The sequence below is a fragment of the Lathamus discolor genome, chromosome 6, assembly GCF_037157495.1.
Source record: "Lathamus discolor isolate bLatDis1 chromosome 6, bLatDis1.hap1, whole genome shotgun sequence".
NCBI lineage: Eukaryota > Metazoa > Chordata > Aves > Psittaciformes > Psittacidae > Lathamus > Lathamus discolor.
Window position 1 is genome coordinate 29,111,179 of NC_088889.1, and position 144,179 is coordinate 29,255,357.

A 144,179-nucleotide genomic window follows, 5' to 3' on the forward strand; every position below is an offset into this window, starting at 1 on the left:
CCACAGCCGCCTCAGCGCTGCCGCCCGCCGCTCCCGCGCTCGCGAGACCCGCCCCCGAGCGTGCGTGCGGATAGCGCCAGGGCCCGAGAGCCAGGCAGCCCTCCGGCGGGGGGAAGGGAGTGCGCACGCACGTGAGCCTCTGGACCACCCGGCGGCTCCCCTGTCGTGGCTGTATCCCGCTATCCCATTGGCTGCTCTCTGAACCTTTCACCTTTTACCCGGCTTTCGCCACCAATTGTCTGGTTCCTTTCATAGCGTGGAGATGTGGAGTGTGTGAGCGGCGCAGGGTGGAATTCTCGGAACGGGCTTGCGTTGCGGGCGCTGGGCGGCCTCTGTTGGTATGAGTGGGAGAGGTGGGGGAGGTGCTCTGTTTGCGTAGAGCCGGCAGCGCAGGGGGAAGGGAGGGGGAGGAGGCTGTCCCGGGCCCAGGTGAATGGAGGAACCTGACAGTTGGGGGGAGTGAGGCGGCGGGGAAATGGCGGCGGCGGCGGCGGCAGCAGCAGCAGCAGCACAATGAGACGCGGCCTGTAGTGCGGGAAAGCGCCGGGCTGGGTCCCGTCCGAGCAGGTAGGAGATGGCTGCCCGGGCTCGCCTGCCCTTAGCCCTGGGAGCTGCATGGCTGCCAAGCGCGGGTGTCGGCGCTCCCGCAGTCCCGGCGCCGCTGCCGAGCGGGCTGGGATGGCAGCAGTAGCTCCCTCCTCGCCCTCCCTCCGTCAGAGCCTGGTTAGGTCTGCCCTGCCTCTGTCCCTATCCCAGCGGGTCCCGGGGCTGCCAGCACCGGCCTCTGGGCTCGGCCTTGGCAACTTCCCGCGGGCCCCGGCGCCGGCAGGGCCCGGGCCTCGCGTGTGGGGCGGTGGCAAGGGCTGCGCTCTGGCCCCCCTCGGCTTTGTCTCCTCTGGCTCCGCGCCCTCGGGCAACCGCGCCGGAGCCACGCCGAGGCGGGCGCTCAGGGGGCTGGCACCTGGCCTTCCGGGGGGCCCTAGAGCCCTTCTGCCGTGTCGTGGTAGGCTCGGGAAAGCCGCGCAGGGTAGTAAAAGAGTTTCCACTCTGCTGTGCTCACGTTAAAGGCGGTGTAGGAAACTCGTAGCTCTTCTCTTTGCTTCCTTTCCGTCCTCTTCCAGTTTAAATGGAGGCAGTACATGAAGTGTAAAAAACATAGTGGCGGCGTGATTAAGGCAGTTCTTTCGCTGTGTGGCCTTACCTTGAAAAACAAAAGGTTACAAAGATGAAGGATTTTGCACTGGAGTTTGTTGCTGTATTAGGTAATCTAAAAATACCACGAATGAATACAGAATGGCTTGTGATACATCTGGAAAAAAGAAGTTATTTTTTGTGTATTGTCATTAACCAGATATTATTACTTTTAAAAACTGAGACTTTTAGTATATCAGTTAACTTTGTTAAAGGTCTGGAGGATGATTGGCACTTCAGATGAGCAGTTTTGAGTGTTTTTGTTGAAGAACTTCGAGTTACGTGGTGGGCTGAAGGGGTGAAGGTAGGCTGGGTGATGATAACCACATTTAGAGAAACAAAACAAAACGAGAAATCGAAACACTTTTGTAGACACTCAGTTTACACTGTTTTACACTTTTAATAAGGCATTTTGGATGCTCTGTTGAAGTGCAAACTGCATGTGTATGTTCAGCAGGTTGGGTAGTACTTGTTTTAACAGGTTGATATAGATACAAATGGAAACTGAGTTCTATTACGCCATAATTACTCTCCTAAATTCTTCCCTTAAGAGGGTCTTTCTCATTGTCTGTCTCTACAAGATGCATTGTGGTTAAATAAGCTTTGAAGATGTTACTAGGCTGGAAAATGCTTTTACATATATAATCATTGGGTTGTTATTTTATTTATTAATCCCTGGGATTAACAAAATACATGTTTATTCAGAAGTGCTGAATTTGGAATTAGCTACTGCAGTTCATGAAAGCACCTTGGTGATACAGTTCTGTGAAAGCAGCAGCTCAGTACCCAGCAGTCAAAAATTAAATAATGCTACTGTTAATGATTATGTGAGAAGAAAGTGGCATCAGTATTTCACAGTATAAATCCTTTCTAGGTCCATATGATTAATGCTAAGTACAGTTTGTATATTTTCCCTTTCTACCTCAAAAAAAAGTTGTAATAGCCTAAAAGAAAAAGAGATCAAAAATTGACTAGTGCTTTTCACCCAGGGAAAGAGGTACCAGTGGAGGGATAACAGACATTCAAAACAAAGGAGATGCTCCTTTACACCGTGTGTGACTAAAGCACCTGGTGTTGCAGCATGTTGGGAATGCCAAAAGTTTACAAGGAAGTTGAAACAATTAATTTGTAGGAAAAATCATCAGTCTGTCAAACACAGGAGGATGTTTTCAGACTCCACAAACACCATGGTGAGTGACTGGTCAGTGGAAGGTATTCCTGTTTGCTCTGCTATTATACTCCTTCATATATGTCATCTATTGGTTACTGTCAGAGGGAAGCCAAATAGATATTTCTAATTTTGCACTTCAGGAATTTGTAAAGGACTTTTTCCTGTTTTTCAGAAAAGTTAATGGATTGCACAAATTTGCTTTAGCGCAGATGGTAGTCTCAGTATCTCCACTTCATGTTCACTTTCAATATGAACAGGTTAAATGTGCACTGATCTGTAACTGAGTGCAAATTACTAGCAAAACCGAATACAAAAATGTGTATCCCTCTTCAAAGAGCAAGGACCTATTTAATAAAATGAATGTGGAGAGCTTGCAGTTGAAACACTTGATTTTGGATAAGCTGTAGAATATAAATGAGAGCAAGAGTTCACAAAGATTTTTGAAAATAATTGTATACTTCAGGGATGACAAGCATTATAGAAAGTGCTAAGACTACAGACAGGAATTTTACTTCAGGGTATGATCTGGTTGATCAGGCAGCAGATAGAAGGTCAAACAGTCTTTGCAATGGGTTGTTCCATCATTCCCTAATTCTCTGTGAGGAAACCTAAGGTGGTTTTTTTTGTGGGGTTTTGCGTTGTGTTTTTTTTGTTTGTTTTGTTGTTGTTGTTTGTTTTGTTTGGTTGGTTGGTTTGGTTTTTTTTCCCTCTGATGTGGGTGATACAAACTAGGGAGCATACTGAGCTTGATAGGTTGTTGGCAGAACAGCGAGATAGTTCTCATATCCTAATGCCTGGCGGTGTAACCACTGATCATCTGTATCCCATCACGGTCATATGTTCAACAGTAATTTCTTCTGACTGATAGCACAGAAATTTCGATTTCTCCCCGCCCCCCCCCGAAGTGGCTCCCTTTAAAGCAATTATAATTATAGTATTGTATGGAATAAGAGCTTCTCTATAATTGTGTGCAGTATGCTTTTAGAACACTCTACCCTGAAGGCTAAGAATGATTAGAGTAGAGAAGGCATGATTTTTCTTTACACCACCCAGGTGTCTTCATCCTCTAGCCTTTCATGACTTCCATATGTATTGCAATAAACCAGAAGAGCAAAAATCCTGATATATAGTAAAAACTATTTTTAGCTGAAGTTACTGCAATCTTTGGTAGGGATTTCAAGGTTTGATGTTCAGATTGTGTTGATGATTTGGGGGGATGCGGTGAATATAGAGATGTAATGAAAATAATCACTCTAAAAGACTTAATGCACAGGACAAGGCAGTGCCCACTTTAATGTATGCCATGATATTGTATTGGGTGAACTCTTGATTTTAGTAGTTCTTGCATGTGCATCTCAAATTCCTGTTATTTTTGCTCTGTATTGCAGATTGCATTAGTTAAGTAGATTTCCCCTGACATTTGTCACCTTCAAATTCGTGCAGCTTTTGGAGTCAAGAAGCAGAGAACTGAAACTACTGTCTAGGAATTTACATGCATTGTTGCACAGTTGGAGGTGTTGAAATGCCCTCAGGTGGGAAAAGAAGGAAGAGCAATATTCTCCAACTTCTTGCATAAATACACCTGAATCTAAGAAGACTTCAGTACTGTTTGACATGGCTTTTACTGAAATGCAGCCCATTAATGAATCTTGTTTCTGTTGGCACAGATGTTACTTTTCAGTCCTGGAAAAAGAACCAAAAGTGTTCTGTCTTGATCCTTGCTAAATGATCATAGTATTGTAGAAAAGCTTGGTTTCCTCTGCTCTTTTGTTCAGTACTTACGGCATTTAAGTTGGCGTGATCAGTTTCTACCCATGTTTTGCATGTTCTGTTACTCTTCATAAAGGATCAGTTCCTTTAGGTTTACTGGGTAAGTGTGCTTTTTTATCTGAGGTGCAGCAGAGTGGCTGCTGGCTTTAGGATTAGTTGCTGAAAAAAGTGATGGTCAGGTTGGGACTATTTTAGCAGGCATTGGGATTTTTTTTAAGTTTTATTTTTATTATATTTTAAATTGCCCATCAGTATCATCTTGTTTTTTCATTTATAAAGAAAAAAACCCCGCTTACTGTTATTAAAACCCAGTTTCCAGTGTCAAGTCTCCTCTTTTGGATTCTGATTCCTCATGAGTTGTCAAGCCATGTTGCATCCTTTTTCCCAGCAGAGATGCTAATAGTTAGGTAGTGGTTAAAAAAACAATCAGTCTCCTTAAACTTAAGGGTCTAGGGTTTCTTTTAATTAATTTTCTTAATATTCTGTTTATAGTTTGGAGTTTTAGACCTGCCCACTTATTGGTAGCATAAATTTCCTCCCCTTAGGAAGTGAGGGAAATGCATCTTGCTTTTTAAAGTTAATTTGTTTGACTCCGTTGAGATGATTTGGCTATGCAGATGTGTCTGGGCTTGCTAACTTTGCAATTCATGTTCTTTTGTTTGCAAAGTCTGCTTTGTTTCTGATGCAGATCAAGTTTCTTACAGCTTTCTTGCAACTGTTACTTGCTTTTTATGATGACTTTGGCTCTGTATTTTCTTGGTCAAGAAGAAATGAACAAAGCTTACATACCTAAAGATGAAGTTGCTAAGAGGTGACCTAGTGGTTAGTACATTGTCTGGGATTCAGAGGACCTGACTTCTCTCACTGATTTTTGGCAAGTTAATTTGGGGATCTCTATTTTCACCACCTCCTTTAATTCTCAAGTGCTTAAATCAAAGACTCTTTTTAGATGTTTATATTCTGTCTCTGTACATTAAGACATTGAGTTGTATTTATACTGGTTTATTAATTATGGCTTTATGAATCTATAATGTTCATTGATTGTATTTGATCATCTTTGATCAGGATATTAGTGCCTGTGATCCATTTCAAGTAAAGACTTCCAGTTTCTCACGTATGTCTGAGCAGACAGTCCTGTCTGCCTTGCTACCTTCATGGTCAATGGCTAGTAGGCTTTTGTTTTTGAAAGAGGACATAAAATAAAAAAGTGCTTAGAAATACAACTAAAAGCTTTGGCCTCTAATTTTTTCAGTGACCCACAAGCCTTTGCTATGTTTCTGCTAAAGCTAAATGCATGTATTGTAAATTTTTCTATATAAAGTTATTAAGAAGTGATATGAGGTCTGTAGAAATACCTGGGGAGTGGAGGGAAGACATGATCTTTCCCCTTTCCAGTTACTGAAGATCATCTTTCATTATTGTCTGACATAAGTTTGAACCTCTCCTGTATGCTCTATGAGTCCTCAGGAAGATAGGTGTGTAATCTTCAGTTATTCTTCTTGCTACTTACACTTTCCTGTTTCTATGAGGTAAAATAAGAGGAAAAAATGGCCCTAGGAAATGAGTGTTTTCTACCCGTTCAGTGAATAGTCAGCATGAATGGCAGAGACTGCAGGAGGAAAGTGATAGAAGCATATTACTAAGAGCCATGGGATTATCCTTCTCTTTCACATTATTTTTATAGTTCCTGTAAGCAAGGTCTGCATTTTCTGTTAGCTTATGAAAATTAAACAAATTCCTATGGACTGCCTTGCAGTTTTTTTACTACTTGTAAAAAGGGGTAGAGGAGTGTTCCATTCTTCATTGTTTCCAAAGGATATTGAACTCTGTCAGCAGTAGCTTCCTAATTTGACTTTTTTTGACACTAAAGCAGCATAGCAAGCTATAACTGATAGGACAAGAAGCAGCTGCCTGATTGTATACTTTAAAGGTTATAAATAAAAAAAAAATATACCCAGGTATTCAAGTCTGTATGCTTATATGCTGAATAGGTTGGTTGATTTGTTTACTGTGTAATCAGAAAGACCATGACTTAATGAAATCTTTTTCTGAAGAATTGTGGCTATACAGTCTACTGAAGGATTTTGAAGGATTTGAGAGGGAAGAGCTTGAGCTGTGACAGGTGACAAAGCTCTGGAGAAAGGTGTAGGTTTGATGAAGGTAATGGGCAATGTAGGCCTGCATTTTTATCTTGAAGTAGTTCATTGAGAAAAGACTGGACAAATGCCAAATACTTTCATTGGCTCCTTCAGTTTTAGAAACACATGATCAGCTTCCAGGAGAGGAGTAGTTTTCGCTATGGTAATCTTTGCATAGTTGATGCTCTGCTGTGTAGAAGTTAGGGGGCGAAATCTGCCTTGATTAATACTAAATTGCCTGGAAAATGGAGGTCTAAAGATTATGTTGCTTGAACTGAGTAGAAGGTGAGTTTTCAGTGACAAAATTTGTGACTTCTTAAAGCTGTCTACTGTCTGGTTATTATCTCAGTGGATGAAGATCTACAAGGAATTACTGGGTGATTTTCAGGCAGGTAGTGACTGTCATAATGATGAAGCAGGTGATGATTTCTGGCAAGCATTTTGAGTAGCATGCCAATAATGCTACTAATGTATACATTGACTGTCAACTATTAATCAGTTGTTAAAATCTTTTATCCATCCATTGTGTTACTGCTATCTGCTGCTACTAGGTGTTTACTTTTGCAACTTTCAAATAGTTTTGGACTACACCACAAGAAGATTTGGTATTTTCAGGTTTGTCATTAGTGTAACAGAGTTCAGCATCAGTTGGCAGTAGAGAAGAGAAACTGGTCTCTGGTTTTGAGTGATAGTCAGAACCCCTTTGAATCCAATTTGCTTGTTTTCTGTAATGTAGGCAGTCTAGTGGCTGTCAAAATGGATGACAGCTATCTTTTTATGCCAGCTCTAATGCTCATTTGATCACCATCAACTGTGCAATTCAGCTTGCAGAAAACTTGTCTAGGTCAAGAAAAAAAATCCAAAACACTTGTTAGTGTGCTGAACTACTTTTTTCCCCAAAGACTCAGACAACTGTCAAAGCTGTTTAGAGAAGGGGAGGAGCAGTGAGAGTGGGGTTACTTCATCTAGCACTAGGTTGCCATGGGATTGAATCTGCAGTCTCATAAAATCTGATCCCCAAATCCTACTTTCCACTTGATTGTCTTCTTTTATGAATATTGGTTTCTCTTCTCACCTATGAATTAAAACAGTTGTTTCATATTTTTCTTAACCTTCTACTTTTTTACCTATGGTTAATACCTGCTGTTATAAGAAGGTGTACTATTGCAGTAATCTTTTGGTTTTGTATATGAAAATCAGCTGTGGTAAATCCAGGATATGAACCAAAGCAAGGGAGGGGGAAGGAGGAGGAGAAGCTTATGGTTTGTTACGAAAATGGAATAAAAATGCAATTGGATATAACTACATTTCTTTACTATTCTGAGCTTTTAACAGCCTTTTCACAAAGGTAACAACCATCAGAGTGCAATAATCAAGATGGAACACTTAGACTCTAGCTCTTAGCTTGGGAAATTCAGTTCTGGAGTTATGCCTAGTTTAAAACCTCTCATTTTTATCTAGCAGTAATTTGTAGTCGTGACTCCATAATTAGGGAGCTGTGCAAGAAACTGCCTAAAATAAAAGTTTTCCTCTATCCAGCTTCCTGTTCTTTTGAAAATGATTGGGGTGTTTTGGGGTTTTTTTTGTTTGTTTGTTTTTTTCGTAATCATGTGTTCAAGGTCTCAGGCATACCTCTATTAGCTTTAAAAGCTATTGAAAGCAGTGCTTAGGTTTCAGTTGAGGAAGGGCAAATCACTGTCCTGATTTAAAAAAACCAAAAAAACAAAGCAAGCAACCAAAAAACCCCAAACCAACACACCACATGCCCCAAACAAAATCTGAAATAAAAACAAAGAAGAACTCTGTAGTTTATTTACCACCAGTATGGTAGAGATCTGTAATCCTTAATTTGAAATCAAAGATTCAAAGCTTAAAGACCCCACACTTCCACAACAGATGTCTTTAGATAATTATGTGGGAAGTTCAGAAGTAACAAGTTGGACTAGTTGAGAGGCAAGACTATGAAAACTTTGATTTTTCTTTTTTTTCCCCAACTTCAGCAAGATTGTGTTTCTTCCCACCCAATAAATGTGCATTCAGAACAGAACTGGGGATGGGGTTAAGGTTATGCGGATTTTCCATACTATGTGTTTTTTCCAGTAGGTGAAACTTGGTTTTATGACGATAATTGACTTAGGTTTTTTGTTAAAACATGTAACTGAAAGGTTAAGTTAAAGGTACAGTTAAGATACGTGATATCTTTGATCAGAAGTATCCAAAAAGTAAACAATGTGTCTTTCAGTGTAATGAGTTCAGCACTTAAAGTGCTGGCTAAGCTTAACACTATGAGTTTCAATTTACAGGAGCACTTCTAGGAGTATTAGTTGACAGATGTGTAATTTTCATATGAAATAATAGCCAATACTTAATTCAGGAGTATTTGCACTTGTTACTATGATACTGTCTAGAGGATTAATTAGAAATGCACAAAAGTTTAATGTAAAATATTTGTATTCAATTTAGGACAGATACAATCATGGAGATACTACTCAAAATAGTAAATCCTTCTTCCTTTTAGGCATTTGAGGTGCACAGGCTGTATCTCGGTGGTAGTTTGACATGCATTTTAGATGGCGTTTCTGCCTAGAAAGAGAAGACCTGTGTATCCCCAGGTAGTTGTATTTGTTGTTAAGCTTTATTGGTGCAAGCATTTCTGAAATTATGTGGTAAAGTGGATTAAGGAGACTAATTAAGAAACAATTTTATTCTGTGTGATTTCCTTATTCTGTTATGGTCTGTCTCTAGATATCACAAATTAGCTGGGAACAGTTGTGTCAGCATAAGACAGGGCTTGAGGCAGCATGCAGGTTGAAGGGTGAATAAGAGTGATGCTCTTGTGTGTATAGCAATGCCATATTAAATGCACATTAAGCTGTGATCTGGGAGTCTTTATCATACAGCATTTTGTCTTACTGCTGAGTGAAAGAAAAGTGGTAAAATACAAAGTGACTTTTCTGTATTTTGTCTATACCAGAGATCATATTCTTATGTGATTATTTTGGAAAAGTTTGTACAGCCAGGCACAGATTTTGATGAGCATACTTGAGAGTGCTAAAATGAAATGCCAATTTGGTGAAATTATGGCATGTTAAAACTCTGCATATACTCTGTGTTTAATCTTCTTCTGTTGGAGAGGATGTAAGGTCAGTCTTTCAGTGACAGCTTGCCCATAAAGGTTTAACACACTTTTACTTTTTCAATGAACTTCATTGCCTTAGTTGATTAGTCTTGGTTTCTCTGTGCAGCAAAGTCAAACTTTAATTACTTCAATATACCTTTAAAATTTTATTTCAAAACTGCTTTTATATTGCCAGTTTTAAAGGCCTAGACTTAATAGCCTGGGATTTGTTTTGCTTTAATTTGTTGGGTTTTTTTTCTTCCAACCATTTAGTTTTAATATGTGTTTGAAAGATGCTGAAGTACCTTGAATTGTAAATTATGCAAATGGTCAATTTTGAATGAATTACATCTAGTTATGGAGAAAAGGAAAGGGGTTTTTGAGTGTTGGAATTATATCTGTCCTTCAGCAAGTATGTCTATTCAGTCTTTAAAAAGGTGAAAGCTAGCTATGCAGTTTTCCTAGAAATACTACTTTTGATTTTTATTGTGCAAGAAAGGTATTGTTGTTCATCTGTTAACTGAAGAGAAATGAGATATTCCTTTACAGAGCTGAGAAAGAAGTGCTAAGGAAGGAATGGGAGATCATTCAGATCTCTAGTGAAAGTTAGGTAGGCATGTACTCTGCTTAAATCATTCTGAACATTATACCAATCAATTACTGCCTCTTTAGGCATCTCAGTACATCTGTTTATGCCTGCTCAAATAAGGCAGCTCATTAGCTGGTAAAATCAAATGATTAGTCAATGAAATTGAAAGCCAGTTGTATTTAAATATTTATTTTGCATAATTTAAAGTTTTAATTATTATTATAACTTTAAGATATATTTGCATTAATTGAGTTGTAAATTCTTTCCAAAGGCACCATAATAGGCATAATAAGCAGGGGAAAAATTATACTATATAATGGAATATACCAGTTAATAAGCTAAATGGTATAATTACTTGAATATTAATAATGGCTGTGACATTACCCTCCTCATTAATCAGATGCCTGTATTTGATAGTTGCAAATCAGGGTAAATAATGTCAATGTGGCAGCACTTGTTTGTAAAACTGCAGACCAAAATGCTTCTAACTGACAGAAAGGCTAGCCGTATAAGAAACCTTATATGTAAGGTTTCCCAGTATAAATCCAGATTAAATTATGGAGTGTTAATACTTTTGATCTAATCAGGCTTGCTGTATTGGGGTGTTAATGGTAATTTACCTTAAAATACTTGATTATTCCCTACTTTAAAACTCAGTTATTTGGTCTCAATTTTTTTAGTAATTTTTTTGTTTTCCTTTTTTAAGCAGAATTGTCTCAAATTTTCCAAGATTTTTATTGTGTTCATGTTTTTCTGGTTTATTTCCAGAAGCTTGCTTCTTTTCTTTGATTGTCTCATAACTAGATTGAGTTCTTTGTCATTTAAATGCTGGCAGTGTTTCTTCTGATTCTGCCTAACAGGCTACCTATTCATCAAGAGCTGCTCTGCTCTGTCCCCTTCTGTGCTGCTTTATGGATCTCTTCAGAGAGTCTGGGTTTGATTGACCTCTGGAGAACTACATAGTCAGTCTGACCTGCTGGAATTGGTCATCTGCAAGGTAATGCAAGGATAAATGAGGGAAAGAAAGTACTCCTAATTCAGTTCTCATAGCTAAGTGAAATTATTTAAAGTTTCTGCAGAGCTGCCTAGACTGGAAGAAGGATACGGCCATAACTGCGTCAGATTGTGTGTGAATCTTATTTTTCTTTTCCCAAATTCAGAATGGTGGAGATGTGTTCTTCTGCTTATCTGATTCTCCTGTCAGTTCCCAGCTCTTTTGTTTGTTTGCTTGTTTTTGGGTTTGGTCAATCACCAGGATTTCTGCAGCAAATGTACCTGCCAGGCTGTCACTTATTTTTTTGTAGGAATTGATGTATCCAGAGCAGAGGCTTAGGATACCAGCAGAAAGCAGACATGGTTCAGGCTCTGCAGTTGCAGTTGTCAGGAAGACCTCACAGAATTTGGCTGCTTTTTTTTTTTATTTATTTATTATTTTTTATTTTTTTCCCTGAAAACTCTGAAACTGTAAAACACCTCAGTTTTCCTTGATGATTGCTTGATGTTGACTGTTTAATGTTGCTGCAATCAAGCAACCTGTAAAATGACTGCTATTATACTTCTGGTAATTAGATTATATTAGTCATTGACAACTTCTGTGGAAACTACAACTGGTGTGATAAGAACAGGACAGAATTCTTTTGCTTCATATTTTTTGTTGATACTACTGTTACTTGATAGCCAATGCTGTGGAGATGGTAATTCCAGGTAAAGCAAAATACATGGTGATATTTTTAGACAAGAAATTAAAACTAGTATATTTGTGTTCTGCTGTGAAAACGCAGTTCAGGACAGATAGAATTGCAGTGTTAAGAGAATTTTAGCGTTACAAAATAAAGGAGTTTATTTCAGCTGATGGCTATGGACCAGAATCCTGTAGGTCTGTCTTTCAGTGCAATACTGTGTCACTTACTCAGTCTGAAATGGAAAGAACCGTAGGAAATTGAGTTGTGCCCAGCAGAAGAATTAATTGACAGGTGCAGTACTGTATTAATTGCTTCCAGAACCCAAGCTAATGTCAGAAACCCTCAACTGCATTGTATACAGGGATTTAACTCATTTAAAACATAATTTCTCAACCCTGAGTGGTTTTAGAGAATAATATAGAAAATGTGGATTTTTTTCAGCAGTATTCCATTACCTTTCCTTCTAACCTGCCTCAATAATAATAGAGTAATGCCATATTCAGTAAACCATGCTTTGATGTCTGGAATAGTCCTTTCATTTGCATAACTGGAGAATGCTTTTGCCTATATGCTGTGATAGCTTTCACTTCTTTCTGAGAAAAGAAGGCTAAAAAATAAACTTATCTTTGCCCCTAAGGTTTTGAAGCTTTTAGGCATATAGTATAATATCCATTCCTATATATGTAATGTGCAGAGCTAAGATGAAAAGTTGCATTGAATTGGTCTGCACTGGACTGAAGATTCATAATTGTAATGTAGACTTGGCATCAGGCAAAGATACCTATTAATATACCTAATATAATTCAGAGAAATACCTATTTTATCTTCAGTTATTCTTTTTCATCTTGCATTTGTTCTGCTACTGTGGAAGATTGACAAATGGTTAAATTGGGAGTCTGTCAGTTTTCTGGTTTGCGTTTGCACTGAAAGTGTTACTAGTTGTCCTGGGTTCAGCAGTAGCAGTCATTTTTCTCCTTCCTAGTAGCTGGTGCAGCACTGTGTTTTGACTTTTGGCCTGGGAACAGCACTGATATCCCCAAAGTTTTTAGTTGTTGCTCAGTAATGTTTAGTCTGACCAAGGACTTTGTGAGCCTCATGCTCTGCCAGGGAGGAGGGGAGGCCAGGAGGAAGCAGAGGCAGGACACCTGACCCAAACTAGCCAAAGAGATACTCCATACCACAGTGTGACATGCCCAGGATATAATAAGGAGTTACCTGGAAGGGCTAGGGCACTGCAGGCAGGGTTGGAGTAGGTATGGATTGGTGCTTGGTTGGGTGGGGGGTGAGTTATTGGTCAGCTGGTGTTGAGGTGTTGTATTCTTTCCTCTTGTTATTTCCTTTATCATTATTATTATTGGTGGTAGCAGTACTGATTTGTGTTATACCTTAGTTACTAAACTGTTCTTATATCAACCCGTGGGAGTTGCATTCTTTTTGATTCTCTTCTCTGTCCCTCCAGAAGTAGAGGGAGGGAAAGAAGGTTTGGGGGGGGAGAGTGAGTGAACGAGCTGTGTGACTTTGTTTAAACCAGGACACTAGTGCTTAGTTGCAGGTGGTGGTGGTAGGGGTTAAATTGCAACTCTTAACATGGTAGGCTGTTCTGCTGTTTGACCTTATGCTTTCATAGTTGATCAAAATGTGAAAAGCTTTTAAAGGAGAGGATAAAAAGCTTCTAAATTTAAAGTTTCTCAGTTATGTTTTAGACATCTATGATTCCACATAATGGGGAGAGGAAGCTGTTCCAGTTGAGTATTTTGGGTATGGAATATTTTTATTTTTCAAAGTCAAATCATGATTATTCTGTATTTACTCTTAAACCCAAGACTTCCATTTAAGGCAGCTGTTCAGAATAGATTTTTTTTTTTTTTTAAATCAATTAAAACTTTTTAAATTATACAGCACAAGATAAAGTCCTCAAATCTTTGCAGACTATTCCAGTTTTTCTTACCGATGTAGCTCAGGACTGAGAAGAATCAAAACAAGCATGTGTCATCATGTACTGTTACTTTTTTGCCACTTTACCTCAGGCAGGGACTTCACTCTCCCATGGCTATCTTTTCACCAGGTAAATTCTTGGATATATGTGAATCAGTTTTATTGTCATCTCAGTTGTTTTTGAAGGTCAACAGTGTTATGAATAACTGTAATAAGAAAATACTACATGAAGCTTCTGCCTTTATATTCTTAAAAATGCAGTAACTATGACTTCTTACCGGTGCATGTAGCTCAAAACTATGTAAATCTGTGCTTTATGGAGCAATATTGAAAAGTGCAAGATTGATGCATTAAAATAAATAAAAATTGTTAATTGATGTGACCTGCTGACATCTTATATTAGTTTAACTGTAAAGAATGTAAAGAAACAATAATGTTCTATTCTAAATGCATATATTTATGTGTAAGGAAACAACAGTATCTATAACATGCTGTAACTTATTAACATGATGTTCATTGTATTCAACTAGGTATGTATCATCTAAGTAGCTGCTTCTGTGCTGAGGTGTAATGCGTCACGGTATGAAAGCAGTTGTTTTCAGTTTGACTCAAATAGAGTCAAATAGAAAGCATTAAGTTAAAGGTTATTTCAGTTTTTATAAAGGGAAAATTTAAAATACCTGGAATACTTGTAAAGTGCTTCTTCGTGCAAAGTTTTTTTAGCATGGTCCATGAATGCTGCAGAATGCACCACACTTGTTAATTTGAGATTAGAGTCATGTAGATAATTAACACTGGCCGGGTTGATTCTCGACTCTTAAAACAAGAAATGAATCCACATAAAAGCCTTTTCTGATGGCTTTGCACAAGAAGTTGATTAGCCAGATGGATAAAATGCTAAGAATTTCCTTTTCTAATGGCCTTTTCTATTTTGGAATCAATTCAGATAATTTTTACAGTCAGGCACATATATTCTTGTCTTGCAATTATGTGGGAAATTCTGTCCCTCATCTTGTGTGAGAGCTCTTGCAACAATGTTTGTATTCCAGGATGGTTTTGTCTACACTTCTAGACACTCTTACATACTCTGGTGCTATGGAAGTGGCTTTCCAGTGGTTCAGTATTGGGTTGTTTGTATGTGGGTTTGGTTTGTGGGTTTTTGTGGGTTTTTTTGTTGTGTTTTTTTTTTTTGCCAATAAAATGTAAGAATTAACAAAGTATGGGGGTGTTTTGTTTTTGTTTGTCATGTCCTGTGCCTCCCTTCTCATCCTCCACTCATCCCATTATCTCTCTGTAGATTTGATTCTGTGGCATCTGAGCAGCTTTTGATGCCTTCTGGGAGCAAAAATAGTCTTTATACCACATATTTTACTGAACTTAATATTGACTTCAACCCAGCTTCACATGAAAGAAAATTCCAGTATTGTGCTGGCAACTTCTTTACAGGGGAAGAACATGTGCAGACATGTAGGGTGAGAAGCCTTTCTTTTTTGGGAAGTTAGATTAAAAGCTGCAAAGCCCAAAATGTAATTGGAGTAAATAATGTGCCAACCAGTACATAATACTTCTGTATTTTAAGGTTGCATTAGGATGAGTTAGTTTGATGCATCATTAATAATGAACACTCTTTTTTTTATTAAAAAAAAAAAAGCCTATCATTTGTATGCTGATTCTTGGGTGATACAGAAACTGATATTATGACCATCTATAGATTTGAACGCTAACTTTAGACTCGGTGGAAATTCTAGAGGGTGACTTAAAACCCAAATGTCTGCAGGTCTTGCATCATGCAATTACTGACTTCAGAGACAGCCTTTTGTAATGTAGGAATCTTGGTAATTTTGGATGTACTGGCACAGAGATAACAGAAAACTGTCGAACACCCATTCATGTTTTGGGGAACTTGACTTTATGCCACATGGAGAGAAAGGATTTATGTTTATGCAAATAATGGGATTGAAATCCCCACATGGGGTTACATTCAGGAGGCAGCTGCTGCTTTTACTTATAAGCAAGAATAATTGGTGCTTCGGAACTGTACTTGCCTCACAGCTTGCTCCCAGGTTGGGGAAAAGGGAACTCCCTGCCCTAATGTGGGCTTAATTGCCTTCCTGTTGAATGACGTAGATGCCTGAAAAGCTGGAAGCTAACCTTTAAATAAGCTAAATCACAAGCAAATAATCTGTAACCCACATAAAGGACCAAATGATAAATAAATTCACAGATATGGCCATTTATTCCTTCTTGTGATAGTGATATAATAATAGTGTAGTTACCTATATAAATTCAGATCTATAAATTTAGATCTGATTTTTTTTTTTTTGTGGGTTAATTTTCAAGCAGTAGCTTCAAAATAACCCTGAAAATGTTACATTAAAAAATTTAATTGCTGTTAAATCTGTTGTGTTTCAGTGTTCATATTTTTTTTTTATGTCCAGAGTGTAATTTTTTATTATTAATTTTTTTCTCACTTTCATAAGAGAAAGCTTAGTTCTTTGGATGCTAAGTGTATTTTGTTTGAGTTAATCTGAGGCAGTAGAGAGTTTGTATTGTGGTTTCTGACTAACTTTATTGTTTGTACCATAATAAACAAAAGAAAAATATTTTAAATATAAGGTTGCTGGGATGACACTTGGAAGAGAGGATGGGTCCTGCTTTATAGTCAGCCCTTCCACCCCCCCAGCATCTGCGACCAGCTGTAATTATAGAGACAGGATGCTAGCCCAGACGGACTTTTTCTTCGCAGTCATAATGGTAGTTTTTATGCCTTACCCTCTGCTGCAGGGATTTGATTCTTGCTGGAATTCATTTGTATTTGCAAGATGATAATTCACTTCACCATAGTTCTGTTGTGAGTTTAAGAGTCCAGTTGTGTAGATCTTCTTGTAAGATACGAACATAATTTTCAAGTTGTTAACAGTTTGAATAATGGTTTAAATGTGAACATCATTACCGAGATGGAGGGAATACTTGATTAATTTCAAATTGTAGATGTTGAAGAGCAAGAACATTGATAGTCTGTGTTTCAGGCTCAGCCTCTTGCCAGTAGTACGTCTGTAGGTCTTTTTTTAATAGCAGCAGTTAGACATTGTATTAACATGATTATTTTAAAATACTGCATTACAAAGCCTGTTGATATATTCTGTATGCTCTAGTATATTTAAGTACTTGGGGTTTGTATTAGCAAATGTTAAGTAGCAAATAGCCAAGATACTTGAAGATCTTGTCTGAGACTCGGAGAAGTAACTAACTATTGGTTAATTGCAGATTTCTGGGGCACTGGAGCTTTGTGGAAGTGAATGGTGTTTCACTTCTTGGATGCTTCTCATGATATCTTTATAAGAACTGTTTGGATTTAGGTTTTTGGTTGAGTGTTGGGTTTTGTTTCTTGCATTGTTTTGGTTTTTTTTCTGTTGCTGCTGCTTTCTTAGAATATTTGATGTGCTTATGGTGTGTCTAGTTGGATACTCCAAATGGCTCATTATCTTGGAACTCTCACCTTCCTACCTGTGAATGTTGAGCTCTTAACAGTTCTTAATAGCTGTTACTTTATTTGCTATGAAAAAGTAGGGTTACTGTTCAATAGAAGAGATTCTAGAAGCCTCATTGATTTTCCCTTTTCAGCCCTTTGCTTGCTTTTAACAAGGCCACTGGTCACTCTAGAGTAAAAAGATTTTCCTTTTTTAATGTGGTAAAAAACTCTTATGAGGTTGGACTCCAATGCTGTAGTTAGTAAGTGCTGAAGGAGTTGGTTGTTTGCTGTGGTAACCCCTGGCTGTGCCCATGGTCCTCTGGGATCCTTGGGAAGCTGCAGATGCCTGTGGTCTGCAGCGGTACATGGTCAACCCTGCCCCGCAACAGGCTTTTGTCTAAGTGGGCGCACCACTACCATTTAGATGCTAATGTGATATAAGCTTGGCGTTTTGTACTAGAACTTGACTGCATCTCAGGAATGTGGGCTGTCTGGTTTTATGTTGGCTTCAGCGTTAAAAGGGCCTACTGTAATTCATGTCTGCCAATTGATTAAAGCTGCAGTCTTCTGTTGTATGGCTTTGATGTGCCAAAGGAAATTGTTGTGGTTGGTGGAGAATTACATACTTTTTTTGGTTCTCCCAGATCTTACCTCCTCATCTGTGTGCTTTGTGTTTGCCATCTATGAGTAGGTAATAAAGTAAATTTGCTATGTGAAGCCGTATGTGGCATTAGCTTTACTGACAAGACTTGAATCTTTTCTTTCTGTTCATACTTGTTATATAGTGGGGTAACTAAGTGCTGTATTTATTGTTCATTTCTGGTTTTCTTGCAAGTACAGAGTGGAATATATTTCTCTATTTTTACTGTAGATGTGATAGTTTTCCATTCAGCTATTTTCTGGTTCAGTGGAATACATATTCTGGCTCATGTTTTAGAGGCAGTGAATAAATGAATGGGCATAACAGGAACATTTACAATAAGTTTTAATTGCTGCAGCTTAGCAATTTAATGTATTTTGTGCAGGAAAAAAGGATGTATGCATGGTGCAAACACAAATGCAAAATGCAGCTCTAGGAATAAAATTTGTGAAGGTCTGTTACGTAAATGAACTCAGTACTCATCAGATTTTCTGTGCTGTGCTCCCTACATATTCTTGTTGTAAAAGAAAACAATAGCTGTTTCTTAATTTTGTTTTCTGGAAACACATTCTTTAAAATATCTTTTTAAAATGTGCTGAATGATAATTTCTTCAAGATTTCAGTACAGTATTAGCTGAAACATGGAGGGAGCACAGGGGAGATAAACTGTAAATCTGGTTGGACTCAGCTAGCAATTACTTTAGCAGATAAAACAAAATATGCAAATATCTCCTGAGCATTTAAAGCTGATCTTGCAGACACTGCCTGTCTGTACCCAGACAAAAAAGGACATATGATAATTAGATTTTGAAGGACCATGTGCTATTGCTACAGAGCTAAATATTAAAATGCAGGAAAGCAGACTACCACATGGCACGGTTGATTTTTATGGTAGTTCATGTTAAAATGCTCTCTTCTTATATTGCCTTTTAGGTTACCTAGGGTGAAACAAAATTGCAGGCTTGGAGACTCTGGAAAAGCTCAGCATCAGCGTTTGAGGTAAAAATGAACATACTGAAGTAATCTTGGGAGTGTCCTCCTTGTTAACTTTATGGAACTGATTGGAGTAGAAGTTTTCATCAAGATTTTTGCATTTAAGTTTTCAGTATCGATTTAAAAAAAAAATTACTTAATCTCTCTTTAGGTCTGGGAAGACTCATACTTTAGGTGAATATATTGTAGAAATTTTTTATTTTAGATCTTGAACTCTGCAGGTCTGTTTAAATACGGTATTTTTGATATAAGTTGTAGTTTTATGGAATGGTTAATATAGCTATGAAATTCTTTGTCATGAATGGCCATCTTCCCTAATTTTACTTGTTTAGCTAAATGTGATTTTATGTAAATCACAATATTAATTGCACAATATTTTTACTTTTATAAAAAAAATGTGTTAATGTGCTTAGGAAGAAATGGTTGTTGCTTTTTCATGACTTTACTGTACTTATGCTTTCAAATTGAAATATTTTAAAGAAAGGACGGATTACAAATTTTTTTTTTTGTTTTTACATTTAAGTCAACTGAAATGAAAATACATGTTCGTGGAGAAAACAGTACAGTTAAACAGAACATAGTAAAATTAGATGGAGCATACTGCTACTGTCTTTCTCACAGGAACAGGTTATCATAATAACCTGTAAATATGATTAGGGAAGTAGGCTTTCGTTGCATATTTAAACTACCAAAAATTGGCTTTTAAATCACACTTTTAAATTTTTCTTTCTAATATGAAATAAAAATAATTCATGTTCAGGATGGGCTTAAATTGCTCATTTTCTGTCAGCAGGTTATAGTGTAGTCTTGACACATGTAAATGCTTATAAGCAGCTGAATCACTACAATTAACCCTGCTATTGTAGTTCCCTTTTGAAACCACTTCTGTACTTCATAAGTTTTGTTGTTGTTGTTTTTAAGAGCTGAAGCTTGCAAATTATGTGATAAATCTACAAGCTGATACCATGATGTCAAAGTGCAGTTCACGAAGCATAAACACAGAGACTGCGGAAATTAAAACGGTAAGGTTGTGCTTTCCAGTATGGGAGAAGCAGATTTTTAAGCATTGCTTCACTGCATTCTTTTATCTTCTTTTTAAAGCTTCTTCAGGACCATAGAGTAAACTAACTTCCATGTATGAGATTACAGAAATTTACCATGAATGTCTTGGAAAAGAATAATGAAAGTAGCTACTTTATATGTAGGTGGTTAGGTACAGCAGTGGCACAGATAAAAAAGATGTTTGTTTATCATGAAACACGTGCTTTGATATTTTTTATGAAGCAGAGTACTGTTAGAAAATATACTCAGTTTCTTAAAACGGGGTGTGTATGTATGTAAATATTTATTGTGGATTTTATATTCAAATGCATTTGTGTCAGTGAAATACAGTCAATTGGTGGGAAGAGAAAAAGTGGGAAGAGAAAAGAGGGGTGATACAAAGGGTTAAAATTAGAGTTACATTTATATGTTGCTCCAGATAGAAGATACAAAATAAACATTGAAGGAAGTAAATGGCAGGTAAATTGTTAAGGCCGTATAAATAGTGTGCTTCAGTTTGAAGTAGAGATTCAGTTAAAACAGGGAAAGATGCTAGCCAATTAAAGAGACATAAAACAAAAGATTGGTATGTGGTTTGAGAACATAGTAATGAACACACAGAAATGTATCTAAGTTCTCTGATCCTCACCTTGCCAGATGCTTAATGTTTTATCTTGTGTTAAGGAGGCAAAAGTAGAAGAATCTGCATAGCACCAGTTTCGCACCACTGATTAAGCAACTACATGGTTAGGACTGTTGCACTGGGCCTTATACATATCATTTTGAAAAATGAGAGCTTGTTCCAGAACCTGTTGCATGTCTGAATTTGTTAAAGGGGAAACATCCACTGTTGTAAACTGTTACTCTGAATGCCTCATGTACACTGGTTGTCACTACAGGTACGCCAGAAAACTGAATTTTATTTTCACATTTTATTTCTGTACTAGTAAATGCCGTACAGCCCACATATGTTATGCTGATATACAGTGGTATAATACACTATAGACTGTTGCAGTGTACAGCAGCACAGCTTTGTTGGTGTGAACTGTGATGTTTTGGTTCTGTTAATAAAGGTAGACTAATTGCAACTGAAACTGTTTATTAGGCTTTTGCCTCAAATGTGGGTTTGGTCGTACTAATGAGTGAACACTAAATTTAGGACTTGAGGGGTTGGGCATTTTTCTGAGTCTGTTCAGTGTCATGTTTACTCCATTTCTCTTCTGTATACAGACATTTAGGAGTTTTGACAGAAATTCCAGCTGTTAACTATACTCTATTAATTGTAGAAATGTTTCAGAAGAATCTCATTCAAATGTAGAGCCTCAGTGTAATCTTCATTTAATAATCTCTTTAATGAAACTTCTGAACAACAGAAAACAGCCTTTGCTGCTTTGGTATGCTATTAGAGACCAGTGTTCTGCTTGTGCTATTAGACTGGTTCTGTATCAGGAAAAATAGAGCAAATTCTTCTAGTTAAAGACGAATGTCCACAATGAATATTGGTGATTATGTTTAAGAATCAGCTTCCCTGGTTTCCCTTAGGGATGCTTACGTTTGAGTTTTGTAAGCATTTGTGCATTCTGTTTGCCCTTCTTGAAAGGGAACAGATCTTAAGTATGATTTTATGTTTAATAACAATATTCTAAGACCAAATATAAAAACTGTTGCTAGGCAATGCATGTGGTAAACATGTTTGAAGGATAACAGATTAGGGCCTTATGCAGCTGCATTGTACATTAAAGGTAGCATAATATTAAAGAGATTTCTCCTTCATCTTATTGACTAATACTGTTTGACAGTATTTCCTTACTTTAGACCTTCTGGGCCTAATGTTGTTGTTTACAAACTCTGAATTTTGAGTTGGGAACAGAAATCTCAATGTGCTTCAATTTTGGAATATACTAGATACCAACTCTTAAATAAAGGGGCAAAAACTCCTTCCCATGAAAATGAAACTTGTTCATTTGTTTCCAAGATGTTTGAGTTTTGGACACTTCCCCCCAAACCCTCACAGGCCCTCTCTCCTCCCCCTCCCAATAAAAGCTGTGTGTGGTTTTGTGGTTTTTTTGGGTTTTTTTTCTAAGTTCTCTGAGAGAACTGAAGTTACAGGAGTAATATTCACAAAATATGCTTGTGTGATGCTTTTAGACTATCACAGGAAAAGGCAAATACTTTTAAAAAGTACACTTTTAAAAGCAGATTTAGAAACCAGATGGTGTCTGAATCCTTGTATGTTTACCATCACTTGGGCAAAACCAATTCTTGCCACTGACTGCTTATAGTGTAAGTAGAAGTCACTTTACTGCAAACTTCTGCAGTAACTCATGCGGAACATTCTCAGTGAATACTTTCATTTTGTAAATTAACATTTACATTCATCTTCTACTCTGTGAAATGTTACAGATATGAAATAAAGTTTTCTTTCTGTTTGGTCCTCCATTACCAAAGTAATAATTTTCTGTGTTATATCTTTCAACAACTTAATATTTCATGTATCAGTTGGACATAAAACTTGTTTATAAAGAATGTGGTATTCAGACTCTTTGGGGGTTCATGTAAGAGAACATTCAAGCAGCAAGGGTTTTTTTTCTTTTTCATAGATCATGGTTTATTTGCTTTAGATTAAGTGGATTTTTATCTTTAACCCATTGAGGCTGACTTTTTTTTTTTTGCTGATGTTGAGAGTGTCTTTAGAGCATTTCTGATTTTTGTGTCACAAGGATTATATTGGGTACAAATTTACAAATCAGTGCTAGTGATGGAAGCAAATGAAATAAATTGCACATGGCAGTAATAAGTATTTTATTGTAATAGGAGATAGTTGTAGCTTTGCATTAACTTGATAATTAATATAATGCATGCACATGGTGGTGAAGACTTGAAAGATGCATCTGCAGGGCTTTAGTCTCTTCTCTGTTTACTTCAGTATCACTCCATGTTTTAAAAACAGTCCTTGGAGCAGAACTAGATCTGGGATGTCTTATTTCAGGTGAGTGCCCTGCTTGGTTTGGTTTGTATTCCTTAGTGCAGTAAACCTTGATTTTTTTTTTTTTTTTTTTTAATATATATATAGGTTTTTGGGTTTTTTTTTTGGGGGGGTGGTGGGGGTGTTTTTTGTTTTGTTGTTTTTTTTTTGCATCAGAGGACTTCTTCAACTTGGATATAATCCTGTGACTGAAAAACCTACAGTGCAGTTCCACAATTACTGTAGTCTGGAAGAAATGGCTAAGTGTTGTTGACTGTTCATTCCCAACCTTGTGCCCTTCTGAAATTAAATTCCTTAATTAGTAGAACAAGGGGTTAGTTTTAGCTTTCCAGTTCACTGTTCACATAAATATGTATTGAAGTAAGGACACAGAGTTGTGGATATTGTTCTTGAAACTATGATGAATAATGGTCATAAAACCGGACCTTTCAGTATTATTTTAGTAGAACAGGTAAGCTTGGGCACTGTGCTGTTTTATCCAGCTTCTGTAACCTAGTTTAAAACGACAGAAAGCAGGACTTACTTGCGGTGTTTCACCCTCCAAATCTGGATTCAGCAAGTTCTTACAGTTTCTTGGTCTACCAGTTTTCAAAATAGTACTGTGAATAATATGGAGCATCTTAGCAGATACGTTTATTACTCTGGCTGAGCAAGGCTACTTTGGGTTTTTCACTGCTTCTGTTTTCTCTGTCTCTCTTTCAGTTGGCTAGGTTCAGTTGACTTCTGTCCACAGATTCTGAGCACATGTACTTGTATTTCAAATGTTTTCAATTTAAAACCTGTTCTTCAAGTAGATGTGTGTTTTCCCTTTGTTATTTCTAGATGGTCCTGTACTCCTTTTCTTTTATTGAAGAGCATGGTATTTTTCCTTGCTATTGAAATAGCAACTTAGAATGATACAATTACTTCATTTTCTGGCTTACTCCTGTAATAACATTGACATTGATCTTGTCAGATCTTGTATGCTTACAATAAAAATCATACAAATGAAGGCCAGGACTGGGAAACTTCAGCATAGCAGGAAGTAACGTTGATGGTTTAGGCAGGAGAACTTTCCCTTTTTACCTGAGTTGGCATACAGTGGAAGAGGATTTAAGCTATTTTAAGTGTGTTCTGCTTTGCTTGTGCTTACTCTTCAAGGTACAAATGTGCATGTACTTCCTCCTTTGCACTCCAGAATTTTTTTTGACAGTGCTTTTTGCTTGTGCTTTAGGGCAGGTCTTTCATAAGAAGATACACAGAAACCGAAATTGTAGTATATATTGTTTCACAGCTTTTCCAGATCAAGCTGGAACCGTACATAAGTATAAATCCTCTTGCTTCTTGTGGTGGGGTAGCTAACTTGGTATCACTGTGGTGAAGTGTGTAGTAAAGGAAATGAGATTGTGAATATTAGATTCTATGCTTAGTTTTTATTAGCAGCTTTCTGAAATAAGGTTGGTTTTCTTTCCTTGATTCCTTCCTGGTGATGTGATACAGCTATTTTATATGTTTCCAAAGTTGTATTTGTGATTTGGAAAAGAAACACAGAATAGGTGGAATAATAAACAAGGAGGAGGCACTGCTGACCTGAAGTAACTTATGAAAATAAAGTAGCTGGGTTTAGATAGAGCCAATTCCTCAAGCATTCTTTTAAGTTTTACTACACAAAAGGCTTGTTCTGTTATTTTTTCCTGGTCTCTTCTAGCTTTGAGCAATTGTGACACTGAGGTCTCATTTTAAACAAAGTAAACACTAATTGTATTTCCACATGAGTTGCTATATTTAAGTAGAGAAGCAAGCCTGAGACTGTTACAGTGAAATACTGTAGTCATGATAAACACTCTGTGTTCTTCAAAGGATTTTTTTGTTTATGTTACCAATTAGTGTGGTGCTTATTGGAATATAAAAAGGGAAGCTAGATACATCAAAGGGAAGCTTCATCTATAACCTTGGTGGGGGGGGAGGGGGGAGAGCTGGGGATGACACTTTTCACTATGATTTCTCCTTTCTACCCTCCTCATACACATATGCTGTCACTTCATAGAAAAGCTTCACTTAAATTAGCAGTGCCCAAAGTTTCCAAATGCTTTCAACGAGGGGCTGGGGAAAACCGTGTATCATGCTACTGTCCTTGCCACATGACTGATTTAATCTGATTAGTCACATACTGATTAACATCGGTGTATTTTATGTGCAGATGCTCAGTAGATCAGAATGTCAAGGGTGACCATCTTTGCTGTGTGCATTTGTATAGCACATATGCAGGTTTCTTCCTGGTTGTGTCCCAAGACCCAGAGCTGTGGAATTGCAGTGGAGGAACAGCTGTGAAGGCGCTAGTTCCAAAGAGGGAGTGAACCAGAACATCTAAAGTTGTGCCAGATTTGAACACTATAAAGTTACTAGCTGAATTGTTAGAACAGAACCTGCATGTGTTTGTATGCGTTGTTTGAAATGTATAAGACCAATTTAAAAAATCTACAGGAGTCTTTTTGTATTACAACTGAACTGAACAACTGTGTTACTGATTTTATGTGTGTAGACTATGCTGTTTTCTAGTTGCAGCTAAGACAATATACTGATGCATTTCATCTGTTCAGATAATCTGGAAGACTCGATAGTTTAGGTTGCAGGACTGAAAAAGTAAATGAGAAGATTTGCACGAGTTTGGAGATTCATTCAAAAGCCACTGAAAAAAAAATGGATAAAATGTCAAGAACATTCTTTAGTGTATCTTGTGAAAATACACATTCACCCCTTTTCTTGTTTGGGTGTGGGTTTTATTGGTTTTTGTTTGTTACATTTAAATGTGCTTGTCATAAAGAAATGCTATATTTGATAGAGGGGGAAGTATATTTATTGTTAAGCCAAAGACCAAGAAGCTACAATTACTCTTTTTCATTAAGTGGTGTTTACTGGTGAATGTTTTGTCTTCAAAAGAGAAATAATTATTTATATTATAATATATAAATTTTTATATCTGACTGTTTTCTGTGAAACTGTATTACTCGTACATGAATCTGCAAAAGGAGTGATTATGTAATTCTCTTTATTTTACAAAATATGCCTGAGATGGAAAGCTAGAGAGAATCAGTTTGATCTCTTTTGTCAGTGATTCCCGTAGTTATTTAATATTAAGTTAGAGTATAAATCAGTGTTTAGACATGACCCAGTTATAATACTTATAAATGTGAATATACGATAAAGAACTAAAATGTTGTATTAGGTGAAGAATGTGGTAAATAAAATTGCATCTTAAAAAGAAATCAATACCTTTAATTGTATGGCTTTACTTGCAATCTCTCAAAGTGATTATTTCTCATAGCCATTAGTGGTTAATATTGTCTATTGGATAACTTGCACTTTTCTCAGTTTTTTTCTTTCTCACTGCACATTTGCAAAACTTAACCAACTTTTCTGTTCTGTAGAAAAGCAAGGGCGCAATAGAATGATAATCAGCTTTTCCTCACTTATGTCTAATGAGTGATCAAATTTGAAAACATTAATTTTACGCATTTCTCATTTTGAGATTGATGCAAAAATGAATATAGAGCATCTGGGAATTTTCAGGGAAACTAGATTTTGAAAATACTGCCTTGTTGAATAGGGTAAGTATTGGATTTGAACTGAGGGAATTTTCTGAAGATTTGATGCAGTACATTTGTATTCTGCTTCAGCAATATTTTTAGATTGCCAGGCTTTAGTCAGTTTCTGTGAGCAGGGTAGATATTATTCTTTTTCTAAACCTCTGTCATTCCTGACAGATGGCAAACATTTTAAGAAAAGCCCAGTGATGAGAACTTCACTGCCTTAGTAGGAAAGTGTTTTCCATAATTGTCATCAAGTTGTGAATAGTTTTGTTTGTTTATCAATAAGAATATCTTTCTGGAAATTGGTGGTTAACCTGATAAGGTTCTCTTTCTCCATTAGTCCTTATCAGAGTCGGCAGCGGTTATTTATAATTCTTCTGCCAGTCCTTAAACAGATAAGCTTATCAGGATCTGTTGATTTGAAAATGCTGAGGTTCTTGTGTAGTTCCTGTTCTTTTCCGACAGATTAGGATAAAGTTCCTGTTTGTGTGTATGTGAAGCTTTAAGTGGTCATTGGGACATTTTGACTTGAAAGAAAAATAGAAAATGTGATGCTTATGTATGCTTGTACTCTAGAAAATTAATATTTTTCTTTCCTGAAGTAAAGGTAAAACAGCTTTATTATTTAAAAAAAATCTGTTCTAAAAGATATTTTAAATGGGATTCTGTCAGAACATTAATGGAACTTCATATTGAAATATATATGTGTAAATTCAAATGCATAGAATGAATTTTGCTCTCGAAAGTACATCTTTTTCATTTCTTCGATACCTTGACGCACACATCTTTTAGTGGAAAAGTGCCTGTAAATTTCAAATTAACATTTTCTTCTAAAAATAGTATGATATTAGCACACACTGGAACTAAAAGCAAGTAGTGTCCTTTTCTTACACTAAGTTTTCTCTTCTTGCTTTATATTGTGACTATGTTTAATACTGTTCCTTTTTCTTCTTGTAGTAGGCTGTGCTGGAACAAAAATGCAATGAAAGAAACACTGGATGAATGAATGAAAAGCCCTGCTTTGCAATCCCTCAGCATGGCGGGACTGCAGCTCATGACCCCTGCTTCCTCCCCAATGGGTCCATTTTTTGGACTACCATGGCAGCAAGAAGCAATTCATGATAACATTTACACGCCAAGAAAATATCAGGTACAAATGATAATAGTAATACAGTAGCATCAGAAAAAAAGTACAATGAAATCCGTTAACTTAATGGGAAAATAACTAGAGCAGCTCTAGAATGTGCAGTGTTGCGCACAGTCTAGGCATGTGTTCCTTGCACGTCCACCTGTTGGGAGTTAATTGTCTCTCTTTTCCTTTTGCTTGGCTGTGTTCTATGTTTGCAGTATTCCCCATTCCTCCTCAGTTTGCTCTAATGAACAGAACATCTATTAAGCTGAATATTCCTTTCCTGCTTTCTTCAATGCTGATAGGGACAAATACAGTAAACATTACACTGCCTCTCAATTGTATGCATACAATCATGTCTTCTTCCACCTCTGACCTTTTGTCTTCTACAAAGTAAATCTTGATGTATATTTATTTTTTTTTTTTTAATTCTCTTTTTTCCACATACTGGTCAAAGGAGCTCAGTAATGTCAGAAAACCCCTCAGAGCACTCTGATTTTAATTTTGTTAAGGAAAGTTATTTCTGATCTCTAGAATTTCAGTTCTCTTTGCACTGCAGAGGTGCCTGAAAGCTAGCATTTGGTTAGTATTACTGAAAAAACTTGGATCACCTTGAGCTAATACACTTGCTTATTTGGCTGAATTGAAATACTCTGTTAGACTTAATAGCTCGAGCTTCTTTCTTCACATAACGTACCTAGCAACACAATCATCTATTAAGACAATAATAGTTAGCTACTTAAATAGCAGCAAATTTGCTCTTGTCTAGAAATACTGCTGACTTGTCTGTAGTTTATTTACTGCTTGTATTATTTCACTCAGTTTTTTACATTGCATTGCTGCAAATAAGGACGTTGTTTTTTAAACCTAGGTTGAACTGCTTGAAGCAGCTTTGGATCATAACACAATAGTCTGCTTAAACACTGGCTCAGGGAAGACTTTTATTGCAGTACTACTCACTAAAGAGCTGTCCTATCAGATCAGGGGAGATTTCAACAGAAATGGGAAAAGAACTGTGTTCTTGGTCAACTCAGGTAAGAGGAAAAAAGCAGACTGAATTCCTAAACATGTTGCTAATATCTTCATTCCTTAATAGAAGTTGTGTAAAAGCAGTTAGGACAAACTTTATGCGAAAGTCTTCAACAGAAAGGATGTGATACCTTTCATCTTTTGCTTCTAATCCATTTAATATAACCTGTTTATGACATCTTCTGTTTCCTGGTGTGAAATTAAGGCATTGAATCTGAAATGTAATTTAGTTACCAATCTGTTCTCTTGCTGTGCTTTTACCTGGAGGCAGTTATGAATGCCTGACTTAACATTAGTCTAAGCTAAAGATTTCTATCACACATGGTGCTAGGTAACATGATGCTCATCTTGAAAATTAATGTATGAAAAGATCTTTTATGTGATTCAGATTATTTATTTTTTTTTTCTTAGCAAATCAAGTTGCTCAGCAAGTGTCAGCTGTCAGAACACATTCAGATCTTAAAGTAGGAGAGTATTCGAGTTTAGAGATAACAGAATCATGGACAAAAGAGAAGTGGAGTCAGGAATTCTCTAAGCATCAGGTAATTTATTAAGTATAAATTACACAAGCAGAATCTACAGTAAGTTAGGCTTGATCTGAAGTGATTTCTTCCAATTATATGTTAATTTTTTTCAAATTCAGCATATTTATATTATTTGTATGTGAATTTTCAGGCAAAGCATGTTTAGGTGTTCTCAGCCCTTTCTGTTACAATCCTTCCTCCCTGCTTCCCCCTCACCCCTCCACCTGACCCCAGTATCCTTCAGTAATGCAAGTATTTGTAATTTCTGTGTTTTCATCAACCACTACTAAACACTGGAGAGAAAATGTCTGAGGAACTCTGAAAAGTAAAAGTGTTTTTATACTTGGTGGAGTTCAAAGTCAGCATAAAAATAGCGCATCATTTTGTTTAGAAGCTTTTTATCTGTGATAATGTACGAGAAAAGAGTTTTCCTTTAAAAAAGAATTTGATAATATCCTGCTTTTGTAACCATTGCAGGTGCTTACGAGTTTATGAAGAACTATCTTTCTTGCCAAGGACATGATGACCCATAAGGGACACTAACTTGTTATGGATTTAATGGCATTTGTTCTATGTGGTCTTGCTGCTGTTAATATCTGTTTGTTGTATTTGGTGTTTTGTTTGTTTGTTTGTTTTTTCCCTAGGGATGTGACTGGTGATATGTGTGTGTGTCCCAAATATATCAGTCCTTCATAAACACACACACACACACACACACACACACACACAACCTTCAGACAGAGTAATTTCTCTAGTAAAGAATGTCTTATTATTGCTTGTCCTTACCTTTTGTATATAGATGAATCAGAGGGATTTTTGCTACTGCTGTCTAGCAAGACCCACAGAACACTTTCCTATTTCACTTTGACTTAATACAGCTTGAACTTTTCTTATACTGGCACTTGTGTTTTTGTTTTTTTTCATCTAGGTTCTGGTTATGACATGTCATGTTGCTTTGACTGTTTTGAGAAATGAGTATTTATCCCTGTCAAATATTAATCTTCTGGTGTTTGATGAGTGCCATCTTGCAATCCAGGATCATCCATACCGTGAAATTATGAAGGTGGGTTTCCATTGCATTAATGTTTTCATCCTTGGTTGAGGAGTCGTCTGTGGAGCTGGGCGGGGGGGGGAGAGGGCGAAGGTGGAGGGGAGTGCAGGGTGGTCCTGGAGAAGTGGGAACCGTTTAAGGCACCTTTGCTACCAAGGAAAGATATCAGTGGAAAAATATTTCTGCTGTTGTCATGAGTTAAGAGTTCAGTAGTATAATGAGATACACTGTGTTTTACAGTGGGGATTGAAGAAAAATCTGGCATTAACAGAGAAGATAAGTTATCTTTATAGAATTGGGAATTTTATGAATTCCTTGATTAAATATTTGAGTTTGGAAATGGGATATGCTAATCAGTTCTAATTATTTTTAAAATACTGATTTCCGGAGATCTTTGTTAGGGTTCCTTCTGGGATATTCTTGGCTTTATTTGGTATTTGGCTTATACAATGCAAGAAACCTGTATAAGATGTCATTTCGAATCTCTCTTCAAGTTTATCAAGAGCATGTGTCTTCAATTTTTTTAGATGATACTTTAGTTTTTAGATGGTGTGGAAGTATTGTGTGTTTTGTAGATGCAGCAAGGCTATTCCATGTAATGCTAACTCTTCATATTTTTCCATGTTGTGAATATTTACTTTTCCAGATGTTTGCTGTTAAATGTTACTTAGTTTCTAGTTTAACTCTCAGTCAGTAGAATAGAAAGTATTGATTCAATGTTCAGTTCCTTTTCCAACTAAGCATCTAAGTTTGCAGTCTACTAGCTTGATAGTAGGTTTGCAGGATAACTGTCCTAAGGTATTTCGTTCTGTTTTACTGAAGATCTGTGAGGGTTATCCATCATGTCCTCGAATTTTGGGATTAACAGCTTCCATTTTAAATGGGAAGTGTGATCCTGCTGAGTTAGAGGAGAAGATCCAGAAACTGGAGAAAATTTTAAAGAGCAATGCCGAAACTGCAACTGATTTAGTTGTCTTAGACAGGTATGTTATACAATTATGGCTTTTAAAGTGATGCCTGAGTTTTCATTTTGGATAGAGGAGTAACCCAGTAGAAGTATTTCCTCTTAAATTTTAGAAAACTGTATATATGATACCATTACTTCTCTTTAGGGTGGGGAGGGAATGTTAACTTGTGTTTTAAGAAACCATTGTTGGCTGATTGACCTGTATATTCAGAGATTCTCCACAATTGCTAAGAGTGAATGAAGCAAGCAAATAAAACAAAAAAACAAAACCCACAAACAAAACAAGGCACAGAAACAAACCAAAACAAAAGAACAAAACAACTAAAAAGAAACCCAAATAAGCCAAAGAACCCAACGAGCCAACTAAAAAAAAAAATCCAACAAAACCCAATATACCACCAGCATAACAAAACCCACTATACCACCAGCATAAAAAAAACACATTCCACAACAGATTTTGAACTTGTAAAATGCACTGCCTTATGTTTGGAGAGTAACTGGTTCATGTTAAGTGTATGCCATAATGTTCCTATTTAATTTAGAAAAATGTTGCAACATCCACAGTACTTGATGGTCTAATGCCAGAAAAATTACATGATTCCACCCCATGAATGAGTAACCTGGGTTTATAGAGGCTGAAAGTCAGTAGGAGATCAGAGGAAGTAATGAAAACAATATAGAAATATCAGAACAAGTGGGTGTTTTCGAAAACTCTGTTCTTATAGAATGTATAGTTCTGTGAATGTTGTTTACGATAAAGATGGTGGTAAGGTGGTGATTTGTTGTAGGGGAAAACCAGTGTGAGATGATCATATGTAGCATGTTTTCTTGCACTAGCTGTACTATGTCATTGAGTTTTGAACAAAATTAAAGATGGTTATTCTTTATGTTCTGGAACAGGTGTTTTGTGGCTGTTTTTTAAATGCAGCTTATAAACTTCGTAAACCATGTGCTTTTAAGAATTTTGCAGTTATAGCTCTTCCATTCAAGACTAGTAATTATTTTACTTGTGTAAATGTATGCGTAGACCTAATCTTATGTTATGTAGATTGCTTTTGTTTGGTATATCAAAAGAGTATATTCTGGAAAACCAAAAGTGAGGATGGTTAAGTAAATTCAGTCTGGTTTGCTGTAAATTTTCCAGTATGTGAAGCTAAGATAATAACCTCCTCTTTTAGGGAGTGTATTAGAAAGAACAGTATTTTAGAATTAAGTAGTTCAGTATTTGGGGTGGTGGTTTTTCTACTTTAAAAGTATTTAGCTGTATATGTATTCATCATTATTAATTCATGGTGTGGAAAGAAATGTACTTGAATACACTTTGTGTTGTTATTTGCTGTATAATCTTAACAGGCTGAAATAGCTCTGACTTCCAGAAGCTTTATTTAACTTGTTCTTTGCCCTCAATTAAGATACACTTCTCAGCCATGTGAGATTGTTGTAGACTGTGGACCATATACTGACAAAAGTGGATTGTACGGAAGATTATTAAAGGAATTGGATGAAGCACTTATTTTTCTAAATGACTGCAATATATCCGTACATTCAAAAGAAAGAGATTCTACCTTAATTTCTAAGCAGGTAAGAACATCAAGCTATGTGAAAAGCCTGGGGAATAGAAATCTTATTACTGTTTTCTTTGCCATGTATGTTACATTACTGAAACTTTCTAAGCTAGCCATCACAGACTATCTGAGCAAAAAGAGTTCTGATTTTTGTGCTCACTAACAGGGAAGGTCTTTTCATAAATGAATGGGGCTTGAATGTCAACCGTTTATTAGAACTTCATCTAGTTTGAGATTTAGATTTGCTTAAGGTAGTAAAAAAATTCTCTGATGTATTGGGTCCTTATTTCTGAAGTCAAGTATTTGACATCTTTGTGGTCGCCTGTAACCTTTGAATAATTCAGTCTAGAAGAGGAATTAATGCCTCAGGAAGTATTTGGAAAAAATGTGCCCAGGTATAATGAAAGATGATAAAGTAAGAATTGGGAAAAGTTCCAGCCATAGATCTAAACTTTCTACAATTGATTTTGGAACGATATTGGACTAGTGCTACACCTTGCTGGAATGGAATTTGAACCTCTAGCTTGCCCCCAACTTTTTATGTGTTTGCCCCCTGTTGTCATGTGAGATGGCAGATCCAGGAGGCATGGTGTATTGACCTGTCACACATGGGGTCCAGGCAGCTTTTGTTTCCCTCTTGGGCTTTGTGGTTTGGAATTGCCTCCTGAGGTACAGCTATGTAGATACGTAAGCCTTTGCTCAGCAAGAAGTTTGTAGTGAGTCGTACTTCTTTAATAGTCCATGAGGAAGTTGGAGAATATATTTTTCTTCAGCCCAAAGTGTTCTGAAGTGTTCTTTAACATTCTTAGAAACCCACCACTCTTGATGCTGTCCAGAAAACAATTATTTGCCAGATACATAGGGAAGCCTGTTGCAGCTGAATGGGAAAAGCAAATCCTGCTTACTTTGTGCTAAACTTAAAATGCAAAAGGCTAAAATGCATAAGGAATGCTGGGAAGTGGGGGGAATCCTCAGAATTTGCATAATCCAGAAGAGTGGATTAAATGCTATGCTTCTAACGCACATAACCCTGTGTGCTTGTTTTCTGATCAAGTAGTTCTCTAAGATGAAGGCACCCATATGAAGAAAAAGAAATCAGTTTTCAGTTTGAGGGGCCTTTTGTCTTGGCACTGGAGAACGTCAAGCCTCTGTGTACAGTTACAGTAGTTTAGATAAATTTTGCCCTTAAATCTTATAGCCAACAAACTTCAGGGATGATAGGGTAAAGAGGGTAATAACCTGTTCTTCCTCACAGAATGGAAGGAAGATAAATTAAAGCAGCAACTGAAACTATGAACCTGATGGTTGTTACAGTTCTGTTGTAGTTCTTCTGTTGTAATAATACATCCAAATCATTAATCTTTTTAATGGTATTGTCAATGTAATTTATCAACCCATTTCTGGATTCCTAGTTTAACTACTTTAGCTTTTGTGGAGGAAAAAACTTGCTGTCAAAAAAGACGTTGATGGTACTCAAGTGCCTATGCTGTTTTCTCCGAGTAGGGTATAATTCTCTGTTTTTTCTATTCCATCCACACATACAATACCCTAATTTTTTACCTTTGAGAGGCTAGACTTGCTGAGATTACCCAAAGGCCACTGCACAACTTTCTGGTAGGATACTTCTGAAACTCTGGCAACTCTCAGTAACAAAGTAAAAATGCCCAGTAAAGCATTAATTTTATTAGCTCTGTGTTAAATATAAAAGTATTCTCCTTTTTAGCATAATTATCTTAAAGTTAATTTAAAGTTACAATCTCTGCAAAAGAACTGCAAAATACTCTTTTAAGCTAGTGTGATTTTTGAAATTCAGAAATGTACAAAGTTTAAAGTTTAGCTGTAGTAATTTAAGGGGGAGGGGGGAAACTTGCTCCATTAGAAACAAAGTTGCCAAGGTCATTTAAATAACAAAAGCAGACTACTAAATATTCTTATAATAGAACAATTGTAATAATCCTTGCAAAGATTGTGCTATGTAAGAAACAAGATCCCAGTCTTAAATGAATAGTTCATGAATGTACTCCTTTGAACTGATATTTGAATTCATTTGTTGTAGATATTGTCAGACTGTCGAGCTGTGTTGGTTGTTCTGGGACCCTGGTGTGCAGATAAGGTAGCTGGGATGATGGTGAGAGAGCTACAGAAGTTTATCAAACATGAACAAGAGGAGCTGCACAGGAAATTTTTATTGTTTACAGACACTTTCCTAAGGAAAATACATGCACTCTGTGAAGAGCACTTCTCGCCTGCCTCACTTGATCTGAAATTTGTAACCCCAAAAGTAATAAAGCTGCTTGAAATCTTGCGCAAATATAAACCGTATGAACGGCAGCAGTTTGAGAGTGTTGAATGGTATAACAATAGGAATCAGGATAATTACGTATCTTGGAGTGATTCTGAAGATGATGAGGAGGATGAAGAAATTGAGGAGAAAGAGAAGCCAGAGACTAATTTCCCATCTCCCTTTACTAATATTTTATGTGGAATTATTTTTGTGGAAAGAAGATACACAGCAGTTGTTCTAAATAGGTAAAGCTTTTTGTTTAAAGAAAAAATAAAATCTTTTAAAGAAAGAAGAAAGGCAGACTCATCTGCCAGCTTTTGGGTGTATTATGAATATATAGGGAATTGTCTTGTATTTTCAGAACTTAAAAATAAAGTTGGTTTAGGAGATCATACTGGATCTGCATAAAGAATAACAGAAAAATAAATCAGGCTGTGTGCATATGGGGTGGATGAGAAGAATATGTGTCTTTGAAAATTGTACTCACAGGCTTGTTTTGGACCTAAGTTAGTAACTTGATTCCTTTAGAAGGCAACACATGAAACACTGTTTTTAGCCTATAAAATAGGTATATCCTGATTTGTTTTAACCAGTCTTTAAATTTGTATTTGCAGTGGGTGCTGGAAACTTCTCTAGCCTACTGAGTGCAGTACTTCTGGAAACTTTACCATTACCTTACTAAATCACAGTATTATATGATCCAAGTCTACAGAAAATCAAATTTACCCTTGCACAAATATCTCTTAAGATTTATCACTACTACTTTAACAGTTGGATTTTTATAAAACGCTTATTCAGTCAAACACTAAGCACTTTCTTACAGTCTCCACCGAGAAAAATGTGAACCCTAGAATATTTGCCTATTTGCGGCACTGTAGTTCCTTATCAGTTCTTATTCCTGAATGTGATCTATTTTAGTTATGTACAACACTTAATTGTTTAATGCTGTATTCCGCAAACTATGAATGACATCTGATTTATTCACTTACCTTGATTTGGGGTTTTAATAGGTTTTTTTGGTAGTGTGCTAAATGTGCTGTGCAGTTTGTTTATTGCATCCTGGATACCTCTGAATCTGACCTTGCTGTTATCTTTTTGCCAGAGTCAATAGTCATAGAGTGTGTCATATCTTCTTTGATCTGCACACTTGCCTATGTTTAGGTTTTTTTGCGAGCTTCATCTTTTTTTCTTTGCCTTTTTTGCATTTATAAACGTTTTTGTAAATATGCAATATGAGGCAAACTAACCTATTCAAGTAAATGAACATACTTTGTTAACAGCTCCTGAAGAAATAACAGATTCTTATAAACTTTTGCTGAGCTGAAAATGAATATTTCATTATCCCATGGGAGAAAACAGAACTGTGAAAAATATCCTCCTCTTTTTGTGAATGTGATTTAATCTATACTTTTTCCACTGTGCATTCTTGTAGACTGATTTATGCACGATACTATATACTAACTGCCATTGAACCTGACAGAATGTGATCTTTAGATCAAATCAGTAACCAAATTCTACTGTTTCTAAGCTATAGACACCTTTGGTGCAGGTTATTGGTAGCAAAAAATAAAACTGTGTGTAACTTTTTATCCACTTCTGAAAGCTAGCTATACCAGGCTTTCCTTAGCCTCATGTAACACACCTGGACTCAAAATAACTGGGTTTTCAGCAGGCCTGAGTTGTTGGAATTAAGTCTGAAAGCCTTCAGTGAAGAACCTGACTGTAACCTCACTTCTGTTGAGTGGGTTTAGATCAAGGGCCTCTGCTAAATGTAACTATACTTGTACTGCATATAAAGGTGGAAAAAGACTGTCTCCATTGAATAAGGCAGTGAATAGTGTTTGAATTTGGGTATCAAAGCCACTAAAGCTTCCAGTAGTCCAATATAGATCATTACGCAGAACTAAGTTAAAGCAGAAAATATATTTTCTTTTTCTTAAAATATATGTATTATGGTCATTATTTAGAGGCTAGAATCTCATTTTATTAAGTCTGTGAGTGAGGAAGGGCAAAATTTATGGCATGTGTTGTACTTTGTGGGAGAAATGGGTAGAAATTTTCTCTGAAGCAGTAATCATTGCTAATATCTTTCTTTAGAGATCTTTAGCAGCAGCCACTGCACATATTGTAAATACTCCAAATAAGAAGGATAAAAAAAATCAACTTTATCACACACAACTGATGAAGTGCGTCACTTACTGTTTTATTTTGTGTACGGAGTGGGCTTCTGGTGCCTATAAGCTCCTTTTCAGAAGAGGAAACATTTTATAAAGCAGAGTTTTTAATTTTCACTGCAGTGTTCCTCAGCTCCCTTAGGGAGGCGTCTGAAAGCAGAAGTTATTTTATGTGTTTGAAAAACAACACCTGTTACCTACTACTGATGGTACTTCATTAACCACAAAGTTGAAGTCTTGGGTGCTTCCCAAGAATTTGCCAATGATGTGCAGAGAGAAATGTTTATTCAGATTTTTTTAATTGTCCATGTCTGTAATGAGTGAAGTACAGTAAGAATGTTTGAGATGCTTAGTAGGTACTCAGACTGAAGCTATATGACTTGACAGAAATGCCATGTGGAAAAATAAATATATATTAAAAAAAGGATTCTGTCCACTTACTAACCCATGCTTTCTTAGTATTTCTGTCTCAAGCCTAGACTACATATGGAAATGTGAATTAGTTTAGCCTTGAACTAACAAATTGCATGCATTTGAGTACAGGAGAATCATTCTTGTCTGCTTCCACAAGGATAGCAAGCTGTTTGCCACTTTTCCATTCTCATGCCTGTACTTCCTGTCCATTCCAGTTTTAACAGATTGCAAAGGAACAAAGTGGTCAAGGTGCTTTATGTTCCCATCAATCCTGTTTAAAACGGAGACCAGGAAAGAGGAGAGACTTTGGTAGCTTCTGAGTATAGAAGGGGCAGGGAGAAATTTGCCATTTGGTTTGGCAGCAGTTTGCAGGGCAGGTGGTAGACTGGCACAATACCCATCTTTGTATATGTGAGGCAGAACTGCTAGAGGTTTAATTGGGAAAGGTTTGAATTGCCACTGGAGTATGCAGAGGCAGGCTGTCCTTCAGACATGAGGAGCACCTGGTAATGGATATGATGGATGTCCTGTGAGCAATGTGGTGCTGGAATGCCTGTATTAAAATTTGCAAGGGATGTAAATTTCTTTGTATGATCCCTTGATTTTTATTGGCTCAGCTGCTCGAAGACCTGTTACTTTTCAGAAATCCCAGGTTCGGTCCATGCTGAAAACAGACAAAGATACCACAGCATAATTACTTTGCGCAGTTATGCTTTTAAATTTATAAGTGCCTGGTTCTGGATTCAGTGTATTATGTACATGAGCGATCTTCTACCTTGTCTGTGAAATCAAAACATTGGAGAAGCTATGCTCTTCTACTTCCGTAACCTAAAGAAGTACATAGGGGAATGAACTGAGAGCGTGGCTGATCCTTACCTCCCTGATCAGTGTGCCTTTTGAATTGGATTAAATCCTCCAACAGTAGATGAATTTGGGTTAATTTCAGAAGTAGTAAGCATCTCACTAGGTAGGCTGAGCATCAGTCTTTAGAAACAGAGGTCAGCATTTTGTCATTAGTATACCTGAACAGAATATGTATTTTAATATTAAGGAGAATAACATGTATGTTTTAACCTAAAAGTTAAAAACTTATATTGAGGAAACATGCCTTGAGTTAGCAGTTACAGGTCTTTCTGCTAAAATTACTCATAATTTACAGAAAGTTAGATTAACTAAAGCAATTGTTACAGCACCCTACTCACAACAAGGAGCCTTAAGGCTTTGGTTTTACCTTTGCATGTCTGAAATGTATAATACATGCACACTCATGCTGTGCATGTATGCAGATCGTCTTTTATTCTCCTGACAAAGATTTTTCACTAGAACTACTGTTTTTAAAGAAGGCTAAGGTCAGTTTGTGTTGGCATGGCTTAATTGTCATGCTTCCTTTCTTAATTTTAATGTAGATCTTGCAAACAAAATATTGTTTTCCATTTGCTAGGCTGTGCAACTTCTAAAAATGCGTGTAATGTTTTTAGGTTGATAAAAGAAGCTGGCAAGCAAGATCCAGAACTGGCTTACATCAGTAGCAATTTTATAACTGGACATGGCATTGGCAAGAACCAACCTCGTAACAAGCAGATGGAAGTAGAATTCAGAAAACAGGAAGAGGTAACTTCAAGAAAAATAATTGAGTACTTCCAGCACCTTTTATTTTCCTTTTTTTTTTTTTTTTTCATCAGCAAGCAGTGTCTGGGGTACAGTCATTGGAAGTCCAGGGGATACCCTTGGTTAACAAATATGCGTACCTACTGGAGATACAGGTGACTTTCGTATTAAAAGAAACAAAACATGTGTGGGGACATTGCTATGTCATATTACAGAAGCAGAAATTGAAAGTTCACATAAAGTCATGTTTGTGTCTAGTCAGATCATCAACCATCTATTTATTTTTTTATTATTATTATTCTGCATTGGGTTAGTAGTAGCCCTGTAATACTGTAATGAAAATGAAATTCATTTACATTTTCAACAGTTAAGTTGGTTTTAATATTTATCTTTGCTAAAAGTGAATTTGGTAAATCATTAAATTATATACTTATAAAGCCCCATGACTTTGACCTCATTTAAAGCATTCACAGTATTTTGAAAGCAAATGCATTTATCGCATACTCCTGGCTGGGTTGTCCTTTTGGCTGCCTCATCTCCCCCAAACCTTTCCTTAGTATTGGTTAGTAAATAGTATAAATATCAGAAGTACCAGTTCTAGAATATGCTCTACTCTACCAAGAATGTTTTGACCTCAGAAATGGTTGGAAAAGCTGCTGTCCTGAAAGCATCTTTTTTTTTTTTTTTTTTAATATTAGGGCAGAAAACTTGTAAATAAGTGCGTGGGATCTTCTCCACTGTTAATGGCTGTAGTAGCTTCTTGGACTCATCTAATTCCACTTACCAGATTTCATTCCGAGAAATCGGCCTGTTCTGATAGTCTTGCTGTGTTTCTGGAAAGCGTTTTTTCTAATGGTATTATATCTGCATATTTAGACAAATTTTTGGAACATCTGATCCACTCTTTTTATTGGCTTCTGATGTATCTTATGATGGAAACAGATCTCAGACTAATCTCTCAAATGCCTTCATTATTTTTTCAGGTTCTTAGAAAATTTCGAGCACATGAGACCAACCTACTCATTGCTACTAGTATTGTAGAAGAGGGTGTTGACATACCAAAATGCAACTTGGTGGTGCGTTTTGATTTGCCCACAGAATACCGTTCCTATGTGCAGTCAAAAGGAAGAGCTAGAGCACCAATTTCCAATTACATTATGTTAGCAGATACAGACAAAATCAAGAGTTTTGAAGAAGATCTGAAGACATACAAAGCAATTGAGAAGGTATGAGGTTAAAGGGGTGTGCCTGATTTTGTTGAATATGTCACAGTATTTTTTTTCTAAGGGAGAAAGTCTCTTATGTCCTGTTTTTGAAATGTTAAGATCCTCAGAAACAAATGCTCAAAATCTGTTGATACCAGTGAAACTGAAACTGAACCCGTTGTTGATGATGATGATATATTTCCACCCTACGTGTTGAGGCCAGATGAGAACAGTCCAAGAGTTACTATAAACACTGCTATTGGACACATAAATAGGTAAGAGGCATGTTAATGTTTTACTCCTTGTATTTGAATAAAAACTTTTGTAGTCTGTTTCACATAGTTTGGGGCATTGTACACCTTTCCTCTTAGGAATCTTAAAATCATAAAATAGGTAGGTTGGAAAGGACCTTGAAGAACTTCATGATATCTTCTCTCCCAGAGAAAGCAGTCCCGGTGGTTTGAAGGGGTAATTTGCTTTTTGCCTCTTTATCCTACAGAGGTTCTTGCTCTGATGTAGCAACATCGATTTCTGTTTAATTTAAAGCTGTCCTGAAAACGTTCAGTTTAAAAATGAGTAGTAAGTTTATTAGGGTGGGTTTGGGTTGTTTTTTCCTCTTGATAAGCTAGCTTAAAATAAAAATCAAGTGGCTTGTTAAAACTGGAATAAATTCTTCCAATTCTAATATTTGTGTCTTATGTCATAGCAATCTGTTGTCGTATATAAAAACAAACATATAGTAAGCTGAACTCACTAGAAGTTCACAAGACAGGATGGTATGCTTCCACGGAAGCTAGCCAAATGTCATCTTTGTAAGCCCATGGCATTTAGAGGATGTCCTCAGCGACAAGTAAAGTTAAATGTTATGACACTTGAAAAAAGGCAAGGAAGAAGACCCAGGGAGCTACAGACTGGTCAGTTTTACCACAGTCATATGGAATATTATTGACTGAGTCATCATAGAAGCCCTGTCCAGGCATGTAAAAGAGAAGAGGGTTGGCAGCAGCCAGCAGTTTTAAGGGCAATTTTAGCCTAAACAGCTTTATTGTGTCCTCTGTGATAAAGTGACTGACTCTAAGATGGGGAAGCACAGTGAATGTCATTTACTTAAGTAAAGCTTTTGATGCAACTGCTGTAGTACCTTAGTAGCCAAATTCTTGAGATGCAGACCATTATGGTGGACTGCTTGGTAAATAAAACCTGGCATAGCAGTCAGGTTTGAAGGATGTAATGGTAAATGGTTCAAAAGCTAGCTGGTAGCTGGTTATATGTGGCATTATTCATGGCCCATCGAGAGGTTCAGTATGGTATAACATTGGCATGTTTGCAGTTGATGCCAAGCTGGTAGAGGAAGAAGTGAGTGCAGTGGAGGAAATACTACCATTTAGAGGGAGGACCATGACAAATAGGAGGAATAGAACAACAGTAAACTCAGGAGATTAAACAAATGCAAATTCTGGGACCTGAGATGGAATAGTCCTGTACATCATTGCAACCTTGAAACCACCCTGCAAGACACTAGCTTTGTAGTAAAGGACTTAGAAGTCTTCTGCTCTGTAGTGTAGAATATAAGTTAGCGTACCCTTGCAGTGCTCATTATGGCCCGAAGTCATCTTCTAGCATTTACACCAGTAAAGCAAGGTTCCACTGAAATATGTTTAGGTTTCAATTTGCAGGTTTTGATGAGTTGTAAAATGTTTTGTCAACTTAGGTACTGCGCTAGATTACCAAGTGATCCATTTACACACCTAGCTCCCAAGTGTAAAACACAAGAACTACCTGATCATACGTTTTGTTCTACTCTCTACCTGCCAATCAACTCACCTCTTCGAGCTTCAATTGTGGTATGTATCTGGGGAAAGAAAAGCATGGAACTAAGTGAAATATGTTGGTATTGTTGTCTGTGCTATTTCTAGAATTAATGTCATTGTTACTTATGTAAATCACTTTTTCTTTCCCTGTATTGTGCTCTATAACTGTATTTATTAGATCAGTGTTTGTTTTAATCTGTTTTCAAGTAGTTACTGTTTATTCCAAAGGCGAAAATATTTAGATATTCTTCTAAGTGCCTTTTTTTCCCCCACACATTTATGTAAGTTTTATAGAAAAATGTCCTTTATTGGTTTTGATCAGTAATTTGCTGAGTTCTTGTTATTTTGTAATTCTGGCTTCTGTGAAAAACAGCATAAGCCTGAATATCTTCACAAAACTGTTGTCAATGTATTTTTTCCAAAAGTCTTGTTTACCTAATATGTTTTTATTAAACTAAAGACACGTATAATAAGTAATGCATTAACTGAAGTTTTTAAGACATATTTAAATGTTTATAGGGTCCTCCAATGAGCTGTGCAAGACTGGCTGAAAGAGTTGTAGCTCTTATTTGCTGTGAAAAACTGCACAAAATTGGTAAGAACTGGAAAAACAGTACCTCTTTTGTAAAGAATATTTTATAATTGAGAAATTGAACATGAAACGGGTGTTATGCATATACATATATCTCTGTCATAGCCTTCTGCTATAGTTTCCTTTCTCTTGCCTTGTTTTGCAGTACAATCATGTTACTAATTTAGCTGAAGTTAAATTTTCCAGGGGAAGCTTGTTATTTAATATATCTTGCCTTAAACAGCAAACGTAACATTAATATGAGATGTGCAGATTTTGACATTGAATCTACCTAATAGAGGGGAAATGAGTTTTGTTCTCTAGATGATGCTGATTATAGGTCAGGGACTATATCCTGCAGCCAAAAGATAACATTTTATTTTTTTTTAATTGTAACAAATTAAATTATGAAATACACCACCCTACATTTATTGTATTTTCTACTGTATCTTAAGTCATGTTCCAAAAATGGGAATTGCAGGATTACTTCAGCTCTCTTGTCTCTAGTAAGTGTAATGCAGCTTTTTTTTTTTTGTTTGTGGCATTATTTAAGAGTGTTTTGATGAGGTACAGAAACTTTTACTTATCTAAAAAAGAAAAAATTAAATCTCTAGGTCTGGGGTTTGTATTTCCTCCCACCCACCCCACCCCACCCCCCCCCCCCAGTTAAATCTTTTGATCCCTGAATTCGTACCAACAAATGTAAAATACCATGGTAGCAAAACTCAGTATTGGGAGTGAACATTTAATGGTAGCAACTCCCTTTTTAGAATGATAGACGAATATAACTGTTCCATCTTTCTTGGCATAACTCCATGTGAGTGATTTTTTAGATGGGTATTTCAGTCCCTGGTTGTTTTCTATGGGCAAAAATAGTTTAGTTTTCTTTGGAATTTTCATTAAATTTTACTTAAAATTTAAGAGGGTTTTTACCCTAAATGAGGGGATTTTTTTGGTGTTTTGATGTTGGTTCTTTTTTCCCCCGAAATTCCATCTTTTTCACTCTTTCCCCGAAGTTACACATTCTGAGCCTTGCAGTAGTTAAGTGTATTTTAAAACCTTAGCTGAGGTGTTTTTACAGGCAATCACATCTGCTGTGTAGTATCTGAAAGTGCCAAGATTTGATTGTTCATAATGCTTTTTCTTTCTACTCTTTCATAATATTCAGGTGAACTGGATGATCATTTGATGCCTGTTGGTAAAGAAACGGTTAAATATGAGGAAGAGCTTGATTTACATGATGAAGAAGAAACCAGTGTTCCAGGAAGGCCAGGCTCTACAAAGCGGAGACAGTGCTATCCTAAAGCTGTTAGTATCTCTCACTTTGATCAAATTACTAACTCTTAATCTTCTCAGATAAGAATCTTTTACAAGTCTTACATTTATAGTGGAATACTTTACAGTTTTATCTGCATGGAAACTTGCACTGTTACCTGAATGGGCTTACAGACGATATGCTCTGGAAGCATGCCTGAAGTTCAAAGAATGTACACTTTCGGTAAAACTCGTTGACTGTATTGGCCTAGTTATAGAAACAACTAGGAGGAAAAAATGCCTTGCATTAAGAATCTGAAATCTTTAAGTTATCTGGTAAATAACCAAAGAAGAGATTCAGAGCAGCCCTACAGAGAAGGACTTGGGGGTGTTGGTCCATGAGAATACGAACATGAGCTGGCAGTGTGTGCTCGCAGCCCAGAAAGCCAACCGTATCCTGGGCTGCATCAAAAGGAGCATGACCAGCAGGTCGAAGGAGGTGATCCTGCCCCTCTACTCTGCTCTTGTGAGACCTCACTTGGAGTATTGTGTGCAGTTCTCGTGTCCTCAACATAAAAAGGGCATGGAACTTTTGGAACAAGTCCAGAGGAGGGCCAGGAGGATGATCAGGGGACGGGAGCACCTCCTGTATGAAGATAGGCTGAGAAAGTTGGGGCTGTTCTGCCTGGAGAAAAGAAGGCTGCGTGGAGACCTCATAGCAGCCTTCCAGTATCTGAAGGGGGCCTATAGGGATGCTGGGGATGGACTATTCATTAGGGACTGCAGTGACAGGACAAGGGGTAATGGGTTAAAACTTAAACGGGGGAAATTTAGATTGGATATTAAGGAAAAAAATTCTTTACTTTTAGAGTGGTGAGGCACTGGAATGGTTTTTCCCAGGGGGGTTGTGAATGCTCCATCCCTGGCAGTGTTCAAGGCCAGGTTGGATAAAGCCCTGGGTGGTATGGTTTAGTGGGAGATGTCCCTGCTCATGGCAGGGGGGTTGGAACTAGATGATCTTGAGGTCCTTTCCAACCCTCACTAATCTATGATTCTAAATATACAACAGCAAAGGAAGAGTTACTGGATTTTTAGACAAAGAATTGAAGATTGAAGTAGATGCACAGGGGGTCAAAGTTGTGGGTTTTGTTTTGGTGACTGTACTGGTCAAACACAGAATTTCAGAATTTCATGGAGAACAGATAGCCTTTGGTCACCTGTAGGAATGTCAAGCGTGTACATTCACAGTATTAGTCTACAAAACTGTGTTGTATGTTCAAATGCAGCCTCCAGTTATGGTGATAGACCTTAAGTAATTCCATTACTGGCATCCTCCATGTGCTCCAATTTTATTAGTAGTTTAAATAATTGCTTATTAGGAAAGCTTTGGAAAGGATACCATGGCATCATATTACAGAGGGAATGACAGATGAGAAACTTTTTCTTGCAAGACTTCACAAACAGTTTTAATCTTTGCACAATGTTTCTTGGTGCTTCTTGTTACACGTGCCTTTCTCAGTCCTCTTGACTTACTAGTGATTGTTAGAAAAGGTGTGACTCGTAAATTGCCTGATCATGGTATCTCTCATTCAGAGGAGCTGATTTGTCAAGTGATGCTTCCTTTTTTCTCATTTATTTTTCAATACAGAATCCAAGAATACTTTCCCTTGCTTTTGTCCCAACTTTTCACATCTGGAAAAGAAGCTTTGGCAAATGTTTAAGGTCTACAAGATCCTTTTGGGCTTAATATGGTTATTAAACTTATAAGTAATTTTCCATTAAGCCAAGGCCATAGTTTTGCAACAGTGTAACTTTTAAAATACGGGAAATGCATTGCAATTTAGTTTTTAGATAAATGGGAGGATCTTTTTTGGGACAAAAAGTAATGAACTTCCTACCAAACACAAAGCATGATTTCTTAAGGTCTATGACAGATACGAGCAGCAGAGTTAAAAGAATTGTGGCTAGCTAGAATTGTTAATAGAAAACTTACATGGTGTATTGCCTGAGCGAAGGGGCAATGTATCAAATCTTGTTTGTGTGCTTGTCCCAAGTGTAACAAAGCCATATTGATACTTTTAAACAGTTCTGCTGGAAAAGAGAATCCCTGTTGATGAACCTCTAAGTTCAGCCAGACTTGTATGAAAACTGAATTACTGGGATGTAGGGTTTTCCTGTGCATACTTTTTTTCTACTCTTAAGGTCTGAAGAACATTGATCATTGTCCTGGGTTCAGCAGTAGCAGTCATTTTTCTCCTTCTTGATAGCTGGCGCAGTGCTGTGTTTTGACTTTTGGCCTGGGAACAGCACTGATAACACTGATGTTTTTAGTTACCACTCAAATGTTTTAGTCTGACCAAGGACTTTGTGAGTCTCATGCTCTGCCAGGGAGGAGGGGAAGCTGGGAGGAAGCAGAGACAGGACACCTGACCCAAACTAGCCAAAGAGGTATTCCATACCACAGCACGTCATGCCCAGGATGTAGCGGAGAGTTACTCAGAAGAGCTAAGGGACTGCGGGGTTGGACTAGGTATCGGTCGGTGCTTGGTGAGGTGGGGTGGGGCAAGTTATCGGTGGGCTGGCGGTTAGGTGTTATGTTCTCTTCCCTTGTTATTTCCTTTATCATTATTATTATTGGTCATAGCAGTAGTGATTTGTGTTATACCTTAGTTACTAAACTGTTCTTATCTCAACCCGTGGGAGTTGCATTCTTTTCGATTCTCCTCTCCATCCCTCCAGGAGTAGGGGGAGAGCAAGAAAGGGGGGGGAGTGAGTGGATGGGCTGTGTGGCTGGGTTTAAACCACGACAGTCATAAAGCACTCTAGAGTTACTAGCCAAATATGGAAATTGGCATCAAAACTTCAGTTGTGTTTATGGTGAAGTGCTGCCTGTGTTCTACTGTTAAGACTTGTATTTCTAACACAGGATGGATGTAGAGGAAGTGTAGGGATGAATTAGAATTGCCTCTTGGCAAATAGAGAAGTCTGGGAGTATCGTGCTCCCTTGATCCAAGTGTTTGGACAGATCTCATGGTTGCCAGGCCAGGCTGCTGGCCAGTCTTTTTGCTTAAGAAAGAAAACATTTGTTACGTCCTGATTAATTGGTATTATTCCGCATTTTTAGTGATACCTTTCTAAATAAACGTGAATTCTTGATCAAAGGATAGTGTTTGGGTGAATTTAGCTGATTTGTATTAATTGGTGGGGCTTTTTTTTTTGTTTTCAGATTCCAGAATGTTTGAGGGATAGTTATCCCAAACCTGATCAGCCCTGTTACCTGTATGTAATAGGAATGGTGTTAACGACTCCTCTACCTGATGAGCTCAACTTCAGGAGGCGAAAGCTGTATCCTCCTGAGGATACAACAAGATGTTTTGGCATATTGACAGCCAAACCTATACCTCAGGTAATTAATCTAGCTTCTTTCCTTACTCTACATGCCCTACAACCTGTCATTTTCCACTTACTCCCCACCCTCAAACTGAAGAATTGGAAATGTCCTTAAGAACTACTTGATACAAAGTAACCTCCAGAAAATAAGCAGCAATAGCCAAGCAGTCTGGTCGCCACTTCATTTTCTGTCTGTTCTATTTTTGCCAAAATTTTGGTTTACAGTTTTATTTTTTATTATTTTGCAGCGGCAAATTCAAAATGCTCATCCTTTTGTATATGAGGTATGATAGGAGTGGTCTATCAGCTATAGAGGAGGCTACAGTGCTACCTTATTTATGTGAAAGCTATGGTAACAAGTCCTGTCAGCATTCCTGGTCTGCAGCAGAAGAAAAAGTAGTCCATGTTAATTGAAATTGGCACCTCTTGCTTCAGAAAATTTTAATAGAAAAGCATTTACTATGAATGAGATTCAGCTGAGGAATATTTTTTCAAAATATATTTTCTATTGTTCTCAGAAAATGACATTTCAGGAATATTGCTGGTTTTCTTCCACATTTATTCCTTCATAATGGAAAAGGCATTTTTATTTGGTCTTGTAGAAAGGGAAGAGCTGTAAAACACAAGAAGAAGTATTATATATAAAAATTAAAAAATCAGTCATTCTTTAAGCCTTCAAAACCTTATTGATAATTGAAGGTCGTCAAAGGGCCAAATTCTGATCCAGCTTGCTTTGGCAAGTGCTACCTCAGTATCTAAACTAAACAACCACTACTCTGTAAAGGAATCCTACTCTGCATTTTTTTCTTTTGATTTCTTTTTGTGGGTTTTTTTTTTTTTTAATTTAGATTCCTCATTTTCCTGTGTATACTCGCTCTGGAGAGGTTACAATATCTATTGAGCTTAAGAAATCTGATTTTACTCTGTCTCTGCAAATGCTTGAGCTGATAACACGACTCCATCAGTATATTTTTTCGCATATTCTTCGTCTCGAGAAACCTGCACTAGAGTTCAAACCCACAGAAGCTGATTCAGCCTATTGTGTTCTACCTCTTAATGTTGGTAAGAAGAGAGCTCTTGTTGGTTTGTGTTTATATTAAATTTTAAGTGTTAGCTGTAGAAATAATATTGTATGTGGTAACTGACAAATTTTTATACTACATTTTTATTATTTCTTGACAATTCCAAATTAGTTTTAACTTGATTATTTAAGTTGATTTATAGTAGGTTTCAGCTGACTCTGTAGGGGTCTGAAATCATATATATGTCTCCTTGGTAAGTTTTTTAAAATAATCAAGTTATATAGAATAAGGAAGAATATTTGTAATTTACAACTTCTCAGAAAAGTTCAGCCTGGAAAACTCTTCTCTGAATAGTTACGCATTTTCCTTTCTAAGTTGATGACTCCAGCACTTTGGACATTGACTTTAAGTTCATGGAAGACATTGAGAAATCTGAAGCACGTACAGGCATTCCCAGTACACAGTATACAAAAGAAATGCCTTTTATTTTCAAGTTAGAAGATTACCAGGATGCGGTTATCATTCCACGGTGAGTACTGTGTACATACCTCAGGTATGTACCTATTGTATTTATGTAAACACTTATAATATGGGATGTTAGTATCTGCAAGATAATTGCTTGTAAGAAATCGTAGAACGGTTTGGGTTGGAAAGGACCTGAAAGTCATCTAGTTCCAACCACCTGCCATGCAGGGACACTGCCCAGTAGACCAGGTTGCTCAGAGTTCTATCCAACCTGGCTTTGAATACTGCCAGGGATGAGGCATTCACAACTTCCGTGGGCAGCCTGTTCTAGTGTCTCACCCCCCTCACTTTAAAGATTTTTTTCTGTGTATTTAACCTTAATCTCCCCTGTTTTAAGTTTGAACACATTCCCCTTTGTCCTATCACTACAGTCCCTGAGGAAGAATTTTACTATTAATCTGAAGGTATCTGGCAGTGTCTCAAATAATTTAATTTTTTTAATTTATTTTTTTAGTTAATACTTAGTCTAATATAAGATGATTTAAATGTTTAGGGCTTCCAGTATGACCTTTTCATAAGGAAGAGTAGAGTTCGCCACTAAACTTATGTAGTGTTCTGATAAAATGTGACTTCATCTGGAACTGGCCTACCAAAACCAGTTTTAATTTGAACAATTGAGTGGGAGTCCTGTTCTCTGGTTACTGCTTACTCACATCAAAGGCCTGCTGAAGGAAGGTGTGCTGTTGGTAGATGGAAATATTGACAAGTGAAAAAGACCAGTTAAAAAAATAAGTCTTGCTATTGAGTGTTGTTCAGAGGAGAAATCTACGTCATTTTATGTACTGGATATGCAAGGGTTCTCCAGAATTCGTAGGTTTTATGGAGACTTAATTATTCCCTATGTCATGTCTGGCATGATGGGGAAGGAAGAAAATGGACTGACTGGCTTGTGCTTGTACCTAGTGTATTGTAAATAATGGTAATTGTAGAATATATATCAAAGATAAATATTAATATTTTGTTTTGTTAGATTTTTTCTTTTTTTTAAATGTCTTGCCTACCAGTGCTGATGGATACTGTGGTAAAAATGGTTGTGTGAAATAATGGCAACAGACGATCACAGTGTGTAAGAATTACTTCGTGTGATCAGGGTTAGCACTGTACAAGTAGCTCATAGGTGGTGTGAATGAAGCTGTGGTATTTCACCTGTGTGAAGATCTAGCCACAATGCCTAAATGAATATTATTCTGGGGGAGGTGGCAGAGTACCTCATAAAAGAGTACCTTTCTTTTATGACAATTATTAGTTGCCATCTGGTAATGCTCAGGCCTGGGAGAAGCCAAAAAATTTTGACCCTGTTTCATAGATGAAGAAATCTCAGAATTTTAAGTACTTCTGCTTTCAGTCAGCGTAAAAATGGTGGAAATATGTGCTTGTCCATATATCCTACTTGGTTGTAAACTCCTCAGGGGAAGCATAGTATGGTGATTGTAGTGGTACAATTGTAATTGAATTCTTCAGATGAGGTGTGACTATGAATAAGGTAAGATAAGGAAGTTTTCAGTAAATTCTTTTAACCAGCGTGTTCTTCAGTGAAGTTTAGACAACCTCATAATATGACTTTCTTGATTTTTTTCACTCTGAAAAAAAGCTATAAAGACTTCTTAAAAATGTGTTAGAGTCCTTAATAGTGTATTCATTTTATTTAGGGATGTCTGTTTAGCTATTTGAATAGAAGCTTAAAATAATAGATGCAGCTGATCAAGGATTACATAAGCTAATACACAGATGTAAATGCTGAATGTTGATTTAATTTCTTTATTATTTTCCTTTGCATCTTTAGCACCATAGCATTTAATGAACATCAGCAGCCACAATAAAGGGGTTGCAGAATTCTGGCTTTATTTTTCTAACATTCTTGCTGCGTTACAAGAACTGCATCGACCTTGGAAAGCTTGTGAATTTGCCTTACGTATTTGGTATTTTAACTTTATTTAGAGGATGACTTGGTTAAAATACCAGTTTAGATGAGAGGCAGTACAGTCTTCACATGCAGTAGACCTTCATTTCTTCTGATAGCAGTACATGGAAGACTATAGACATTAGAAAGGCAAATTATCAAGTTTAATTGTTAGTTGTTTGGAATTAAGGAATTGCGATTTGCAGCATTACTCTGCAATTGTTGTCTAAAGCTTAATTTTTGCCTTAGATATTGAAGACACAAATTCTGCATTTAGTTCAAATGTTTCTGTTGGGGAAATTTCAGAGGTTATAGATTGACCTTAGCACGCTTCTCATTTAGTGTTTGAGTTGTGTAAACAAATGGGGTTTATAACCAAAAAACCTACCAATCAAAACTCTCAAGTGAGCTATTTAATGGTTTATACCTGACCACATTAGAAAATTTAAGAACTTAGCACAAACTTTACCCTAACTCTATAACATATTAACATATGCCTATTTTTTTTTTATTATTTTTTTTTTAGGTATCGAAATTTTGATCAGCCTCATCGATTCTATGTTGCTGATGTATACACTGACCTTACTCCACTCAGTAAATTCCCTTCTCCTGAATATGAAACTTTTGCTGAATATTATAAAACAAAGTATAATCTTGACCTTACTAATCTCAACCAGCCACTGCTGGATGTGGACCACACATCTTCAAGGTAACAATGGTCATATTTGTGTCTGAGGCTTGTAATTTGACTGTAAAGTGCCCTGGGTTTTTTTAATTACAGGATAAAGCTGAGGGTTTGTGTTTTCCAAAATAATTACCGATATTTTTTCTTAAGAGGTACTTACTAGGCTGTAACAACCGTAACTTGATCCCATTTTTCTTCCAGAGGTAACTGTGCTCTCACTTCACTAAGGTCATCACTTTAGAAAGTTTAGGCTAGTAAGTTCTATTAATTAATTATGTACTTATATTAAAGTATTTTTATGTTGTTTTTAGACTTAATCTTTTGACTCCTCGCCATTTGAATCAGAAGGGGAAGGCACTTCCACTAAGCAGTGCTGAGAAAAGGAAAGCTAAGTGGGAAAGCTTGCAGAATAAGCAGGTAAAATAGAACTATCTAATTGAAGTTGCCTCTCTCTTAACAGTGATCTGACAATTACTTTAACAGGTAAAATTCTTTCCTTCTCTCCTCTTCTCCCCAGATACTGGTTCCAGAGCTCTGTGCTATACATCCTATTCCAGCATCGTTGTGGAGAAAAGCTGTTTGCCTTCCCAGCATACTTTATCGCCTGCACTGCCTTTTGACAGCAGAGGAACTAAGAGCTCAAACAGCCACTGATGCTGGTGTGGGGGTTAAATCACTTCCTGCAGATTTCAGGCATGTATTTTTTCAGTATGTTTTTCAATACGATATCTGACTTCATTGGACAATAAGGTGAAAATTATTACTGCGTTAATTTAAAACTGATACCCTTTTGTTTAACTCATATCACTTTTCAGTGAAACATAGCTTAAAATGACTTTATAAGTGGTGAAGTTAGATACTGCAGTCACGATTCTTTTCAGAAGAATCTAGCTTTTTTTAAACGTGTGTGCATAGAGAATCTTCTTGTCTTGTGGCAATATTTTTTTGTTAACAAAATCAGCATGTATCTTTTCAGATACCCTAACTTGGACTTCGGATGGAAAAAGTCTATTGACAGCAAATCCTTCATCTCTATTCCTAACTCCTCTTTAGCAGAAAATGAAAATTACTGTAAGCACAGCACAATTGTAGTCCCTGAAAATGCTGCACATCAAGGTGCTAATAGAACCTCTTCTGCAGAAAACCATGACCAAATGTCTGTGAGTTACAGAGCACTGCTCAATGAGTCACCCAGTAAACTTCAAATTGATGTCTCGGCAGAACTTGCGGCAATTAATGGTGTTTCTTATAATAAAAATCTTGCCAATGGCAATTGTGATTTAGTTAACAGAGACTTTTGCCAAGGAAATCAGCTGAATTACTGCAGGCAGGAAATACCTGTACAACCAACTACCTCATATCCTGTTCAGAATTTATACAGCAGTGAGAACCAGCCCAAGCCCAGCAATGAATGTACTCTACTGAGTAATAAATACCTTGATGGAAATGCTAACAGATCTACCTCAGATGAATGCCTCAAAATGGCAGTGACCACCAGTACTTCAAAAGCTATTAATCTTTCAAAAGACACAGCAGATTCTGAAATGAACCCTTCCAATGGGTACTCGTCAAAAACTCTTGGTCCTAATCCTGGTCTCATCCTTCAAGCTTTGACTCTTTCAAATGCTAGTGATGGATTTAATCTGGAGCGGCTAGAAATGCTTGGTGATTCATTTTTAAAGCATGCCATCACTACGTACTTGTTTTGCACTTACCCTGATGCTCATGAGGGACGGCTGTCATATATGAGAAGCAAAAAAGTAAGTAGTAACAATCCAGTGATGGTATGTAAAAGGCACATTGTAACCAGCCATATGCATAAGAATTTTGCTAGAAGATTGAATGGCAACAGGTTGATTTAATTCCACCCCTTTGCCAGTTATACATTGGGTAGTATGCATATAAGAATAAAAATACTGGACTATAGGATTAATGTTGCCATAACTGTGATTGATTGAAACTGTTCTCTGCAGTTCATTTTGAAATCTAGACCAGTTTATTACCAGCCTAAGAAAGGGTAGGACTGAATAAAAGTTCTAGGTTAGCAATGATAATTGATGGACTGAACACTAGAGCTGTATTGAGTTTCCTTAACAGAAGTGCTTGAATGAAGGGTTGAGTTAGCAGCACAGAGCCTTAGGTTGTAGCTTTATTTGACTGTTCCTTTGTTTCCTCAATAAGTTACTTTTGTTGAAAACTTTTACTGTGATCTTACAGGAATGCTAAAAATAAATCAACAGCACAAAAAAAAACTTACAGAAGTGTTGCATCAAAACGTTTGAAAGTATTTTAAAGTAAATGTAAGCAGTACAGAGTAGAGTCTTCAGTTCTGCTGCTGTTTTTAAATTCTGGAATAATCAATCATGCAGAAGTGTTCTGATTTTTTCTTTTCCCCCACATAATGTGATAACTTGAATTCAATGCTGAGGATTTGATTGTCTGTCTCTGATAATAGTTTAATTCTCAGTGATGTATTTTGAGTAGTTTAATCTTGGAATATAAGGAGAGCTAAATAAATTGCACAGTTCAAGTAAAGGAAGTGATTGAATATTCAAGTTCAAACTTCAAGACTTTAAAAACAAACATGGAAAGTATGTTTAGAATGAGAAATGAAGCTCAGAAGTTGATAGTTAAAATGTAAAAGGAAATATGTTTGTATGTGAGTGCTTTTTTTTCCCTCTTAAAATATTTAAAAGAATTTTAGAGTCTATGAAAACAACATCTGTGTTATGACTTAATAAGATTTGTTATATGGAACTGTTTTAACATTTTTGACTGCCAAGGTATAGGTGAATCTACCCATAATAACAATAATTTTTCATTCCAAATCTAGCCTGAATGTTGATCATTAATAATGGTAATTAATGACACTCATACAGGTCATTTTTACTGTTATTTTAAGAGAAGCAATAATTTTGCTTTGCAAATAGGATTTAATCTATCAGATTTCTTTAATTGAATCTAATGTGCTTTTAGCCTTAAAAAAATAAAATTAAAATAATCTATTTTAAGAAAGCTGAAATGCCTTTTGAGATCTAGACAAAAATGCATGGTGGTACAAGATCTGGCTTGATATGTAAACTCGTTTTGCTCCTTTTGCATTTTAACCTAAATTTATGTATGTCCAGAGGTTTATGAGAATGTGTTTTTCTTGAAGGTCAGCAACTGTAACTTGTATCGCCTTGGAAAAAAGAAAGGACTGCCTAGTCGTATGGTGGTATCAATTTTTGATCCCCCGGTCAATTGGCTTCCTCCTGGTTACATAGTAAACCAGGATAAGAGCAACACTGATAAATGGGAGAAGGATGAAGTGGTAAGACTTGATTTAACTATGCTGAGGAGTAACTATTAACGTGTCTTTATTCTCTCACCCCTACCTCCTTCTAACCCCCAGATATTTTGCTAAAAAAGTAAATTTGTATCTTTGTTTCTTTTCTAAAACTTCACCTTAACTTATGGAAAATTAGAGGAAAACTGATCCGGAATAGAACCTGGAGTAAGGAAAATTACTGAACATTATCCAATAATGAGTGTGTATATTAATGGAAAAGTAGAGAAGAAAAAATGTTTTGTAGTTAGCGTACTCTCAGTTTTTCTGAAATAAATGAGTTCACCTTCATAGAATGTATGAAAGGGAGTTTGTTTTCATAGTGCTGAGAATGAAGATTGGAACTGGCTTGAGAAAATGGTCAGTATTGGTTGCTGTTAGCTTAAACCATGGGTATGGCTGAGGGCTACTTCGCATCCAAAATACAATGCTGGGTTAGCCACCCTCACTATCTAAAGCTTCAAAATGACAAATCTTAATTAGGAACAGTTCCAATTATTTTCTGACTAAACTCATTCAATGTTGATAGTAGAAGTGTGTGTGCAAGAAATATCACTGATCACAGCAGTCAGTAATGTAATCTTTAAGTGTTTCGAGAATAGTTTGGAGGTGGAGGAAGGAGGTGGAGGTTTGTTTCTTTTTTTTTCTTTTTCCCAAATCTGAAGACCACACTCGATTGTAGAACCACCAGAGGGCACATGAGAGGACTGTTAGTTAGATGTACTGTGCAAATAAATGTTTATTTCAGAATAAACCAACCTGATTATTGTGGTTCTGTGTGTGCCAAGATTTCCGTTTCAAAGAGACTTGCTGCTGTACCTTTCTAAAAGTAAGACAGTATATTTGGGACAGGAGTTAACCATTGTTTTTTAGAAACTTCCGGTTCACCATAACATTTTAGTGGCCTCTTTCTCCTTGCTAGTCATTGTTTATTTGTGAATAAAATACACAATTTCAGACCAAAATGCAGACTGTGGTGCAATTAAGTAGTACGGGGGTTTGTGCCAAGTAGATATTTTGCTTTCTTGCATATAATTTTCATTCTCCATCCATGGGCTGATGGACTATAACTGAGGCTAGAAAAACTCATATTATTATGACAAACTATTACAAAAACATCCTAGTTGGATGTTGGTATTTTTGTGTTACCAGGCTTTATTAAGTGGAAGGATCTTCCTCTGTTCATTTGATCAGATAGCTTATGTCCAAAAAGCATGAAAGAAGCACTTGGATGTATTTAGCTTGTAAGTGGCCATAACTAACTCAAAATCAATCGGGTATTCTTTAAGAAAAGGTTTGTTTTTCTGAGGTTCATTGTTGATTAATTTTTTTAAATACTGTCTGATGAAAATAATGACCTGTCAGACTTGCTTCCTGGCTCCTTTAGCTACTGTTCATTCTCATCACTTAGATTTTTATTACTTTTTTTTATACATGAAGCAATGTGCAAACAATGTTAGGGTAGTTTATGTAGCTGTTCTGCTAATTAAAATTAATTTAATTTTAAGAAAATTGTGAATGAAATTGTAGTAAGAAATTTATCACTTGTTAAATCTTTGTGAAAGCTGACAGCAGTCTGTTTTGAATCATCTAGCTAGACATGTCTCAGTGTATTTTTTTTCAGTGACATATATGACAGGTGGTATGTAACAAGAAAAAAATCGGTACTAGTTCTAATTGGGACTGGTTAAATTAGTCTTACTTTGAGCATTATACTTCTAGTATCTGAAACAACTATGTCAAATCAAATTTTGCTATCTCTTTCTGATCAATTAAATCTATGGAAATCTCAGCTGTGTATATGTGAGATGGGTAATTACAGCAGCAGAAATTCTTTTGGCAAATGTCTAAACTGAATTTCTGTACCCACTTTCTCCCCCCCTCCCCCGCCCCAATCTCACTAAGCCTGCTCTGTCCTGATGAAGAATGCTGTGATCTGATCCTTAGCTGGTTTCAAGTGCTGCCTAGTGCACCTTACAGCTGCCACCCATCCACGCATCTAGAGAGTTGTGCATTTGGCCCAGAGGGAGAGGTCCCCCATGGTAGCATCTGGTTCACAGATACGCAAGATTAAGTGTCTGAGACCTATAATATGACATACATAGATACGAGCTGTTTCACTTGATTCAAAATGGTGTTGGCTTTCAGGACCCAATCCAGAAAAGCACTTTGAATCTGATCTTGCTTCTATCAAATTAAGTGGCAGAATTCCCACTGACATCAGTGATGCTGGTTTGAGTCTGTGAATGGTCCTTTTGATGTTAGGAAGACTACTTGTGCATTTAGCTAATATGTTTTAAGTGCTCCCCTGGATTGGGGCCATGGCGAATTATACAGCATTGTATAGCTTGGGCATATCTGTGTTCAATTTATAATTTACATCAGTCCATACCAGTTTGCTCAATATGAGTAGGGAAGAGACATGAGACATCATTAGTTTTGCTGGTGTGGATATGTCTGTATTAGAAAATTGGTGACAACTTTAACTTGATTAGTCAAGGCTATAAGTACAGCCTGAAACAACACAAAACTTTAAGCCAGTATTTACTTGTTAACGGATTAATACTATTTGCCTTTGCATCTACTTCATGATTTCATGAATATGTTAATACTCAGTTTAAAAACTGCTTTTACATTTTTAGACTTGCCATATTGAAATCCTGGTGATATTAAATGAATGGAAAACTGTAGAGATAGCACATTTGTTAAAATTGAGAATTTTATAAATATAAAATTTTATAAATAAACTTGCACTGTGGTTCTTGCAGAAGAAAAAGAATTGTTCTATAATCTACTACATGATAAGCAGCCAGGTCACTTCTTGAATCCCCAGCCTATGCAGTGATGAAGACAGTGACACACATAAACATTAGGTTCTTGCCAGCTAACTGGTATTAGACTTCCGGTTTTGATCTGTAATAAATGATACACTAAAGTCACTTTCTACCAGTTTGCCAAGTAGACTGAATTAATTAACAGCAAACTGTGTTTGAGAACATAGAGAAAGGTATTTTGCTGGTTCAGGTGATTATTATTGAAGAACTAGGGTAAAGAAGTTCTTACAGTTTTTACATGGAATGCATTTTCCAATTATGAGTCCAGAAACTGAGATTATCTTGATTATGACTGTAGCAAGTCCTGCAAGTCCCTTAGTATTTGCCATAGAAGGATGTATAAAGAATCTTCAGAATTGCTTTGGGTCAACCTTTGTAATAGCCTGACTTAGCAGCTGGAGAGAAGGATGCACCCCAAAAATGTTCCTTGTACTTCTCCAGATTTTGTTAATATAGAATTCCTTTGTTTACTTGGTATACAAGTGTATAATGTTTAGTGGATTTAGTTAATCCTAGGTGCACCGTATTCTAGTATAAGCACAAGTTTCTATTAAATGCTGCATGTTATATGTAGAATATATGCTATTATAGGTTAGTAATAAAGGGTTTGTATTCTAAGGCAGTTATTCTAGTCTTAGAATGCTAGTGTAAATTCAGGTTGTATTGTGCATCTGATCAGACAACATAATTAGAAACATGAAAAAAAAATCAGTCATTGTTAGCAGACACTACTCAAATCCCACACTTCTGACAGTTCTGGAATAAAAGTTTCTCATTTCCCTCTTTGGTACCATATTTTTTGTGTTCTTTCATAGACAAAGGAGAACTTGTTGGCTAATGGCAAAATTGATAATTATGAAAATAATGAAGAGGATCAAAACCTAATGTGGAGGTTACCCAAGGAAGAAACGGACTTTGAAGATGATTTTCTGGAGTATGATCAGGAGCATATCAAATTCATTGATAATATGTTAATGGGATCAGGGGCCTTTGTGAAGAAAATTTCACTCTCTCACTTTTCAGCCACTGATTCAAACTATGAATGGAAAACACCCAAGAAGTCTTCCCTGGGTAATGTTCAATTTTCATCAGATTTTGATGATTTTGACTATAGCTCGTGGGATGCTATGTGCTATCTGGATCCTAGCAAAGCTGTTGAAGAGGATGATTTTGTAGTGGGCTTCTGGAATCCATCAGAAGAAAACTGTGGTGTTGATGCGGGAAAACAGTCTATCTCGTATGACTTGCATACAGAGCAGTGTATTGCTGACAAAAGCATTGCAGACTGTGTGGAAGCCCTGTTGGGCTGCTATCTGACCAGCTGTGGTGAAAGAGCTGCTCAGCTTTTCCTGTGTTCACTGGGGCTGAAGGTGCTCCCTGTAATTAAAAAGACTGATTGGGAAGGCACTTTGTGTGCAACCAGACAGAATTGTAACAGCAAGCAGAAGAATCTTTCATCAGACTCTATTTCTGCCTCTGTACCTAATTCAGAGCCTTCTTTGTATAAAGACCTAGAGTATGGTTGTTTGAAGATTCCACCAAGGTGTATGTTTGATCACCCAGATGCTGAAAAAACCCTAAATCACCTTATTTCTGGTTTTGAAAACTTCGAGAAGAAAATAAACTACAGTTTTAAGAACAAGGCTTATCTTCTTCAGGCGTTTACTCATGCCTCATACCATTATAATACCATTACTGGTAAGTAGTCTTAAATGAGTTGAGGTTTTCCCCATATTGTAAATACAGGAGAAGCAGTATATGATGTGTTCCCATACATAGATTTTTTTTAGACAACATGTTTCTTTAAAAAGACAATAGTCTCTGAACATTAAGTCTTTGAAAATACTATCTTGCTCTTTATTTCAGGAGGGGGATATGTGTTGAAGCTGTATTTCAGTGATTATTCATATTTTGATTTGATGTAGATAGAAGATTTACTGAAGTATTAAATTTTGGGAAAGAGCAGCATTTTTCATCTTGGCTGTATCACTAGTTGCATGTGACTGACATTAGATCCTTATTTAGCTGAAATAAGTTCTTGTAGAACTCTGGAAAATTGCAGTGTACTTCTAGAAGTAGCAATCATGTTTTGCAAATAAGTTTAGCAAATTTGTCCATAATTTAATCCCAAGAATATTACCCTTTGACCATACTTCTGAAGATTAAAACTAGACTATACAACTTGACTGACTAAATCAGGCAAAATATTAATTTCAGGCTAACTGCTTAATGTTTCTCTACATGCTCTCATAGAAGATTCTACAGCAGCACAAATCTGTATTTCTGTGATCTTCTTGAATTACTTTTGCTTATACCAGTTAGCCTAGTATTTGTTCATTCTAAAACTTTAAATATTTTGCTATTATAATATACAATTAAAAACAAACTATGATAAATTCCAACCCTGTTAGAAGTGAATGGCAAATTCTTGTGCAGTCAGCAGTCTGAATTCTTCCCCAAAGTGAATTGGTTCTTTATACCAAGGAGTAAGAAAGCTCTGCTTTAATTAAAGAAATTGTTTTGACAGTGTTAGTACATTGAAAACCAGTTCACACTGTACACTGGAATGCTCCTTTAGCTTTTTATTCTAGGTAATACTACCGGCTGTGTATTACTTTTCACAAATATTTCACAAAACATATAGAAGGTAGATAATCCCTTTACACACATATACATGCATACTAGCAGAAAACTTGAGGCATAGTGTCTAGCTGAAATTGTGTTGTTGGGTCCAGAAGTTTTGGTTCCATTTCTTTTTACCAAATAAGGCAGCTATGAACTACTGTTGCTTGTAACTCCTTGTGTTAAGGAGTAGGTGGTAATCAACATCTTGCAGTATCTTAGGTACAGATGCTATAAAAACAGCTTGGTATTAGCCATTTCACTCTCATGTTACTTTTGTAGTAATTGTGTTCCTTCCTTTCTATCTACCCATACTTGTTTGTTTTTAAGGCTGCTCTTTGCTTTTGTTTATATTCTAAATATAGATTTGCATAGCTCTCCATTCCTGTCCCCTGCCAATTTTCTGAACAGCCAATGCTTGGCAATTTTAGTTTCCAGTTTAAAAGACCCATTCTTAATGGGAATCTTAGTTCAATGCTTTTTGAGAAATTTAAGTGTGTGGTGAATTAGATGAAAAATCTGGGATTGTATATTCCTCCTGCTTTTGAGGCATTGTTTTCTTATGATTATTTTTTTGAGGCTTAACTGTTACCATTTTCAGATCAGCTTGCTAGTGGAATCCCTTAATTTTACTTTTTTTTGCTCTTGGTGTAGTGGTGAAGATTTTGAGTAAAAGCATTAATTGATTATAAACACAAATGGTTTGCTAGCCTGACAAATTAATATTTAGTTTAAAAATGTCTATTATTAGATGTAACTTCTGTTTTTTCTGGGTTTTTTTTAATAGAATTCAATAACTGATCTCTCTGAAAACAAAGATACCTGTTTTTAAAAAACAGATTGTCTCATCTGAGAATTGGCTAGTTTGTGGAATTTAAATGGCATTGTACCAGACCTGTTACCCAGAATGGCCTGGAAAGAATGTGTGTGTTAAACTTAATTGTGGTGTTGTACATTCTTTTATTTCCAATGCTTTAAGATTGTTACCAGCGCTTAGAATTCCTGGGAGATGCAATTCTGGACTACCTCATAACCAAGCACCTTTATGAAGACCCACGGCAACACTCTCCAGGAGTTCTTACTGACCTGCGATCTGCTCTAGTCAATAATACCATTTTTGCATCATTAGCTGTTAAGTATGACTACCACAAGTACTTCAAAGCTGTCTCTCCTGAACTATTTCATGTTATTGATGACTTTGTGCAGTTTCAAATGGAAAAGAATGAAATGCAAGGAATGGATTCTGAGGTTAGTGGAAGTAGAAGAAATGTGTTCAGTATCTGATTTGAAACATGCTACTGGATTTCTTAGTGATGGACATTTTTGTATTACTTTAGATTTATGCACACAGCAACCAAAGAAGCAGGCTCCCAGTAACAAAGCATACAGTATGCAAATTAAAATACAGTCTTTAGAAAGTATAAAGTAAGAACATTCATAAAATAATTGACAACTGTTTGACTCTAGATTTTTGTGACACTTGATTTCAGTCACTATTTTGCTTTTGTGTTATTGTTAGAACAATATGTGGGCAGGGAGGAGCAGGACCACTTAGCCTGGAAGCTACTACTATATCGTAAAATCATGACAAAGAGTTAATAAGTCATATAACACTGACTTAGTATAGGATATCCATGCAACATCATGAGCAATACTACCTTCGGACTATGTGGACATTATTTAATGTAGCACACTGAGAGAGGTTTCCACCGTTTTTCTTTTGACCGTTTTTGCTGGAGCAGGTTTTATTGCACTGTGCTCAAGTATGTGTGACATGCTTCTCAAGGCTTTATATCTGCTAGCCAGGGAAACATTGCATGCATCTTTCAAATAAACCACTTGAAAGATAGTTTAACTGAAGACCTGCAAGCACAGATCCTATCTGTGCTATGCAGGAAGAAAGCTAATGAAAATGAACATCTATTTTCTGGAGATCTATTAGTCTAAAACTAATTCATTTAGATAAGCTGCTCAGAAAATGTATGAGAGCAGGGGTCTTGTGAGTCAAATTCTAATCAGGGTCCTGGAAGAGATGGACTTTCTCATTATCCTTTCTTTAGAAGTGTTATCCAGTGCATAACCCTCATAGTTTGTCTTCTGAAAAACTGTGACCAATCTCTTGGAAAGTATTCTATCTGAGAATACTTCAGCACTAAACAAACATGTTATCTTTGTCTTTAGTAATTTCTTCTTTTTGCTACACAACTTAGCTTGGCAATCAAAATACTTCTGTTACAAATGTGTTTTTACAGCCCTTGCACTGTGTTGCTGAGTGAAATCTATACGAGTGAAAAGGCTAAAGACTTATTTTAAGAGCTCAGAGCAGTGATTTTTAAGTGCGTTCAGTTTTTTGCTGGTATGCAAAGAGATTGCCTAGAAACTTCCTCCAAAGTTGCAACCAAATTGTGTGATAGCTGTTTCAAATAAAATTCTTGCTTCACTATCCCTATGCCTGCTCCCTATCTTGGTCTGGCACTGGATTACTGAAACTCTTTATTTCATCAGAGTTAATGCAAGAGTCTTTGTTTCTGCAGTTCATGCCAGCTAGACTGGTTTCCATGTGTGTCTCCACGTCATCTGCTTTGCTTTTTTCAAATATCACTCATGAAACATCTGTTGTCCCTTGCTTTATAGCTCTTAATTTCTCTCTCCTGTTATTTCAGTATAACTCAAAAGTGCTTCAGTTTGCACTTGGTATGAAATGCACTATTCAGAAGAGTTGAACTTGGTTTTTAACATCAAAATTCCTGTTTGGAGTGTTTACACATCAGCTCTGACTTCTTGTTTGATTTATTTTGGGTAGAAATACTGGGTGGTACTGGTTCATGAAGTATTTTGGTGGCTCTTAAGAGGACTGACGTTGGCCGCTACCTTGGGGTTTAAACCCAACAGAGTAAGAAGGTAGTTGCTGGGAGAAAAGACAAACTTTCTTCCTTTTAGGCAGAGGAGTGTTATGGTCAAAAATTTCTGTTTCAGATCACTTTGTTTGGACTTAGGTGAATGTATATTGTATGTATTTGATGTATTTCTTGTAAAGGATTAGATTAACTCAAGACCTTTAAAACATAGACTGAAAGTTTAGCTTTAATAATGAGACTATGCTATTGTCTTAAGATAGTAGCATAGAAGAAAACACTGCTACCTTTAAAAGGTAGCTAAGTGTGCCTGCTAACTGTCTCATGTTGCTGGTTATCACTTATTAATGGCTTGTTTCATGCTTGTCTTCTGGGGTAAATGAGATAAGGAAAAGTACACCCAACTTTCATACAGAGATTTTGAAGCTTTCATACAGATTTTTGAAGCTACTTCTAGGAGATGCTTAATATATGAAATCTTCCTTTATGATGCATAGCTTTCTAGTATTAACTGATTGAGCCAAGTCTGTTTCTTATTGCAAAAACCAGACCCATGAAATACATGAGGAATTCACAAAGCACATAAGGTCTCTGTGCACAATGGTGCTTGGAAATTTTTTTGTTTTCGCATTTGAAAAATGACATATCCAGCAACTTGGTTTCATTGGGGAATAAAAGAACAATTTCACTGTGGAAAATTGTCAGTGAAAGGCTTAAAGGAAGCAGCACAGGATAGCATGAAAGAGAGCTTACATTTCTGAAGATCTTTTTATTTTAAAATATGCAATTGTTTCTTTCTTCCTTCTTTCTTCCCGCATCCCCCTGCTTTTTTTAATTGCTAACAGCTCAGAAGATCTGAAGAAGATGAAGAAAAAGAGGAAGACATTGAAGTACCAAAGGCCATGGGGGATATATTTGAGTCTCTTGCTGGTGCCATTTATATGGATAGCGGAATGTCTTTGGAAATGGTGTGGCAAGTGTACTATCCAATGATGAGGCCATTAATAGGTATTGTCTGGTTTCAGAAAAGAAAATAATAATTAAGTGTCATCTGCTCTTGAAGAGAAGAAAGCTAATTTTTTTTTTTCCCCCTTCCAAATAGAGAAATTTTCTGCTAACGTGCCCCGTTCTCCAGTGCGAGAGCTGCTGGAGATGGAGCCAGAGACAGCCAAATTTAGGTAAGAATATGCTTCCTTTGGTACACATTGCCATAAAATATTTTTAAGCTGTGCCTCATAAACTGTTGAGTATTTTTAAATGTCAGAAACTAATTTCTTTTGCACTAAGCAGCTAGCATGATCATTCTGTTCACTGATTTTATTGCTTTTTATTGCATAACTTTGAGAAAAGTAACAATTTCGGTTTAACTATACTGCTTTAACTTCTGTAGAAAAGCGAATGTAGATCTCTTTATTTCACATTAACTTACCTAGGGAGTAAGTAATTCTTGTGTATATTTTTGCAGTCCTGCAGAAAGAACTTACGATGGAAAGGTCAGAGTAACAGTGGAAGTTGTAGGAAAGGGAAAGTTTAAAGGTGTTGGCAGAAGCTACAGGATTGCCAAATCTGCAGCTGCAAGAAGAGCACTACGAAGCCTCAAAGCAAATCAACCTCAGGTCCCAAACAGCTGAGACTCCTCTTAAAAATAAAATGGGGGGAAAAAACACAAATAAAGAAAATTTTTAAAAATGTTGATGTTGAGAGGAACAAATTGGAAGACAGAATTTAAAGTTTGTTTGATAACAGAATAGATAACAAAACATTTAACATGTATAAAATTTTGGAACTAATTGTAGTTATAGTTTTTTGCGCAAACACAATCTTGTCTTCTTTCCTCACTTCTGCTTTGTTTAATCACGAGAGTGCTTTAATGATGACATTTAGCAAGTGTTCAGAATAATTGTTGTCAGGTCTTTATGGTTTACTTTTATTGTCAGTACAGCTTTGCTTAGTGTTAGAAGGCCAGGGAGCTTATGCCTAATGCAGTTGCTAGATTTATATATAGTAATCTTGAAATTCTTCAGTCTGTGCACTAGTGCCAGTCATAAAGCAGTTGATAAACTGTGCTGGATGATTTGGTATAAGAAAGAATAAGTGTGCCAGTATTCTCTCTTTTTTTGGTTTTGTTTTTTTTTTTTTTAGTCTCTCCATGTCATCTTTTTACATTAAGATGGCATTCCCGATCATTATTGCACTTATTTGTTAGGGACAGATTCTAATTGAAAAGGCTGGCATACTGGTAGAATGAAACTTCAGTTTCATTATGCCACACAGTCTTGCATAAAAAAAGGTTCTTGCCTTAAAATTAATAATCTTTTAATTTCTGATCTTTTTTTGGAACAAGCTGTTTTACATTCCCTTCATTTTATTATGCATTTTACAATGATACAGCTCTATATTTACAGTACAACTCATTACTATAGCTGTGACTTATTACAGGATTATAATAGAAATTGTATTCATATATATGTAATTAGGTTATTTTTAACAATTCTGAGGAGGTGGTTAGTCAAAAGTTTTTTGTTTTTTTTTTTATACCATAAACAAATATGGTCTTTGGTTAAAATTCCAATTTTACACAAACATACAAGCTAGATAGGTTCAGTACTGGAAACAGTAATGAATAATTGCACAGTGCAAACTGTCACTCTAACAAAATAACCTTTGACATATCACACCTTAAATATGCTGCAGATTTTATAGTCAATTGGTTACGTATTTAACAAACAGAGCACCTTTACACTTAAAAGATATTTCCACATAAATTTCTTACTGTACTTTTCAGAGTTGCATGCATATTTCGCCTACCAAAGCTGTGCTGTTAAATAACATGAAAATTGATGTTTGAGATATAACTGCCGTACTTTTGATACATCTGTGATTTAGGTCCTTAATTTAGATAAACTAGCTCATTGGTGTTTTGGTCTACTGGGGCAGGTTGTGGAAATCATACTTTAATTTTTTAGGCTTTGCCTATACTTCTTTAATTAGATTTTTGTAGGCACTCTTTCCTTAAATACCTCAGTTCTTTTTTTTCTTCTCTTTTCTTTCCTTTTTTTTTTTTTTTTTTTTGCATGCATTGTTTTTCTGTTTTGGTGCTATGTTTATATATTATGCTTGAAATTTTAATTTTTTGCACTGTAACTATAATACCTCTTAATTTACCTTTTAAAAAAAGCTGTGGGTCTCGTATTCCCACCAGTATCAGTAGAGGTTTGCTGCAATTTTGCCCTGTTAATTATGCTTGAAGTTTGAGAAAGCAGAGCAAGGTGTTTTAACGTTTTCCAGCACAATAGTTTGAAGTTGATGCTGTGTCTTATGTATTAAATTCCAAATAAATACTGTATTTCCTGCTTTTAAACCCTTTTCCTTTCCTCACAAATGCACACTAAAACAAAATGAAAACTGTCAGCTCTTGCTTTCTTAACAAAAGAAAAGAAATGCCTTAGTGACAAGGGATAGACATTAAGCTTTTCTGAAATACAGTTTTCCAAAGTTCATGTTTTTTATCTGAGTCATTTTTCATTCTGCAAAAAGGACCATTCTTCTATTTGAAAGCAGCATTGTTATAGTAGCAAGAACGAGAATTAAGATACTAGCTTATAAAAAATTCTAGCATTTGTTTGGTACTTCAACAAAGAAATACTAGACCTGCAAGTCTTGATGTATATTAAACAAGTGTAAATGAGATGGAATAGTAAAAACACACAGTCTGAATTTTCAAAGGTAAATTGTTTTAACTGGGTTGGGGTTTTTTTTGTTTGTTTTGTTTTGCTTTTAAAGGTCACTATTTAAGTTACAGCTCTTTTTTCATGGTAGGAGTGAAGTTTTCTAGCAAAAATACATGATTACTAATGTTAACAATTCTGTGTTTCTGGCCAGACATCAATCGGCAGATGAAATCAGACCATCTAGAAAGTCTTAAGTAGTTTTAACTGCGTTACGAAAAACTGAAGTTTAAGTTAGTCTTTGAATGCCTAAAATTTCTTACTGATTATTACAAGGTTATAGATTCTCAGGGGTTTCAGGTAATTGCTAGCAGTAAAGTGCTACAGAGTGTCTTGATGCAAAGAAAATTAACTGAACTTGTTCTGTGTTTCAGAATAGTTTAATGATTGCTTTGTTACTAGATAAAGCCTATGAATTGGAAATCTGAAATGTGTAGTGGCTGACTATAAAGTAGTTTCTGCTGCTGATGCGTTTTTGTTTTAAATGCCGTAATTTTTTCCAGTGTGACCTCATTGAAATATTTTTTATCCTTTGAGATAGAAAATTCTTATTAGTTTCCATGTTATACATCTGTGTGTTTTACCCTACAGTTGATATGATTTTGATATTGGACATTGTATGCTATTAAAGACCTAAATCTGATCATTTGAAGGTTGGGATAGAAATCACTTGACATGCTATAAGCACAAGTGTAAGCGGACTGTTGTAACCCATCTTCAAAAGCAACCACACAGGCTTGTCGTAAATAGTGTGGGGGTTAGTTGGCATGAACCTTGTTTGTTTTGGTTTGGTTTGTTGGTTTTTTTTTTTTTGTTTGTTTGTTTTTTTAATCTAAGTCCTGTTATACTGTACTTTAAACAGTCCTCCTAACTATGCTGCGTTTTCATTTTTATGGCTTTTTTTTTTTTTGCGCTGTTCTGTTCATGTAGCACAAATAAGCATTGCACTTGGTACCATGCTTTACCTCATTTCAAGGAAAAAATGCTTAACAGAGAGGAAAAATGTGGTTTGGCCTTGCTGCTGTTGTGATTTACTGAATTTGAAAAAGATAATTATAATGCCTGCAATGTGTCATTTACTTGCACAACTGAGGTCATTTGTAATGTCTGGCATTTTTACTGTATGTGGAAAAATACAACAATGATGTGTAACAACTCTTGATTGTATTTTAAAGCTATTGTCTTTCTGCTACATCATTTTACTGTTACATGAAATAATTAAAATGAGAATGACCTCTGACACTCCAGTAATTATCTCTGAACAAACCAACATATTGTGCATATAATGTAGTTCTTGTGAGTAGATGACCCCTAGTAATTTGGTCAACCTCAACTAAATCTCTGCTCAGTCTGAATGTTGAGTGCTTCTGAAGTGTTTGTTCAGCTTGATGCTGCTAGAAGTCCATACAGAAAAAAAAAGCCTACTATTTTTAAGTCTCATTACACAATAGTAAGTTGTGACTGCAGAGTACAGAACTTGGACAAGAACCAGTTTCCATGCTGGGGAGGAATACAGTGGTGGCCCGGGGATGAGGTGCCAGATCCTCAGCTGATGCAAATTGATGTGGTATCATTTTAATCAACGGAACTGCATTATTTTACATATCTGAAGATTTTGTGTTTATATGTGTGTTGCAGATTGGGTTTTCCTCCTGGTAAGGAAATACAGAACCATAAAGTGGAAACTATGGGGTTTTATGTTACTGCATATGACATAGCTACGCTACATGCATTTATTTGTATAGAAGGTGAAATCTTTGTATTACAGTCACAGCACCACGTTATCGAAAAATGAGGAGTAGCATCGTGGTCTGCTGTGATACTGTACTTGCCTCTCTCTAACAGTATTCTGGGTTTGTATGTTTTGGGGGGGACCCCTACAAAAAACATTCTCATGGAAATATCTGTATTTATTACATGAGTGAATCACAGAATCATAGAATAGTTAGGCTTGGAAAGGACCATAAGATCATCTAGTTTGAACCCCCCTGCCATGGTCAGGGACACCTCACACTAAACCATCTCACCCAAGGCTCTGTCCAACCTGGCCTTAAACACTGCCAGGAATGGAGCATTCCAGCTTCCCTGGGCAACCCATTCCAGTGCCTCAATACCCTTACAGTAAAGAATTTCTTCCTTATATCCAATCTAAACTTCCCCTGTGTAAATTTTAACCCGTTACCCCTTGTCCTGTCACTACAGTCCCTAATGAATGGTCCCTCTCCAGCATCCCTATAGCTCCCCTTCAGATACTGGAAGGCTGCTATGAGGTCTCCATGCAGCCCGCTCTTCTCCAGGCTGAACAGCCCCAACTTTATCAGCCTGTCTTCATATGGGAGGTGCTCCAGTTCCCTGATCATCCTTTTAGCCTTCCTCTGAACTTGTTCCAGCAGTTCCATGTCCTTTTTATGTTGAGGACACCAGAACTGCACACAATACTCCAAGTGAGGTCTCATGATAGCAAAGTAGAGGGGCAGGATCACCTCCTTCGACCTGCTGGTCACAGTACTTTTGATGCAGCCCAGGATACGGTTGGCTTTCTGGGCTGCGAGCGCACACTGAAGCCGGCTCATGTTCATTTTCTCATCGACCAGCACCCCTCAAGTCCTTCTCTGCAGGGCTGCTCTGAATCTCTTGTCTGCCCAACCTGTAGCTGTGCCTGGGATTGCTCCAACCCAGGTGTAGGACCTTGCACTTGGCATGGTTGAACTTCACACGTTTGGCATCAGCCCACTTCACAAGCGTGTTGAGGTCCCTCTGGATGGCATCCCTTCCCTCCAGCATATCAACCGGACCACACAGCTTGGTGTCGTTGGCAAACTTGCTGAGGGCGCACTCAGTTCTGCTGTCCGTGTCACCAACAAAGATGTCGAACAAGACCAGTCCCAACACTGATCCCTGAGGGACACCACTCATTACTGGTCTCCAGCCTCACACTGAGCCATTGACCACAACTCTTTGGATGCAGCCATGCAGCCAGTTCTTTATCCACCGAGTGGTCCATCTATTACATTGATGTCTCTCCAATTTAGAGACAAGGATGTTGTGTGGGACAGTGTGGAATGCTTTGCACAAGTCCAGGTAGATGACATCAACTGCTCTACCCCTGTCCGTCAGTTCTGTAGCCCCATCGTAGAAGGCCACCAGATTGGTCAGGCAGGATTTCCCTTTAGTGAAGCCATGCTGGCTGTCACCAAGCACCTTGTTGTTTTTCATGTGCCTTAGCATGCCATCCAGGAGAATGTGCTCTAAGATTTTGCTGGGCACAGAGGTGAGACTCACTAGTCTGTAGTTCCCCAGGTCATCCATTTTCCCCTTCTTGAAAATAGGGGTTATATTTCACTTTTTCCAGTTGTCGGGAACTTCACCTGGCTGCCATGATCTTTCAAATACAATGGTCAGTGGCTTAGCAACTTCTTCAGGACATGCAGATGGATTTCATCAGGTCCCATGGACTTGTGTACGTTCAGGTTCTTAAGATGGTCTTGAACCAGATCCTTTCCTACAGTGGGCCCAAGGTCTTCATTCTCACAGTCCCTGCATCTGCCATCCAAGACTTGGGTGGTGCAGTCAGAGCATTTGCCAGTGAAGACTTAAGAACCTCAGCCTTCTCCAAATCCTGGGTAGCCAGTTCTCCTGATAGCTTCCAGAGGGGGCCTACGTTGTCCCTAGTCTGTCTTTTATTCACTAAGTACCTGTAGACTCCCTTCCTGTTATCCTTAACATCCCTGCCCAAGTTTAATTCTAACTGGGCCTTAGCCTTCCTAACCTGGTCCCTAGCTTCCCGGACAACATCCCTGTATTCTTCCCAGGCCGCCTGTCCTTGCTTCCACCTTTTATAAGGCTCTTTTTTCCTTTGAAGTTTCCTCAGCAGCTCCTTATCTGTCCAAGGAGGTCTCCTGGCCCTCCTGCTGCACTTCCTTCTGGTTGGGATGCAACACTCCTGAGCGTGCAATAGGTGATCCTTGAATATCAACCAACACTCTTGGGCCCCCCTGCCCTCTAGGGCTATATCCCATGGAACCTTACTAAGCAGGTTCCTGAAGAGGCCAAAGTCTGCTCTTTTGAAGTCCAGAGCAGTGAGCTTGCTACATGCTCTTCTCACTCTCCTGGGGATCTCGAATTCGACCATCTCGTGATCGCTGCAACCAAGGCTGCCCTGGAGCGTCACATTTCCAACAAGCCCTTCCCTGTTGGTGAACACGAGGTCAAACATGACACCTCTCCTTGTTGGCTCCTCTGTTACTTGCAGAAGGAAGTTGTCTTCCACACAATCGAGGAACTTCCTGGGTTGCTTCTGCCGGGCTGTACTGTCACTCCAACGGATGTCAGGGTGGTTGAAGTCCCCCATGAGAACAAGGGCCTGTGAGTGTGAGGCTGTTCCTACCTGTCTATAGAGTGCTTCATCCACAGATTCTTCTTGGTCAGGCGGTCTGTAACAGATCCCCACAGTAATGTCTCCCATCGCTGTTCTTTCTTTAAACCTGACCCACAAACTCTGTAAACTGCTCACCTGTCCCCAGACAGACTTCCATACTCTCCATCCTGTCCCTAACATAAATAGCAACTCCCTCTCCCTGCCTCCCTGTCTTTTCTGAAGGGCCTGCCAGCTTCCATTCCAGCACTCCAGTCACAGGAGCCATCCCACCATGTTTCTGTGATGCCTATTATATCATACCCCTGTAGATGTGCACACCTCTCAAATTCCTCTTGTTTGTTCCCCATGCTACGGATGTTTCTATAGAGGCATCTGACCCAAACTCTAAATGAAGCCGGCTCATTGGCTGGAGTGGCTGGAATGTCTTTACATTGCTCTGAGCATTTGTTATAGGTGCTTGCAACTGACTGGGTGTGTTGGGATGGAATGATGCCCCCCTCCCCCAACACATCTAATTTAATGCATCCTTGGCCCGTCTGGCAAGCCTCCTACCAAATTCGTGCTTCATCAGACCAGCTCCATCAGCCCACAGTAGACCTGGCCTACTAAATTGGGTCCCAAGAAAGAAGGGTGAAGCAAGAAGGTTTTGATTTTTGGTACTTACAGACATTAATCCTTTTCCAATTGCTCTAATTTTCAAGAAGTTAATGTTCAGATTGAGGTTTTAAACTCAAAACACTACGGTTTGTGACTGTGAAATGTAATCTAAATATCAACTGCAACTCCATCTGAATTCTGTTAGCAAATACCTAGAGGTTGTAGTAAACTCCACTAGCAGTTAAAATTAACTTCTGTCTAAGCTGACTACATTTTTAAGAAATAAATTTTATCCAATAAAGCCCTTGGGTTTTTTTCCTCTTTTATTTGAATGGCTACCACAGACTTTCATTGCTTTATAGATGCACTCAGAATTTACTGCAGCAGCAAGTTGGAGAGAAAAATGTTTGTGAACAAGAATTGGAAATTGCAGGCATTTTTATTGTAAATAGTTTGACTGAGAAGATGGTTAAAATCAAGTAGAATGAATAACATATAATTTTATGGACAATAAAATACTTACCATCACATGCTGCAGCTGTCTTTAAGGGACATAAAATGTAATTCATTCATACTGTAATCATGCTGCAGAAGTTTGCAATCTGCACCTTATGGATCACAATTACCTTTAATAGTTTTTTGTAATAATTGTAGCTGAGTATATCTCCAATAAAGTTATGGTCTGTTCACCTTTATTGTCTTTTTGATTTTGTTTCTTAGTTCCTCTTTAATCTTTCCATAAATCTTCTAGAATTTACAAAAAGTTACTTTTCAGTCTCAGTCTAAAAAAAACATGTAATTTGTGGAAACCTTATTTCTTGACCTTGTTTAAAGACAAGTCTGCTTGTCTCCTTCCTCTGATGAATGAACTGTCTTCATAGTTATGTGAAGACTCTTAAGGGACACCCAGGTTAAAAATGATGGTGTACGTGCTACAATTGGATCTCTGTGTTGACCATTATACCTGCAAAATTTCTGTTGGAGCTGGGAGGCCCCAGAGCACAAGGGTTCAGTATTTGGTTTACACAATTCAGCACGTTTTAAGAATAGGTAATAGTCTCAATATTAATAACATTGACTTTTAATTATTTTTCCCATTTTTTTTCCATTAGTATTTCACTTACCCTGAATACTGAAAGCATGTTTGTACAGTGTTCTGACTGGCACACCAGTGTCATGCCTGTGTTTTATGGAGACCAGACAGACCTGCCAGTCTGTTTTGAAAACTTCCCAGTGCAGCAGTCACTTTCTTGGCATCTGCAATGGGCAACATTCAACTGTATGTTTCCTCTCAGATTCCAGAGAAAAGCCTGCTGAACTGCTGATAGGCATGGGGCTGCCTTCTTCTGGGACTTGGAGGAGTGATGAATCACCTAAGTTTTTCAGTGTTTTCAGTTTGTTCCTTGTCTCAGCTGAGAATCCTGAGGAACCTTGTGGATCTTGTGCAGCTTTCCAGCAATTCTTTTCTTTCCCCATCTAGGTGCAAACCTGGTGCTGATGGCACTGGTAGGTAAAGCCCTTTAAGCTCCATGTGTAGGCTAGTAACCTGCAGTAGGGGAGGACAATGCAGCCCCCACCTGCCAAGTTCTAGGAAGAGGATCAAAGAAGATGCCTTCATCTTCCTGGTCATTGTGGAAGAGTGACATGAGGGATGGCCATCTAAACCTGTTTCTCAAATTACTAACGCATTACTACCCAGCAAGGGATGAAGCCTCCAGAATTCTCTAGAAAGGTTCTGCTTCGAAGGCAGGTGACCGTATTTTTTTGCCATTATGAGAGCATCACCTACTTAGTGCAGAATTTGAGTACAGCTTAGTAGCAATGGTGTTGAAACAGCTTAACATAAGATAAGGATCCTATTAAGTTTTTTAAGTTTGAGCTACTTGGAATGCAGCTGTGATTCTTCCTCTCCCCTCCCCCAAAGCAACATCAGGATTGATTTAAAAAGGAGAATAATTAACTGTAGTAAATACACCATCAAGACCCAAATTTTCAGGGTAGTTACTATTTGTCATTCTGATAAACCTTGACGGCCACTCTATAGGAATTGGAAAGCGACTACCTTTATGTCCATCTGAAGAAGAGTTTACAGGTACTGGTTTCTCATCTCATTAATAAATGTGTTTCATAATTGCATCAATAGAGCTAAGATCTGTATTTAGTTGGCTGCTGTTCTTAAATGAAACCATACAGGAAAAGGAATTTGAGTGAAAACTGAGGGGAATAAGTTTTTGAATATTCTTACCTGAAAAGAGGTAGTAACAAAGCTAATCATTAGTTAGTCCAGAAATACAGAGGAGCAGATTTGGTGCTTGGCTGGCCTTCCCTTAACACTTCTGCTGGATTCCAGGTGCAGGATCTGTTCCTTAGAGGAAATCTTCATGTCGGTGGACACAGGCAGTACTGACATGTAAGTGGGTTTTATTTTTCTAATAGCTGTGATTATGTCCTTCGTTACTGTAGAACGTGAACAATGCTTCCATTTTGGTGTGTAAAATAACCAAGGACCTTCCATATGTTAGGAAAACAGTATCATTTACTCTGCAGTTTAACCACCTCCAGTTACCTGTGTTATACTTTTTATATATATAGATATATATATATATCTGTGTATTTTATTGGAAGCCTCATGCTACCTCTTAAATTGAAGTAATTTTCTCCTGTTAACTTGAAAATTTCCTGTAGTTTTAAGTTCCTGTCCAGCTCCCACTGAAATCACTGGGAAGACATCCACTTGGGCTTTGTAATTTCTGTGCATTTGAAGTTAATGTGAAAGTCCTTCAGACATAGTAAGTGTAAATTCCAGATGTCAAGCAGAACTTGAGAAACACAGTGATGTGCAGAGGCAGGTTCTTTTGCTTTTATTTTTTCAGGCTCTTGAGAAAAAAAGGATGGCACACTCACCAGCTACCTGCTTTGGAGATAGCCACCTACTGCGATGCATACCCAACTGATTGCTCCATTGTTTATTTTGGGGGCAATTATTGCCACATGGGCAAGATGTAGAAGGGAGGAAGCAGTGCTGTCTTAGCTTTTGATAACATCTAGGATGCTTCAGCTTATTTAAGGTGCGCACTTCGCAGGCAGCTGTATCTGGGCTAGCTGCCACCCATTTCTTCTGCTGTCAGTGGAGCCACATCAGCAGGTGTAGGGCACTGGTTTTCAGAGAATCACAGAATGGTTTAGGTTGGAAAGGACCTTAAAGCTCATCCAGTTCCAATCCCCCTGCCATGGGTAAGGACTTCTTCCACTAGATCCAGTTGCTCAAAGCCCTGTCCAGCCTGGCCTTAAACACTTTCAGGGCTGGGGTGGTGTGCCAGTGTCTCACGACCCTCATAGTAAGGAACTTCCTAGTGTCTAATCCAAATCCACCCTCAGTTTAAAGCCATTCCCCCTTGTTCTATCATTTGCAAAAACGTCCTCTCCAGCTTGCTTGTAGGCCCCTGTTAGGTACTCAAAGGCTGCTCTAAGGTCTCTGCAGAGCAGCAAAGGTGATAAACAGCACCAGTCCCAGTACTCACCCAGGAGGAGCACTGCTCGTCACTGGTGTCCACTTGGGCTTCAAGTTGCTGACCACAACTGTTTGAATGTGAGCATCAAGCCAGTTCCTTATCCACCGAGTGCTCCATCCATCAAACCCATATTTCTCCAATTTAGAGACAAGGATGCAAGCCAGGACAGTGTCAAGTGCTTTGCACAAGCCCAAGTAGATGATGTCAGTTGCCCTTCCCTTATCCACCAACACTGTAACCCCATTGTAGAAGGCCACAAAATCTGTTAGGCACAGTTTGCCTCTAGTAAAAACATGCTGGCTGTCACAAATCACCTTGTTATTTTCCATGTGCCTTAACATAGTTTCCAGAAGAATCTGCTCGGACAACATCTCTCTGTTCCTCTATGGCATTCCATGTGTCTTTGCTTCCACCCTCTGTAGGCTTCCATTTTGTGTCTGAGTTTGTCCAGGAGCTACTTTTTCATCCATGCAGACATTTTTTCACAAGTTCCTCTCTGTTGAGATGCATTGCTCCTCAGCTTGGAGAAGGTGGTCCTTGAATATTAACCAGCTTTTTTGTGCCTCCCTTCCCTCCAGGGCTTTATATTCTGGCACCCTACCAAGCAGATCCCTGAAGAGGCCAAAGTCTGCTCTCCTCAACTCTGTACTGAGGGTACTGAGCTTGCTGTGTGCTGCCCTAAAGATCTGTAACTCCATCATTTCATGGTTACTGCAGCCAAGGCTGCCCTTGAGCTTCATATTCCCCACCAGCCACTCCTTGGTGGTGAGAACAAGGTCCAGCATAGCCTCTCTCCTCTCTTACCACTTGGAGAATGAAGTTACTATCAACACATTCCAGAAACTTTCTGCATTGCTTATGCCCTGCTCTGTTGTCCCTCCAACAGATACTGGGATGGTTGAGGTCACCTCTTGCCAAGGTGAAGATGAACCTCTGCTCTTTACCACCACTTGGCTTTAAGTAGGAGTATGTGTGAGTATGGATTGTTGCAGCTGTTCCAGCTTTGTAATACACTGTTTGCAAACTTCATTTACCTTACTTTGAAACTCTGAGCTTCATAAAGGGACTGAAGGAGCACCAGTCCAGTCCTCAACTATACGTTCCTTTAAGCACATAGTTTTCACAGAATTACATGAGCAGCACTTTGGTATCAATTTTAGGGTAAGGTTTTTAACTTTATTTTATAAATGAGAACCTAAGTAACATAGAGGAGCAGTGCTATGGTTGTACGAGTTGCTTATTTCGTAACTACCAGCATTAGCACAACCATCAGTGAACACAGGTATCATTAAGCAAAGACATCTTTTTCCATGTTCTCATATCACAGCTCCCTATGCCAGTCAGTTTTTGCTTTCATGTATTCACTCTCCAGTCACCTGAATTTAGGCAAGACCCTGGTGTCAGAATGAAACCCTTCCTGAATCCAGTACAGCCTCAATATCTTGATAGCTAGGATCTGGTCTATTCTCACACATCTATAGCAATTAATAGTATTTTGCAGCATCAATTTTAAGTTAAGAAATTACTGCTTTCAGGGTGATTCTAGCTGGAATAGCAGGGCATTATATTCCTGCCAGCAGCACTCATCGCCTTCCTTCCAGCTTTACATAGTACATGTGCTCCAGGCAAAAGAGACCTCATTATACAAACAAGCATGGCACAGGCAGCTGTATTCCCTGTCTGGGCAACCAGCTGATGTTCAGGGCTATGCCAGCACAAAGCTTTCTTAAAACAAGGGCAAAAGTTCCAGGACTCTGCCTCAACAATAGTGTTGAAGTCGCTGGTGGTGGATGGGAAGGGATCTAGGAAAGATGTAGTAACCATTTTTTCTGGACTAAATGCCTTTGCTAGGCTTTAAAAAGTTGCCCTTTCTGTGGAATCCACGAGTTAGAAGGGTTCCTGCACTGAGCACTGCCTGCCATGGAGGGCTGAATTCCCAAGGAATGCTTCTGTTCTCAGCACGTAATGCAAGGCAAAGAAGAACAGTTCAAAGCCTCCTGACCCACCTTGTAGAGCTGAATCAAGCACACATACTTATGCCTGTGCATTTCAAGGGTACTCCTTATTTCACTTGGTTGCCTATTTTAGTTACTTAGAAGCCACTAAATTAGTGTAAAATAACCACACAGCAATCTCTGTGGAAAGTTTCTTGTAAAATGATGTTGGTTTATTGGCAGTTTAGCTAAGGTGAAGGTTTACTTAGTGCATCGGCTAAATAAATTGCGATAGAGTCTATGGCACATAGGCTGAAGGAACAGCCTACGTGCCATAAAAATGAGTACATCGCCTATGCTGGATATATAGCAGCTGCTTTTACATAGGATATAGTACATTGATGTGTGTCAGGAAATCCCAGAATGTGCAATGGCTCAGGTAAGGAGTGATGGGGGACCTGCATAAACTCCTGAGATGTATCAACAAATAGTGAAAGCTGTAAGATGGAAATATTCCTGAAGAAATGCCAGGATTCAGAGGAAAGGGAACAGACCTGGGCAACTTGGCTCATAAATCAGCTCCCCAGAAAGGGGTAACCATTATGGAGGAGGTCTGGGTGATGATGGAAACAGAGCCAAAGCTTGCTTATTCCAGCCTGAAGTTTCAAGATGACAGTGGGACAGGAAGGGGGGATTGGGAAGAAGAGGCCAGCTGAAGTAGAGCCTTGCATGAAGCATGTGTTGAGCTTGGCCACTGGGTATTGCAGAAGTCACTTATCAGTTTTTGCTACTTCCATCAAACTTAAACCTCAAGTATCCCTGAACTCAGTCTTCTGAGGTCTAGAACAACTCCTGTGAAGTTTGTGACTCTAGACCTCACCCCTGTGAGGATTCCATGTTTTAACTTCAAATAGTGAAAGCTCTGACTTGCATCCTAAGCAGGCTTGTCATGAGAAAAGCTGTCTCTGTCCACTGTGCCAACAGTAAAAGTACAGTTTCTGTGCCAGCCATGCCATGGACATCAGGCATAGTAGGGTTGTGTTTCATAGGTGGGAAATTGGTTTTGCTGTTAGAGATAAGACTAGTTCTGGCCTTCTGGCATCACTTGGTGATTTTTCATCTTGTCATAATTGCTCACACTGAAAGCTGCGCTTGCTCATCCCGCACATTGGCATGGTCTTCTGTCTGTTTTAAAAAAGCATCTCTGCCCTGCGCCTTCGCTGGTGTAATATCTCTCAAATTAAAGAGAAACAATTGCAGCTTAGGGTTTTGGTTCTCTGGTTGAAGTCTAATAGGCAAGAATAAGCCCATTGATGGTGAGTTTCAGGGGACAGCTTTAAGCATTTGACTGATTTCCTTGTAAAGCTAAATCCAACCTAATGTTCAGAAGCTGATTCTTTGCTGTCATCGAAGAGGTTCTAAGAAGACCGAGTAAGGCCAGGCTGGAGAGATTTGGAGCTCACATGAGGCCACAGGAGACTACTTTGGCAGTTATGGCAACTATGAAGAAACAGATGAAGCTGTGATTGCAGTCAGCTGAGGACCACAAACGTCTTTCAGTGGTGTAGGTAAGAGCAGTCTTTGGTGGCCAAGTTCTAACTGGGTCAATTACCTGCCTGAATTTGCCTAATATTGCATTGATTTTGGACAATTTCACACAGTCACCCACTGCAGATGCCTCTGGTCAGTGGGTTCCCGTTGTCCCGTGGTTCCCTTGAAGGGCAGCTGGGGTTGTCTTTAGGGAATCTGGGCAATGAAGTGTGATGTTACTAGAGATGCAGCCTGCAAGCCTTTGGCTCAAATCCCTTGGCAGCCAGGAGCTCATCCCTTTTTTCTGACCCACTGCCTGAGGGTTGGAGCTGAAGCTCCAGCTTGGCCCTTCAGGACTGCTCACCAGTGAGGGCTACCACAAAAATACCCCAAGTCAGTGCATGTTCTACCACAGCTGCCTACACTCCTCCCTCACCTGCAGCTGGTGTTATGCCTTTTATATGATGCTCCTGAGACTTTGGCATAATTTTCTTGGCTCCCCATCCCCAACCATCTCTCTTGACTGTCAGTGTTTATAACCACTGCGCACAATTACCCTGCTCCCCTAACCCCCTGCTCCACCCTAGAGGCAGCTGTATTTCCACAGCAAATGAAGCAATTCCTGTATGCATGATTTTAAAGTGCTTTGGGACCCTCTGGGAGAGAAGGTGCTATTGTACAAGTACAAGATATTATTAAAACAGGAATCTGTGTAATGGGTGATAAATTTTGATGTTGTATGTTTAATATAATATGACGGTTGTAAATCCAGTGAATTACCATAGGTATTTGCTGTGCAGTGTGTTTATTAATTGTTTGGGCAGGTGTTTTTCAAGTCCCATTTTTCACACGAAATGTGAGTTATAGGACAGTTTAATAATATTCCTTACTAGACTCCAATACTCCACAATTAGCTGCAGAAATGTTATCACTTGATGAATGAGCTTGCTGGCTGATTAAATTCATGTACAAGAAGGTAAATGAAAAAAGCAGCACAGGGAAAAGAGTTCTGCAAAAGTGAACTTTTAAATCTGTCTTTGATCTCTTACAAGCAAATATCTTTTAAAGCTGCAGAAATCAATAGTTTTGGTATTGTCCATCTGTATATTACATGTGCTTCCATATAGGTTAGAAGCAGTTTATTTTGATTGCAATCATGAAATAGTTCTCTAAAAGTTTATATTCAATAGTTATATTATTAGTACTTATTGATGTGAAGGGATACCTGCATTGCACATGTTATTTGAATCAAGCCTCGTTGGATAGTTTCTTAAATCAGAACCAAACTAACGTAATTCAGGATTACATAGGGTCAGATTTTCTTATTTTTATTTTTTACTGACTTCCACATAAAAAAGACTTATAAGACCTTGAAAAAAAAAAAAACTGTTTCCCTTTTCTGAAGAAGAAAGAAGTGCTGTATTTCACTCTTCCATCTGCTGTTGTACTACGAGATGAGTCTCGTACTGAGCTGATGTTACACCAAGCAGCACAGCAGTAAACTAGAGGTAGGGCTCGGTAGAGGATTTAAAGCTCTGCATCTGAACAACACATCTTCTCCATCACTATAGGATTTTGTGAGTGTAAATTGGCCTGTCATTAGTTTTATTAAAATCTATTGCCAGTGTTCTTTTGGCTGTGGATCCCTTTGCTTTTCCTGTAGGTATTTGCTGCTCCAAGGGGTTTGCCATGACTTACGCACCTCTGTAGCCGTTGCTGGCATCTTCCACATGAGCAAGACTCGGGTCTGGTTTTCGGAGATGCTGCACTCCGACTCCAGCTGACATCCAGGGTGGCTGAAGGTGCTGGGCATCACCACCCACGTCTCCAAGCACCATCCCACCATGGCTCGTGCCTTCCTTGAGTGCCTGGGAGCTCAGCACCACTGGGATCAGGCCCATCATTGAGCGTGGCTGGATCTCACTAATGCAATGCTACAAGCTGGTAGCTCAGATGGAGGTTTACTTAAACATTTTCTTTCCCCTTGACTGATGTCAGGAAGGTGTCTGCAGCCTGTCCCCCTCCCCACACCATGCCTCATGTATGTGTAAAAGCTGCCCTTGGCCCCAGATGATATGTTTGCATTTCATAATTAATGCTGAACTCGACTGGAGGCAGATACCAAAGGACGATTTTTTAAACAGATGTTGCAGGTCACTTGTAAGTTATTTGTCAAATAAGTTTCAGAGCGCAAGCCGCTGCTTTTGCCATTGTAACCAAAGGCGTATGCTGTTCAGCAGCAGTAATTACAAAGCCAGGGCAACGCAGGGAAAATTCATCTTATTTAAAAGTGTTTTAGTGTCACCAAACAGCTTGCTATGCCATTAGGCAAGTTTTGCTAGACACGTTCAAGTTGAGGGTTTTAATTTGTTTGAAGTATTCTCTAAAACAGAATTATGTTGGAGTTTACATAAAATGAGAGAATGACATGAAAAGTTTTAACTTAAGCAGCAAAATAAAAAGGCTAATCTTATTTAAAAGTAATATGTGTGTCTTGATTGAGTGCCCAGATACACTCAACTGGGACATTTTAGTGGAATCGGTTCTAAGCTGTTACACTGAGTTATAGAGAGTAGGTTTTCCTGAGCTCACATTGCCAGACCTGAAATACTCTTGTGGCTGCATTTAATAAAGAAACGAAAGTCTTGGGTAAGGGGATATGATTTTTTATGACAGAAGGAATGCAAATAACTTTTAGTCTCATTGCCTAGACCTGGTTTGGTCTGATTTGATGGAGTTTAATAATGACTTATAACCTGTGCTGACAATGTGCAGACCTGCACAACGTCATTTAACTCATTTATTTTGCTTGCTGTAAAAACAAAGAGATGGCAAATAAATATATGGAAAGTTCATTGTTTGTCAGAGGGCCCAAGCCAAAAGTTTTCAGTGACCTTTTAAAATATGGTCCCAGGCTAGTACTAAAATGTCTGTCACTCAGCGCACACACTTGCACAATTTGGCCTTTTAACCCGTGCATCTTGTTTTTCTCTCTTTCAACTGGTTGTATGAATTTCAAATCAGCTGCAGCTATTTAAGTTTTTGCATTGGAGGATTACTGTAAATTGCAGTCTGACAATTACAATGTACAGCGCACAGGAGAGTTATTAATGGATAGGCCTACTGATGGCCTTTCAGCGCTGACGAGGGCCTGGTGTTCCTCACCCGTAATTAGATCCAGTGGCCGGGGTCTGTATGGATGAGGCAGAGAAGGAGGCTGGCTGTGGAGCGCCGCTTTATCAGAGGAAGATATCAATTGATCAGAGATAGTTACTATCGGCGACGTCTAAATCTCTAATTCACCTTCTTCTTAATGACTTGTATTGGCTTAAGAAGCTAAGTTACTTGACAGCATGCAGCTCAGCTGACAAAGCTGCGCAGGTGGTTTTAATAGAGGATTTCTGTTGCTTGAGATTTCACTAAAGACGGAGCAACAGTTCAACAGACACAACAGAGGCCAGTAAAAACCCCGGTCTGCTGCTCTGCTCTGCTCAGCTCTGCTCAGCTTTGCTCACCTCTGCTCACAAGGATACCAGCGGGGCCCGGGCTGCAGCGAACCACTCCCATTTACGTGGCACTTTTTTCCATTGCAAACCCAGCACAAAAGTTTTCTCTGAAGTTTCAGTATTTATTTTAAGGAATGAATCTTATATGGGCATAAATTGTATTTGACAAATGAAAATCCTTTGGGGGGGACTTTTTCTTTAGTGCTCTATGAAAAACATTTTCCAGAACATAATGTTCCTGAAAAATGATATATACTTTTTAGGGTGAAGGGAGAGCCCAATGCCCAGGAAGAACCAGTAAGCTTTGTAAAAGTTTTAGACAATATTATTTACCACTGATAAACCCAGAAAATAAACTGACTGCAGGCCAAGTGCTTAGATTAGACATGGCATCATGAACCAGAATTTCAGCTTTTTAATGAAGTAACCCAAGAAGCAACAGTCCTTTGCTTGGATTATTATAGTGTAAATCCAATAAGAGATGGGCATCTAACTCTCCAAGGTGCTGCTGATCCAGCCCTGATCCTTTTGAGAAGGATTACAACCACCTGCTGGGAAGTTTTCCATGCAATAAAGCCTGTAGCCAATCTGATGTTCACAATATGTCCCTGAGGTTCTTTATTATTATTCAGATTATGTATACCCATGGCAAATATAGGTTTGACTCTGTTAAGGCTTTTTCTCGGGGTAAACATTTGTGTAAAATCTTGTTCCAATCTCTTAACACATATTGAAGTAAAATCTAATTGAGCAGATCACTGGCATAGGCAGAACATTCTTCTTGTTCTTGAGGGACAGCTCAACAGAAAAACAGGTCTGTGAGACTTTGCCTTTTAGCCTTGAGTGGAAACATATTTGTCAATACAAAGAGTGCTTTTTTAAGCCATCCTATAACTATCAAAACTGACAGACCTGTCTTCTGGTTTCACTACCAGGTTTGTGACCTCACTCCCAATACCACTTCTGGCTTTGTGTCATGGTTTCTACTTATGAGAGCTAATTTACCATTTGTACTTAAACTGAACCTTCAACCCGTATCTGTTGCAAGTCGCACTGAACTTGCAACCCTAGGAGGATTTGCAGCTTCTGGGTCAGAGACACTGTGTACCTATAGCATACTGTTTCTCAAGATCTCAAAGTGCTGTCAGAACTTGCTAATTATGAGCTAAAGCTCTGACTGTTGTCCTTGTCAGAGGAGAAAACAAAGGCAGAGTGAAAAAAGTAACTCTCTCAAAAGCAATAAATTGTTAAATGTTTCATTAGGTGATTTGCCCAGTAGCTGATACACACTGAGCTGGAGCATGAATTGAAATCCTGATCTTTTGATGCTAGTGGTGAGAATCGCATTGTCTTCAGTCTTGTCAGGAGCTCACCAGCATGGTCTTAGCTTTTTTGAGGAAAGCTCCCAGGAGCAAGTTACAGACAAGTTACCACATAATTATAAACTTTCCTCATTAAAAGAAAGCTGTCGTTTTGAAGCCGACTGAGCTAGTTAACTCAGCTAACTGAGGTGTCAGTGTCAGTGTCACCCTGACACCTGAATTTAGTGGGGGTAGACCAGCAGAAAGCTAACTGGAGAATGGTGCCGAGGTGGAGGGCAAAGCAAAAGTATGGTGATAGTCATCTCCAACCTTAAATGTACCTATTCTGCCATGGACAAAGAGGGGAGGTCCAACAAGTCCTTTTTGGAACAGGTGTGTAGGTCAGCTCTTTGTTATAAAACATGTTTTTATTTTATAATTGCATGTGCTTATGCCCTTAGGCTTCTTTTTCTATTTGAAGTTACTTTGTGCAGTGAAGGTTTTTTCACTCACTTTTGTAGAGTACCCTGCCCAGTGTGAAGATATTACTGACATCTTTGGATGCTATTCTTTATTCACGAATGACTATTGATGGTGGGGGCAATAAGCAACGCAGCTCTACAAAATCCCAGTGTACCACAGAAAGGTGTTTTCCCCTTATCCTATGTCTTGTGTGAGCTGCCGGGTATCGGTGTTGGGACTGACCTGAATCTCCATTGCGCTGTCCTCAACTATGTGCCAAACAGGCAAAAGTTAAACATCTCAATGAAGGCTCTGGCATGAAGAATCAAACACAATCCTTTCTCTTGCTGTAAGTCTGTCTTTTTTACTATTCAATTTTCTTTTAAGTGTGGACTGGAATGTTTCAGTTACTTATTTTGCTTTACCTGTGTTCAAGGACTTGCCGAAATAATCATCTTGGATGTAAAGAGCAAACCTTGATCACCCAGCCCTCGAAGGTGACAGTTTTGGCAGGTTTGGAGGGTTCGGGCCAGGGGGGCTGCATTTTTTATTCATATAAAAAGGAGAACCTGTGCTGACTCAGTCGAGCTCTGTTCATTTACACAGAGAAGGTAGGGCCCAGTGGTTTGCTCTATAATGATTTCCATAAGAGACAGCTCAGCTCAGTCCTGTAATAGTCTGTGTGGTGTGAATAATCGCCAACCTGTTAGCAATTTTGAGCAAGCCTGTTAGCACCATGATCAGATCAGCTGAGTTTTGCAGAGAGGAGTTGCTGAGCTGTACTGTCGCTCACAATCGCACTGCTCTTGCAGGTTGTGTCTTTCTATGGGGCAGCGTAATGTGGGAGCTGCTGGTATTGGGGAGCTCTTCCCCCTTTTGCTGGACAATTATGACCGTGTCCCACCATGTAATATTTCAGTTCAAACATGCTTATTCACTTTAATGACTCTGTAGGTACTTTTTGTCCTGCTTAGTGCCCATTTGAGGATGACATCGAAGTAACCTGGTCGAAAGAAGGTATATGTTGGTGATCTTATTCTAGCAGTTTGCCCATAAACCAAGACCAAAATATGATCTTTTTTGTACATTGGAAAGTGTATCTATACACCATGCTTCTTCCCCAAGTAAAAAAGTTTACTAATTCAATCTTTACTGTATATGTGTCTATATTTAGATGCACACACTATACATATGTGTATGACTTGCTCATATGACTTGCATGTCAAGCCATCTGACAACAAAGCGAACAACCAGCTCCACAGCTTCTGATGTGAAGCTCTGCTGCAAAAAGCATTATCATGAATAACTGGCTTCTTAGTAGTGCCTTCAATCTTTTTATTCTTTTTTCAAACAAAGTCTGTTTTGACTGCTTTGCTGTGCTGTTAACAGACAGATACACTCAAAATGTTGGCAGTTATGTTCAAGGCTGGATTAATATAGGTTTGTTATTTTACTAACATATCCAAAGGCAAATACTTCTACTGGTCTCCACCCTTCAGCTGTGAAGCAGGTTGTAAATCAGTCCCTTTTTTGTTGTTTTTGAAGTAGTTTAGGGGCTTAAAAATAGTATTTAACATTATTACAGTCTGCTTCAATATTGTACAATTTCTTCTTTTCTATATCCACTTTTCTGCCACTCAGAAGCTTCTAAAGAAAACAGTGCAGTCACTGCTAATGCCAAGGTGTAGCAGAAGTGCTTAGAATGTTCTTAATGACTGTTCTCCCCCAAGTATTTAGGTGCAATAATTTCTAGCTTGCTAAGAAACCCCAAAATTTACAGAAGGAAAGAGTGAAGGTCAGGTTTTCAGACTTTATCCCTTTGTCTTTGAGGCTGGAATGAATAAATGTGCCCTTGCTTCCTCCCTAGGAAAGCTCCAGTAGATGCACAGCCAGCTGTCCTTGTCCTCCTTCTGCCCTCCTGAATGTACCACTATGGAAAAAAATATTCTGTGCCTGGAAACACAGAAGGAAATGGCTACTGTGTCGGGAGCCAGCAGTTCTGGTGCTAGCACACATTCAGCCACATCCACCAAGCACTCTGTGACCTGTGAAAATTATGCCCCAAGAATACCCCTGTTCATTTGTATTTTGAAATTGTCATCTCTGGGTTTATTCTTTTTTGTCAAAGTCACAGCAATGTAACCTGAATGCTGGAGGAAACTTGTTTGAGCTGATCTTAGATTCTTGTCTGATTCTAAAAATACGGCTCTTCCTATCCATTAAGGTAAGACTGAAATGCTGGTGACATGAAGCATGGCTAAAGCCTTGGTGTTCTGGTCTGCAAAAAAATGTCCATCCTGTCTGGCAGGGCCCTTGTGTCTGTCTGTTTTCTCAGACCTGAATGAGAGGTTCCAGTCTATCAAGTGTCACCTCCTACTATGTCCTAGCAGCTACTGTCTTTCGGGAGGCACCCAGAAAACAGAGCTCTTCTGATAAAGCTTGTGTACTCTAGAAGATAAATCTGTTTCTACTTCAACTTATCCTCTTCTGATTTCATGTCCCTGAAACCCTCTGTGCTCTTTGCTCTGCAAGGCTCCCTTTATCTGGACTTCTGCTGGATGTTGTGATCTCTAAGGTCCCTTCCAACCCAAACCGTTCTATGAGTCCATGATTCTATGTCACATTCCTCTTTGTACCCTGACCCTGTGCTGGGGAGTGTTGTAGGAGCAACACAGCGTGTGCTGGGGAGCACTCAGGCTCAGTGGCAGACTGGCGTCTGTACACAATATGCTGTAACAACCCAAGGCTGCTGACCATGTCAGAAGCATGTTTAGAGCTTCCCAAATGTAAGGATCAGCCTTGGTTCTCTGGCCTGCCCTCCCAGTGCTGTGTTCTTTCCTCTCCTCATGCACCAGCAGCAGTGTTTGCAGAATGCACACTGAGCTGGGTAAGGGAAGTGTCACCATCACAGTTCATCTTTGGGTATTTTCCTGGTATATGGTCACGTTAACTTTCAGCTGGATTAAGTGCCTCATCTGACCTACTGCATAACTTCAGGAGCACCAGCATCAACACAAGAGAGAAGGCAGGGCTGCTGAAGGTGGGGAAAGCATGGGCTGATGCCATCTCTGCTCCCCGTGTTTGCTAGCTGCTGTAAGACCTGATGTGTCCTCCCCACCTCTGTATCCTGTCACACCAGCCATGGGAGTCTCACCAGGGCCAGCTCCTGACCAGGTGCTCTTATTACTTGACAAGCCAACGTACCTGCATGTGGCTGTACCATCCCAGCATGAAACAGCATTATAAATGGACGACAATAAGCAGGAGAGGGATTGCGAGGCCACTGCTCTTGGAAGCAGTTGGCAGCTGAGTCAGACTACATGAGGTGTGAAACCAAACCTGCGTGGAGGCATGGATCAAAGCACTGTCTCAGCATGTGCATGTCAGACACAGCAAATGTTCAGCAATTTACTTCAGTGGTGAGATAGAAGTTTACTTAATACTTCTGGAAGACGTCAGTCTATGTGCTGTGGCTCACTCTCTCTTGCTGCCTTCCCCCTACACTATGTACTCACACACATGCACACACACACACAGAGTCTTCTGTCGGCATGGAAAAATGATCTGTGGGGAGCTGCACATCCCAGAATACAGCTCCGTTTGCATCTACAGCCATGATGGATCACCATGGGGAACCTTAAATCTCTGCAGCTCTCAGATTATCAAAAATAGGAGCAGCTGGAGTATGCTCCATTTAACACAAACTATATGCTTAGCTGGATACCTTACCACCTTGTCAATGCCACCCCCAGCTGCCAAGGTCTTAGAGCCCCTGAGTCTACTGAAACCAAAGGGAGGTGAGGATTTTCTTTGACTTGGATGCAGGTTTTTTAAAGGGACCTTGGGAAATAATTAACACATAATTAACCTGTGGAACTTTCTGCCAGGAAGTATTAATGAGGCTAACCACTCTGCAGGGTTAGGAATTTATATGGATAATAAGAAGTCCAAAGTGGAAAAGGTATCAGCCTTCAAAGCAGAGAGAACATCATTAACCAAAATGAGTTAAGGAGATAGTTTTCTTATGGATAAATTATTTCCTAGTGGTCTATTATGGGATGTCTTGTGACTTCCTGTGAAGCCTCTGGGAATAGCTACTGATGAAGACAGTAGAGCACTGGTCTGATCCAGTCTGGCAAACATGTTTCCTATTAAATATACAGTATTGCAGATGTTATGCTCCAGAGTTAATAGAGCACTGCTCACCCTGGTTCTTACTGTGCTCCAGAAAATAATTGCTTGTTCAAAGGATTTAAAAAATATATATTATTTGATCCTAAATCTGTTGCTCTTGTAGATTGCCGTTATTGGAATTATTCGTTGTCACTTCATTTCACTGGCAAGCTGTGCATTAGAAATTAAACAAAACATATGGAGGAAGCCAGTCTGTTTAAGGAGTGAACTACATAAGACTGACATAAAATTGTTAGAACAGTTCAGACTGAAAAGCTACCCTTTTGCACTGACCGCTTCCATGTGCAGAAGTTCAATACATCCTTGTTTTTTACTGCCCCTGATGGACATTTCTCCAGCATGCTTGTTGCTTTTCCCTCTTGCAGGGATTCATGACATGGGGGTACTGTGCATTTACACAGTGGGGTGCCAAACACTGTGGTTGTGTTTCCCTAATGATAAAATCATGTTTGATTTTTAGACCATTGTGAATCCCAGAGCTAATACTTTCAGAGAACAAGCCACAGTGAGGCCCAGTTCTATTTCCTAATAGTTCCTGAGCCTACTGAAGGAACACAGCTCCAGGAACTACTTCTTGAGACAACTCCTTGTGGACATTTTCTCTCCACTGGGGAAATGAAAAATGGTTCTAACCTTTTCACAAGTGTGCCGCTATGGCCATATTGGATCAGACCAGAAATGCATCTTGCCCACAGACCTCTTTCTCTGATAGTGGCTTGTGGATGCATAGGAAGAGAACCAGGCGTTATACTGTGTTATTTTCTCTCTATATTTTCCATGTTATGCCGGGCTGTGGATTGGAAACTTCTTGGCCAGGAGGTTGCATCTGTTTTGGTTCTCACAGTCCCTGAGGGATCTTTGCTCTGTTCACTTTCACAAGGATTTTTTTGATACCTTTTTTTTTTTTCAGCTATTTATTAACCTGCAGGAGGAACTTGCCCTTAACCTTGAAGAGCCTAGGTCTAAGGGGTAAGACCTCTTGGCTTCTGACCTTCTTTCGAAACTCCAGACTCGTTCATCTGACAGCTGTAATAGCCATTGGCATTTCTTTGAAAAGTATCTTTTTCTAGTATAGTCTCCTTGTCCATTTGTCTGTCTATGTCAGAAGCCCAAGGGAACTGCAACTCATAAAAGCCCTCCAATCTAGCTTGAAACTAGCAGCTTTAGAGCACTGGGAGACCATGGCAAAGCGCACAGCTCTCGATGAGTTATTCAGACTTGACTACATCACTATCAGTACCCAGCAAGCCAAATGAAAACTAGCTCCACTGTCTGCTAAAGTTGCAGTCACACCTCCAGATTGCAGTAGACACCCCCTCTGTCTGAGGGTGTTACACTACATGAGTTCTTCCAGTTATAACAAATTTACAGTGAAGTATCAAACACTGGCATATACATTTTTTTTGGCAAAAAGAAGCAAAAGTTGGAATCTGGATTTAAAGCTGTAATGCAACAAGTGAACATGCAGATTTATGGGCTTAACAAACACATACAACTTTCAAGACATGCCTAGCAGACATCATGCTTTTAAAATGTCACAGTTCATGTAGTTGTCACTTCAAACACTAAGGAAACTGGCACTCCCAAAGTGCTAGCAAGCTCTCGCTGGACAGTAACAAGACTCAGAGGTTTAAAATTAAAAACTGTCCAGGAAAATGTATAACTTCTTAAAGACCTCATTCTGAATCTTTTATACCACACTCCAGTTTGGAAAGAAATGGTTGTCTGATCAGCTAAATAGAAATAAGATGTTTCCACCACACCTTTGGTAGAGGAAACAGAGCTGTTTGTAATGGAGCAGCTTCCATGGGGACCGTTCTGAGCCCTGCTGACTGAAGAATGTCTTCTCCTATGAGGTTTGCTTGCTTTTCTCTGGCAGATGTCTAATCAGTGATGCTGACGTGTTTTACACAGTGGCCCATCTGAATGTCACTGATGAATAGGATGTATTCTAGTTCTGCAGTTATCAAAAGCTTCATTTCAGTTCACAAGTCAGATAATTTTTCTTTCTGCTACAACATTTTAGTAATGTCACCTTGGAAATCTCACTGCAGTCTATTTCAGCAAACAAGGTACACTGACCTAATTGAGATCTCTGGTATAAACAGACAAAACTCCCCAGGTTTGGAGACCTGCAGCCCTTCTCCTAACAGCAGCAGACAAAAACCTCTATGGAAGCAGCTTTCTCCTGCTGAAATGCACCAAATCATTTGATAAATGAACCTTTTTCTTCTCGTGCTCCAGAAAGTTAAAATAAATATCAGAACCCAGAATACAAGAGCACGTATTATGAATTCCAAGCAGACTTCACTTTTAGAAAAAACGTGTTTGTGTTTGAGTTTTGGAACTTAAAAATACAATTTTTCTGGCTAACTAAGACAGGACAACTTTGGAGTGAATTTATTCTCTGCTAACAGGATATTCTGCTGATGCACAGCATTAAATAATTGTAGATCAGATGTTTTAAATGTTATTTTCCACATACTCTGACCAACAGTGAGAGACAACACTCATTTTTGCTGTGTCCCTTGGTGACATCGCACTGACTACCTTGTTCCACTAAGTCCCTTGTTTCCCTCAATGGCTTCAGTCATGCTTCCAAGCCAAAGGGTACTATTGGATATGGTGGGACTTTGTAGTTTAGCTTAATTAAAGCACACAGAAGCGCAGCTAAGCCTTGTCTGTGAACGTGGAAACATGCTTGAAGCACAGTTTTGTTGTAGTTTCCTCTCTCTTCTAAGAAGAGTTCCACATGTGAGACAAATGGAAATAAAACAGAAAGGAAAATAAATATTGTTTCCCATGGGAAAGAAGAAGAAATAATCGGAAGTCCTTTAAATCCTAGGACTGAAAGTAAAAAGATGAGAAAATAATTAATTCCTGCTTGGCCACCAAGGGACACAGCAAATATGACAGCTGTGTCTCACTGTTGGTAAAGTTCCTTTTGTCTCCCCATAAGGAATAGAGAATGACAGCAAGAACCACGATACCATTGCGCTTCTTGGGTTTACTGGTTTCTATTTTTCCCTCTACCAAACTGCCAGGCTCCTCAAAAGCCTTTTAGTTCATGAAAAGTTCCTGGATAGCTTGTACATAGAAGGCTGAAATAAGAGATTTTAATTAAATTCCAGACTTGTTACCGAGTTATTGTCACAACAGAATATTTTGTTTTGGAGATTTATTTTTTTTCCGGCACAAAACTAAAGTAAAGCAAAAAAACCTTCTTCAATAAAATGAGGAAAGGAGGTATCTCCAGTCTCTGGGTTATCAGATTCTCTTTGCTCAGAATTTGTAACAGGCACATGGTGGTATACAATGCAGTACAGTACTGTCTGAACAATACTAGGCAAACACTTGCAAAGAAAAAGTGCTTGCTTTCATTTGGATCATTCTTTCTTCTCATTTGGGTGGGCAAGGCTCCTTGCTCTTGACTACAGCCGGAGGGTTACTGCCCAAAACACAGTAGTAATTTTATCAACTGGGTCAAAACGTACACTATCTCAGCTGAACATAAGGATTTGCCTCTCCTGAAGTAGTTGCAAGGTGAGCCCATCACAGGCTTTTTAACATCTTTCCAGTATTTAGGGCTACTTTTCTCAGATTGAGTCCCACAGTTGGATCCTTGAGAACACAGCTGCCAAAAATGTTAATTCTCCATGTATGACCACACGTCCTGCATGTCCTTCCCCTTCCAGTGCATGTGTATCACAAGCCTTCTGCTTCCAGCTGGGCTGATTAGGTGTGTGGCTAGAGTTGACCGGCTAGTTGGGATGATTTCTTTAGTTTCTCCACTGGGAAGATTAAAATATTTCCCTATATGTGTCCAATGAGCTGGCCATGTATTTGACACCCTCTATTTACAAGGAGATGACAAGGCAAAGCATTTGGTATAGGGTGTAATAGATGGATGGATTATGCAGAAATTTGGAGGCAGAGAAAGCAACATATTTAAGAGAGGTACAAATGTGTAGATTGTAATTGTAGCTTACCTTAAATGTCTACGAAAGATTTAAGTCCTTTTATTCTTGTGCTGCCCTAGAGACCAGCACAAGAGTGAAAAGAGTGACTCATTGAGGGTGTTTTGGGTTCCTGGAGTAACTTCCCACAGACCAAGGGAGTTTTGAGGCTGGCTTGAGGGAGACTTGTGAGAGGCAGGAGATCACTCACAAGCCATTGGTCCTTATGGTGTCAAGAGCAATTTCTGGAGGATCTAAAGTCTCTTCTGACAGCCCCATGGGCTGCTGGGTAGATCAGGATAGATGTTTGCACCAGCACTTTCCAGTACTGCATGAATGCTGTGCTCACATCAACCCCCCAAAAGTGTTCAAAATTAGCTGATTTTCTCTTTGGTTAAGGGAAATAATCAGAAAGATGCAGAGAAGGAAGGCCAAGTGCCCGGCAGGGCAGCATGGTGTGGGCAGGCTGCGTGGTGACAGCCTCTCCCCTGGGACACCACGTGTGCCTGGGCAGATCTAACAGAGGACATGGCCCCTATTACCCTCTGCTCGGCAGTGTACATTTGTCACCACAAGGCATTACATATTTAATATCTCAAAAGACTTGTATGACTTCCAAGGACCATATGTCATGAATGAGATGAAATATATTTCAAAGTGTAAAAACCCCCTTTAATTCCAGGGACAGCAGCCCTGGATTTTAACACTGCTTCTATCGTAGGTTTTTCCTGAGCCCAGAAGTCTGCGGTTTCTCTGGTTTGTCCATTAAGCTTTTTCATGACCCCTTTAGTGGCCCACAGGCTGTCTAGCTGAACTTGGTCCTGCTTCACCAGGTGGGGAAGCCGCAGGTCCTGCTGGTAGTGCCTACTGAAATAAATGCAGAGTGGCTCACACTCTCTTGAGTTGTAAAGCACTCCCATAATAAAAAAAATGCATTTATGGACAGGAGATGCTTGTGTGGTATATTGGTAATAGCTTTGTCCCTGTAGAAATATATATTCAGAAAGATATAAAAATGATGAGCTGTCAAAAAACTGATGGAAGCAGCTACCTATTATCTTTCAGGGAAAAAAATGGTCATTTGTCAGTGACCATCTTCTCTTGATGTGGTTATCCCCAATTAGGCTAAAAGTGCCAGAACTACAATATAGTATCTGCCAATTTAGTCTTACAATGGCTTGATAATTATAGAGCAAGAAAATGTTATGTCTGGAAGGGTGTTAACTGAAGAGCAAGGGGCTGCGTAAATAAACTTGACGATATTGGAAAGCAAGAAAAAGACACTACTGGATAATAGCCTTATGGTGTACAGGAGTTATTTACATGCAACCAGAGCTTGTCACAAATAATGAGAATTAGAGGGAAGCGCCTGTCCTTGCATGCCAGGCTCTCTATGGAACCTCTTTGATTCAAAAATGCAAACATGGGTGTTTAATCTGCCCTCTGTGTTGCACAATGCAGGAAACTATGTCTAGAAAACTGGGCCTAAACTATGGTCACAGTTTCAGCCTCCACCTATCAGCTCTTCAAGCAAGTTCCTCTTTAGAGGTCAATCAATCAGCTCCAGAGAAAAGTGGGAAGGTGATATGGGTCATGGGAAAGTGGACTTTTTGATGGAAAGCATGGGGTTTGGGTGGGGGGGGAACTCCAAAGAGCTGTAAGGTGTCATAATAAAAAACACAAGAGTTAACTAGATACTACTCTGGCCTTCCCTTCATCATCAAATAGCACTCACAGAAAGCTTAGATAAAACTTCTGTTGATTTCTGATCCAGTATTTAAGGGTTGGTTACAACCCTTTTCACAGGGAGTCACATGGAAAAGACAAGTGGTGATGGGCACAAGTTGAGCTGGGGAGATTCTCACTGAGCACGAGGAAAATTTTTACAATGAGAACAATCATCCGTTGGAATAATCTCCCCAGGGACATGGTGGATTTCCCAACACTGGACACTTTAAAGATTCAGCTGGACAGAGTGCTGGGGACATCCAGTCTGGGTCATGCTCTACTAAGAAAGTTTGGACCAGATGATCCTTGAGGTCCCTTCCAACCTGGTATTCTATGATTTTATGGATTTCATCAGAGACCTTTATGGTCTTCATAAGACTATGAAGACCTTCAGAAGGTCTTAGGCTCTTTTATGTGTAAAAGATATTGAAGTGTAGCACAAAATACCTCATCTTTCACCTGCTTAAACTAGCAGCTTCTGTAAGCCACTTGTAGAACTTCTCTATGTGTGAGCCTGGTCTGCCTGTTTTCTGAAGCAGTTTAACATTACTCTGTGCAAAGGCAGGCTGTCTCTGCTATGGTCTGCCTTCACCAGAAGTTATGATTATGAAGCTATATCAGCTATTAGAAAAGTAATAAATGCAATAAATGCAACACTGTATTAACACGACCGCGTTGCTGTTAGCCTGCTTTGAGCATGTGCAGAGTGAGCTGATGTTTACCATGAGAGCATTGCGTAAACCTTCTTTTCCCTAAATTAAAAGGAAAGCTTGTACAGCATCCAACAGAAGGTCCTGTTCTGTGGCAAGGTCTTGATCTACACCAAAGAGTAAACAAGGATCTTACCCGTAGCTAATAAATATCTTCGGGATTTGGCCCACAGAAATGATAAATGAGATAGGTCTGTCAGATTATATAATGTACATAAGATTTGTCATTTTTTTCCAAATGTGTGGAGACGCTATGCCAAAACCTACCCAGTATCATGATATCCAGGATATTGCATAATGCCCTATTTTGTCAGGAGTAAAGAAAAAAAAAAGCAAACCAAACAATATTCCTCTCATCTGAATGAAGAAATGCAAATTTTTAGATGTCATGGTGACACAGGCAGCATAAAAATGCAGAAGCAAGCTCGGTCTTCAGGATTGAAGAGCAGGACAGCAGGCAGCAGTTGCCCTGCATTTTTAAGTAAATCAGTCTCATGAACTATTTTTAAGTTCACTGTCCTGATTTTGTGGGGCTGCACTGCTGTGCTTACACAGGGAGGATGCATCCCACTGCCTGTTGCCCCCTCTCTGGAATCATATTGCCTCCCTGTGGTGTTCCAGCAAACACTTCAACATGGGAAAAGTAGTATCATGTACAGTTCCACTTTTTATTTCTTTCAATGCAACGTAGCATCTGGGAATAAAGGTGGAAGAAAGCCTGTGTCAACAGCCAGCAGATTCCCCCTGGATTGCCAGGGACTAGCACAATGCAATCTGGTAGTGTTCTCACCTACAGATGTTTCAGTAACATCTCTTGTATTATCCTAGGTGAGAAAAGCTTTGCCTCTCTCTTTAAAAGCCATTTCCCTGCTGAGTAAGTCTCATACTGAGAGTTTTCAGGAAAACTGCAGTTATCCAATTCACCCCATTAAGAGCTGTTCGCCATCAAAGCTGTCAATGCTCAACTGTACCAAGGTTGCTGCTTGCACCGGTGGTGAAACACTGCCTGTAAGTGTATGCAGTAGTGTTGTGGTAAAATGGCTGTCTGTATGACTTGAAGCTCAGCCTAGTGAGTGCTTTCACCCACTCTTATTCATATCCTCACTTTATACAGTTCTTGCCCTTAACTGTGATCTCAAAGCTACCTGTATGGCTGCTTTGGGCTTGAATAGAGTAAATTGGTGTGGATAAGAGCAAAATTTGAGCACCAGTTTTCGTCTGGGGAGTGTACATGATACACTGCCACAGCTGTGCTACATCGAATGTCTTCCAGTCTTCCTCTCTAGTCAGGTTTCATATCTCTATCTAGGGATATATAAATATTTCTCAGTCTGGCTTTAAGTGATGAAGGTGCCTCAGTGCCATCTATTTTCTTTGAAACAGGACATATTCTTCTTGACTTCTTCATGCTGAGGTATCACAGCTGAACATCTTGGTCCCATGTTGTCCCACAAAGGTTTGTGAGTCCTTATCTATACTCTCTTCTGATCCGCCTGTGTTGCTCTGTGCATCAAGCCTGGCAGTGTGCACTGAGCAGCAGCATGGGGATCTGCAACCCTCCAGCCCCACACAAAGATATCTCTCTGAGTGGATGCTTCTTCCCCTACTTTACAGCTGTCCCTTTGTCCCTCACCTGCCCAAGACTGAAGCTTCCTGCCTGCCTCCTGGGCAGATTTGTGTTACTGGGGCACCTATCTCAATGTGTTTGTTTGTTTGTAGGAGACCTTGAGCACCATATAGCAATGCATGTCGTTCCTAGCGGTTTCATGCAATTGCAAACTGTGTGAGAATAGAGGTGGGTTTAGAGGTGTGTTTAGGGCTTGAAAATGTCATTCATGGTAACTGCAGGCCTGAGACAAGCCAAGGTCTCAGAGACTTCAAGGTTTCACACTAATGCCTCCTGGTGACACACCCAGAAACAGAGAAGTCCTTTTCAGGTCCTGTGCTTCAACAAAGAAAGACATGCCCTGCTTTATAGCCTTCCAAAGTTGGTGATATGATGCATTAAAATGGCAAAAATGCTTAGCTGAATCTCAACTGTTAAATCTTCCTGTCCTGGCATCTTTCTCAGATGTCCGAGTTCTTCCTTTCTCACTCATGCTCCCATGACTTGCAAGAGTCAAACATATGGACACTTAAAAAAATCTTCCTAAGAGTCTGTCTGCTTCTCCAGGCATTTAAATACTTATAAAACTCTTGCCTGTTAGCACCCTAATGAGTTTTATCTCTACATATTTAATCTGTTTCCAGGAGAACCCAGAGTTTGGGAGCACAAAAGTCTGTGGTGTCTCTGCAAATTGTCTAACCAAATAACCTGATTTCCAAACATATTGAATAACTAAGAGAAAAGCAAGAGCCTTAAGAGCCATCTGTTCTGTTCTATTCTATTCTATTATTAAGGTCTGTAAGATTCTATTCTATTCTATGATTCTAACAGTACAGCCACTTTATGCCCTTTAATGTCATAGTTTCACTTCCATTCACTTGGAATGACCCAACTACATGGCAAAAAAAAAATACCTACAGTGTCACTGGTCCAAACACATCCCTGATGTAAGGCCAATGACATTACACTTGGGACAAATTTAGCTCAGTGGTTTTAGGTATGCCTCTGGTTTTCATATCAAAGGACTTTCAGCTGATAGAAGGCACATTGCAGTACATTCATGCCATCCATGAAACGAACCTGTGTTTCAAGTTTAAATCTGAAGACATAATAATATGTTTCATATTTCACTTCAAATAGCCCTCAGAATGCTATACCTGCCTACTTCAGTGAAAGCTGGTGTAACTGGCCTTTTAGGAAGTTGAGGCATGATCCAGTGAATGGAGCAGAGACAGTGCAGGGGGATGAATGCCCCTTCCTTCCCCAGCACAGAGAGGTAGAAATCAGAAAGCTGTGAAAAAGGATTCAAGACGAAAGCATTCAAGCCTCTGTCCCATGCCTCCCTGCGGAAGGGAGCATGGGAGCCACAGAGAAGAGGGAACACACTACAGCAGATTCCCTTTGGTCCCTCCTTATCTCACCCCCCTCTGCTGTTGTGAGCCCAGTGTGTCAGATCCCAAGGATGTATCCCAAAATATTTAGCTCATTTTGTACATATTACCTTCAAGTAATCATACACCATTGAGTCATACATCATGGGATTAACAATCCTACACATGGTAGAAACAGAACCTAAATAAAATCCCAGAAAAAGGATATTGCCTTTTAAATAAGTCCTGACAGCTGTGGAAAATATTATGCCCCAATACAACCCTCCCATACGACATGCATTAATAGGAAGAGAACCCCACACTGTTCCTCTGGATATTTTGTAAGGTTTTATTTTATTATGGATTGGACATATTGAAGTAAGACTATAATCTTATTGTGCTCTGACCTGTGTTTTTACTGCACCGTATAAACAGCAGTTACTATGTTAGATGGAGAAATGTTTACAGAAAGAAGAAATAAAAGCAAACGGATTTATTGTGTTGCAGAAATTTGAAACAGGGCCGAAGGGCTGCCCATGTGTTTTGTGCTTGTAAGACCTTTCCCTGATGGAAACAGACAGCTTAGACATGACAGAAGCACAGAGAGGTCCTGTGCTATCAAAACTAAAATGCAATATCCGCACAGCACCGACTCTCTCCAGCCAGCTTTGCCTACAATCAGAGCCCTTGGTACTGCTCTTGCTGTTGTCTGTTGTCTGAGATCTAATTTTTTAATAGATTTTGAAATTGTTTCTAAATGCTAGTGAAAAGTGCCAGATTGACAGCACAGGAGTCTGGAGTCTCTTTTTAACTGGAGAAACAGTACAGCATGGGAAATGGCAAAACAAACTTCCTTTCCAGACCCACTTCCCAACCCCGTCAGTGAGCATCAGGGAGGAGGGAAGCATAGTGGGTTATCCTTCCCCACTGGCTTCTCTAATGTGTTATAACACCCAGAGCAGGCAGCCACCAGCCTCCGTGGGCTTCAGGATGAGAAGTCACCTGAGGCACCCATAAAACTGGTCCAGGTACTCAAAGCACTGGGGAAAGCAAGTCTCTGTCTTGGAAAAGCCTTTCACTCCTCCTCTCTCCGACTTTTTATCAAGACAAAGATCATTAGAGAAAACTGGAATTTTTCACATGTCATCATTTGGCTTCTTTTTTCTGTTGATGTTTTTATTCATAAGCATCACTAAGATCAATGCCAGCATGACCATTTAGATTTTTCTTTTTTCCAAATTCTGTGCTTTTAGCAGAAAAGAATAAACATGTCAGTGATATCCTTGATAAGAACATTGATTAAAAACATCATATGCGAAATCTTCAGCTACAAAACAGAAGTGAAAAACCGGACTGTTTCAACTCTATAAAAACGGATACAATTTTGAAATTTTTTGGGGTTTTTCTTTCACTTTTCAACCAGCCTTGTGATCCTCCAAGTCAGATCTCCACAGGCTGCGAAAAAAGGGGAAAAAAAAGTTCTCTTAAAATGAAATCCTGACCCCATTGAAGTCATCTGCAAAGTTCTAGTTGAATTCAGCCCAGCTAGAATTTCACCCGTTATTTGTATACTGAGCAAATCTGATCTGGAGTCGGTAACACACAATAAACATGGGACCTTGGGATGCCATTTTTAGTCACTTTTCAGGGGAGAGCTGTGCTTTAATTTATTTTGTCAACTGTTTCCACTTAGGTTTTTCCTATTAATGCTTCTGTTACCCACTGCACAGTAAGGTTATACCTCATATAAGTTTTTCTTCCTTAATAGTTGTGCTACTTTTGCAAATGTTACTCTCTTTAATATATGATTTCAGAATAATGAATGCTTGTCAAACTGATTTTGTGCTGTCTTAAAATGGGTGGATGTGTTAAGCAATTTGCGCTAAGAAACAGGCATGATATGACTTAAAACTGGCAGTGGCAGCACAGAATAGGCTGAATTATCCAGAGCATCTTCCCAATAATCAGATGTCAGCTATTTGGCTGTTAAAAGGATGCATCAGAACTCCTGATACCTCAGATGAATTCTTTGCCTTTCAACCCTCCATTGTACAATGTCTGTGTATGCATGAAAAATGAATTTCTGAGATTAGCTGTATGTCAGATAAAACATTGAAAAATTCTGACAGCCACCAAGCAGGATAAGGAAGGTGACACACACTCTTTCACCTCCATAGAAGAGGAAATTGTAGTCCAGGAACTATTCTTAGTAGCATCAAGAATAGTTCATAACATTAAATAAACCAGCGATGTGAGGGGATTATCATGAAATAAGAATTAGTCAGAAAACAGAAAAAGGTGATGAAGAAGTTTCCCAATTTCTTTTTTCCTCTTTTAACAAAGAACAGTACAAATATTCCCCTTACAAAGAACTTCTTGAGAAGCTAAAGGCTGGATGTTCTGAAAAAAACTCATTGACAAATTACTGCTTTTTGGGTGGAAAATTTTACTAAACAGCAAATGTATCCGAATTAGGTTTTCCAAAGCTAAAACTGTTCAGTTTTTAATGTTTACTCCCTTGTTTGGTTCCAGGGCTGGGACAAGTACTGGCTGACCCATCATGCTGCAGCTCCATTCATCCTTCCAGCAGTGCAAAGCTCCAGCATCTCACCCTGCAGGCTGTGAGCAGTCAGCTTCGGGTAGTTTTACGTATGTAAATGGTGTCATGATGTCACATCAGATGCTGAAAAAAGTAGATGTCAATAAAATATCATATTGGTATAGAATCCCAAATTATGGAGGAAAGAAAGAAAAGATTTTTCTAATGTATGTATGTATTTATTTAAAATTTCTGCTTAAAATTTCTTAGAGATTGGGAAAGATTTCGGGAGATGCCTAACTCACTGAATTCAGGTGATGGTAGGCAAAGAAACATTAATAAGTCTTCTGAATTTTATGGTTTTTACACTTAAGATAAACAGGGCTGGAAAGGAACTCAAGAAGTTAACTATTCCAACTTTCTTTACTGAGGTGAGATCTGTTGCATGGAGTCTACTCTGCATCCTCCTAGCTAAGTGTCCTGGGCTCAGCTGTAGCAGTCATTTTTCTCCTTCTTAATAGCTGGTGCAGTGCTGTGTTTTCGACTCTAGCTTGATCATGGTCTCACCCTTCCAGGTAAGTATCGAAAAGAGCCTGACAAATACAGATTGCTGAAATGGAATAATGGCAGTTAATGAAAAGTTGAGAAAATATAACAAGTATATAACAAATATAACCTAACAAATATGACACTAGGTGAAGGGTTTGAAGCTATCAGAAGTGTGTGATCTATGCAGATTACTACCTGTGCTTACTTTCAGACAGCAGAGCTCATGTGTTACTGTGATACAGGTACGAATTCATCCTTGATTCTGAAAAAGCTTCCTCAACACAGCACTGGGTACTTTGCAACACCACTTCCTACGAGTCTGTCGGAGAATGATGACTGAGAAATGTTCAGAAATGTATGGGCTGATAAGGTCTTCAAAACCTGCTTCATAGCAAAAATTTAAAGAAATGTGCCAGAAACTGGTGCACGGTTGTAGGTGACAGAGGAACAACTCCAGCAGCTCACTGCTGCCAAAAGGGCTGGCCTGAATGCAAGCTTTCTGCTCTGGTGTCCACCTGTGTATCAAAAGTTCCTTATGGTGAGAAGATTTTGGTCATCAGATAGGTCTCAATTTTATCAGTGCAACGGGAATAAAAATCAGTGGCTGAAAATGTAAACTTCAGAAGGCAGTGATATTTTCTTCACAAAAAGTGGCCAGTTACCTCTGACTGCTGGAACAACTTGTAGAATCATAGAACAGTTTGGGTCGGAAGCGACCTTCATAGGTCACCTAGTTCCAAACCCACTGCAGCTTCTTCAAGGCTTTAGTAGATCACCCAAAGTTTTAAACCTCTTCAGCTCAACCAGAAGGTATTGTTTTGGTTCAGGAATTCCTTCTTGGCCTTTGTTATTTTATGGCCTTTGTTATTTCAAAAGTCCGATGATCATAACAAATGATCATAACTAGATGATCATAACAGCCCCCTTCAGCCACCAGCTTTTTTATACAATTTTAGAAAAATCCTACCCTGGCTTCAATGAGTTACATGTGGAATTGGTGAAAGTCAGTGGAGAACATTGCCTGTTGGGGTATGTATGCTGTTAGTGTATCATTGTACAAATAGGTATTGTGTACAAAAAGAAAGATAAATGAGCGATTGTGTGCCCATGTGAATGAAACAAGATGATGTACCACAGAGTGGGTGAGAGCACCATAAAATGAATCTCTACAGAAGACCAGCCCTCTAATAGAAAAAGAGAGAACAGATGGTGAAACAACTCTCTAAACAAGCTGCTGCTTTAGACTCTGGCCTTCCACAAACAAGTTGCAAGTATTTCTGATCCATGGTCCAGTGATTAAAGAGACAAAATTCAAAGGGCAAAGTGGGGAAAATAAAAGAGGCGGGGGGGAAGAATGCATAAAACCCCAATCCAGTTTAAGTTTCATAGTGGAATATCAAAGCAATATTGAAATATAGGAATATCAAATACCAATACTTTGTTTTCATGTTTTGCATTTACTGAATCAGTTTCAATTGTATGAAGCCCTCTGCCCTTAAGCCGTGTGATATAAATTTTATTGGATTTAAAGGAAACAGATTGAGAATCTGGGACAGAAATATATGTATATTTTACCAGTGCAGATTTTATGGTTTTGCCAGAGGAAGCTTCAAAACCGTTTGAAGTGCTTCTTATTTAGTACTGCTAATATATTCAGGAGTTGCGGATGAGAAAAAAGAGAGATGTAAGGGGCAGAGATTGATCTGTGCAAAGACCAAGTAATGTTCTCTCCCTGGAAGCAATAAAGCAATGGGAGCCTGCAAGTGTGCCTGGGGATGTGAGAGAGAGGGGGAGGGAGGTGGAGGGGTGGAAAGAAGGGGCTCTAGCTGCTGGCACGGCCAAATAGTGTTTCCACCTAAGTTTTTCTCTGCCAGTCTGAGGGTAAATGCTGCAACCTTGTCATCAGACAGACAGCTGAGATAACAGCAGCTGTTAACACCCTAATGCTGGATTCCTGCTGGCACAAGGGCATCCAGATGCCCCTTTGCAGGTGCTGGCCAGGAGGATTCACTGCTCACATTCAGGATGGGGCAAGTGTCTAGCACCTTCCATACCACCAGCTAGCAGTCACCTAGCTCAACACGTCCCAGACCCCTTGGGCACACAGCGGCACTTAAGAGTGTGTTAGCCAACATTCGAGTTGTTAATTTCTGTCTCACAGTTGGTAATCAAGAGACAAGAAAAGCAGCAAAACACTGCATCTCTGACTGAAGCTTTGCTCTCCACTTGGTGTTGCAGAAACCCCTCACACTTCACTAAGGCAGAGGTCTTGCATAGGAATTTGGCCTTCAAGCTACCTTGGAGCAAGTCCTCTGGTTTTCAGGAAAAATGTGAGTGTTAAACTGAAATCTGCTACCATTTGCATAACTGACTGCCAGTGAACTGGTGTCTCATTGACAGTCTTTGTTACCATGGTGGGGGGGGAGAGGGGTGTCATATGTTCATATTTTCCAAAGACTGTCTGTCTGTTTGTCCACTTCCATTTCTACCTCCTACCAAGCCCTTCTGGCTGGGGATGGAGGCTGTGCCTCTGGAGGACTTAGGCTGCAGCTTCCTGAACTTTAAAAAGGTAAAACTCCATTCTCTACAGAAAGCTTTTTTACTGAGAATATGAGCAGTTCATTTGTCATAGCTCCTCATCCTGCCTACTTCAGCTGTGTGTGTCTTGAGCTGACCACCAGTAAAGTCAGCTGATGGTGGTGACCCTGGTGCATGAGCCGCTTCATAGAAGGAATCACCATTTAGGACAGTAACAAGGAGGGGGACTTAGTCCTCATTTTACTCTTTCAACTCTTGTATATGAAAGGTAGGGGAGAGAAAGCTTTTTCCTGGAGAATATAAGGAATGGTGGAAGAATGTGCAGAAGGTAGGGGAAGCTCTGATATTTCCTGAAGGTTTGGACTATGCTAGTGCACTATGTCTGGCTGTGGGGAAGTAGAGGAAGCCAAAAGCTTCTGGACTTCCATAGGTGAGGCAGGTATGGGCAAGAAGATGAAGTCTGTAATCACGGTTGTGTCAGCTGTTGATCTTTTACACTGAGGAATTCGGATGTCTCCATCATCATTGCATAAATAAGCAGCCACAAATGGACCAGCCTACCACACGGTAGGAGAAATTGAGTTGTTCCTGAGGGAGGTGAAGATAATTGGAGGTAGCTGAAAATGAATGCAGAATGCATGTCAAATTGCCTTTCTTAAAATATGTGGGGCTGGGTATTTAGTTCTGGTGGTCAGTGACTGGTGTCCTTCAACCATGAGCAGTTTTGTGTCCTGAGTATCCCCAGAGCTGCTCCAGCACTGAGGGAAATGGGAAGGCAGAATGGCTGATGGGAAATGAAGGCTATGGAGTCCTGCTAGTGGCCTTCTCTTGCATTACCCAAAAATGTTCCAGAAGCTCTGCCAGAAGGAGGACTAGGCGGTTAAATCCTCCGCCATGGGTGGGAGGTCGTGTGGTTCTTATATGTATGGTTCATATCTGAAGTGCCTTAATTAACCAGAATGACTATTTGTATAAACATATATACTGCCGAGTAATCTGATTTATTTGGGCATTGGTCATTGCAAGTGTTTGCTTACTAATGTCTGTTTATGTTGCCATCACTAGGTACTGTTTTAAGTCACTCTGTCCTCAGAGTTTACACTCACTGTTATGCTAATGTTACCGCTTACTTGTCGCTGAATTACATTTCATATATGTCGCATCTTTAATAAGAGATAGTCCCAGCAAATAATTTCTTGAACAGTATTTTTGTTAAGTCATGTCCTGAGTTCCATTCAGCTGTGTTTGTCTTCTGTGAATATTGTAGAGAGCAACTTTTCTAACAGTGGTGTTTTCAGGAAAAGTGAGTGCTGAGCAGATACTAGAGGGTATCAATGGAAAGTTCTAGTCTGGCCTTTCTTTCCTGTTTCAACAACTGAGATTTCTGTATAAAATTCTTAAAAAACAGAAAAAATTCTCATGAGATTCTGCGTAAGACCTGAAAATCAAGTGATCAAGGACTACAATAATTCATCTGAATGAACATATTAAGTGAAAAAAAAAATTGCTGATTATCTATTTTGAGAACTAAAATTATTTTGTGGAATGAGCTGGAACAAAAAATAGAAGGGTAACTTATACTCCATTATTAATGGATTTCTTAAAACCACATTGAACATCCCCCACAGGTTTCATGATAATATGAAGATAGAATAAAAAAATAATATTTTCTAGTGATAAAATATTTTTCTTCCTTTTGACCTGAAGGAAAACTTACATTGAATTTACTGGACTATAGTGTCTAGGCTCTGAAAATAAGGTTATTGCTATCCAGTGTGGAAAATGTCATCCTGTGGGAGAGAAGCGGCAACCATAATACCAGTAATGCTAGACAAAAAAATAATCCATGTGGCTGCTGAAAGGAAAACAACTATAGCATTAAAAAAAATCTTTCCTATTGAATTACAATGTGTACTAAATCTTACACTGTGAAACCGACCTTCTTGTGCATAATCCTGATTAATAAAATGGTTGAAGGGTTTGAATATTCTCTAGCTGATGTTTCTGACAAGTTAAGGCTAAATATACATTGCAGCAACCACCATTGTATATATGTTTCATGCACAAATAGAGAAAATAACATGTTGACTGTAATTGCATAAGACCAGAGTGATCAGTCTCAGATTCGTATCTTAAGATAAAACGGTGCAATTACCATTGCAGTCCATCTTTCTGGAGTATCTTCAATCAAAGAAAAGTCAACCATAATTGTGGATTTCAATGGAATATAGATGGAGGAAAAATGTTTCAGACCACTACGATTACATCATCTGCATCTTGAAGATCCTGTACTCTTTGCTCCCAAGAGCAGCACAGCCACAGCTTACTCAGTGCGTTGTTAAAGATCAGTGATACTGTACACATGAAGAGAAAACAAACAAACCCCAATCAAGGCTTAGAGGGATTAGTGTGCCAACGTACGCAGGTTTGCTAACATGCCCAGGGGGTGGAAGGTGAGGCTCAGAGGTCTCCACCACAGTCCCAGCCAGCAAGCTCTGATCTAGCCCATGGTAGGTGGTGAAAGAACCAAGGCTGATGCTATTGCCCATCAATGGGTCCCTCTAATGAGACCTCTGAGAGGCAGAGGAGACTGCCTCTTTCTATGGACAGTGACCTCAGTTTGGGATACCTGGAAGTCTGATGAGGAGCAGCTTCTTTCCTTGGGGAGTGGAGTAAATGAAAACAGACCTAACAAATGAATCAGTGTGTTAGCAGGGCAGGGCTAAGACACATGCCCCTTTTCCTTCCCTTGGACCTCACTGAAATTGCCTTGTTCTGTCACATCCTGATGAAAACTTTGTCTCCTCTAGGGCACAGACAGTTGAACCTGTTGTCTGCAGGACTGTCAGGTCCATGATGGATGGAAGGTGGGCAAAAGGCAGGAAGATAGTGGGGAGCAAGGGAGAGGGCAAGAAGGATCTCCTAACACCACTACTACCCTGAGCTTTTGGATCCTTTTCTGTCCCACAAGACACTGTGTATACATTGTATATCCTGCTTCTCAGCTATAATAGACCAATGTGACGTGCCCCATGTAGTGCCATGGATCCCTTTCATTTAATCCAACCTTGAAAAAAAAATGCAGTGCCACTGCCACCTCACAGACTTACGCAAGTTATAATAATCACCATTTTAATTTTCCCCACAACTTTGAGGCTTAATAGCTTTAAAATCTTACAAGTTGTAAAAACAATTAAAGCAATAATTTTAAAAATAAGCAGAATGGGACCTTCAAAGGAATGTGAACCTTTAACACTTCACGGTTAAATAAGGGCCTTGTAATACAGTCACTTGAAGGCCAGCTCTGAGAAAACGCAGAAGCAGCCTGTGAATTTGTTGATGCTAGTTCAGACAGACTGTTTATTTTCATGATTTCATGGAAGAATTTTAATTTAATGAGTGTTTTATACACTAATGTAAAGCATAGTTTCAACCCTATAATTATAGTGTCAAAATATTTCTGCTTAAACAGCAGCAGCTGACTACAGAAATGTGATTTACATCTGAATTGTATCAGGGGGACACTGCTAAAAATAATCATCATGTGCCTCTTAATTGAATAAAAAAATTAACAAAGAATATCAATGTATCTCTCAGCCTAAGTCTTTCTGCCTTTCGTTTAAACACTCTGGTTATTTGCTTATTGCCTTTTTAGGGCTAAGGTTTCCAGAAAAACTTCATACACAGAATGGCTGTGTGCCATTTTGCCCACCCGTTTCTCCCTATTGCACTCATAGCGATGGGAAATTGCATGAGCAAATTGTCAGTTCCTGTCATTGGACGCGTACATTTTCTGAAAATCTCACCATTAATCTTTCAGCTCAGTTTTAAAATAACCAACTGCCATCATGAAACAGGTTTCTCATGCTGCTTAAGGCTGTCAGCAGGTTTTGACCAGTTCAGGCCACATTTTGCTCTTGGAATGGGGTTAGAAATCTTTTTTGTTGTTGTTGCTTTTGGAGAATTCATCTTTTGAGGTAATGCCTAGGGCACCTTCAGATGGGAGAAATCTTAGTTGTGTGCTCCCCATCTGTTTGCACTGCCGCACCATTGGAGAGAGAAACACAGCCCTGCTGTAGCTGCCCTGGTCTTTGTCTAGTCCTTGTCCATCTGCAAGGCAGAATTATTCTCTCTTTGTCTTACAGTACCTTCTAGAGGTCCTAGATGAAATGGCATGCCATTGTGCTGGGTGTTACATGCTCTTCCCAGGGCGGAGTAGTCTCTTTCCCAAAGAAACTGCAATCTACAAGCCAAGGCACACAGAGGAAGGACCTTTAACTTTATTTTAGAAACAACTGAGTCTACATCCATATCCACTGTGTGTGGAAGGACATGGGATCCTTCTGAATATATACCTCTTCCATGTGCTGGCTCCACATTAGGGAATACCAACAATCGCCCTCTAAAATCTGTGCTTGCAGTTGCCATTTTAAGAGAGGGAGAGGTGGTAAGTGAGGTCACCAGGGTTATGTCTCCAGTTAGGTCAGCCAGTGAATGCAAACCTGGGAGCTCATTGTAGTGTACACCTGCCCTCCAGTCTAAAAAACTTCAAAGGTCATGTTAACTTTCATATTCAGCTAGGAAATCTGATGCGAAGCAACAACTATATGCCCAAGATATTTTGTTTCAGTCATGGAGGAGAATTTGGAAGGAAGTGGAGCCCATGATGGTATGTCATGTACACAAGTGTGCCTGTGTTTGTCTTATCCTCAGTGACTGTGATAGTCTGCTTCTCCCTTTCTGTGCTGCCTGAGCTTCTATGGGTTTAGGTTATGCAAATCTGTCTTGCTTCTTCAGCGAGGGTTTAAGTTTGCTAGCTAGCCTGCAGGAGACACTCAGCTCTCAGCTTTGGGCCAGCTCCTTTGCACATAACAGTGCTTACAACCAGCACTTTCTTTTCTAACCCAGACAGTATCAGCAAACCATTCCAGCAATCAAGCAGCCAGTGTCAGGAGCCCAGGGTTTAGCAAGGAGCAGCACAATGTAGCCCCGCTGAGTTACTGTGATCTCCATGGCACACACCGATAGACAAACACCGTCTAAATCTGTTTTGGGCTCTCTGGTTGCTATTTTCTAGCCTAAGAATGTATGATTATGGCCTTGTACAACCAGTACGTGATCATGGATACATCTGCAAGTTAGAAGGATGCTTCTATCATGTGTGGCTAAACTGTATAAACACTGCATATGTGCATTACATATTACATATGGGCATAGAGGTATATGCTTGCATACATGTGTGCATGTATAATATTATGCTTCCCTTATTTGATGAAGCACAAATTTAGGGTTCTCCAGAATTCAAGGCCTGATCCTGATTCTCATAAATGTATTAGCTGTAGTTCGTTGTATTCCTGAAGCACCAGATGCTCTCCAGTGCCAGCAATGTGACATGAAACTTTTTTCACAGGGCAAGATCCTAAAGTTTTGCTATGGCCTTTCATGACACTAGGATCAATGTATGGATGAATCTGGTATTTGTATAGACTTAAATGTCTGTGGGAAGTGCATGCGTCCTTTTTATTTCATACTAAAATTCCACTAAATTGTCCTTTGGATTTATTTCAAAGAAGGCAAAAAGGGGGAAAAGGCAGTAAAGATTGCTCTTCTTATGCTTTAGTTGTTTTTTTAACTCAATTATATTTTGACAATTCTGTATGAAACTTTGGAGTATGTCTTTGTTTAAGCTGTATATCTTCCATAGGAATAGTCAGTTAAATGTATATGGCTAGTTTCAGGCATAACAAACTTTGACAAGGGCATTTAGCGGTTGTAATTCAAATCTAATTCAGAACATCTTAGCGCTGGACCTGTCAAGCACTTGAAATGCACTGTAGCTGCAAAACCAAGGGATATGGTCCCAGTCGTGCTCTGTGTGGCATCAAGCTGATGTGTCAACAAGAGCAGTTACAATTACAGGTTCTTTCAAGCATACTAAACTAATTTACAGTACTCTGAAAATGTGGGAAAAGACCTTAGTATCATAAAGGTATATGGTATACTATAAAGGTAGACTACAAAGGCAAGGCAAGTGGCCATTTCATTCAGGAGTTTAAATGTTATTCAGTTTCAGTAACACCTCTTGGAGGGGTAGATTTGTAAGTAGATATTCTGTAGATAATAATAGATTTGCCTTGCAGCCACCAAATATCCTCGTCAAATCCCATTAGAATCACATCGCGCATTTATTTGAAACCTCAATCTAAAATGCATGCATTTAGTAAGTGAGGACGGGGTTCTAATTGCACTGGCATTGACTGGTTTGTTTTGTTTGTCTCTCTTGTTTACCTGATAAATACCATTTACACTGGCTGCCAAGTGCCTAGACTTCTGCTTGCAGGGATTAGAAAACTTAATATAAAGCGAAAGGTCTTTCCAGAAGCAGATTTGATCCAAGGATGTCCCACAAAAACCAAGACAGAATTACAGTAACCAACATGTAATTTTAACATCACAATATAAAAAGACTTGATTTTAAAGTGCACCAGTGATTTAAAGCAGCTGCACACATTTAGAGGGCACTGCTTTAATGTGCACACAAAGGCTAATGGAAGCTTTTACAAAAGAAAAAAAAAATCAGGTTTTATGATTTATCTACTTTTTATGCACAACATTATAGGCCCTCCCCCAGGGACTCATAAATGTGATTTTTACTTCCCAAATTACAAAGCTAGTCAATTATTTGGGAATGACTCATTCATTCAAAAGTGTCTGTAACGGGATGTGTTAACCATCAGGAAATTTTACACCAATTGGAATTATAAACACCAGGATAAAAAAAAACCTCTTGGCCAACCAGCTATGTCTATTTGTGAAACCTTGAGTATGGAGTGCAGTGTAACGCATGCTGGAGAAATCCTGAGAAGCGGATTTGGAGGGGAGGAAGGAGTGGTGGAATTTTTTTTTTTTTTTCCCTTTTCCTTTCAATTGTATAAAATGTGTTTATTTTATTTTGAAATAATGTAGTTAGCAAGTCTGCAGCAACTTGCAGTCAAAGCTCCTAAAGCACCTTATAAACCTTCGCTGATTAAACCCTGCAGCCATGTACAGGGTAAGGAGCTATTAGGCCCATTTTATGGAATGGGAAGCTGAGGGCCAGAGGTGGCTGCTGGTGGGCAGACACACAGGGGTTTCCTTTGGTTGCCAAAACCACTCCTTCCCCTACTGCACCTCCATCAAGACTAACAAGAACCAAAGAAGCTGATGTTTTCTGTATCTGTCTGTTGGCCCCCAAGGACTTGCATTGACTCACCCAGAAGATGTCCCTGGGGCTAATGGTGCACCCTGAGCATGTATGTGACTGATTACTTGTGCCTAAGCTCATTGACAAAGGATGTATCATTGAAACATCAAATTATTCTTTTGACCACAATAAACTCTTACTGTATCCTAGGCCAAAATTAGAAAATCCGTGGGGATCTTCATTAGACACTAGTCCTCTAAAGAGGACACCAGTCTGATGGAGAGGGAAGAGAAGTATGTATGGATACGTAGCTATGTCTCTGCTGACATTTCCTCTGCTCTTGCTTCATGAGGGAACATCAACATATCAAGTCCCTCCTCATCATCAGTGTACTTCTTTTCTGGGGAAGACATTCCATCTTTATTCTCAAAAACAGAAATCCATACACAGACTTGAAAGTAGATGAATGAAAAATGAAGGGTGGAAGAGTAAAGATAGTGTATGCATACTGCTACTATTTTTTAAAGTACCATTAGGACTTAAAACATTATTTCTCTTTTTTTCTAAAGTAATTGGAATGTTGTAAGTGACTTCAGTGATGGAAATATTTGCAATGGTTCTGCACAGAAAGCATAACAAAGAACTGTAGCCTTGCTTATGTGACATCTTAGCTTTTCCACAACTTCTGAAATACATTTTGGTGCAAAGCTGACTCTTAATTACTATATGTAGTCTTCAGGCTGCTACGTCATCTAACATCATCTAACATCTGAAATCTAAATCTCAGCTCCTCATACCCAGAGGGGCCACTGATTCCATGTGCAGAATACCTGAATGCCAATGTAAGGCAGAAGTACAGTCATGAAAGGCTTGGAAAGAAGTAGCAACACGTAGCAACATCCTGACGAGGTCATACACAGCAGGTACTTTGGGGCTAAACTGTGCAAAGGGTAGTTAGGACTCGAAGAAATGGCCAGCAGGGCCATGACTAAACACTGCTGAGATGGGAAGAGCTTCATGTACAAGAGCAACGGCCACAGATCTCATCTGCAGGCAGATGCAGAATGATGAGAGGTGCCATAGGACTTAGAGCAGAAAAGCGTATAACACGAGCTGAACTGCCTGTCACTTTATGAGCTAGAGAAAAGATAGATTGCAACCCTTTTCACTGCTTTGACCATGCTCAGAAGGTTAATTTTTCGAGGCTTGCACAATGCTTTGCTTCCATTTTTGTACTTAAATCAACACTACTGGAGTGCAGAAACAGGTACTTCACGTAAGGTATTTTCTCAAAACTGCATTTCTGATACCTGGGTCGAAAATACTGTGAACACTGCTGTGGAAAGCTCTGTTTTAATTTCTTTGGAAATGGAACTAAAACAAAGCAGCATCTCATGAATCCTCTAAAAAATGTGTGTTCAGAATCCGTGTCCAGCTTGAATTATGTGATACAAAATTCAATTATGTATATAATTCTGTGATCTGTTACAGACCACCTGATTGAGAGGATCTGTGGATAAAGCACTCTACAGACAGATAGGAGCAGCCTCACACTCTCAGGCCCTTGTTCTCATAGGGGACTTCAACCACCCTGATATCTGTTGGAGGGACGGTACAGCCCGGCACAAGCAATCCAGGAAGTTCCTCGATTGTGTGGAAGACAGCTTCCTTCTGCAAGTAATAGAGGAGCCATGGAGACAAGGAGAGGTGCCATGCTTGACCTCCTGTTCACCAACAGGGAAGAGCTTGTTGGAAATGTGATGCTCCAGGGCAGCCTTGGTTGTAGCGATCATGAGGTGGTCGAATTCGAGATCCCCAGGACAGTGAGAATAGCGTGCAGCAAGCTCACTGCCCTGGGCTTCAAGAGAGCAGACTTTGGCCTCTTCAGGAACCTGCTTAGTAAGGTTCCATGGGATATAGCCCTGGAGGGCAGGGGGGGCTGAGAATGTTGGTTGATATTCAAGGATCACCTATTGCAAGCTCAGGAGTGCTGCATCCCAACTAGAAGGAAGTGCGGCAGGAGGGCCAGGAGACCTCCTTGGATGGATAAGGAGCTGCTGAGGAAACTTAGAAAGAAAAAAGAGTCTTATAAAAGGTGGAAGCAAGGACAGGCGACCTGGGAAGAATGCAGGGATGTTGTCAGGGAAGCTAGGGACCAGGTTGGGCAGACAAGAGATTCAGAGCAGCCCGATGGAGGACTTGGGGGTGTTGGTCGATGAGAAAATTAACATGAGCTGGCAGTGTGTGCTCGCAGCCCAGAAAGCCAACCGTATCCTGGGCTGCATCAAAAGGAGTGTGACCAACAGGTCGAAGGAGGTGATCCTGCCCCTCTACTCTGCTCTTGTGAGACCTCACTTGGAGTATTGTGTGCAGTTCTGGTGTCCTCAACATAAAAAGGACATGGAACTGTTGGAACAAGATCAGAGGAGGGCCACGAGGATGCTCAGGGGACTGGAGCACCTCCTGTAGGAAGATAGGTTGAGAAAGTTGGGTCTGTTCAGCCTGGAGAAGAGGAGGCTGCTCGGAGACCTCAGTAGCAGCCTTCCAGTATCTGAAGGGGGGCTATAGCAATGCTGGGGATTGAGTATTCATTAGGGACTGTAGTGATAGGACAAGGGGTAATGGGTTAAAACTTAAGCAGGGGAAGTTTAGATTGGATATAAGGAAGAAGTTCTTTGCTGTTAGGTTGGTGAGGCAATGGAATGGGTTGCCCAGGGAAGTTGTGAATGCTCCATCCCTGGCAGTGTTCAAGGCCAGGTTAGACAAAGCCTTTAGTGGCATGGTTTAGTGTGAGGTGTCCCTGCCTATGGCAGGGGGGTTGGAATTAGATGATCTTATGGTCCTTTCCAACCCTAACTGTTCTATGATTCTCTTCTATGTAAACCCATCAATATGACAGGGGAATGCAGGTTATTTTAAGATAGTAATAAAGCCAAAAAATACTTCTAAATAATGAAGTTCATTCCATATCCTGTTTGCAAGTAATGCCATTATCCAAGCAAACGCTGGATTCTACAAGGGCTGAAGTGTGTGAGCAAATACATTGACTTCAGAAAAGTTACACATAACATAAAACTGAAATATGTGTTTAGGTGTTCACAGAGCTGATTTCTAATAAAGCCAGTTATGAGTTTCTGAAGCAGGCCCTGAATATTTTGGCAGTCCATGATGAAAGCTTTCCTTCTGTAAATTACTTTCTGTTAAACACTTTAACTGAGTTCCAGACAAGTGGGAAGATTAAAAAAAAAGGTGGAAAATTTCAGAGAAAAAAAGATTTCCTGAAGTCTTAGTTAATACTTCAAGAACTTATCTGCTACATACAGCAAAAGGTCAGTTGTTACATTTTTAAGTATTTTCCTGACATGTATTTTTCCAGAGAAATCTAAAAAATGTTAAGTAGCTTGGGCTCAGGTATTATTTACAATGCAAATCAAGAATTCTTTTTTCTTCCACCAAATGCCCATGTCAGGAATCTGACACAGGATCTGAACCACAACGACTGAAAATTAAGGAAAGTAAAGGCTATTCTCTTTGTCATCACACTTCCACTTATAGTGATATGCTCTTTTGTTATTAAACAGGCTCAATCAAAACAAAAGGGATACTGTTTCTTTTATGAGTAATGCACTAACCCACTAGCAGAAAAAAGTACACGTAAAGTGTATGGGTTCAGACAGCATAAGATTTATTACGATGGCTACAAAAATTATTCCTTCTTAACAGCACTTAAATTGTCTAATTATTCACAGCTGTTTTCAATTTGTTTCAGGTTCTTAATTAGGGGATAGGGTCGTCTGCCCAAGGCCTACACCAGCACTGCAAAAAGCTAAGAATTGCTTCATGCTAAACCAGCCCAGCCCTGGGGCTGATTAGTGGAATCCACTGCAAGATAATTTGTTATTCATACTCATCCATCCACCTCCCGTTGGGCTGAGATAAAGATTATGGAGAGACACAATTTCTTTCTTGTTTGTATCACTATTTTGATCCATCAAGGCAATCATGATCTTGATGGGGGGAGGGGAGTAAAAGAGGGGGAAGTAGTGTTTGCTGTTGTTTTAGAAGAGCAACACAGGGTAAACAGGTATGTTTGGGAGGCAGCACTGATAATTAATCTCTGAATGTGGGGCTAGGAGAGCCTTGTTAAAATCTACTATAACAGAAGGAGGCTGTGTGCCTGAGGGATTTCTGGGGAGAAAATAGCTATGCTACCTGCAGGTAGGAATGACTGCTGGGGATTTAGACTTTCAGCTAAGACAGCTTTCCACGGGGATGTTACAGCAGGGCACAGCTGGTCTCTGCTGGTTTTGGATAGGGAGCTAACAATTTATTCCTTAGAAGAACATGCCAGTTCTGTTTCTATATATGGAACTATAAAAGTGGAAGATTCTGTCATATTTAGAAAGATGAGGACTCAATTCTTCTTTCCAGGTTAGCTTCTTTCATTTGAATAGTGTCTATGCTTCAAGCTGTACAGTTTTGAGGAGTCAAAAGGCAATGAAACTCCTTATTCTCCCTCCACCTGTGAAACAGTTGCGCATTTTGTGTTATCAGCACATGTGTAGGTGCAATTCTTGCCCTTGCATGCAGGAATTTGCAGGTTGACTGGGCACATGTAGTAAAAGGAGCTTGAGACAGTTCCAAAGGAAGTTTTACTGGTTTAAATGGGAGTAAGATCAGGACCTGAATAAATCTCCCAGGTCACCAGCTGCACTTAGCTGGCCTCTTTAAAATTCAGGTCCTTAATACCTGTGGGTGAGTGTATGAAAAGGGGTTATAGGGTGAATTGGTCAACAGACTTTAGGTTTGTTTGTGCTCCCTGTGGATTCCCCTACTGAAAAAATCCTAAAGAGTTTAATAGGAAAAAAAGAACCTATCTTATTTTTTTAAGTGTCCTATAGGATTTTATAGGGAATTATATTCTGACTATGGACATTTTTTATGGTTCAGATAACTGTAGGCAAGACTGATTTGTGCATTAATGCATTTTTCTAGTGTGTCTCAATTATAGAAACATCTGCACTAAGTAAACTTGAAACCTCTTTGATTCCCTGTGCAAATTCTTGCTATTTGAAAGTCTTCATGTTTTCCTATTTCTTGCCTTCAGCTTAATAGTTTCAGAGTGGGTTGCAATAGTATGTAACTGTGTAACTTACAAAGGAAAGAGGCATCCTTTAAAATAATTGCTTATATCCTTCAAATCCTGCATTCAAAAACCATACTTAGCACAGCACCTGTGGATCGATCTCCCAGAGGTTAACAGCATCTGTTGTCTCTGATAGAGACAAAGATTTTCAGCCTAAACAACAATGCTTACTCCATACACCACTTTATTGGGCCAGAGAGGTTATATGAATCCCTTCTTACAGTCATGGGTGTTGAGTGGAAGAGTAGAGTTTTCTGGTTTTCAGCCTGGTACACAGTGCAAAATTGGCGTTTAGCTGTGCTGTTTCACAAGGTGTGGGAAAGTGTAGGATTTTCCTTTTTCAGCTAATTGGAAAATGAAATACTACTATCTTACTACACATGCTTAAGTCTGTGAAGTCCTTTTCCAGGTTCATGTAAGAAGTTTCTAGCAAGTTGCTCTTGTTCCAGGTGTGTTGGACTGCACAAGCAAACTCCCACAGGTCTGTTCAGTGGTTTTAGTTCAGTGTTCACTGCATGGTACATCCAAAGCACAGCTGGTACCAGCTCCAGGCTATTAACAGCATGATCGCTCTGGGTAGATGGCGTGAGACCAGTTTTGACTCTGTGAATGGAGCCCAGGGGCAGTGTTTGCTTTCCAGCCAGTTCTCCACTACCAAAATGCCCCTTACTGCTGAGGCTTTTCCCCCCCTTTTTTTTTCCTCACCTTAGGAAGAACCCTTTCCTTCCGGCTGGCACTGAGCTGCAAGTGAGGGGCCTTTGCCATCATCTCACTTGGTAAAAGGATGTCCTGTTCCTGGAAAGTTTTCTGTCCAAATAAGCATACAAAAAAAGCTAACAAATAATCCCAGAAACAAAGACACTGAAGTCAATTATTATCATTACCAGAATCAAAAGAGTCACAATAAGCAAGGACTCAGTCCTATAGTTCTCCCCTTTGGAAGAAGCAAGGAAGAATTCCATTATGGTGGAGAATCTGTGGACTGACTATGCAGGTTGCCCAAGAAGACTGTGGTAGACTTCAGAATTGAATTAGAAGTTCACATCTAGTGTATAACTTCTCTGTATACATTTTATTTTATTTTACTTAGTTTAGTTTAGTTTTTCTCTCTGAAATAACTTTGCTTAAGCCTTTCCATCTAGATTATGCATGTTGACACACCTTTCTTACTGGGGCACAAACTTCTTCTGGTTCATTGTATGTTCGTTATCACAGGTTGTATAGTATATAGTATATATCTGTTGATATATACACTTCTCTTCTGTGTATATAAAGGCCAATTCCCACTGAAATCAACTGAAAGTCTATTATTAATGTCACTGACCTGGAGTAAAAGTGTTTGCACAGATATTTGAAAACTTAGGTTATACTGAGACCATTGCTGTTAGTCTTGTGCCCAAGCTTAGCAGCAAGTAGATTTTGATAAAAGAAATGGTACTGGCAGCTTTGAGATGGCTGATATATGGGCCTGTAGAAGTTCAGCTCAGTTTCGGACTTTTGTGATAGCAGCCTGAAATCTGTGTAGTAAACTCTAACCACTCTGGAGAGACTTCAGAAAAATCTGGACCAATGTAATTTTATGTTTGTATGAATCATCCCAACGTTTTGCCTACTCTTAACTTAGTTTACATTTTAGTCATTCACTGGGACACCAATAAGAAAGAAATATTCTTAAAGAAAAAAACAGCTGGTGACTCAAAATCAAATCCTGCTCATATTTCTCTCCCTCCCAAACTGGTATCACTGATATGACGGCAAATTATTCACATTATATATAATATGATATAAGTTCTTTACTCTGAGGGTGGTGAGGCACTGGAATGGGTTCCCCAAGGAAGCTGTGAATGCTCCATCCCTGGTGGCATTCAAGGCCAGGTTGGACAGAGTCTTGGGTGACATTGTTTAGTGTGAAGTATCTCTGCCCATAGCAGCAGGGCTGGAATTGATGATCTTAAGGTCCTTTCCAACCCTTACTATTCTATGATTCTGTGATAGAATATGTATGCACACATAAAGCCCTCATGCTTTAAGAACTAGGATTTCAAAAATATACAGGGAAACAAAATTACATGCACTGCTGGACACCATATTACAAAAAATGACCTAAATAAACTGGAGGGACTTCAGAAAGAAGATGTTAGAGTGACAAGGAATCCAAGGGAATTGAATCATGAGGAAGGATTAAAGCATGTAAAACCTGTATCTAGGAATTAATGGTTCTGACTCACATCAGAACTGGGACTGGTTTTGGCTGATTTATGAAGGTAAATTGGAGCCGGGGCTGGTTTGCACTGGGCTGTAAACTGCCATGGCTTTGATACAGTTTTACAGACAACTGGGTCATCTCCAGCAGGGCTGGACACCTCAAAACTTGGGGGCCAAAATGCCATTGTGCTGCCTGGGAAGGCTGCTCTGTCCCAACAAGGCATCAGTGATTCCCAGGCAAAGTGCTGGCAGCTGTGTTACGTAAATGCACTCAAACACCTGATCAGCAAGAGCTTTGCTATTTCAGGGTACTGGCAACTGCAAGGCTGGATACTCTGTGCTGCACTGCCTTGAACTGCTGACAAGGTCCAGGTGCCACTTTCTAGGTGCTGTTGTCCCCACATGTGGCAATGGCCATTAATCAAGGGGCTGTGCTCCAGCTGGGAAGCACAGGGGTGCAGCAGGAGAGTACGAGTATCCTGCAAATGTCTAGTTGAGACACAGGAGGAATGGAGTCATCTGCTCTTGGACACACAGTTTCCATCAGAGGCATGCATCCAACCCAGAACCTGAGGTCCAGGCACTTAACCAAACCAAAAAGTTACTTTCCCCTGTAGAACAGCCAGGTCAGAGAGAATATCAGGAACATACACACATGAAATCAGAGAAGAATCACACCAAGAAAAATTCTTAAAGTATCGCCTTGTACATGGATCACTTGCTCTTTTTCCCATTTTCAGATTCTATTTTTTTCTTAACAGACAATTTTCACAAGAACATATTCATAAATTTTCTCCATGCTCCTTGGAAAGGTTCTTGTTGGTGGCCTAAAGGACATAGCTCCTGTTACGTGAGATTTTTATGTTTAGGTGTTGCAAAATAATGTTACAGGAAACAGCATTGCTCGCTATGTTTATCTTTGTCCTCTCAGACAGGCTGGTTGATTTAACATATCTTTTTTACTCCAAACAAGATTTACTTCCTTTCAGGTATTATCTAAGATATTAGGGTATATTTTTGTGATGAAATCCTACCCTTTATCAGTCACAAAATGAAGTCTACTCCTGCAAGAACATAAAAAATGACTTAAAGTTCAAGATATTGATATTATAAAGTCATTTTAGATGTGAGAAGATCCATTTAATGACTGGAGTTCTATTAATAAGAAACTCTGACTTGCACATCCAGGCACATAAGGCGCAGTACACCTGATGCTTCACTCCAGCATGGCTTTTGTGGGGACAGACTGATAAACTTTCGAAAAAGTAATGGGCTCTGTGCATAAATTCTTACTGAATCATGTCACTGATTACTTCTGTTTCTCCCATACTTGGAACTCCCTCTTATTTTGTTTTGAAAAAAGTGTGCTTATCCCACTTATAACTGTTTCCTTTTTCCTCTTTGCAAAGTGAAAAAGCAGAAATGTGAATCAGTAAACATAAAAGAGCTATACATCTGCTGCGACAACTTATTGTCAGAAATCTTGAATCCTAATTAAGGGAAAGAAGAGAAACTGACCTTTGGAAAGCAATAATTTAATATTTTATGTATATAAGGACTTGGAGAACTGTAACCGCTCTTGTGTTTGAGTTTATAAGTGAAAGGTAAAAGATTACTAGTGTAAGTGAAACATGCTTCAAGCGAAGAATAAAACAATGAATCATGTTAAATGATTTTTTTTAGGAACGTGCGAAGGATGTGTTCCTATTTTTGAATGGTGAGTTTCTTGCAAACAAGCTGCTAGATTGAAACCGTATCTGCGGTTTGCTGTTTAATGAAAGAGCAAGATAAACTGGGGAGACTACAACAATAATGGAAAAACAGAAATCCATGAGACAGGCTTTGTGGAGCACTTCCTCAGGGAGGGGAGAGACAGGAGGGATGGATTGCTAATGACTAGAAGCAGAACGTTTGATGGCATTACCAGGCAATGTAAATGTGGGCTAATGGCCTCATCCTGCAACACTGCTTCTGAGGTGCTGAGTGAGCAGCTTCAAAACTGATCACAGCCAGTAGAAACCTAGGATGGGATCTGGTCCCCAAAATACACAGACTCTGGGAGTCAGTCAGATTTCTGTCTAGGGCAGCCTGAGTTTCATGGTCTTATGTATTAGTTTCTGCTTTAAAAACTCACATCCTTACGGTTATTTAAGCAGACATTCAGGTCCCTGAATACAGGTAGCCTCCAGCCACCACTCCATAAGGGCATGAATCTCTTGTAGGAGTCCCCGATCATCTCTGCTGGCCTTGTGCTAATGCCCTAGGTACCCTCAAAGGTCCAGGATGGCACTCCATCCCTAATGCTAGACACTGGCACTCCTCCCAAGTTCCGAAAGGAATATGTGTATGGAAGAGGTAGGTTTTAATTTATTTCAATAATCTCTCTCTAATATTCCCATTGTATTTGTGCAGGTGAAATGTTCCTGGCTTAGTCTTCTAGAGGCTGGAATTCTCCTTGGATAAAAAATTAGTTTGGATGTAGCAACTTTTTACACAACTATAATGGATCTTTGATGTTGCAAGTCTATTAAAAGAAGAGTACCCATGGTTACTGTTGTCTAAAAGCCTCAAACTGCCAATGTACATTGAAGAAAAGCAGTTGTTCTGGCAATGGAGCAGTATTACATAAAAGTTGTCTTTATGGGTCTTGGGCAAAATTCAGCTATTGTTTACACATATGCACTCCTTTTGAGCGGCTGGTGCTTTTCCCATGGACATTACAGTACATTCCCTCTTGCCATTTTCCCTTCAGCTGCACAACTCCCTCTTCAGATATAGCAGCTTTAAAACAACAGCAAAGTATTCTTTAACCTAAGCGACCTTTAAGCACATGGCCTGTGAAGACATCATCTTCTTTCTGTCTACCGTACTCTGTATATCTAAGCACACATTTGACATTTATGTTTTCCCGAGGCAGTAAATTTTCCTTCTGCTGACACTGAAGTAAATGCTTTAATCAGAACAAATCTGACTCTTTAAATCAGCTAACTACATCTATAGCAAGTTAATCGCTAAAAATGGCTGTGTTTAAGGAGCCTGGATGTTTCCAGTGTTAATTAAGAGCATGACTCTTTCTTTTTCTACAGTTTCTCAAAAGATTTAATATCTGCTCAGTAATTCCAGTTCAATGGGACTAGTATGTGGGTTAGGTGTTATTAGTTTGAGCCCTAAAATTAATATGAAAGCTACCGCAGGCAGCAGACTTCTGTGCTCCAATGGGAAAAACAAGACTGGACAAGGATGAAGGGAGCAATTTTTAACTCATGTTGTCTACAAAATGGATGTTCCTGGGAGCAGGTGATGCTTGAGACCTTGCAGGAAGGGCCCTGAGCTTTGTGGTGAGCCTGGGGTTGGATGTGGGATACCACTGAGCCAAGCACAGAGATCAAGGCGGGGGCTGTGCCAGAACATCTCTCTCTGCTACTAGCTGCACCAGCCTTGGTTCCAGGCAGGCACCAACTCTGACCTACTCCTAAAATACTCTTCAGGTACAGTCACTGAGCCCAAACTGAAGACTGTAAACTCCCCCGCAATTTTTAACAGGAAACATGTCCAGCTTTTATAACAACAATAACTGTTATAATTAAAGACATTCTTTAAAATTTCATTTGGTTGAGAAAGAAGCTTTGGCTGTTTGGAGGAAATGCCAGTCCAAACCCCTTACGTGAAAAAAACCCTTTAAGGACTTTCAAAACCTGCTGTAACTGCCCAGGATATCTTAGAACTCCAAACTTCTCAAGTTCTCTTCCATGCAGCTGATAAATGAAAACTCCATATTTTTCTGTTTTTCATGTATTTCACAAATTTCTGTCAATTATATTAAAAGCCAGACAAGCCCTTTGTTATGAAAGAACGTATTTTTCAAATTTTCCAGAGTTTTCACAATATCTTTCCCCTAACACGACTGCTATTGCTCAGAAAGCAGTGAGTTTGGCCAAACCTCTTTCATAGATGAAAATTATAATGGGAACTAAAAATAAGAACTTCCACCTCCCTGACAGATTCCCATTATTTAGCCCTTCGTTTCTTTTATTTAAATATATCAGATCTTAACCTGAATCTTGAAGTCTTAATTAAATAAAGGACCTTCCACTAACTGTGACTAGAGTTTTGTCAGAGTAAGGACCAAAGGGTTTAGGGTTAAATTAGAAGGCAAGTAGTTTAAAAACCACAGGTCACTTGATGAAACAGACTTTAACTGGATAAAAACAACAGCAGTTGCAGACTCTGTAACGCTGATGAATGTTTTGACACTTGCAAAATCCTGCAAAATGATTGGGGTTTCCCCTTTGCTGTTACAACTAAAAGCAAGTTAGAGATTAAGCCACTGATCCACCAAAGACTTCAAACTCTGCTGAAAGGTGGAAGACAACAAAGCTGCCAAATTCATGAGGTCATGTTCAGAGTGAGATAACAAATCTCATTCTGAACATGAGTTTGCTTTCTGGTATGCATGTGAAAACTTTCAGTTTCTCCATTGACTTCAATTTTCAGTCATTCTAAGCTTGCTACTCTGGTAACTTGGACAAAGATGTTAAATAGATGAATGAATAAAAAAGCTTGTTTGACAAAGAGATATTTTTCTGACTTACTATGCTCAGACAAAACCAGCTGAAAGAAAAGCAATACTGATTCAGCCAGTGTTGCAACCTTTGTGTTTAACAAAGATGTAACCGAAGTGATGTTCTGGATTTAACATCTGTAGTTGCAGGAGGGTTCACAAGCTGCTGTGAATTGTATCACTAGTTTTTTTCCTTTCTTAAAAGTTTAATCCACATCCTACAAAAGCAAATTTTAAGCAATTTTGGTCCTGATCTCTTTAAATTGGCATCTGGCCTACAGACTAACAGTAAGCCAGAAAATAATGCTAGGAAGTAGGAATTTGAATGAACGAATACCATGAGGAGGTCAGAAATGGAGCAAATAGTAATCATAGCTATGGACAGAGTGATAATTGATAAATTCACAATTTTTTTTTTTCCCCATGGTGTGCTGCTGCAATGATTCCAGCAGGTTTTTTTCACCTTTGGATCTCACACAATATAGTGAAATGTCTGCATTTCACCATGCCTGTCTCATAGATGATGAGGCTGAGGCACTGAGAGGGTCTCATGCCCAAGGTAATCACTTAAAATCAACAGAATGCCCCATGTGGTTCAAAACGTGTTCCTGTGCTGGGTTACTGAGGGGCACTGGCTACATCCAGCTTTTCCCGCAGGTGACGAGGCCAGTGGAGGGGCCAGAAGAGGGACAGGAGCTCAGTGTTGGGTCATGGTATGTCTGTCACTGCTTAGCCCTGCCCATGTGCACAGCTATGCAGGATAATGCTTTTCTAGAAGAAGGATTTGTATGTGGTCTGTGACACAGCTCCTGGGGCTCCACTATCCTAACACCATCCTTGGGGACTGTGCTGCGGTTTCCCTGGTCAAAGGGGAGAGAAACGGGCAAAATGTGGTAAGAGTGGCACAGGAATAGGTGAAAAGCATCTGAGTAGCGCCTGAGATGATGGCTGATTTTAACTTTAAACTAACTGGATATCAGGTTAATTGAACTTCTGAGGCCAGAGGCAGGCTGCTCTCAGTAAATAATTTGAGGCATTTGCATTCTCCAGCAGGTTGCAATATCACAGATTTGGCAGCTGACCTTGCAAGTGACCTCTGTTAAGGCAGAGTACACAGCAAGTCTCTTCTGCTAGGTTAAAGCAGGGTGGTAAGTCATGCAATTACAGCTCCAGTGAGGCTGTGCTGTTCTGAAGCATTTCCAACTTTAAGATTCACTGAGTAACCCTGAGGACGTATCTTGAGATATTTAATCTTGAAAGATACTGAGATGCTGGAACACACTGACATAGTATTTATCATAGAATCATAAAATCAACTAGGTTGGAAAAGACCTTTAAGATCATAAAGTCCAACCATTATCCTTGGACCGCCAAGACCACCACTAAGCCATTTCACTGAGGGCCTCTTCTACACTGTTTTTGAGCAGTTCCAGGGACAATGATTCCACCACTTCCTTGGGAAGCCTCTTGTTCCAGTAGCTGATTACCTTCTCTGTGAGGCACAGACCTAGGTATTCAAGTACCTAAGTAATATCTACTGAAAACATGTAAATCTGGCATTTAAATATATCAGATCTTAACACGAATCTTGAAGCCTTAATTGAGCCAAGGACCTTTCACCAACTGCAACAAGAGTTCTGTCAGAGTAAGGACTAAAGGGTTTAGTCTCAAATTAGAAGGCAAGTTGCTTTAAAACCAGTGGTCACTGAATGAAACTGCTTATTTGGAAAACTGAGAGCTGGTTTTGTATGATAGTAGCAGAAATGCTAATGCCATTTCTTCTTGCAGATCAGTGGCAGAAGCAGAAATTTTTAAAAATCAGCTTTTGAATAAGTTATCTATGATTTTAATAACTCAATGTAGATTTGTGGGCATGCTGAATTTGCCTGTCTGTATTCATTATTTGGTAAAAAAAGACTTTAAGGTAACTATTTAGGTTAAAAATGATAACTTTCCAGTGATCATCTGCACCCTGTCATTTTGACTTCTTAAGCCTGAAGTTTACAGTGCCTCAGGCAAAAACATTACTGTTACCATACCTCAGATAAGATGCGGCCTGGCTTTTTTTAATATATAATATTTATTGTATATTGGGCATTGCTAAAGGGGATCTTATTTTAACTGAAGCCAGATTTTCTGTAGTTAATAGAGTTAGGAATGGTGTATTATTTTCCAACTTGGACGGGTTATTAATACTTATAAGTTGCGAACATGTAAAGAATTCCCATAAATCTGCACAGTGTGCTGCAGCTTAGGCAGAAGAGATAAAGATGTATGAAAAGCTGCTGAGTGCCTCCACATTACATTTAGCCCCTCCTCAAGCACCCAATTCTGTTCTGTGGCTCTGTGGCACCCTGGAGGAAAGGATGCCTGTGTGGGGCTGTCATCTGCTCCCAGGGCTGGCTGAACCCAGGGTCAGCTCTCCTCCTACCCATATTGTGCTCTCCAGCTCTGTGTGTTCCCCATATGCGTTATGACAGTACTCTGCCTCCCCAAAGGGTGTGGTTCAGCCAAAAGGGGGAGGATTTAGCGGGACAATGCAGAAATGTTAAAGAATTGATAGTGATTAATTTTCCCCCCTCTATTTTAATAGGCAGAGTGAGTAATATACTTCTTTTGTGTTGCTGAAAGGGACAAGCAACATTCTCAAGTTGAAAGGCCTCATTCCAGTTAAACAGCAATGTCATTTTCAGATTTCGGTGTCCTAAATCAGATTTTGGATCTAAAAAATGTTATATACACCTGTATGTGTAGAGCTGCCCTTTTTCTCCTGCTGTGCCATATGTAATTAAAAAATCCATTTTTACTCAGGATCCTCTTTCGAGTCACGCACATGCCTCCTTTGCACGCACAAACATGGCGTTCATGCAAACCAGGTGCATGCAGAAAAGAATTTTGCTCTGAATATGTATTTAGGCAGCAGTAACTAAGCTGTCCAAATTCTTCTCCCAACTTGCACAGGGCTTTGTGTAAAACATGGAACAGACTTTCGCTCTTATCTTTAATTACTTGGTCATCCTGTTCAGGAATCCAGAGGAGACATTCCCATGAAACCACTGCCCTGCCGCTGCTTTGCTGCATGACTTTGGGCAACAACAGGGAGTGCAGAGCCCTACAAGGTGCTGAGGGCTCTGGCCCCCTTCCAGCAAAACCCTTAAGCATGTTATTGAAATCAAAGGAAGGCCTCACTGGCTTCAGTGTAGCCAGTGCTTGTGTTTTCCTTAAAGAGGGTTGGAGCATTCAGCATCTTATTGGATCCAGTCCTTGTTGGTTTTGTTCCATCTCTCGCTTTCTCTCACTGTAAAAATGCAGGTGATGGTACTCAGCTTGCAAGGATTTTGTGAGGCTACACTTTATGTAAAAAAACCCTCAAGAAAGTGAATTATAAATGTCAATGTATTATTTTGGTAGGCGTGATACATCCAGCTTATTTGAACAATATCCATTATCACAATTCTTTTGTCTTCTGTGCATTTATTCTCACTGCAGTGTGCAAGGTCACACTAGTATCCCCAGCTTTATGGATGTACAGCTAAGGGAAGCTAAGTCACTTGCATAGGTAACAAAATATTGATGGTCATGTATAGAATCAGGTATCTGACTCAGGCTGTAACTGCTGAACTGCCTTAATTCAGTGATATAAATATCGTGGGTCCCAGTTCTGGTTCCACCTACATTTCTGTAACTCCATCCCATCCATTTATGTGTCACTGCTCTATGTCTCTGTAGGAAAGCTTACAATTCAGGTTCGCTGCCATGTTTGATAAGGAGATGATAGATCACTAAAGCTAAGGTTTGGTAACTAAAGTAAGGCTTAAAGCAGACGTAAGTACCAAAGTAAACAGCCCTCTCTTAGAAATTTACAGTTGTATCCTACACAAATCTGGAAGTGGTCTCATATGTGTCTGCATATGCATTAAGCACTGATCGTATCTGACAAAAAAACAAAAATGGAAACCTCCCCTAAGGCAAGATCCCCAAATGCATAATTAAGGCACAGAATATGTGGACGGTCACATCACCTACACTGGGCGCTTTGGGACATGTGGCTGCAGTTTTCTCCTTCGCAGCACTGACAGCTTCTAGTATGTGGTGGTAATACAAGGGGGGAGGTTGTACTTTCTTAGCATACTCCATAATAAACTGAAAAATCAGTTTTCAATTAAAAAGGGACTTTCTAACATTTGTGGTTATGAAAAAATGTAACTGGTGTTAAGACATGACATGGGTCTGCATGGAAGTTTGGACCCAGTGCACGTATTGTTATGGCCTGATGTCTTTGTAATTGTCCAATACACGAATTTGGTGAGGAGCTATCCTACCCATCTGACAGCAGGATTTCTGTTCTTAAAACTTATTTTAGCAGGCTGCAGCAGTAGTTACAATAGCAGTTTGGAAAATAATAGTTATTTCCAGCTTGTACCACAGCACAGATGTAAACACTGGCCTTTGTATGGGCTTTGGAAACTTGCTTTCAACGGGCCTTTTTGACAGGGTGTATTTGCCTTCATTACTGGAAGTGTTTTTCTCCTGGAGAATGCGTGGCCTTGCGCTCTGGGCGTGAGGCTAACAAGCTCGACAGGGAGGGTGTTAACAGATGGGTGACAATGTAACTAGGAGGGTACCTGTCAGGGTAGTGTGGCAGGCTTGGTGAACTGCAGAGGCGTGCTTGAACGACTGGGAATGAAAGGCATGATCCCAGCTTGCCAAGAAGACTTTAATGACTCACCAGCACTAACAAAAGGAAACACTGAGAGTATCTTTATGTGGATGAGTCACCCACTGCAGGCACTAAGAGGGTAGGTTAGTGTTTTCAAGAGCAGATGGATGACTACAGAGGTGGTGATGTGTTGGATGTCTGCAATTGCAGTTGTTTCCTTCTGGAGCTGGAGTTAATTTTTAAGGTTAATTTTTAAATCTACCTATGAAAGAAAATCTTAGGAGTTCAACTCAGATGCGGCTGCAGCTTAAAACCAGACCTCTGCCAGGATATTTCTGCCACCAGCGCTTACTGCACAACGCTGAAGGAGGTTGCTGGCTTTACAGTAATGGCAGGTAGAAAGCTTGTGAAGACGCTTATGAATCTTCTCCCTTTTTGTTCTGCGTACTGTGGTGTGTTAAGCACCCTTTCAAATGGAAAGTGGAAGGACACCCATTCTGCACCTGAAGCGGTATCATTCTCCCAATGCAATGGACTTCAAAAAAAAGCCTGATCAGAAACTGAGCTGGCTAACATGTTCCTAGACCACAAACACAGGAGCTGTAAGTCCTGTTTTAAGAATCTGTATGTGAGGCAGGGTGAATGGGAAGGCAAAAAAGGAAAAGCCAGCAGAAAGCAAGTGAAAGGGTTGTCTCTGTGTCCTTCAGAGGGAACTGACACTGAGCTGACTCCAAGGCAAGTTTGTAAATTATGAGCTAGGACTGTGCATGCTGTTTGTCTCTCTGTTTGCATTGTTCACAGAAATAGAAATTTATGTACAGTCACGTAAATAAACTAGAGTGCAGTAAGAAATAGCCCTGAATTTATCTTCCTTTTTTTTTTTTCCTGACAACTGCTTCAGGATCTCAAACACCAGCAGACAAATACATGGTTACCCTTTTGTCCCCAGTGGTCAGACAGTTTCTAAAGGATACTAAATATTGAAAGACAGTTGTGTAAGCATATGCATGCTGTCTTGGAGATCTTGTGCACCTATGTGTGTTTTCCAAACCTGCTCCCAGGGAGAACAGCGTTACTCTGCAAGCCGTACAATGACTTAGTTATTGGGAAAGGCAATCCCATTGTGATTTGAACTGCGCCTGCAGTTATTAAAAAAAATATCAAACATGGTTTTAATTGCCATGAAGGTTTTAGTTGCTTATAGCCAGGAATTTAGCTCAAAATGTCTGCACTCCTGAGTTTAATTTGTGCAAACTTTAATATCTTCATGCAACAAACCACTGAGGTATTTCTGGTTTTAGAACAATATACTAAACCATTCTGACTTCTCCAGGCAGGATCAGTTTAAAGCTTTGATTACCTAAGCTTTAAATCTCTAATCTGCATTTGGAAAAGGCAGGGGAGATCAGTTAGTGGAGAGGGTCAGGATTTGCTGAGTGTCCAGCCAGATACCTCACAAACAAAACAGAAAAGGTATTTTCTGTGGCACAGATACACATGAATTTGCCTGTGATAAAAACACACCAACGTCTTAATTTGGTGGATCCATGTATGTGTAGCACATGCATCGTCTCTAAAGCTTGGGACAAGTGCCTGTGCTCCGCAGTCCTTGCCCCTTTTACCCCTCGCAGCCATGTGCAAGTAAATCACGGCTGTCAGTATGGTAGCAGCTTGATTAAAGTTCAGGGGTTTAATAGATCATTTTAAAAACCCCAAATTACTCCCACTCCCTAGTCGATCCACCTGGACCCTTGCCCTAGGTGCATGGCAGTTTTCAACCAGCGCTGGAGAAGCCAAGTCTGGGCCTGAGGTTCCTGCTTATTCCCCGAGGATCCTCGCTGCAGACCTAGACCAACATTCTCAGCTGTATTTAATCTGCTCTGAGACAAGCTGGCTATGAGAAAATGCAAAGGAAAGGCACATAAGCAAAGACATGGAAAAACTTGGACAGTTGGCCTGCTTTGTTCACTTGGTAAACTGGAGGCTGGCCAGTAACAGCGGAGCTCCCTTGGCAATACAAGTCTGTTCCAATTAATCGTGTTTAACCATTCTAATCACACTTTAGCACATTAATCCTATTTTCAATCCAAAACACATCTGAAAGAGCGGCATGTGGACCTTTTTATAGCAACCGCAAATCAGATGTAACTGAGAGACATAGGGCCCTAGTTTACTCTGCACTTTCACTGAACTTAAACTTAATAAAATATGTGACTGAGTTGTGGTTGGATTTACTGCATGATGTTGATGCTTCCACATATAAATAGATCCCTTAAGTAACTTAAAAACCTGTCAGAAAGGGCAGTGAAAATTTGATTATAAGGTAACCAGTGCGTGTGTTTTCTAACAATGACATTGCTCCTCTGGTCAGTGGTATTGAGAGAACTTTTAAAATTTAATCTGCTTATGGATATAAGTGATGCTGCACGTGGAATGATGGGGCTGCTTTGTGTGCCTCAGCTACTCTCACAAAGAATTTCATGGTTTTCTTTAACTGTGAAAACAAGATGAAGCTGTTATCTTCTTCCAAGCATGCTTTCTCCTGGCATTTAAAATAAGTTTAAAAGCAGCAAAATTTTGTGCATGGTGTTTACAATAAACTTAAAAGTGAAATAATACTTTTTGATTTGTATTCCTGATAAAATTTAACAGCTTTGTATTGCTTCTGTGTTACAAACCTTCTTTCCAAGGAGAGATGATCTTATTAAGGTATAGATCCATGATGCTGCATTTTACTCTACTCTGTGGAGTTGCTTTAAACTAAACAACAGCAAAAAGCAAAAAAAAAGCTTGTGTCCAGATATGCCTACCCCCGAAACCACTTGGATGTCTTTAGTGTCCAAATACATCTTTATAGGCAGGCTCAGAAGAGCTGCATTGAGCTGTAAATTATGCAGAAAGGTATGTGTTCGAGTCCTGCATTTAGCAGTGGAGTGGGAATGAAGTTATCAATTCATGCTAAATGAAATATTTAACAATTCAAAATATGGCAAGAAAAGGTATAAAAGAAAGTTCAGTCTGAAAAAGGAAAATCTTGGACAATTACCAGTATTACACTGAATTGTCTGGTTTTCTAAGTAAACACTTCTAGCTTTTTATGTTACAAATAATAATTTGGAAAGATGCATTAGAGGAACCTAAATGCAACCTAGAAATGAGTTTATCCAGGTAAGTAAGGTTTTATTAAACAATTTAATTAATTCCAGTTCTTTTGGAAGAAATTGCAGGTTATGGTTAATGTAGTGTATCAGACAGGAACAGCATTCACAGAGCCACCTGCATTTAATATACAACTGTCAGAAATCTCTACTCACTACCACTTACCCAGGAAGAAATATGTAACAATTTGATCAACCCAGCACTTCTGAATCCTAAAAAAAAGAAAACAAAGAAATTAAAAAATTCTGAATACAATGAAAATACAGACTCAATTTGTGGGATATTGCTCTTCAGTAGACTCTATGTGGTTGTTTGAGCTTATTGAACTAAGTGTCAGTTTAGCCCCTTCTGTATGCTTTAGTAGGCACTGGAAAATGCTATCCACTGGGACTGTAACCAAACAGAGAATTAAGAGAATGCATTCAAGGCAAGTCTTACAAATTTGCTTTTCCAAATATCATGAAATAAGGTCTGAAAAAATAAGTGCTAGTGATGCCAAAGCCTGAAAATCCTTGAGTTAAAGATACCAACTGATGCATGGAATATTGCAAAATTCCATGACCTTCTAATGCAACAGCTTATGTAACAAGTATTTCTAATATTCTTCAAAAAGGAGTGAAGTCAGTGGTGAAAATAAGCAATTGGATGCCCTGGTATCAGTGGTGGTACAGCACAAAAAGGTAAACTGAAAGTTTTGGCTTCTCCCCTGTTGCTGATGAACAGCATGATCTGAAATGAAATCTGAAGCTCTTTTGCTCCCTGTTTGCCCTGAAAAATGGGGAGAACCCAGCGGAGGCTGCAAAAGTCAGTTTTACCAAGGCAGAAGGTTTAAGATGGCTAACTAGACCAGGCTGCCTTCACAGGGAGATGGAGGGGGAAGACTGCTCATTAGGGAAGTTAGGAACAGTGTGAATTATTTAGTTTTCACTATCTATCTGTACTGTTTCCTGAAAAACTTGGCACAGTGAAGTGTGTTCACTTCAGGAGGCAAATGGGCAGAGTGGCAAGTACTTCTGCATATCCTCAAAAATAAACTGCAGCCAGCAAGAGCCTGTTTGCTTGTGCTTTAAGCAAACGATGATGCTGCCTTCTGCAAAGCAGAACCACTAAGGGACAAGGATTTTAATGTATTAGTCTTTCCTCTCCTGCAGTTCAGTGAGGATTTTGTCATCTATTTCAGCAGAGCCAAGATTAAACCAAAATCTACCTACAGTCCCATTTCAGCCACAAACTTCAACAAGCACCATGGGACTCTGCTCAACAGGCAGAAGAGAGGTTGGATTTAATTTTTTTCCATAATTTGTAATAATTTATCTTCTGAAGAGAAACTCTGACCAGGCGACAGCGATGAAGCCCCATGGCTCTGCACCCCATAGTCTGCCTTTCAGCACTCCCTTTCACTGCTAACCTGCCCACGTAAAATATCCATGCACAGCAGCCTGGAAAACCTTTGAGCCCAAGCGAATCACATATGCATCTTCAGTGGGTACCCACACATCCCTAACACCAAGACATCCTCACTGTGCCAATGCCTTCTTTTTTCATAGGCCCCCAAAAAAATCCTCCATAGACTCATCACAGAACTATTGCCTCTAGTGGACCTTAAAATAGGCCTTGAATTTCAGTCTGAAAATGTTTGCTTTCTTTAGGCTAGGTTTTGTTATTGTACTACAATATGGCAACTCCTCGTGTTCCCAAAGATTTTATGTGTTCAGCAGGGAAAGGAGACCATACAGGTAAGAGTATGTGTTTAAGTATTTTGACATTAAAGCAAAGATATTTCCCAGAGCAACAGGTTAAGAAATTTGAATATGGCCAGCTTTTTAGAAGAGATATTTGGGTCGTTTAATAATGTATTTATTTTTAACCATTGTTTCAGATAACATCAGGCTTAGAATATAAACAAAGTAACTACTAAAATAGAGGTGACAAAGTAAGAGACAAAGGTGTAAGTACACGTAAGTAACTACAAGTAAGTAACTACAAGTAAGTAACTACACATTACTCGGCCACCTCCTGGATTATAAAATGCAGTGGATTCCTTTGGCTCAGCATTACAGTCCTGGTTTCCATGGGGGATTGGGGTAGGAAAGCCTAGATTATTTGCTCATTTTCACTGGTATGAAACTGGAGTAACTCCAGTAATTCAGATTTGGATCCCAATTATAGTAGTTTAGCTAGTAGTAGCGTTATTATCCTCTAGGCAGACTCTGGTGCTTATCCTGAATAATATCCATGTAAATAAGATCACAGCCTAATTCACAGAATCAGTTTAGAAACTTTTATAATGCTAATTTTAATTCAGATTTAGTTGGTCTGTAATCTCCTCCAGCCTCCTGTTTTAGCTCTGGGTGCTAATGAAGCCAGTGGTGTAAGAGCTGCTGTGGAAGATCCCTAATTCCCCTTCAGGAAGGGCATAATCCCTTTGTCCCAGGTTCTTAAAAAATAAAACCCTCCGTTTAAGAAGGATGCTTTTATCTTTGTCCTGGGATAAGACTTTCGTACTCAAGCCATTTCTATTCTCCAGAACAGAAGAATAAAACTTGAATGCATATCTAATCTCCTGGAATGGCTTGGAAACTCCCATTTCAGATGCAGTCATGTATTCCACAGGTGAATGAAGAGGAAACCAGGATACCATGTCATGGGCCTGTTGACCACATGGCAAATGCTTCTGTAAAGATTTTCTGTTGAATTCACCCACATGACCCAGATGCTGATGTTCCTCTTAATTTGTACTGAAGAAGCAGCTATCAAACAGCTCTGTTGTGCTGGGCACAACAGAGACTTTCAGTGAAAAGACAACCCCAGTACCCCCAGAGGTTGCAGCTTGAGCTTAAGGCATTGTTGCTCTTTACATTAGATGTTTCCAAAACTTTTGGATCAGCAGACCACTCTCAATCCTCAACACTTCTCACAGCTAACATTTACAGTAACACTTTAAACTGAAACGTGATTAAATCCACTGCTTGGTACAGTCCATCAATGGATCACTTACCACGGCCTCATGATGTTCTCTAATGAAACAAGGAAAATGATAACAATTATGACTACCTCTTCAATAAGCATGACAAAGATCCCATTAAAACTTGTGATTGTGTTCCTATAATTTCCTTAAAAAAAGGAAACATACCGTCTGTTTTTTGACTAAAGAATATAATCCAGATGACCTACAGGCCAGTCTATATGACGGGTAACACCAGTTTGGCGTGAACTGACCTGAGCATGTAGCATGTGTCAAACAGTAGCAGGAGTGCACAGGCACCTAGAAAAAAAAATGTTTTAGCCTTTATCTTAAGAGTAAACAGTACACAATCTGTACGTAGGGAAATATATACAGGTACCACCTAGTGTTAAGACACCACATCTTCAGACAAGAGACTGAATTTCTCAAGTGTGGAAGTGAGATCTCAGCTCAGGACAATTCTCAGTTTGTCTGGAATATTATAAGCTTGGCAAGAATATTCTTCTCCTGACACAGTACTTATTTTGTATGACAGCTGAAACCCCAGGGAGTAAAGCAAACAAGTCATGTAGGTTTTAGGCATGAGAACTTCAAATAGGCCAGGCAGTGGCTGTAGGGAGAGGTCAGTGCAGTATTAAAGGAAAATGAGGCCAGTTTCAGCATTTTGCTTGTGGCAGTGCTTTACATTTGAGCAGATTATGTATTTTAGTTGTAGTAGAGTCACACAGTTTTGCAGACTGGGTGGTACTAATACATGCTTTTCAGACTAGGTAAGTATTCGTGTTTATATGGCTCAATAACAGTATACAGCTCAATCGTTCAACATTGTGCAATAACAATACTGAAGTGCTTAGGTATCTCAGGTATGGACAAGAACTGCAAGGTGCTGAAAAAATACAGAGAAAAGAGAAGTCCCCTTCCCTAAAGACATGGTCCTAGAAGATGAGACAACAGATGTGAGAAAATTTAGGATATTGATTGGGCCACATTGGCCTGAGTGGTTATTGGACAGTACATTATTAAACTCACTTTACATTTACTTAATGCTGAAGCATATGGAAATGTATCATATTTCTCATTCAGAATGGGATTTCTTTTTGCAAATACTTTAGCTGTTTTTATAAATTGCTGGGAGGTCTCCTAGCAAAGTTTCTGCAACTCCTTGCACAGAAAAATATGAGGAATCTAGAGTTCTTTATAGTTTCTTGTACACGTTGACTCTTTTTAATGCATACATGTGTATAAAAACAATAAAATAATGTAAACAGTCTCTGTTACAGATTTGTGTTTAGATCAAACCAAAGAGACGGGCTTTATAATCAGCCAATCATTGTAGACGCAAGCTTGCAGCTTTAGGGGTTTTGAGTAGGGGCAACTATCATAATCCCATCCCCAGAAGGATGATCTCTTCTGTTTGTTTGTTTAGTGATGCTGTGTGCTGGCCACACAGAGCTCAGCAGACTTGAATTTTGTGGTACCCATAAGGAACTGCTGCTGTGCTGGATGCTCCTCTCTGCTCAGACTTTGGCAGAATGACAGCCTAAAGAGAAGTGCAACAGCCTGTTGGACTGCCAGCCCTGTGTTGAAGTCACTGTGTCACTGAAATGTCACATAGTGTTTTCACTTTGAGTGAGAATTTCAGCCAGATGCATTTAGCCTTTTCACTCGTGCCTGCAGAGACATAAATACATTGTGTGTGCTTGCACATCAACTCGAACATGGCTGAGACTCTCTGTGGAGCTGAGAACCCTGCTATTTTAAAAAAGGGAAAACAAACCCTAAATGCTATTATGGATGTAGTTAAAATTAGAAATAGATCCAAGTGGAAATGTGGAGAATGAATCCAAGTTGAAATACAGAGGCTGAACCCTTATTTTCACCCTGCTTTACATCTGCAGCTCTGAAGAGTCTGGGGTGTGTTTGAAATGCACATAGCAGGTTTGGGGAAGGCCCATCCCTAACTGCAGTTAGCAGTGGCTCCCACAGGACAAAATGCAGACTCACAATGGACTTCTATGTTTTCAGCCTTCTGGAGTTCAAGTCATTTGGTTTAGGCATTACCAAAAGAAGGGTGCAGTGCATTTGATGGCAGGGCCATCTGTTTGAGATTAAAAAAACGAGAGGACTCCATGCCCTACTGCATGGATATAAAGACGTGGCCTCCAGCTCTCTACCTCAGTCCTTGTTCTCACCTGGCTGTGAACCAGCGGGGTGTTTGCAGCAGATTTAGAGCTATGCAGACTTCATCCAACATTGCAGCACTTCCCACAAGCGCAGCATCCCGAGGGGGCTGTAAGGGCAGCCACATGCCCTTTCCTAAACTGTTTCCAAAGTACATTTTTTACAAAGCTGCAGCAAGCGTTTTGTTTTTCGGTTTTCTTCTCAGTCCAGCTACACCTGATGAACAAGACTGAGAAACCCAAGTCAAATTCACCATTGACTTACACAGTTCAGTGGAGTGAGGATACTTCTTGTCTATAATGCAGCTGCTGGGCTTTGGTGAGCAGTTAGGCTGCTTAGCTCCACCCTGAAGCTCTCTGAGCAGTGGATGACCACTGCCAGCACCTGAGCAAGCTTAACTGCATCACTGCCAGTGACAGTGTGTCTTCCACCTGCGGCTGCAGCCTGGGCAGTGTTGGTGTCTGGAAAGCAAAATGATGCCCACAAGCACTTCTTTCCATCCCTTCCAGTCTCCATGCAAGCAGGCACTTGGATAACAGACTACTCTGTATTTTCAGAGGGATGTGAGGAATGCAGGGCCTTTTGGAAGCAGAGAATAGTCTCAGAGCTCACTGCTGAGGTGTGCTTGTTTGGGTTTGACAAATTTAGGTTTTCCTTTGCAAGCCTGAACCTTCCTTTTGAAAGTCTTTGAATTCCAGTTCTGAATTCCAGCTGCCTAAATTTCAAGTAGGCAGATTTTGAGTCAGATCCCTGTGGTTTTGGTTTAGGGTTATATCCACAATTGAAATGGGCCTTAATTTAGCCAGTTCCTCTTGGGAAGAGGGCCAAAATATTGAGGTTTCTGCCATCTTGAGCAAAACTTCATAAGAAATGGTCCTGAAGTTTCTTTGCTGTCAAATCCAAGCCCTCCATGCTGTTTCAGCATGACTTCCCAGGTTAAAGTCTAAGCAGAACAGATCACTGCCTGAATTGTTGAACTTCTGTGGGTATTGGACAGGCAGGGATTACAGCAAACAGTACTTTGCTTCCTCATCATTAGTCAAGATTTGAGACTGCTGCAATTCTCACTCCTTCCTGCTGTTCTGGCCTTGGATATTTTGATTAGGAAAAGAAATAGAAAAGCCATCAAAATGAGTGGAGAGAAAAGGAAATTGGCAAAACCAAGCTGCCTTGGGACATATCCTAACTGAAGTGGTACAAGAAAAGAAAAGCTGTGGCCCTGCTGTGTTCATATTTTTGGTCTCACACCTCCCCAGCAGAAATGGGGATGTGCCATAGTCAAGGGAACACATGCTTTCATTTCAGATTTGAATTTGTTTGATCTGGTAGATGACAGACTGCCTCATGCACTGCTGTGAAGTCCTGCTTTGTGTCTACATAATAGCACCTGTCCTGGTGACCACAGTGGGGAAAGACTCAGAGATTCCAGAGCTAGAAGCTGTGTGCTCCTGAAGATGTGGTAAGTGGCTCTTGGGGTGTGGGTGGAAATCAAGGCCTTGCTGGAGAGTACTGTGAGGCAAAAAAAAAGGTGCTTAACGAAGGATACGAAGCTTGCAGGGCTGGCAGAGGACAGGGGTAGTAGAGTGCCACTGGTGATGTATGACAGCATAATCTCTGTAGCTCTCTGCATCCAAAATTTAAGAGCTGTTCCTTCAGACTGTGTTGCTTAGATGAAGTTTTTCAAAAAAAGTTTGACAAGATAAGTCTGCTGGGGTTCATCACCGGATATGTGATTACAGAGCAGCAGCCCTTTCACTTGAAATAGATTCCCAAGGCATCCTTCCCTGATGAATAGCGACATCCTCTAGTGCAGGAGTGTCTTGGCAAGAGGAATGTTTTTCCAAAAGGTTGTTCTGGGCATTGGCTCTTCAAGTATGGCAAAAAGTAGCTGCAGCAGCCCATAAGCAACTGCAAGCCATTTTAGGTTCTGTCATCACTCCCTCTGTTTCCTCTTCCAGCTGGTAGCTTTTGTCACATCTTTCTTTCCTTGTTCCAGAGGAATCTCCTGGTGTTCATAACTATTCCTTATTGCTTCTAATTATTTAATCGGTTCTAACGTTTTCTACCCTTTTTCCTGTGTGCGACAGGGATGGGTTGCTGCTTTTTCTCTAGGACTTAGAATGGGAGAACACCAGGAGGGCAGATGGAGGAATATCTATATTTAGCAGTGTTGATGGTGGCTGCAAAAACCCTGCTGTGCTTGTGCTGTGAAACCTGCACTGAGATGCAGTTTGGTGTGAACCTGGGGTGACATTCTCTCCTGTGCTTTATAGCTTTACCTGCCTGCAGTATGCAAACCTCCTCGTGGTCTCTGTATCAGCTGCAGAGGGACCAGGGGAGGAAAAGGGATCGCCTCACTACTGGACTACATGTTTGTTATTGTTTCATTTTAATTGTCCCTAGTAATTCTAGACTGCAAGCCACTCTGTGCATCTGGGGAAGTTCGACTGTACAAAAGCTGTTGTTTTTTTTTTTTTATTTGAACTATTTTTCCTTTCATTCATTCTTCAGCTTTTTTGAATCTTCACTTCTTTTTTTTTTAATCTTTACAAAGAAACATTACCTTTCTTCTTTTTCTTCTAAGCTATGATTTGCTTGTTCTTGAAATGGGGAGCACAGGAAATGGTCATTATTACTACTTTTCACATTACATAAGGATACTGCTCTTTCACAGCTGCTGGCCATATGATCAGCCTTTCTTTGGGGAAACCCTGCGTGGTTTCACTGTGTAATTCTGCACTCATCCAAAACCTGCCTTTGTGCTGTTACAGGCTCTTGTAAAATGGACTTTTTGTTACGAATTAGGTATAGATGTTGAGGAGAAGTTTAACAATAATGAAGGTTCTGACATCAAAATATAGACAAAAAAGTTGTTTGTTTTTTTTTTTTCTGTCAGGATTGCAGAGATAATGGTTCTAGTGGGTAGCACCTTTCAATATTTTAAGAGGTTGAAGTGAGCAGAAAAACAGCATTAAATTTTGAATCCCATTCTTTAAGTGAAAATGAGATATGTTTGAATTTAAGGAGAGATACAGACTTAAGGTTCTGATACTGGCTCTATACTCACAAGACTGTGACCCTGTTTCTAAAAATCTGCAATTGGACTGTTGCACAGAGAAAGTTACTGGAGTGGGGATTATGGGGATATGGACAATATGGAGATATGTGGGTTTTTACATGTTCACATACCCCTTTGGTACCTTCTGAAGCTCCTAGAGAAGTGGGTGGAGTTGCACATCCATATCTCTTACAGCTGTGTTGCAGAAATATCTGCCACATGGAGGGGACAGTCTGGGGAGCAGGGGAGCTGTGGCCAAGGCTGTGACAGGGCAGCCAGCCCCAGCAAAGTGGCCCCAGCAGGCAGCAGCACCAGTCCCTGGGACAAGAGACTGCTGCAAGTAGGAGGACAGATGGCACCAGTGGGGAGGAAACCACCAGGAATTCTGGAGTTCTGCATCTCCTCCTGCTCTGCTTATATAGCTGTTGCAATGGCATTTTCAAATGAATAAATATGCAGACAGGGGCCAGAAGCCAGGTTTGCTGTTTCTCCAGAACTGAGCCTGAAGCACTATGTTGGTGGTGGTTGGGCTGTTGTGATGCAAGAGAGAGATGGGTCTAAACCTTCTTCTTCTTCTAAGCCAAGCCAGGCTGGGGAGGACTCCAGAGCAGATGTCATGCTTCATGAGTGGGTTTCGTAGCTATTGAGTAATTTTGGGAAGCCTAGCTCCTATTGCTCCTGTCCTGGTTTTGACTGAGAGTAACCATTGGCTGCTATGACCTCCTGTCCTGGGTTCAGCAGTAGCAGTCATTTTTCTCCTTCTTAGTAGCTGGTGCAGTGCTGTGGTTTTGACTTTCAGCCTGGGAACAGCGCTGATAACACCAGTGTTTTTAGTTGTTGCTCAGTAATGTTTAGTCTGACCAAGGACTTTCTGAGTCTCATGCTCTGCCAGGGAGGAGGGGAGGCCGGGAGGAAGCAGAGACAGGACACCTGACCCAAACTAGCCAAAGATGCATTCCATACCACAGCATGTCCTGCCCAGGACGTAGAACTGGGGGCAGTTACCCAGAAGGGCTAGATCACTGCTCAGTCGGACTGGGTATAGGTTGGTGAGTGGTGAGCGGTTATATTCTCTTCCTTTGTTATTTCCCATATCATTATTATTAGTAGCAGCAGTGATTTGTGTTATACCTTAGTTACTGGACTCTTCTTATCCCAACCTGTGGGAGTTACATTCTTTTGATTCTCCTCCCCATTCCTCCGGGAACAGGGGGGGAAGGAAGCAGGGGGAGTGAGTGAGCGGGCTGCGTGGCAGCTGGGCTTAAACCAAGACACCTCACCTCAGTGCTACCAGTGTGTGCTGAACCTGACAACTGGAAGTACTCATCAGTGAATTTGTTTACCCCAAGTAGATCTGTCTTCCTGGTGCTAAAGCTCACCTTAGCTTTGACTGATGTGCATCTGGGCTACTGGATAGCTTTGTTTTCCTGAAAGTTGTACTTAAAATGAAGGTTTCTTCAAGCCCCAAAGCACCCAAGCAGCTAGACTGGCTTTCTGAGCTCACCTGGTTGGGTTGCCCTATTGTACTCTAGGGATGATAAGTCTTCAAGCTTTTCCTTTGCACGATTTCGCCTCTGCCCCTGTGCTCACCCTTCCTTCCTGATGTAACCCATGGAAGATCCAAGGAATCCCCTCTGAGGGTGAAGGTTATCCAACACGGTCTTCCTGTGACATAACTGTCAACATGGCTGAGCACGCAAATGTGAAGAGGGCACACTGGCTGTAGAGCTGCAGAGACACTGAGCAGCTCTGCAGGAGCAGGAGCACCATCCAAAGTTGTGGTAGGAGGGAGCTTCTTCAGCTGCTGTAGAGAAAATGTTTGTCTGCTTTAGTCCTTTGATGAATCAGCCTTGATGTCTGTCAAACAGCGCTGTCTACTTGTGAGTGGGCAGTTGTTTCTCCTTGTTTGATGGACAGAAAAATGCCTGTGGGCAGGCAGACACGTGACATCCTGGATACCAGAGTAATTTTTTTCCCTTTTCCAAGAAATGAGGAAATCGCCTTTTCTTGTACCGGGAGCAATAAACCACTTGCTGAATGCAGGTCTCCAGGCCTGAATTAAAAACGGCTCTGCTGCCATTATCCAGCTTGCTTGCTTTTTTTTTTTTTTTTTCTTCAGGGCAACACTTGAAGAATATTCAAGAAAATATAAAATGGGAGTGAAACATAAGGCTCACGTTTTGTCACTGAATGCAGAGTATCTGCTTACTTACATTATACCCCTAAAGCAATTGTGGGATCAGACTGGGGGTGATAAGGGGTAGAATAAAAGGGATACGAAGGTAGGGAAGGGGAGAAATGGATGAGTGCACCTTAAATGTGAAACTTTCTGTTAGGTTAATAAAACAACACAGTACATCTGGGTTGATTTTTTTCCTTGGTGATAGAGGGTTGTTCTAACAACTAAACCTTGGTCATGGCTGACTTGGACATCCTTTAAACTCTTTGACAGTGTTCTCATATCTCTTTCTCTTTTTCTAAAATCATGAAAAGAGGAAAACATTTATTACCAGGAAGGCTGCACCCCTAGGCAAGAACTAGTCATCTTTGATTTAACTTTCAACTGAAGTTGCTGGATTAAATGTAGTTTTGTTTTTATCTGTTTGCATGGAAGCCTTCCAGATAAAACAACTGGTTTAGTGACCTGTGCACTTGTATAATGTTAATTAGGTTTGAAAACTCATATATTGTTTTCATAAGGCTATTACATTTTCTGTAATTTAATTAAGCAAAAAGTAAGGATGCATGGCAATAATATTTATTATTAATACCAGACTCGAAAGGCTTACAACATGTGAATTGAAGGTAAGGGCTTTGAAGACAGCCTGAACTTCCAAACAATGTCAAATAGCCTTGCTTTTTCAGCAAGTCATTACTACATGTATTTAAAAGAAAGCATTGATATAGTGAGAAATAGCCCACTGAACAGACAGACTCCTGGTCCCATTTGAAACTGAGCAATTTCTGGGATCTTTTCTGCCTGAATGGGAATGAAGCTCTAACCACAGTTAAACGGATAGTGGTGTGATTTTGTGCTGTGTCATATGTCTCAGCTGGGGATAAGTTTTGAGAGGTTGCTGGCATGATCATCTTTCCCAGTAGCTGTTGGGGGTAGAAAAGGATGGCAGAGGAGCACATAAAGGGGGCACTTCAGTGGTAGAAGCATTTCAGGTGGCCTGCCTGCAGGAATCCTGTATGTTGGCTCAGCATAGAAACATTCTGTGTCAGACCAGTACCTATCCTGTTTGGTACCCCACCTTTGGTAGTAACCAACCATAGGTATCTAGGAAGGAGTGCATGTATACAAACAATGAAAAAATATTCCCCAGTGATACTTGTGATATTCTCTGAGACAGAGGCCATCTCACATGATAACTTTCATCTAGCTGCTGCCTGAACTTGAGTTAACTTTTGGCAGTTACCTACTTGCAGGTTCTATGAACCATGATTTCCTTTGGTTTGCTCTGAATCTGGAACCTGCTTCTTTCCTCTCTTGGCCTGTACCTCTGGGAAATACATGCTACTCCAGGTAAAAAGCATCTTAGTGTGTGTCCAGTCCTGCACAGGCAGGGTGGCAGGAGAAGAGCTTGTGTTAGTCCATTTCCTAGATCCTGCCAAGTGGTGAGGGCAAAGTTTTGCCTTCAAAATATGTTTAAAATAAGTAGACATTAAAATAGACCCATGCTGTGGCTCTGACCACAGAGATGAGAGCCAGCCTTGCTAACTGCTTGGGAACAGATGTCCTGTCCTCTTGGTGTGCTGGAAAGCCGCTAGACTCTGGCTGCAGCTTAGCACAGCTGGACAATCCTACATGGCCAGGCTCTGACACCAGCAGCAGGGTGGCCAGCAGCTTGTGTTCCATAAAGTTTCATTTCAATGCATTTCAATGAAGGGCAAAGGCACTGCCCCAGGAAGGCAGGAAGACCCCTGGCAGTGACCTGGGCTGGCACTGCCTGCCCCGGCAGCGCTGTGGGAAAGGCCCTACAGGGGTGGTAGGCAGTGAGCTGGGCACAGACCGACTGAGGAGGGGCTGTGGGACCATGGTTTGCGCAGCAGCCCCCTGGGTCCTGCAGGGAGGTCGTGGAGAAGACAGAGCCAAGTCCTGCTCAGTACTGCATGGTGGGAGGACAAGAGGCGACATTGAAACAGAGGGGCTCAGACTGAGTACGGGGAAGCACTTTCTCCCTCTGAAGACAGTAAGCGGTGGGGCACGTCTGGAGAGGCTGTGTGGTCTCCACCCCTGGAGGTTCTCCAGACCTGTCTGGACAAAGCCCTCAGCAACCAGCTCTGGGCTTGTGTTCAGCCAGGTATTGGACAAGAGACCTCCTGAGGCCCCTGCCAACCTGAAATACTCTGTGGTCACATGAAATATTTCTCGTGACTGAGGGTGTTTAAATTATGTTTCTTATGTAGGTTTTCTGTTGACCAGTAAGGCAGTTTTTCTCACAGTGAGGAAAATATTAGAGGCAGTTTGCCAGGTTTGTATGAAACTCAGGGAAGTAGCATCTTGGAGACCTTCCACCTCTGCAAAGTTCAGCTGAAGTTTGCTAAGGGGATCAAAAGTTCCAAAGCAGGAACACTCAGACAAATAGACAGATACACATGGAAGCAGCGTAACTGCAAAAGCCTCATTTTCTTAGGTAAGCAGGCTAATATCCATCTTAGTTAATTTCTAAAAATGGACTGAGTGAGGTTTGAGTGAAATGTAATAATTGCTAAAGCAGTTCATCTGGCAGTATAATATAAAGGTAATTAAAATAGGTAGTCCTTCCCTGAAAACAAATTCATGACAGCTAATTGTGGCTGCAGTACGCTACAGTACAAGCAGACTGCATGACTTGAGAGCAGAACACTCTGAATTGGCTTGAGTGCATGCACATCAATCAACCAGAACAAATCTTGTGGTAAACATACACTGTGCAACAGCAAAAACCATCCCTTGGATCCTCTAAAGTTTAATTAAAAACCTATGAGAGATTTTTAAACACTAAATGAGATTATCAAATGTGGTCATAGCTATAGCAAAGATATTTGTAATCTTGGGCTTTGTCTTTTAATGCTGTATGTCTTGTAGCAGTATAACTCTGGAGGCTCATATATTTGTTATTTTATGGGGTACTTTTGACTGGTTCTTACAACGGTGTCTTTACTGCTTGGGCCTAAGCTATTGAAAATATATTCGGCCCAGGTTACTGGTGGAAATGTATTGCTTGAGGTGCATTACTTCACATGCTTACAATAGAAATTGGATAGACATGTTGAGCAGCTGTAATTTAAAGCCTCTCAAAACAATAGCTGTGCCACAGTATTACTGTTTAAGGCAGATTTGTGAACCAGAGATAGAGGTTCCTCATAATGAGAGGTCTCTGTCTTACCTTAACTCTTTGCTAGTCTTTGCTATCTCTTGACCAAGTTCTTTTTCCCTTGTCCAGCAAAATCTCTTCCTTCTCCCTGAGCTGCCTGTCCCCAGCCCCACAGGTTCCTTGCCATCTCACCATAAGCTGCACTCCCTCTGTGCCCCATGGTCATGCAGACCCATACAGCAGAACCACCTGCACTGCTCCCAGAACCTCCCCTTGGCCATCATTTGGCTGAGTCTCCAAAGCTAGGTGGTGGCTCCCATGGCCTACTCAGATGCATGGTTTTAGGAAGTGCAGTGTTGCCATCCCCACCCTTGTTGCCTTTGCCTAAGGATGAGCCACCAGCAGGAGAAGGAACCACTTCGTTCCTGTCTTATATAACAAATAAGCAGTAGTCGCAAGATGAGTGTCTGTGGTTTTCTTTTCATGTCCATAGAAAGAAAAAAATAATTTAATAGAATTCTTTAAATTCATTTTCTCGTGCTGCTGAAGTTGTGCTTTGAAAGGTTTCTGAATAAAAC

The 144,179-nt window shown here is 39.4% G+C and overlaps 1 protein-coding gene and 1 long non-coding RNA gene across 3 annotated transcripts; both read left to right on the forward strand.

Annotated features, from left to right (window-relative positions):
* Positions 1-434: 434 nt before the first annotated feature.
* Positions 435-25,971, forward strand: LOC136017315 (uncharacterized). Of its 2 annotated transcripts, XR_010613895.1 has the most exons (5): positions 435-567; positions 18,640-18,705; positions 19,621-19,721; positions 22,667-22,729; positions 24,906-25,971. It is a non-coding gene; the product is annotated as an uncharacterized LOC136017315 (long non-coding RNA). The 2 variants fall into 2 exon arrangements; XR_010613894.1 differs by lacking the exons at positions 22,667-22,729; positions 24,906-25,971 and adding an exon at positions 19,801-21,526.
* Positions 25,972-27,297: 1,326 nt separating this feature from the next.
* Positions 27,298-72,434, forward strand: DICER1 (dicer 1, ribonuclease III). The gene is given in 27 exon segments (XM_065685520.1): positions 27,298-27,321; positions 27,323-27,445; positions 28,296-28,458; positions 28,865-28,995; positions 29,906-30,040; positions 30,851-31,011; positions 32,408-32,576; positions 34,617-35,089; positions 38,911-39,043; positions 40,024-40,266; positions 40,366-40,520; positions 41,957-42,089; positions 42,576-42,651; positions 43,796-43,935; positions 47,108-47,287; positions 48,120-48,333; positions 48,669-48,822; positions 51,245-51,427; positions 51,715-51,820; positions 51,921-52,096; positions 52,380-53,163; positions 54,561-54,716; positions 58,381-59,263; positions 61,167-61,435; positions 63,888-64,050; positions 64,145-64,220; positions 64,508-72,434. Coding segments are annotated over 27 exon segments (5,769 nt in total). The 3' UTR covers positions 64,674-72,434.
* The last annotated feature ends 71,745 nt before the right edge of the window (positions 72,435-144,179 follow it).